A 142,049-nucleotide genomic window follows, 5' to 3' on the forward strand; every position below is an offset into this window, starting at 1 on the left:
TAATTTTATTTTTGGTTGTGCTGGGTCCTCATGGCTGTGTGTGGGCTTTCTCTGGTTGTGGCAAGTAGGGGCTACTCTCTAGCGGCAGTGCGTGGGCTTCTCATTGCGTGGGCTTCTCTTGCTGTGGAGCATGAGGCTCTATAATGTGGGCTCAGTAGTTGTGGTGCATGGGCTTAGTCGTCCCACAGCATGTAGAATCTTCCCAGACCTGGAGTCATTTAAGCCCTTATCTCCTGAATTGGCAGGCTGATTCTTAACCACTGGACCACCAGGAAAGTCTTTGTACTTAAAAAAAAATACTGTTTCTCTATGCTATTAATAAGCAATTTTATATGCTATCAATTGCTATAAGATAGAGGAGTTCTGAAATCAATTTCTAGCATTGTTTTTGCAGATGATAATCCTCAAATGGGTATAACCATAAAAAGTGCCTCTGTTGTAATCAGCCTGGATTCCTCCTCTTCCAAACTCTATGTAACTTTTTCTGGATGCCAAAATGTTGTCCTGGGATGGTAATGCCTACTGCCACTCTCAGGCTGCCAAGCACATTCGTGTACTATTTTTTTTTTAATATAGATTTTTCATTTCTTTTGAATAGGAGTGAGAGCACCAGGTGTACAGTTAAATATGTTTCAAATTAAGTTTTCAAAAATTATCATTAGTGACACATGGATCTTAATATAGTTGATGAATTTCTATTGTTATTATTGATGTCCAAACTGTCCTACTTTTGACCAATGGGAGCCTCTTCAAGTTGGCATTGAGTTATTTTAACAAAAATGTAGTAGTCTTTGATAGCTTCTTTGCTATCTTGTACAACAGTATGTTTCAGGCACATCATGTGTATTTCTTGTCCCAATTAGCGTTCAGTTTTAACACACTGAGTCAGTCTGTATATATGGTGGTTGTAGCAAGGACAAGGAGTTTGGAAGGACTTTATAGCATGACTCCCTGGCTTCCCTAACTCTATAAGATGCTGATCTTTAATCTGAATTTTTTGTGCAATTAATGAACATCCCCAATTCTGCTGAGAAAACATACCATTTGTGTAAAACTGTGTGAAACAATGATTCTCCATTCCAATTCTGAATGTATTTGCCATTCTCTGTAGATCAAAGGAGAAACTCAATAATTCTTAAAAGCTTTAAGAAACTTAAAAGTCTGGGTGATTGACCTTTCCATGAGGTCAAAGTTCCAAAACAATACAGCAGAATTCTCTAAGCAGAGCAATTCATTTAGTAGAATTAAGGCAGTTGTTGATCTTTTCCAAAGTTTAGTGGCTGATAAACTCAGATCTGACTAGAGACTCCCAGTTTGAACTCCAGGGAAAGTCTATATAGAGGATCTCTGGACAATCCTTTCATTCCTTCAATACACACTTATTTCAGCACCTACTATTTGGCAGGCACTGTGCAAGATGATCGGAGAAGGCAATGGCAACCCTCTCCAGTACTCCTGCCTGGAAAATCCCATGGATGGAGGAGCCTGGTAGGCTGCAGTCCATGGGGTCGCTAAGAGTCGGACACGACTGAGCGACTTCACTTTCACTTTTCACTTTCATGCTTTGGAGAAGGAAATGGCAACCCACTCCAGTGCTCTTGCCTGGAGAATCCCAGGGACAGCAGAGCTTGGTGGGCTGCCGTCTATGGGGTCGCACAGAGTCGGACACGACTGAAGCGACTTAGCAGCAGCAGTGCAAGGTGATGGGGATGCAAGAGTAGGCATAATATCCAACTGACCTCTGGGGTTACAGCAGTGTTTGCTACAGAGAACAAGATGAAAGTTTGATTCTCCTGTGCGTTTAAAAAATAATTTGGAGTGGATTATACTGAAGCGACGTAGCACACGTGCATAGAACCATAACCAAAGGGAGGCACAAGAGAATTAACAAACTTTTGGGTGTGTGTATGTGGAATATAAATCATGGTCAGCAAATCTCATTAATTTCACAGTAACTGTTAGCTATTATTTCCAGAGAGGTACAGCTCCTTTGTAAAATGATAATAATAATTAAAAAGAAAAGGTAGAGCAAAGACTCAACTCTGAGTCTGATACACCAGGGGTTCCCAAACTTTGGTTTGCTAAGAATTGACTGGAAGAAACCTTTAAAATAACAGATGCCATGGACTCTCCAGACCTACTAAAACAAAATCTTCAGTGTCGGAGGAAGGAAAGGGACAGTTCTTGAAAACAGAAAAAAATTTAAAGTTCTTCGACTTATTTTGCAGAGCCACATTTGGAACCCCTGCCCTCCTCTATGCTGCCTGCTCAAGCAGTGGTTCCTAAACCAGGTGTCAGGCTTCAAGACGACCTTGCCAACTATAAACTTCCTCATTACATTCAGTCTTGATCCTAAACGGCTGCTTTTTTCAAAATCAAGGCGACCGAGACTCTAAAATGCCACAGGAAGGAGAGTGGCACTTTCCCATGTACTGAGTACTAGGGATGGGAGTGGGGAAAGGTATTCAAGCACAGATTGACTGACACTAAGCCCAAAACGAGCTGAAGCTGATAAACTTTGAAGATCAACCACGAAGACCACAAAGGGAATATTTTTTTCCTTTAATCCGTCACGGGGGCCTACTAATTGCATCCCACAGCTGCAACTGATCGAGGATAGGGGCCATGAGAACAGAGGCAGTCTCCTAGCCAAAGTCTTCCGCTCTGGTTCGGCGATTAGCATAAGAGGAACTGGAAGGAAAGTCGGAGCTTTCCATCAGTACTACGAGAGGGAAGAGAGCTCCCCAGCAACCGAGCCTGGGACGCAGGCAGGACTCCAACTCGAACCCAGACTCCACCCGATATAGGTAGCCGGGGCACAGGGAACCAGGCCCAGCAGGCGCGGTTCTGGAAGGCCACAAAGCTGGTCCCAGTAGTTAATGGTTCCAAAGTCTCAAATTTCCCGGGCGTCCAGCCCCCGGGTTCTGAGGCGTCGCGCCGGAAGTGACCTCACGACGGTGGCGTGGAGACGCAAGGCGCTTCCGGCGGCGGCCGCGGCTGTGGGGGTGGGTGTGAAGAAGACCCTTAGTCTCAGGGCCTTGCGGTGCTTCGGGCCAGGCTTGGTGTGGTGAACCGAGGAGGCGTAGGCTCGGTGGCGTAGAGGTAGGCGCGACGGGGGGGCGGGTGGCTGGTGGGCGCTCGTGGCAGGGGTCTTCCGGGGTTGCCGGAGAGTTTGCTTTTAGGCTTCGTGCTTCCAGGCCTTGCAGACTTCTAGAGCGGTGGGTTCGAGATGGGGGCTGCTTCGGGTGCGCGGGGACCCATTACTAGGACTTGCCTCCGGGGTATGGTTTGAGGTGGAGGTCGAGGGAACGGGACTCTCAGCAGTCGAGGAATTGTGGGAGGTGTGAGGCATTAGCGGCCTAGGCTCTTAGTTTAGCTTCGTTAATGGCTCCTGCAGCCCACCCCCTCATTGCTCCCTGCGTGTTTCCTTTTGCACAGTGGAGAACGGTGGCAGGGAAGAACGCGAGTACCACATCCATGACAGATAGCGGGGGTGGGGAGGGGGCGGGCGGAGATGAACTGGAGTCTGAGAGGAGAGGGTGGCTGAGAAATTAGTGATAACTGGCAGGGGGCAGCTTCTGCTGTTCCTGGAGACTTACTTCCCCTTGATTCTTTACTGTTGTTAGTGTAAGTCTTAGTTTCTTATTATCAGTACTCTTTGTGTCATATTGGTTGAATTGATCAGTAATTGACTTGTTGAATGGTTCAAGTGTTTTGGTGTGGGGGAGGCATAGTCCTCACCTGCTTAGCCAGTTGGTTGTCAACAAACCTCCCAATTTCAGAGGTAGAAGGAGTCCAAACAGCCCTCTCCTGCCGTTACAGATGTGGATCTCGAGACCCAGATTGGTTTTTGTTCTCTTTCCTAGCCACAGACTGAACTGATTTCAGTTTGCGCTCTGTCAAATAAAGGTCGTAATCCCATCAAAACTTAAGTGACTGCCTCTGAGCAGGTCACTGTTTCAACTGGAAACCTCAGATAGATTCTAGTCTTTTATTTATGAATGGAAGATTAAGTGTACTGAGCACAGAATTCCTATTTTTTGGTTTCTCTGTATGAATTGGAAATGGTTACAAAAAACATAACTCTTTGAGTACTAAGAATCTTTTGTTGAAGCCTTCTTGAGGACTGTGGGACTAATAGAGTGTCTCTAACTTTTTTGACCTATGACCCACAGTTAATGTATTTTGCATGCTGACTCTTTGTGACCCCTGCATGCGTAGAGTGTGTACACAGGAAATAAAATTTTGCCTTCTATGTATGTGGTACCCTCTGACATTTTCTATTTCATTGAAAGAAAAAAAAAAGTTGATTGTAACTCACTAAACTGATTCTGACCTGTAATGGGTCTGACTGCTAAAGACCTGTAGTTTGAAAAACGTTGGACTAGAAAATGTTTAAGATTCTTGAGAGTCCAAGATTCTTAAGTAATGCAAGGTGGAAGATACGGCATTTTTCTGTTATCAACTACAACAGGACACGACGTCCATATTAGTATCCGAAAGGAGTACAATATCTGTAATGATAATGTGTCCGAATTTTGGCAAGGCATTTGAGTCTTTTCTGGTGACCTGGTGGGTGAGATGGGGTGGGAGATTTGCCCTATTGTGGTTAAATTAGGTGACGTCATGACTTTGGGCATCTGTGTGTAGGAATTTGTTTATGGATACAATTACAGCTGGGAATTTGGTGATCGATGTTGAGGGTCTGTCACTTTTTTATATGCAGTATGTATTTGAAGCCTTATCTGAAGAGTGTTCTTATCAAATTTGTTGCCTAATGAAGTGAAGAGAGTATCATCTGGTTAATCTCAATATTTGCCCAGTGTAGTTTAATGAAATGGAAGGGTCATCTTAAATTTAAGTAATTTAAACATTTAATTGAAAATGGTTTAGTATGTAATTTCTGTTAGGTTGTAAATATTGACTTTTGAAAAATAAATACAAAGTTTTCTAAATCTAATAGTAATTTGACGCTTTAAAAGTATATAGATAACCTTTTTTATATATAAAAGCCCTCGAAGATATGGCTGTGTATAAATGGTGTATTACGTTACCTGATTTTCAGATGTTAAGCCAGTCTTGTGTTCCTAGAATGGATTCTGTTGAATCTTGGTGTATCCTACTTTCTGTATATTACTGAATTCAATTTGCTGATATTAAAAATTTTTGTGAGGAATATTCGTCTGAGGTTTCCTTTTCTTGTGATGTCTTTGGACTGGACTCAGTATCAAGAGTAAAATTACCCTCATAATATGAGTCGGAAAATGTTATTCTGCTGTTTTCTGAAAGAATTTATGTAGAATTGGTAATTATTTCTTTCTTTATGTTTGATAGAGTTTACCAGCAAAGTCCTCTGGGCCTGGGCTTTTCTTTGTGGGAAGGTTTTAAAATTACTTATTCAGTTTCTTTACTTGGTGTAGGTCTGTCTGGATTTTTTTAAATTTTTTAAGTCAGTTTTGGTAATTTTATCCTTCTTGGAATTTGTCCATTTCTTATTTTTCTTCTTGAACTTGTATGCACCCCACAGAATTGTATCCTAAAACAGGAGTCAGCATACTTTTTCTGTAAAGGGCTTGCTGGTAGGCTTTGTGGGCCGTGCGGTCCCCGTTAGTACTACTCAGGTCTCTCATTGACGTGCAGAAACAGCCCCAGACGGTAAGCAGAGAGCTGTACGAGGTTCTGTTCCAGTACTGCTTTGGTAGTAGTGGGCCAGATTTGGTACATGGGTGTAGTTTTCTGACTCCAGTTTTAAAGTAATACATTTTATGGTTGAAAGTCTTTATTTGATACCTGGGCAGATCAGCTTTATGATAGAGTAGGGTGGAAGTTGATTCCCTTGCTTGCATGTCTTTGTGTACTTCTAAAGATGTGTGTGTTCCACTTTGAAGATTGAGACTTCATTTCCAAGATGTTGTAGAGGTAATTTAGGCATTTTTGTAGTTTTGTTCAGGTGAGACGGAAGGTGACCCTCATGGTATAATTTTCTAGGGCCATGACTTGAATCCCTTATTTGGCCAGTATTCCTTCTGTGAAAAGGAGGTGTTTATAGGACTTCCCTAGTGACCCAGTGGTTAAGACTCTGCTCTTCCACTGCAGGGGGCATGGGTTTGATCCCTGGTCAGGGAACAAAAATCCTGCAAGCTACACCAAAAAAAAAAAAAGAGAGAGAGACATTTGAAATAAAATTTGGTATATGGTAAAAATTATATAGATTATCTCATTTAATCTTCACAATGGTTCTATGAGATCATTTAATTGGTATGCAGTTGACTCTTGAACAATTGGGGGCCAGGGCCTCCAACTGTCTGCAAAATTGAAAATCTGAGAATAACTTATAGTCGGCCCTCCTTATACATGGTTCTTCTGTATCTGCGGTTCTGCATCTCACATTCAGGCAACTGCCCATCATGTAGTACTGTTGTATTTGGTGAAAGAAATAGGTGTTTTGAGTGGACCTGTACCATTCAAGCCCATGTTGTTCGAGGGTCAACTCTACTTCCCATTTTATAATTGAGACAGTTGAGACTCAGATTAGGATAATTTGCTCATAATTCTGGCCTTTAATGTGTGACTTCAGAAGTCCATGGCTTTTTCACTATGCTGCCTTTTGTGGAAGATAGGGACTTAGTACTAGGATTATACTAGTAGATGTTTTCTTTCAAGATCTCTGTCATTTCCAAGCTTTTGATTCTATAGACACGTTTCTACATAGATACCTAGTTTTTCAGAAATCCATAACTAACCACTTATCCATAATTGTCGATTTAATTGTCCTTAGCAGATCAAAGGATTGGATCTGAATGCTGAAGAGTTCTGTCAGATGTGGATGAGATGAAAGTTTGTAGCTCTGTAATCAGCTGATTGCTTTTGAATCATTTCTGACAACTACTTTAATTGCATGATGAGTGGAAGACCATTTCGGTCTACCTGACTTTGTTGTCTAAAGGCTTCTTACAAGAAAAGTGATTCGGTAGTGTCTCATAGTGCGACATTTGGTAGTCTGGAAATCCTAATAGCGTTTGAGCAGGATCAGCCTGTGTCTAGTGTGCTCAGTTGCTCAGTCGTGCCCAACTCATTGCGACCCATGGACTGTCGCCTGCCAGGCTCCTCTCTCCATGGAATTTTCCAGGCAAGAATACTGGACTGGGTTGCTGTTTCCTCCTCCAGGTGATCTTCCTAACCCAGGGATTGAACCTGTGTTTACTGCTTCGTAATATGCCCAGCATAAATGGGTACATTTGTCCACTACAAAGGCATATACAAAACTGTTTAATTCTCTATTCATAATGGCCCCCAAACTGGAAATAGTCCGTCTATCAGGAGCAGGATAGATAAATACCTTGAGGCATAGTTATGTAATGGAATACTATATAGCCACGAGAAAGAATGAACTGCTGCTACATGCAACAAGGTGAGTCTCCCAGATGTAACATGGAGCAAAAGAAGCCAACGCTTTGAGAGAACTTTTATGATTCCATTTATATGAAGTTCAAAAACAGGTAAATGACTCTTTTGTGATAGATATCAGAATAATGGCTACCTTTGTGGGAGCACAGTGGAACCTTCTGGGGTGTCCAAAATACTGTGTCTTGATTTGGGTGTGCTCTCCCTTAGTGTGTTCATCTGATTAGAAATCCATATGTTGGCACTCCACTTGTTTTAGATTTACTGTTTTCAGTTAATAAAGAAATTTTCTTTAAAACTATTAAAAATCCTACTTATTAGTTATTATTGACATAATATAAACTTGTATGTGTAGTGAGTGTCTTAAACATATATGTTGAATGGAGAAATAGAAGTCTTCTCCCATCTGATTGATTTCTGGCATTTCTAAAATTCCAGTTACAGCTTTTCGTTTTGCATCAATCTAAAGTAAGCATCAGAGTAGGATTATGGTGGAGTATAAATGATAGGAAAGGAACTTCATAATTTTGTGGCTTTAAGTAGACAAAGGTCAATCAGGAATGGGAAAATAAGCATAAAATCATGGGTGTTTTGTGCCTTTTTCTGTCATCAGTGTCATGGAAATTGTGTTGCATTGGAAATTCATTTGATTTCTTAAATTCCTTGAGATAAATTGATAATTGTTGCAACTCAGTGAGGGGTATGTGGGGTTCATTATGCTCGTCTGTCTACCTTTGTATATGTTTGAAATACTCTGTAGTAAAAAAAAAAATTATGGATGAGCCTGCTGATGCAGTGTTTCTTTTATTGTCTGTTCTGTCAGCATAGTTTTGTGATACTTGCTCAGTTAAATAGAGAACTACCGGAGTTTGTCTTTACGTTTTTGTGTTTCTACTGAGACAGTCCTCTTTTTTTTTTTTAACTGAAGGAGTGCTTTTTATGCTCCTTTAAATATATTTCTACTGTTTTTCTTTTTTTAGACTTATGTTTTATGTAGATATATTTCTGAAATTAATATTTGAAAACTGTTTAAAATGCTGTTCTATTTCTTTTCTTTTTTTTGTGGAACAGCTAAGCCAGTGTTTCATTTTATGCTTAATATTGTATGTTATTGTTTAGTTGCTAAGTTGTGTCTGACTATTTGCGACCCCATGGACTGTATCCTCTCAGGCTCCTCTGTCCGTGGGATTTCCCAGGCAAGAATAGTGAGTTGCCATTTCCTTCTCCAGGGGATCTTACTGACATAGGGGTCAACCTCGGGTCTGGTGCATTGGCAGGTGGATTCTTGACCGCTAAGCACCAGGGAAGGCCCTATGTCACCTGCTGCTTGCTGACTTCCTTTTGTGTGTAGAACAGTGTTAGGTTTCATATCTTACATAGAATTTCACATAGAATACGCTTAGGGATATTGTGTTTTTGGAACCATTTCCAAGGAGAGCTAAGGCATTTAGATATAGATATTTAGATAACTCTAGATTTTGAGTGATTAACTTCTGTCAGGTTTATTATGTCTCCTTTGATTGAATTAATATTTACTGAGTTCCTTTTCCATTCTAGGCAATCTTATTGTCTGAACAAAACAGACAAGGTCCCTTGCCCTCCTGGAGCTTCCATTCTATTGGGGTGACACATACAATATAAATAAGATAATTCATATGGTGAGTCATTTTGAAATTATAACAGAAAGTGTTGGAGAGTGATAGAGAGTTTAGCCACATTAAATTGGGTAGCCAGGGAAGGCCTCTTTGGTGTGGTGACATTTTCGAAGGCAACTGAAAGACGAGATAGAACTAGCCATTCATGTAACTGGGGAAAGAGTGTTCTGAAAATACCTGGTGCAGAATTTTGCAGGGAACAAGCTTGATGTATTTAAGGAACAGTGATAAGGTCAATTTGTCTGGAGAACAGGGAAAAGGAGTGGTGAGAGATGAAGTTGTCTATGAAAGTGAAGTCGCTCAGTCGTGTCCAACTTTTGCGACCCCATGGACTGTAGCCTACGAGGCTTCTCCGTCCATGGGATTTTCCAGGCAAGAGTACTGGAGTGGGGTGCCATTTCCTTCTCCAGGGGATCTTCCCCACCCAGGATCAAACCCAGGTCTCCTGCATTGTAGGCAGACGCTTTACTATCTGAGCCACCAGGGAATTTGTCTGTAGAGGTTAGTAGAAATGAGATTGTGTAGGGCTTGCAGTCTATGGAAAGGAAGTTAAGCAGAATCATGACAACTGATTTACCTTTTAAAATTTGCTCTGGCTGCAGTGTAGAGAAAGAATTAGAGGGGCAGAAGTCGAAGCAGAGATATAACAGGGGACTGCTGCAATTATGAGATGATAGTGACTTAGAGTAGGTAAGTAGCAGTGGAGATGGAGAGAGATGGACTTATCTTTGAAGTAGTGACAATAGGACTTATTGATGAATGTATGGGACGAAGGACAAAGAAAGGAATCAAGAAGACTCCTGACTTTTTTTCCCCTTTGTATAAGCAGTACAGTATATGTTGATGCCATTTATTGAGATGGGAAAAGCTTGAGGCTCAGTCACTAAGTTGTGTCCAACTTTTTGTGACACGCCCCCCCCCCCCCCCCCAAGGATTGTTAGCCAGCCAGGCTCCTCTCTCCATGGGTTTTTTCCAGGCAAGAATACTGGAGTGGGTAACCATTTCCTCCTCCAAGGGCTCTTCCCAACCCAGGGATCTAACCCACATGTTCTGCCTTGGCAGGTGGATTCTTTACTTCTGAGCCACCTGAAAAGCAGTGAAAAAAGCTTGGGAAGGAACAAATTGGGGGATGTTGAGTGTTAGGCTAAAGAAATTAAAAATTTGGTTTTGGACATTTATGAAATGCCTAATAGAAATCTTTGCCGGCATTATCCAGTGTGTGAGTTTTCGTCTTTATGTTTTATGGAAAACCTTTCTGGGAAATTAACCTCTTCTTATTGAAGGAATGACTAAATATTCTGTGTCATACTATACAGGTTATGTTGGCTGCATGTAGTTTCCCTCCTTTTTTAAAAAAATTAAGATATACCTTGCATACAGTAATAATGCATAAATGTTAAATGCCCAATTCAGTAAATTTTGCTAGCTGTGTATAATCTTGTGACTACTGCATCAGTAAAAACAAAGAACATTTTCATTACCCCACAAGTCCCTCTGCCTCTTTCTAGTCAATTTTCTGACCTATAGGTGGAAGACTTCTGATTTTTCTCACTATAGTTACTCTTGTAGAAATTCTTATAGACTCATATAAATGTATCTGTGTGACTTTCAGTTTTTGAGTATCATCTACCTTGTATTAGTCGAGTAAGTAGTTTGTTCTTTTTTATTGTTAAGTGGTGTTCTGTGGTGTAGTTAATACCATGATTTGTTTCCTCTCTTCTCCTTGTTTCCAATTTTTGACTGTTATAAAGGTACTTTGTACACTTGTGTACAAGTCTTTTTGTTAATATATGTTTTTATTTCTCCTGGGTAAATCCTAGAAAGGAAATTTTGGGTCACAGATATATATTTAATATTATAAGAAACTGCCAACCTCTCTTCCAGAGTGCTTGTATCATTTTACACTATCAGCAGTTAAGAGTTGTTCCAGTGCTTTGCATTATCACAGACATTTGGTGCTTTCATTTTTGATCTATAGTACTGGAAAATCCCATGGACAGAGGAGCCTGGTAGGCTGCAGTCCATGGGGTCGCTAAGAGTTGGACACGGCTGAGTGACTTCACTTTCACTTTTCACTTTCATGCATTGGAGAAGGAAATGGCAACCCACTTCAGTGTTCTTGCCTGGAGAATCCCAGGGACAGAGGAGCCTAGTCGGCTGCCGTCTATGGGGTCACACAGAGTCGGACATGACTAAAGCGACTTAGCAGCAGCAGCAGTGGATATAGTATCTATGGTGGTCTTTTCCCAACCTAACACTTTCAAAAATTGTGGTAAAGTATACATTGTATCATTTTGTATGATGAAGTATACATTTTATCATTTTGTATGATAAAATGTATACTTTATCATACAAAATGATAAAATGTATCATTTTAACAGTTTTAAATTGTGGTAAAGTATACATTTTATCATTTTGTATGATGAAGTATACATTTTATCATTTTGTATGATAAAATGTATACTTCATCATACAAAATGATAAAATGTATCATTTTAACAGTTTTTAAGTGTACAGTTCAGTGGCATTGAGTGCACTCACATTGTCATGCAACCATCACCATCATGAACTTTTTTATCATATCAAACTGAAACTTTGTACCTTTTGAATAGTAGCACTTCATCTCCTGCTCTCCCAGCCCCTGGAAGCCACCATTCTACTTTCTGCCCCTGTGAGGTTGACTGTTCTAGATGCCTCGTGTGAGCGGAATCATACAAGATATGTCCTTCTGTGTCTTATTTCATTTTCACTTAATGTTTTCAAGGTTCATCTATGTTGTAACATATATCAGAACCTTCCTTTTTTAAGACTGAATGATACTCTATTTTAATGGAGTGTTTATACATTCATCCATCTTGGACATTTGGGTGTATCATTGTGTTTCAATTCACATTTCCCTGATAAACTAATGATGTTGAACAGCTTTTCGTATGTTTATTGACTATTTGTATAACTTCTTTTGCCTGCTTTAAAAAACTGATGTTTTCTTTTTATTTATTTGTAAGTATTCCTTATATATTCTGGATCCTATCTGTTGGGAATATTTTCTCCTTAACTGTGGCTTTCCTTTTTTCTTTTCTTGTTTTGGTGTGGTTATAATAGAGGGCAGAAACATCTTTTTACCATCATAAATCTGGGAGTTTTCTTGAAATGCTTGATCCTTGGAGGTAGCCTTCATTGGGATGATGTTGAAATGGGGCTAGATTATATGGAATACCTCCCTAAATTTTTTTTTTTTACAGTACCTTTGTTTTAAATGTATGATGATCTTAACCCATCCAGAGCATGATTTCGTTTGAAAAAAAATTGAAAATGATTTGTTTTGGAAAAAAGATAGTTTTCTACTATGGTATATTGTAATCAAACCTAGGTGGTTTTACCTTTTGACTGACTGAGGCTTTATCCTGAGAAAATTATTCAAGGTAAGCACTGAATGAAATTGATCTTTGCTGCATTAACTATAATTGTGAAAAATTGAATTATCTAAATGTCCATTGAGAGAAAAACTGATATGTGAATGTGGTGGAATAGCACACACACGTGGAGAATATGCCAAGAAGCTACCTTTATGCTCTGATTACAAGTGTGTAAATATCCATTATAATCTCTCTGTTGTAAATTCCCCATCTGTAAAATGGGTTAGTAAAGTAGCTGTCTCATAGGGTTGTCATGAAGATTGAAGGGCCCTAAAGAAGGCCCCTAAAGTTTTAACTCAGTCCTGAGACATAGTAAATGAGCAATAAATACTAGCTGCTGCTATTGTTACACAGTATGATGGTATGTGTGTAAAAGCTGTGGGATTACATGTGTTCCATTCACCTTTTATTTTCTTAAGGGTGATTCCCCCCCCCCCCTTTCTGTTACCTATTACTATATTAAATCATTACCAAATTCAGACCATCACCTGTATCAGTCTTGGTCTTGAATCTCAACTTATTCCCTTCTCCATTGCTTCTACCTATTACAGCTTACCACTGTCTCTTAAATAGACTGCTCTAGTTGCCTCCCAGCGTCTTTTTTTTTTAACACGTCTTCCAATTTGTATTCTTTAATGATGATTTTTGATGAGCAGGACTTTTAAATTTTGATGAAATCTAATTCATCAGATTTTTTTCTTTTATGATTAGTACTACTTATTTCTGTTTTGTCTAAGAAATCTTTCTCTACTCTAAGGTCACTTAGGTGTTCTGTTCCCCACCCCCCACCCCCCACCCCAGTAGCTTTTGTTTTAACTTTTATATTAAAATGAAATTGAAGTCGCTCAGTTGTATCCAACACTTTGCAACCCCATGGACTGTAGCCCACCAGGCTCCTCTGTCCATGGTATTCTCCAGGCAAGAATACTGGAGTGGGTTGCCATATCCTCCTCCAGGGGATCTTTCCGACCCAGGGATCGAACCTGTGTCTCTTATGTTTCCTGCATTGGCAGACAGTTATTTACCACTAGTGCCACCTGGGAAGCCCTGCTAAAGTTTCATATAGTAGGATTTTTTTGTGTGTGTGTGGGGGGGGTACGTTCCCTAGGGTTTTCTACATGCACAGTCAACAATAAAGTTTACAAATAAAAATAACTTTACATCTTCATTTCCAATATTTATGCTTTTTATTTCTTTTTCTTATTGCAGTAGCTAACACCTGTAATATAATGTTGAATAAGAAGCAGAACCGGTGAGAGTATTCTTGCCTTGTCCCAGTCTTCGGGGGAAAGAATTCATTGTTTCACCATTAATATGATGTTATCTATAATTGTTTTATAGATGCCACTGCTCCTTTTTTATATCATGGATGATGTTGAATTTTGTCAGATTATCTTTCTGCATTTGTTGACGTGATCATACATGATTTCTCATTTGCTTTGTTAATGTGGTAGAAGACATTGATTTTTTTTTTTTTGACCTTTTTGTTTGAGATAGCTGTAGATCCATATGTATTTATAAGAAAGAATACAGAGAGATTCCATATATCCTGCCTGGTTTTCCGTATTGGTAACATCTTGCAAAACAATAGTATAGTGTCAATACCAGGATATTGACATCATATGGTCAAGATGCAGAATGTTTCCCTAACCACAGGGATCCCTCATGTTGCTCATTTATAGCCATCCCTGTTTTCCTTGTGTCTCTGCCCCTTCTCTCACTCCTGGGAACCACTCTTCTCTTCTCATTTCTATAGCTGTCATTTCAAGAATATTACACAAATGGAATTATAAAGAATGTAATCTTTTGGGGTTGGCTTTTTTCTCTTTTTCTCCTACCATGGTTTGTGTTTAACCTTTGACACGTGGAAAGTCATCTAGCCTGTTCCAGTTTGAGGCTATTAGAAGTAAACCTGATATAAACATTCAAGTACAGGTTTTTTTGTGAGTTAAGTCTTCCATTCTCTGAGATAAATGACCAGTCATGCAACTGCTGGGTCATGTGAGTTGCGTGTTTAGGTGTTTTTTTTTTTTTTTTTTTTTATAGCCTCCGTTTTGGCTATTTATTTATTTTTGGCTGCAGTGGGTCTTTGTTGCTGTGTGCAGGCTTTCTGTGGTTGTACTGTGCTGGCTTAGGAGTTGTGGAGATGAGCTTAGTTGCCCCACAGCATGTGGAATTTTCCTGGACCAGGCATCAAACTCAGTGTCCCCTGCATTGGCACGCAGATTCTTAACCTCTGGACCACCAGAGATGTCTGCGTGTTTAGGCTTTTTTTTTTTTTTTTTTTTTTAATAAAAAAAATGGCTGCCCCATTTAGTAGTTCCATGAGCAGTGTATGAATATATGAGTATGTATGAATGTATGAGTTATTCAATTTCTCCACATCCTTACTTGTACTTGGTGTTGTCAGTGTTTTTTATTTTAGCTGTTCTAGTGGGCAGTATTCTTGCCTGGAGAATCCCATGGACGGAGGAGCCTGGTAGTCTGCAGTCCATGGGGTTGCAAAGGGTTGGACACAACTGAGCGACTTCACTTTCACTTTTCACTTCCATGCATTGGAGAAGGAAATGGCAACCCACTCCAGTGTTCTTGCCTGGAGAATCCCAGGGACGGGGAGCCTGGTGGGCTGCCGTCTTTGGGGTTGCACAGAGTCGGACACGACTGAAGCGACTTAGCAGCAGCAGCAGCAGCAGTGGGCATGTAGTGTATCATTGTGGTTTTAGCTTGCATTTCCCTAGTGGTTAATGTAATGATGTTGAACATCTTTTCATGTACTTATTTGCCATCTGTATAGTTCTTTGTTGAAATGTGTTTTGTGTCTTTTGCCCACTATGGATTGGATTTTTTTTTCCATCACTGAATTTTAAGAGTTCTTTGTGTATTCTAGATACTGGTCATGAGTCTTTGTCATATATGTGATTTGTAAATATTTTTTTCCAGCCTGTAACTTTTTTTAAAAAGCCTCCTAATAAGGATCCTTTTGCAGAATGAAATTTTTTAATTTTCAAGAAGTCTGATCAGTTTCTCCTTAATAGGTTGTGCTTTTGGTGTCCAGTCGAAGAATTCATTGCCTCACTCTAGATCTTGAAGGCTTCTCTTACGTTTTTCCTAAAAGTTTTATAGTTTGACATTTTACGTTTAAGTCTATGACCCATTTTGAGTAAATGTGTATATAAATTATGAAACTTAGATCAGGGTTGATTTTCTACTGATGAATATCCATTACCATTTGTCCTAACAACTGAAGCCAGGTATACAGTATGTGTATTCCTTCACTGGAGATACAAAGCCTGATAAGATTATTGAACTCAGTATCTGTATTGTTTATTTTTAAAAATATTTGTTTTGCTGCTTGATTCATTACAGAAGATTGCATTAATTCTCTTCTATTGACTTTAAAAATTTATTCTTGAATATTTTATATACCTGTTTTATGTTCTATATTATGTTTTAACATAATCAAATTACCTCAATGGAAAATTATAGCAATATATATTATTAGTGAGTTGTACCCTCAGTAATAATATACATTGTTTAGGCATGAATTAACTCTTAATGTTTTTGCCTTAATCTTTTATCTGACATTTTTACTGCAGCCCTTTCATTTCTTTTATTTATATAATTTGTTCAACTTAAAAAAATTTTAGAGTTGATTTATAGTGTTGTGTTGATTTTTGCTGTACAGCAAAGTGATTCAGTCACATGTACATTCTTTTTCACTTTCTCTCTGTTACGGTTATCACAGGGCACTGAATATGGTTCCTTTGCTGTACAGTAGGAGCTAGTTGTTTATCTATGCTATATATAATAGTTTGCATCTGCCCATCCTAAATTCCCAGTTCCTCCCTGCCCCACCTGCTCTCCTCCTTGGCAACCACAAGGCTGTTCTCTGTGTCTGTGAGTTTATTTCTGTTTCATAGATATGTTCATTTGTAGCATATTTTAGATTCCACATTCAAGTGATATCACAAGGTATTTGTCTCTCTAACTTATTTTGCTTAGTATGATCATCTCTAGCTCCATTTGTGTAGCTGCAAATGTCATTATTCCATTCTTTTTATGGCTGAGTAACATTCAACTGCATATGAGTAATGCGACACAAACATATATTTAAACATCTTTTTTTTTCTTTTGAAATTTTAATGTAAAAAAGTAGAAACACGGATGGAGCACAAATGTGCATTTTATACCCGAAGATAATATGGATAATTTGGTTATTACCCATAACATTTTAACAAAATAATCAGAAATTTAGTCATTCACATTAGTAATAACATTGAGTCCTTAAAGGAGTTTCTCATACATCATCTCACATTGGGAGATGATGTGTGCAGTGTGCAGATAGGAACAAAAAGCAATCAATAAAGAAAATGTGATAAGTAATCTAATAGTGATAATACTGTTTCTAGGAGATAATATTGGAAGTGCTTTTATAAAAATTTGTTTTTAATTGGAGGATAACTGCTTTACAATGTTGTGTTGGTCTCTGCTGTACAACAGCATAAATCATCTGTTATACATATATCCCCTCCTCTTGAACCTCCTGCCCACCCCCACCACCACCCTAAACCTAATTTTTGACAGAATACCAGGTTAAACTCCAAAAATGTCTCCTCCCTCTTGAACATCCCACCACCCCTACCCCGCCTGTTGTGACAGTACCAGGTTAAGCCTTGAAAAGGAACAGAGATCATTCTGTCTGTCTGAGATTGCATCCAAGTACTGCATTTTGAACTCTTTTGTTTCTATGATGGCTGTTCCATTTCTTCTAAGGGATTCTTGCCCACAGTAATAGATATAATGGTCATCTGAGTTAAATTCACCCATTCCAGTCCATTTTAGTTCTCTGATTTCCTAAAATGTTGATGTTTGCTCTTGCCATCTCCTGTTTGACCACTTCCAATGTGCCTTGATTCATGGACCTAACATTCATGGCATTGTGCAAGAGGCAGTAATCAAGACCATCCCCAAGAAAAAGAAATGCAAAAGGGCAAAAAAAGGTTGTCTGAGGAAGTCTTATAAATAGCTGAGAAAAGAAGAGAAGCTAAAGGCAAAGGAGAAAAGGAAACATAAACCCATTTGAATACAGCGTTCCAAAGAATAGCAGGAGAGATACAAAAGCCTTCCTCAGTGATCAAAGCAAAGAAATAGAGACAAACAATAGAATGGGAAAGACTAGAGATCTCTTCAAGAAAATTAGAGATACCAAGGGACTTTTCATGCAAAGATGGGCACAATAAAGACAGAAATTGTATGGCCCTAACAGAAGCAGAAGATATTCAGAAGAGGTGGCAAGAATACCCAGGAGAATTATACAAAAAAGATCTTTATGACCCAGATAACCACAATGGTGTGATCACTCACCTAGAGCCAGACATCCTGGAATGTGAAGTCAAGTGGGCCTTAGGAAGCATCACTACAAACAAAGCTAGTGGAGGTGATGGAATTCCAGTTGAGCTATTTCACATCCTAAAAGATGATGCTGTGGAAGTAGTGCACTCAATATGCCAGCAAGTTTGGAAAACTCAGCAGTGGCTAGAGGACTGGGAAAGGTCAGTTTTCATTCCAATCCCAAAGAAAGGCGGTACCAAAGAATGTTCAAACTACTGCACGATTGCACTCATCTCACATGCTAGCAAAGTAATGCTCAAAATTCTCCAAGCCAGGCTTCAACAGTACGTGAACTGTGAACTTCCAGATGTTCAAGCTGGATTTAGAAAAGGCAAGAGGAACCAGAGATCAAATCACCAATGTCTGTTGGATCATCAAAAAACCAAGAGAGTTCCAGAAAAACTTCTTCTGCTTTATTGACTATGCCAAAGCCTTTGACTGTGTGGATCACAATAAATTGTGGAAAATTCTTAAAGAGATGGGAATACCAGATCACCTGAGCTGCCTTCTGAGAAATCTTAGGAAATATGCAGATCAGGAAGCAACAGTTAGAACTGGACATGGAACAACAGACTGGTTCCAGATTGGGAGAGGAATATGTCAAGGCTGCAATTGCCTGCTTATTTAACTTATATGCAGAGTACATCATGCGAAATGCCAGACTGGATGAAGCAAAAGCTGGAATCAAGATTGCTGGGAGAAATATCAATAACCTCAGATATGCAGATGACACCACCCTTATGGCAGAAAGCGAAGAAGAACTAAAGAGACTCTTGATAAAAGTGAAAAAGGAGAGTGAAAAAGTTGGCTTAAAACTCAACATTCAGAAAACTTAAGATCATGGCATCTGGTCCCATCACTTCATGGCAAATAGATGGGGAAGCAATGGGAAACAGTGACAGACTTTATTTTCTTGGACTCCAAAATCACTGCAGATGGTAACTGCAGCTATGAGGTTGAAAGACGCTTGCTCCTTGGAAGAAAAGTTATGACCAACCTAGACAACATATTAAAAAGCAGAGACATTACTTTGCCAGCAAAGGTCCATCTAGTCAAAGTTGTGGTTTTTCTAGTAGTCATGTATGGATGTGAGAGTTGGACTGTAAAGAAAGCTGAGTGCCGAAGAATTGATGCTTTTGAACTGTGGTGTTGGAGAAGACTCTTGAGGGTCCCTTGGACTACAAGGAGATCCAACCGGTCCATCCTAAAGGAAGTCAGTTCTGAATATTCATCGGAAGGACTGATGCTGAAGCTGAAGCTCCAATACTGTGGCCACCTGATGCAAAGAACTGACTCATTGGAAAAGACCCTGATGCTGGCAAAGACTGAAGATGGGAGGACAAGGGGACAACAGGATGAGATGGCTGGATGGCATCACTGACTCAATGGAAATGAGTTTGAATAAACTCTGGGAGTTGGTGATGGACAGGGAGGCCTGGTGTGCTGCAGTCCATGGGGTTGCAAAGAGTCGGACACGACTGAGCGACTGAATTGAACTGAACCAGAATAAGCTCCCTGTGTTACACAGCAAGTTTCCACTATTTTACATATGGTAGTGTAAATGTTTCACTGCTGCTCTCTCAATTCCCACCATCTCCTTCCCTTCCTGTGTCCACAAGTCTGTTCTCCATGTTTGTGTCTCTGTTCCTGCCCTGCATGTAGGTTCATTAGTACTATTTTTTCTGGATTCCTTATCAGTTTAGTTCAGTCGCTGAGTCATGTCTGACTCTTTGCGACCCCATGAACCGCAGCACACCAGACCTCCCTGTCCATCACCAACTCCCAGAGTCCACCCAAACCCATATCCATTGAGACGGTGATGCCATCCAACCCTCTCATCCTCTGTCATCCCCTTCTCTTCCTGCCCTCAGTCTTTCCCAGCATCAGGGTCTTTTCAGACGAGTCAGCTCTTCACATCAGGTGGCCAGAGTATTGGAGTTTCATCTTCAACATCAGTCCTTCCAATGAATACCCAGGACTGATCTCCTTTAGGATGGACTGGTTGGATCCCCTTGCAGTCCAAGGGACTCTCAAGAGTCTTCTCCAACACCGCAGTTCAAAAGCATCAATTCTTCGGCCCTCAGCTTTCTTTAGAGTCCAACCCTCACATCCATACATTACCACTGGAAAAACCACAACCTTGACTAGACGGACCTTTGTGGACAAAGTAATGTCTCTGCTTTTCAGTATGCTGTCTAGGTTGGTCATAACTTTCCTTCCAAGGAGTAAGCGTCTTTTAATTTCATGGCTGCAGTCACCATCTGCAGTGATTTTGGGACCCAGAAAAATAAAGTCAGCCACTGTTTCCACAGTTTTCCCATCTATTTGCCATAAGTGATGGCACCGGATGCCATGATCTTAGTTTTCTGAATGTTGAACTTTAAGCCAACTCTTTCACTCTCCTTTTTCATTTTCAGGATTACATATAGATATGTATTAATATAAAATATTTGTTTTTCTCTTTCTGTCTTACTTGACTCTGTAGAATAGGCTCTAGGTTTGTCTACCTCAGTTCAACGGATTCAAATTCGTTCCTTTTAATGGCTGAGTAATATTCCATTGTGTATATGTATCACAACTTCTTTATCCATTCATCTGTTGATGGATCTAGGTTGCTTCCATGTCTTAGCTATTGTAAATAGTGCTGCAGTGAACATTGGGGTACGTGTGTGTTTATGAATTATGGTTTTCTCAGAGTATATACCCATAGTGGGATTGCTGAGTCATATGGTAGTTTTAGTCTTAGGTTTTAAAGAAATCACCATACTGTTCTGTATAGTGGCTGTATTAACTTATGTTTCCACTAACAGTGCAAGAGGGTTCCCTTTTCTCCATATCCTCTCCAGCATTTAATTTTTTGTTAACTTTTAAATGATGGCCATTCTGACTAATGTGAGGTGTTACCTCAGTGTAGTTTTGATTTGCAATTCTCTAATTAGTGATGTTGAGCATCTTTCCATGTGCCTGTTGGCCATCTCTATTTCTTCTTTGAAGAAATGTCTATTTAGATCTTCTGCCCATTTTACAATTGGGTTTTTTTTTTTTTAACTTTTTATTTTGTATTGGGGTATAGTGGACTAACAAACAATGTTGTGATGTCTCTGTTGAACAGCAAAGGGACTCAGCCACACATATACATGTATCCATTCTTCCCCAAACCCCGCTCCCATCCAGGCTGCCACATAACTTTGTACAGGGTTCCATGTGCTATACAATAGGTCCTTGTTGGTTATCCATTTTAAAATAGCAGTGTACATGCCCATCTCAAACTCCCTAACTATCCCTTCCCCTCATCCTTGCCCTTGGCAATCATAAGCTCGTTCTCAAAGTCTGTGAGTCTGTTTCTGTTTTTAAGTATGTTTATCTGTACCATTTCTTTTCAGATTCCACATATAAGGGCTGTCATACGATATTTCTCCTTCTCTGTGTGACTTACTTCACTCAGTGTGGCACTTTCTAGGGCCATCCTTGTTGCTGCATACTGCATTATTTTATTTTTTTATGGCTGATTAATATATTGTATTTTTGTACCACATCTTTTTTATCCATTCCTCTGTTGATGGACATTTAGGGTGCTTCCATGTCTTGGCTATTGTAAACAGTGCTGTGACTATTTGGGTGCATGCTGCTTTTCAGATCATGTTTTTCTCCAGTTATATGCCCAGGAGTGGGATTGCAGGGTCATAGAGTAGGTCTATTTTTAGTTTTTTAAGGAACCTCCATACTGTTTTCCATAGTGGCTGTACTAATGAGCATTCCCACCAACAGTATAGGAGGGTTACTGTCTCTCCATACCCTCTCCAGGATTTATTGTTTGTGGATTTTTGGAAGATGACCATTCTGACTGATGTGAAGTGATACTTCTTGTAGTTCTGATTTGCATGTCTCAGTTAGTGATATTGAGTATCTTTTCATGTGCCTGTTGGTTATCTCTCTTTCTTCTTTGGATAAATGTCTATTTGGGTCTTCTGCCCATTTTTTGATTGGGTTGTTTGTTTTTTGTTATTGAGTTGTATGAACTGTCTGTATATTTTGGAAATTAAGCTATTATCAGTCACATCATTTGCAAATATTTTCTCCCAGTTTGTATGTCATCTTTTTGTTTGGTTTATGGTTTCCTTTGCTGTACAAAAGCTTTGATAGGTCCCATGTGTTTATTTTTGCTTTTATTTCTATTGCCTTGAAGACTGACCTAAGAATGTATGATTTATGTCAGAGGATGTTTTGCCTGTGTTCTCTTCTAGAAGTTTTATGGTGTCATGCCTTATGTTTAAGTCTTCAAGCCATTTCGAGTTTATTTTTGTGTACGATGTGAGGGTGTGTTCTAACTTCATTGATTTACATGCGGCTGTCCAACTTTTCCAACACCACTTGCCAAAGAGATTGTTTTTCCCTGTTGTATATTCTTGCCTCCCTTGTCAGAGACTAACCGAGTATAGGCGTGGGTTTTGCTGGGCTGCCTTTTCCCATCGGCCCACAGGTCTGTTTTTGTGCCGGTACCACACTGTTTTGGTTACTGTAGCTTCATCGTATTATCTGAAGTCTGGGAGGTTATGCTTCTTCCTTTATTCTTATTCCTCAGGATTGCTTTGGCAATTTGGGGTCTCTTATGGTTCCATATAAATTTTAGGATTATTTGTTCTAGTTCTGTGAAAAATGTCATGAGTAATTTGATAGGTATCACGTTAAATCTGTAGATTGTTTTGGATAATTATGGCCATTTTAACAATATGAATTCTCTCAGTCTAAGAGCATGGGGTATCTTTCTATTTCTTTGAATCATCTTCAGTTACCTTTATTAGTGTTGTATAGTTCTCAGCATCTTTCACTTCCTTGCTGAGGTTTACTCCTGTTTTTATTTTTAGTCTCTTTTGATGTGATTTTTAAAAAGGATTGTCTGTTTACGTCCCTTTCTGATATTTCTCTATTAGTGTAGAGAATGCAGCCAGTTTCTGTATGTTAATTGTGTCTTGTCACCTTGCTGAATTTGTTTTATCAGTTCTGGTAGTTTTTGTCCGTTACCATTTGTTGTTAAAAGCTACATTACCTCCTTTGAATTGCTTTTCCACTTTGTCAAAAATCAGTTAGGCATATTTGTGTGGGTCTATTTCTAGCTTTTTTGTGTTAGTGATTGTGTCTATTTTACACTTGTATCACTTTTGTAATTTGTTTTTCAAGGAATTTCTTTGTTTCATCTGAGTTGTCAAATTTATCTTTTTAATGCCTGTGATGTCTGTTGTTCATTCCTGATATTGACAATATATGTTCTCTGTCTTTTTCTTGGTTAGTCTAGTAGGGATTTATCAGCCTCATTGATATTTTCAAGAGAACAGATTTTTGGTTTTGTGTATCTTTCTTGTTTCTTATTTCATTGATTTCTACTCTTTGGTTCCTTTCTAATACCTTTGGTTAATTTGCTCCTTTTTGCCTAGCTTCTTAAGATGGAAGCTTCAATCATTGGTTTTAAACCTTTCTTCCTTTCTGATATAAGCATTTATATTAGAAAATATAAATATATAAATTTTTTTTTGCATATTTTAATTTTGGGTTTTTTTTAAATTTAAATTTATTTATTTTAATTGGTGGCTAATTACTTTACAATATTGTATTGATTTTGCCATACATCAACATGAATCTGCCACGGGTGTACATGTGTTCCCCATCCTGAACCCCCCTCCCACCTCCCTCCCCGTACCATCCCTCTGGGTCATCCCAGTGCACCAGCCCCAGGCATCCTGTATCCTGCATCGAACCTGGACTGGCGATTTGTTTCTTATATGTTATTATACATGTTACAATGCCATTCTCCCAAATCATCCCACCTTCTCCCTCTCCCAATAAATTTCTTTTCAAACACTTTTTTAAGCACATCCCACACATGTTGGTATGTTCTATTTTCATTTTCCTTGACTTTGGACTATTTTCTAACTGTCCTTTTGATTTCTTCTTTGACTCATTGGTTGTATAGAGGTGTTTTGCTTAATTTACAGTTATTTGGAGAGATTTGAAAAATCTTATTATCAAATTCAAATTTAATTCTGGTTTTGGACAAAAAGTATACTCTGTCAGATTTCAGTCCTTTGAAATGAATTGGTACTAGTTTAAGGCCCAGCATATGTTGGTGAACTGGAAATGAATGTATGTCCCGTAGTTGTTAGGTTTAGTGTTCTGTAATGTCTTCAGTCAACTTTTCAAATACAAATTTTGTCCAGGATTTTTCATTATCATTTAAGTGATGTCTGGGTAAATGGCTAGTACATATGGTTGAAAGTACTTAAAAGAACTATATACATAACAATATTGCTTATTCATCAGTATGCTTACTCCTAGTGGGAAAAAAAAGCTTGATTTTTACTGCTTTATTACCTCAGTTAAGGTTGTGATAGAATATGTGTTATTAAGCAGCACCTATTACATAACCTGATATAATGTTTTCTAAATTTTACTGAAGATTTGTCTGTTTCTCAAGGTACACTGCATGATTCCTTCTCTCCACGGCAATCTCACATCTGAAACATGGCTACAGATTGGCTGGGCAGTATTGTGTCCATCAACTGTGGAGATAGCTTGGGTGTCTATCAGGGAAGAGTGTCAGCAGTGGATCAGGTCAGCCAGACCATTTCTCTCACCCGGCCTTTCCACAATGGAGTGAAGTGCCTTGTGCCAGAAGTCACTTTCAGGTGAGTGTCCTAACTGACTCTTCAAATCCAGTCTGGTGGTCTATGGAGCTTGACCTAGGTCTCATTGCCAGTATTCTCTTGCATAGGACTACTTTTGTCAGGGGAGAGATTTTACAACCTTAGATCTTCTAGTTCTACTGCTGTTTCAGCAGAGACTTTGTGTAGTAACTAGCTTTCAGCTGATGATTCAGGGTTTGTGAAACATTTTTCTTATCTCTGTCAGACATGCAATATTATATTTAAATGTGTCAAATTTAGAATCATCTTTCTGTTTTCTTCTATGGTTTCAGATTTCCTTTCTCAGTTTTGTATTATTTGTTCTTTCTTATATGTGAGGCCTTTATTGATTCCCCACCCCCCCACACCCTGTCCCCCCACATAACTATCTCTCTTTGTAGATTTGTTTTATAATTTATCTCCAGAGACACACTCTAGCTAGTAGCTAAAGTCCTTAGCTCTAGGAATGTATTTTTCTTTAGTGTTTGCCAACAGATCTCAAGCTTAGATGTTGTCTTCACATCCCTCTTTTCACAAGTTTCACAGAAACCTTCCTTTCTTAACGTTTTTTTAAAAAAAGACTTTCTGGAAAGAGCTTCCTCGACTTCCTAAACAACACCCAGACCTAACCTTTTCTGTAGGTGTGTATCCATCCTTATTGCTTACCTCCTCTGAAGTCTTCACAGAAGATATACCCTTTGTATTCAGGGCTAACCTTATCACACATGCTTTATGTGTTATCGTTTTCTATATCCTTTGAGACCCTGCCCCTTTCTTTTGTGTCTTCACTTTGAGCCTTTATACTGTCTCTCTTCTCATCACTTTCTAACTTTCTGAGGCCTCCCCCATAGTAAAAACACTCCTCCCCTTTCTGCACACGCCTTGCATTTGCCACTCGGTATTGCCCTAATGACACCTTTCACCCAGGTTAGAAACTTAGGAATCGTAATGAATTCTTCATTCTCTTGATCTTCATGTTCAGTTAGTCACCAAATTCTTTGGATTCCAAATGTTTTTTTGGTTCCATCGTCCTTTCTCTCTTTGCATTGTCACTTGCTGTATACATCCCCTCTTATTTCTGCCTCGTCTCCTAACAGGTGCCCCTGTCTCTAGTTTCCTTGCTGTTCCTACAGCCACCAGAAAAATCCAGTGTGACTATGATCTGATCCCTAACTTTCTCTACAGCCTTACCTCCTGATGGCCCTCTACAAGCATTTGTCTCTTTAGTAACACTATAACATTTACAGTAACAACAGTAACATTGGCAGTTCCTCACATGGCCTCAGTCTCTGAGCCTTGGCTTAAGGTGCCCCTCTCCTCCCATACTCTGCTTGGCCAACTCTTATTTTCCCTTCCCAACCAGACTCAGCTTAAGTGCTTCATCCATCTCTACCAGACTAACATGTATTTTGCTTTGGGGGCTCTAGTCCCCAGTACACACCTCTGTCATAGTGTTCAACACTTTTGATTACCTACTTGAATTTTCTGCTGACTAGACTTCAAGTTCTGTGTGAGCATATATTGCTTTTCATCTTTATATACCCAACTCCTGCTCCAGGGGTTACCACATACATAGTAAGTACTCTGTGTATACCTTTTGAGTGAGCAGGTAAGTAAATGAATGAAAAAAGCCATTAAGCATTATAGAAATCTAAGATATTAATGATGGTTTTATGATTAACAATAGGTCTCTCTATTCTTTATTGAAGTATAGTTGATTTGCAGTGTTGTGTTAATTTCTGCTGTACAGCAAAGTGACTCAGTTACACACACACATTCTTTTCTGTGTTCTTTTCTATCATGGTTTATCCCAGGATTTTGACTGTAGTTCCCTGTGCTGTACAGTAGGACCTTGTTGTCCATCCATCCATATGTAATAGTTTGTGTCTACTAACCTGAAATGCCAGTCCATCCGTCTCCCACTCTCTTAACAATAGGTCTCTTTTGTTTTCCTTTTCTAAGTTTTTAATTTATTTTTTGTTTCTTTTTAAAAATTTTTATTTATTTTTAATTGAAGGATAATTGCTTTATAGTATTATATTGGTTTCTACCAAATGTCAACATAAATCAGCCATAGGTTTACCTATGTCCCCTCCCATTTGAACCTCCCACCGACTTCCCTCCCCATCCCACCCCTCTAGGTTTTACAGAGCCCCAGTTTGAGTTCCCTGAGTCATACAGCACATTCCCATTGGCTGTCTGTTTCACATATGGTGGTGTATGTTTCCATGTTACTCTCTCCAAGCACCCCACCCTCTCCTCCCTCCCCGCCTCAGCCGTGTCCATATGCCTGTTCTCAATGTCTGTGTCTCTGCAAATAGGCTCATCAGTGCCATCTTTCTAGATTCCATATACATGAGTAGCAACAGGTCTCTTTTAAAGGTCAGTGCTGTGTCTGTTGAATGTTGGTGGCTAAGTCTTGTCTTTAAGTATGCCACCATCTTTTTTAGGTTTTGCCTTTGACTACTCATTGAAATGAAGCCCTCCAAAGGTGTGGCTTTTGCTGTGGATTTCAGTTTCATCACTGTTATCACTGTTATAGTTTTGAGACTTGGACTCTTTTATGTATTTCAGGGCAGGTGACATTACAGAATTAAAAATTCTGGAGATACCAGGCCCTGGAGAAACCCAACATTTTGGAGACCTTCATCAGACAGAATTAGGCTCCTCTGGTGTTGGTTGCCAAGTTGGTATCAATCAAAATGGCACAGGCAAGTTGGTCAAGAAGCCAGCCTCTTCGAGCAGTGTCCCTCAGAACATCCCTAAGAGGACAGATGTGAAGAGCCAAGATGTTGCCATCTCTCCCCAGCAGCAACAGTGCTCAAAGAGCTACGTGGACAGACACACGGAATCCTTGAGTCAGTCCAAAAGCTTCCGTCGTCGGCACAACTCTTGTAAGTTGGATTAAGTTAATGTGTTTTCTTAACTTGGTGTTTCATGTCCGCTTATCCACTGCTGTTCTTTAAATAAGTCCTTTATCACCCTAATGAAAAAAGATCCTGGCAGGGTTTTGCAAAAATATAGCATGGTTCTTTTATTCCCGTGCTATTTCCTCAAGATGTTAAAGGGAAAGGAAATTAGCTGTTTGAGACTCACACCCGCTCCCTGCCCTCTCCCAACACTTCTTTTCCTTCAAAAAATGTCAGTGATCTGGCTCGAGTTCGCATAGACAAAAGTGATGTTGTTTTTGATCTGGTAAATGGTGGTAGTAGCGATGTCTAAGTTAAACCTGCATTCAGGCTGTTCGAGGGAATTCTTGAATATGTTTTGTTCTTGTGGTTTAACTCCCATCCTCAGAGGAGAGGAAGGGATGGGCCTAGACATCTCTGTGATCTTACAGTTTCTGATAGACTGACAGTTTTAAATTTACTGTGTTCACTGTCCCTGCCAGCCCACCAAGGAGAGCATACACTGATGTGTGCTGATGCCCAGTTCTGTGTGGTACTGACAAATGGTTGAGTGCCATTTGCTTATTACAGAAGCGTAGTTAATTCACTAGAGTCAGGTATGCTCTTTAACATATTTACTGGAATAATGTTATAGCAGTGAATTATAACAGATTCACTAGAAATTTATGTGGCCCTTCAGAAGCCAACATTTTTAAAGTTTTGAAGATGCCTGATTTCCATGAGTATAAACTATTGAAATTTTGGGGAAAAAAAAATTAAAAAAAAAAGGTATTTCAAGGCACTTTTCCTTCAGTGCTTCTTAAATAACTATTTGAATTGACCTGAGACTGAAATTGAATTATTAATTCTTCTCTGTCCTTTGAAAAACTGTCGAATGCTTGGATAGAAAATGATGTTTTCCATTTAGACTTTAACCTTCTCTCTGTTTCTTTATTCTTTATTTAAAACAAAACAAAAAAACCACCTTTTTTCTTTAGCAAAAAATTGACTTGTTTGTTAAAAGTTTGAATGTTCAAGCAGTTTATAATCTCTCATGCAGGAAGATAATCTTCATTGGCAATTTGAAACTTATTTTTTCCTACATATTTTCCCCATTAGTAATATCTTACATTACTATGGTACATTTGTTACATTTAATGAACCAGTTTTGATACATTAACCAAAGTCTATATTTTCTTCAGATTCCCTTAGTTTTTACCTACTGTCCTTGTTACAGGCTTCATCCAGCATGCCACGTTACATTTAGTAGTCATGTCTTCTCTCGGCTCTTACGGTTTCTCAGACTTCCACTGTTTTTGATGATCTAGACAGTTTTGATGAGTACTGGTTAGATATTTTGTAGCATATTCCTCAATTGGTATTTGATGTTTTTTGGTCATGATTAGACTGGGGTTATGTGTTTTGGGGAGGAAGACACACAGAGATAGTGTCGTTTTCATTGCATCATATCAATGTACCGTCAACATGATACGACTTTTTTTCTTGGCTGCCCTTGGTCTGGTCGCTGCATGTAGGCTTTCTCTGGTTGCAGAGCATGGGGGCTACTCTCTTGTTTCTTTGCGCCGGCTTCTCACTGTGGTGGCTTGTCTTGTGAAGCACAGGCTCTTGGGCGTGAAGGCTTCAGTAGTTGCAGCGCATGGGCTCATAGTTGCTGCTCGTGGGCTTAGTTTCCCCGTGGCTTGTGGGGTCTTCCTGGACCAGGGGTAGAACTGATGTGCCCTTCATTGCCAGGTGGATTCTTAACCACTGGACCACCAGGGAAGTCCCACATTGTATTTCTTTTGACGCTGACGTTGATTGCCTGATTGAGGTGCTGTGTGTGTGTCAGATTTCTCTTCTGGAGTCAGTATGTGCAGCTCACACCTAGGGAGTGGAGAGTTATGCAGAGTAGCTACATAAGTTACTTGGAATCCTTCTCTACTAGAGATAGGTCTCTTCTTTCTCATTTATTTGTTCTGTTATTTATTTTTATCAGTGTGGACTTAGAGGGCTTCTCTAGTGGCTAAGTGGTAAAGAATAGACCTGCAGTGCAGGAGACGTAGGTTCGATCCCTGGGTGGAGAAGGTCCCCTGGAGAAACAAACTGTAATCCACTCTAGTGTTCTTGCCTGGGAAATCCCATGGTCGGAAGGAGCCTGGTTGGCTGCAGTTCTTTGGGTGGCTAAGAGTCGGACATGACTTAGCAACTGAACTACAACAACGTGGACTTACAAGTGTTTATTTTATACTTTGGTTTATAATTCAATACCGCTTTATTTTGGTAATAAATTGTTTCAACTTTGGCCACTGTGAGCTCTTGCAGTTGGCTCCTGTGTCCCTTGGACATGCTCCCATCATTGTGGATGGGTTCCCCCTCCCCCAGGCCTTCCTTACTATCTAGCACTGCAAGATGCTCCAGGTTTATCTTCTGTATTTCCTGCCCCAGCCCTAGACTTAGCCATGTCTCCAAGGAGTCCTGTCTCCTTTTATTGGAGAATGGTATTACAAACTGCTGTCTAGGTACTAGATGTGCTCCTTGCTACTGGGTGTCACCCTTTCAAAAGCTGACAGAGCAGGAAAATATATATGTATATACTTAACCAGCATAGATACATATATCTATAAATACTTCTATATGTAACCATCACTACTCAGCTAAGCTAGCTAAAGTCACTCAATCGTGTCCGACTCTTTGCGACCCCATGGACTGTAGCCTATCAGGCTCCTCCGTCCATGGGATTTTCTGGACAAGAGTGTAGTGGATTGCCATTTCCTTCTCCAGGGGATCTTCCCGACCCAGGAATCGGACCCGGGTCTCCTGCATTGAGGCAGACGCTTTACCGTCTGAGCCACCAGGGAAACCATCACCACTAGATTAAGCTAAATGAGTTCATGATGTGACCAAGTCTAATCCATGGATCATTCTAGGCTCCTCCTCATCTGTAACCTCTCCCTCCAGCTGTGAGAAACCCATACTATCTGCCATCTGACTTAAATCATTCAATTCCAGTATATGTAGCAGAATTACAGTACTAACCCTAAAGGATACCCCCATTCCCTTCATTGATTTGTTTCATGTATTTATAACAGGTTGTTTCCTTGCATTCTGCATCCCATCTGGGGATCCTCCAAACTCCTCACTCTTTTGCATACATTAAGTCTCACTCTGTACTCTATAAAAAGTTCTATGGGTTTTAACAAATACATATCTTATATCTAATATCTTTACAGTACTAAGCAGAATTCCCTATGTTTCACCTATTTAGTCCGTCCTTTTTTCCCTCCCTGACTGCCTGCCATAACCCCCCTCCAAAGAGCTACTGATCTTTTTACCATCTACCTCTGTAGTTTTGCCTTTTCTAATCACATAATTAAAATCACACAGTATATAGCCTTTTCAGAGTAGCTTCTTTCACTTAACATTATTTATTTAAGATTCATCCATGTCTTTTTGTGGCATGATAGCTCATTTCCTTTTACTGATGAATAATATTCCATTGTATGGGTATAACACAGTTTGTTTATCCATTTACCTTCTGAAGGACATCTTGGTTGCTTCTAGCTTTTGGTGATTATGAACAAAGCTGCTGTAAATATTTGTGTGCAGGTTTTATGTGGACAGGACTTTTTATGATTGCTGGATATATGGTGAAACTATCAGTTTGTTTCTTTTTTCCCCTGATACTAACATTTATAGCAACTCTTTTGAAAGAGTACAGTTAACTTCAAAACAAGTAATTTATTTGATCTTTAACAAGTCACTCCGATCTAGTAAAAAGTAGGGTCACTCTCAGAAGTATTACTCTGGTTGGTTGATGCTTCTTTTGCTTTTGCTGTTTGATCCATTCTCATTTCCTAGATTATTACTGCATGTAAATAAGGTTAAGAGATCATGGACAGTAAAATGTTGGGTTCTCTTTCCAAAAATTTCTTTTGAATCCAGATTTGTGTGGAAGATGGCCATGGCCTGGGAGTTTGGTGATTGGATGTGACTCAGAATTGATTTGTGATGGAAAGCAGAGTAAATTTATTTATTTGATCAGTGAGCCCTGTAAAATAAGAAGAAAGGTCTGCTTGGAATTGACTGATCTAGCATTTATGTAGCGTTTTAAGGATCCCAAGGAAGTATATTGGTTTCTTCCCATCACAGTTGTAATGTAGATTATTAATGGTTTTTTCCATTGATGGATGAGAAATGGAGATTAAGTATTTTTTTCATTAGAGAGCTATAAATCATATTTTCTCTGGTGTGTGTAGATTGATGTTGAGACTAGTAGATTGATAAAGCTATAAGAATATAAATTCTCATAAATTCTGGCTTTTTATTGTCTTTCAAAGTTAGTAATGAGTTGTTGAAGGATTTGTTGGTTCTGGTTACCTAATCCAACATTGATGAGAGATTTAGCACAGGCAGATTTTAATCTCTTCTTTTAGGTTGGGAGTTGAGAGGGTGGTTATAAAGAATAGTTCCTATAACCGTGGTCACTGAACTAACACTCGAGTATTTGTCAAGTAGGTGAACGGAGCATCAGTTCCAGGGAGCAGAGGGAAACCTCTTGAGTCCTCGTATATGGTCTCTTTAATATAACAGTGATCCCACAGTCTAAGGTCCTAAGATTATTTTTTACTAAGTTTTCATGGTCCTTCTGAGGTCCTAATGTGACTTCATTACCTCCTTGCATGTGCTTCGTACATCCAGCAAACTTGAAAACCCTGGTGCTGCTGCTGGAACCCAAGGTTGATTGATTACTAGGGTCTAGAATTTGGGAGTTGAAAAGAAGGTACTAGATACTCTCAGGAACCTCCTCATAAACCCCATTGAGACTGGCACCAAAACGTTTGTGATTTGACCTTCAAGTGCCCGTTAGCGTGCTAAGTGCAGGACAGAGTTCCCCTGTACAATATGTGTGTGACAAGCTCCAATAAATAAGTAGCACTGAGTGTTACACAACAATGGGTTTGTTATAAGTTCTCATGGCCAAAGAGCCTCTGTGCCAAAGGCTGGCAGCAAAATGGCACAGGAAGGCGGCCAGCCTCTAGTCTTAACACACACTTGGCCCTGGTAATTGAAAGGTAAAGAAATCTGGGAAGCACTGTTTATCTTTTCCAAGGGAAGTGCTTTTCTCTCCCAGGGGCCAAAGGCCAGTTTAATACAGAGCCAGGCCCTTTGGGATGAGTAAGCCAAACTTTGAGATAGCTTATTCACCTAGGACTTCCCAGTATTTTTTTTAAGTATGAGGAAAGGGAAGAATAAGAGACAACTAAGCATGTTAGCTTGCCTTTAATTTACCTTACATTCTCTTTATCTTTTTCTTGCTGATATGTGATGTCAGTATTTCCTCTTAGAAGGAAATTATTTTTTTGCTCTCTGCTTTTTTAAAAGCATTTGGAGCATAGCTGATCCTTAGTGTATCTTTGTCAAATGAATGAATGGAAGTTCTGTATTCAGCGGGAACATGAGAAAATACCTGATACTTTCTAAAGTAAGAACTGTGGGTTTGTGAGTTATGTTTGTAGTTTGTGGTCAAGCCACAAATGATCTCCCGTTTTGTTTCTTTTCCTCTGTCTTCTTTCCCATTGATTAATTGCTTGTCTTCATCTGTCATTGCGATAGGTTCAGGACAGTTTAATGTCAGTTCATGCTGCACTTGACTGAACTCCTTTCCTCTGAAGTCCTTGCCTCATGCTCCCTCTTGTATTGTTGTTGACAACTTCATCTTCCTGTCCTTTTTAGTCACGCAACACGCTTGGCATAGTTTTTGATGATTCCCTTTCTTTCTTATAAGTTAGTCTTAAGTTGCCCTTTCTTTTATAACCTCTTTAGTTTTTTTTGTTTGTTTGGGGGTTTTTGTTTTTTGATGTGGTTGTTTTGAATTTTTAATTCATCAGAGGTGTTTTGTGTGTGTGTGCTTCTGGTGTAGGCATGGTGCTGGCTGGCAGATCTGAATGACAAGTGACAGGCTTAACACCTTGAGTAAAACAGAGTCAGAGAATTCTGGTTAAGTTCAGTTAATTTCAAGAAAAAAATATTTTTTCTTTTTAATTTTAATGGCAGTCTTAGCTGTAGAAAATACCTCTGAGAGGCATGATGTAGAGCAGAGTGAGCAAACTTCTTCTGTAAAGGGTGAGATATTAAATATTTTAGGGTTTATAGGCCATAAGGTCTCTGTCTCAAACATTTAACTTTGTCTTTATAGCCTTAGACAATATGTAAACAAAGGAATGTGACCATATACCCGTAAAACATTATTTACAGAAGCAGGTGATGGTTGGGCTGGATTTGGCCCCAGGGCTATGATAAAGAGTATAGACTTAGGGTGAAGTGGTAATCCATATCGATTCATGTTTGGAATAACTTTGTTTATTTTTTAATTTTGGAGGCTATCTTCTTAGGTCTGGTTAATTTTTAAAAACACTCTGGTTAAAGAAGGCCTGTAAGAGGAATAGAGGAAGTGTTATCTCTGCCATTCTTTTGTTCACTTATGATTGCATTATTGGCATTATCTTTATTGCATAGTTTTTTTCTTAAGGTATCTTTTAAAGCCACTTATTTTTGTATGCTTCAGCAGTTAAAAATGTATATAGTTGTACAACATGAATGTACTTAATACTGTTGAACTGTACACTCAAAATGGTTTAAATGGTAATGTATATTTTACAATAGTTTAAACATTTCAATGTAAATCCACTTGTTGTTATGGAGCATCACTCATTCTTCAGGTAGCTCAAATACTGCCAGTGATTGGGTAGTATGAAACTTCTTAAGGGTGCTGATTTCCATCTGTGCCTTAAGTTCATAAGGCTTAAATTCTTCCTCTTTTTGGTTAGAAAAAGTAAATAAAATACTCAGTATCTTTTCCCCACATCATCCTTTGCCCTCCTGGGTGTGCACACAACCACTGGAGAGAGACCACTGGGCCAAAGACCTGTTTCCTAATATTGATTTAATAATATTGACTTAATATTGAGGCAGTACAATGATAATCTCGCAAACTGGACTTTTTCTCTGTTTCTTCCCTTGCCTGCGTATATTGCTAATGTGTTATCCTGACCGTGTATTTTCATGCTTGTTCTCCCATTCCTAATCCAGCTCTGTTTTCTCATCCGTGTTTCTATAGCACTTTATATAAACTTCTCATTATATTGTATTTTAATTATTATATCTCTCCTTCCTTTTGGGTTACTTGTCTTGATTATGTACTGTATTCCAGGTACTTAGCTGTGGCTCACAAAATGCTCTCATTAAATGTTTTTGTCAAATTATTGAAACTAGAACTTCACCCACACTTTGACAAGCTTCTCAGTGATTCATAATCTCAGCTTTTTATAGTGACTCAGCCAACTCTTCCTTCCTTTTATAATTTTGGTCAGCCTTAGATTTTTCTCTGAGGCCTAAATCTCATCTTTACTGCCAGCATAGTCCTTTTCCATATCAATATTTGGCATGAGGAAGATTTAGAACGTGAGTTACATATGTATAGTATACATCTTTCAGAATAATTATTGTAATTAATCTTGCTGATGTTGAGTTATTCGTTTAATATTTATTGACGGACTGCTGTGTACTAGAAACCCTGTTAGGGGCACCACAGTGAGCATTTTACATACAAGCAAATTGAGAAGTTGGATGATAGATATAAGATTATATAACATGTTAATAACAGAACTGAAACTAAGTCCTAGGTCTCCTGACCCATGGTCCACTGAATAGAAGGGAGTTGCTGTGAGAAGTTAGAGCAGTATAGTAGGGGTGATCTGTATGAGGGGGTTTGCTCATGATCATCCCAACCTCTACTTGAGTGTTTTAAAAATTGAGACGCTCAGTCTTACAAAAGGAGGTACATTATATTTATTCAGACTATGTTAAAGGTTCCATTTGGCATACCAGTCACCTGGTTCATCCTTCGGGGTGGTCAGATGGGGATCAAACTATAAATTCAGTTCAGGATTCTCTGGGAAGGTGTGGTTTGGAGAATTCTGTGAGGTCTTTGCTGCTGGAGGAGTAGTTGACTGACATGTGGTGGCCAGAGAGTCTCAGAGACAGAGAGTGACCTCAGTGCTGTGGTGTTGGTACGCACCTTGATGTGGCCTCTACAGGATTATGTCAGTGTGGTCCTTGTCATCATTTGATGGTTCAGAAATTGCTAACCCAGAGTGATAAAATTTTAAGAAAAGAGGTCACATTAACCAGAAGATCTAAAAACAGGCCTGTAAGTCAAAATATATCAACTTATAGTGGCAGATGTATATCCATCTCAAGATCTGGAATCTGTGTAAACCCAGGGATTCCCTTCCTACTGAGGTCTAGCCTGAGACTGAGTTAAAAAATCAGAAAATGGCTTGCTTGGTAAGCATGGAATTCAGAGCCACTTGGACAAATCTTTCTTTGAACCTCAAGTTACGAGGACTTGGCCTTCTTTTACTCTGGTTACTTCTCTCTTAATCAATGGCTGGACGTTCAGAATCAGACCACCTGGACTTGTGTGGAGAGACTGCTGTGTTCTTGCCCTCCACTTTTTTGATATAGTCAGTTGTCAAAAAAGCCTTGATCATTACCAATTCCCTTATGAAGAGCAGAGCTTCAGATTTTCAGGAGTACTGCTTATTTCATATTCACTGTTACTTGGGCACTTTATGAAATCTACTATTCCATGAGATTTGTGGTAATTTGTGCTCCCCACTGAGCACTTTCTGTGAGCATACTGACTTTAGTCCCTGTTTTTTTCTGCAGGGTCATCTAGTAGCAGGCACCCAAATCAGGCAACTCCAAAGAAAAGTGGCTTAAAGAATGGCCAGATGAAGAATAAAGATGATGAGTGTTTTGGGGATGATATTGAGGAGATCCCAGACACAGATTTTGATTTTGAAGGGAACCTGGCCCTTTTTGACAAGGCAGCTGTGTTTGAGGAAATTGATACCTATGAGAGGAGAAGTGGTACCCGTTCCCGGGGCATCCCAAACGAGAGGCCTACTCGGTACCGCCACGATGAGAACATCCTGGAGTCAGAGCCCATTGTCTACCGTCGGATCACAGTGCCCCACAATGTGAGCAAGGAGTTCTGCACAGGTAAGTTAACCCCACATCCCGCTGGCTATCCCCCCGCCTCCTCCACTGCCCCACTTTATTTTGGTACTTGAAACAGAATGATCCAGATTCTGAGTCAGAGTGTTGGAGTAGGAAGTAGCTTAAGTGGCATGATCATTGGCCCATTATATTGTCTTTTAGAGATGTGGCCACTTGATCATCCTGCTTACCACTCGATTGGGATGGGGGCTGATTTTTCTACATATCCATTTATATCCTGCGCCTGGCAGGATCTGGTCTGCTGTTTATTAAGTAGGTTATGGTTAACAGCTAAAGGCATAGAGGCTAACTCTCTAGCTTGACATAGTTAGATCTGTTTTCACTTTGGCTTTCCTATTACTGCCCGTAGATTTTACCATAAGTTCAGCTCTGTTGCACTGGTTGTTTGCTGGGGTAAGAAATAGTCAGAGCTGAGTGGTTGAAACCATTGGCTAAAATTAGGGTTTCCATAAATTACGTTTGTTTGCTATACTGTCCTCATCTCCTGCTAGCCTGGCCATTGAGGAGCTAGTCATAAAGTTCAATGACAGTGGTACCTTGGTAGTTATGTATAGGTCACTGTGTCTGTTGGCTCAGTAATTTTAAAGTCTTTCTCTCTTTTTTAGCATAAGAATCTTTTCTTCAAATGTAGCCTTTGAGGCAGCTGTGGGACAGGTGGTCTGTGTCATCCCTGTCTCTGTCCCTTCCCCCCAAACTTATTAACTGGGCTTCTTGGAATACAAATAGAAACTATTGTTATTGAGTGATTTGGGAGCTAAAGGGGGAATCATATTCATTTTAATAAGGATAATAATCATTTTGGCTTGAAGTCTTGAAAATAGGGTAGCAGTAGCTTGAAAGCTAGTAGCAGTTATAGGAGATTTATGGAGACAGCAGAATTTCATTTTGGGGAAAATCAAATACGGCATGGCATTTTTGTAGACATCAGTGGGGCTCTGTTGTATTTGGTTTTGCTGTGTGTAAAAGGTTCCATGTAAAAAGAAAATAAGCAGATTGTCAGTAAAAGACAGAAATTAGTAGTCTTTCTTAACCTTTCAGACTCTGATAGGCATGCCTCTTTGCTAACGTAGGTTACTTAAGTGATACTGGCAGTGTGACTTGATGGATTCCTTTAATTTTTTTTTTTTTTTTTTTAACCACCCGTGTTAAGGCAAATAACTTCATTCAGCAGGCTGGTAGTATACTCAGATCCTGCTACCCATCCACTTTTGACTGCTCTCCTTTTTACTGCCCTCAGTGACAAAATAAGCTGCTTCTACTCGTAACTGTCTGGAAGCTGAGGTGGTTGGCTCATGCTGTATGTGACTTCCCGGAGGTTCCTAAGCTTGGGGAGATTATGGCCTGCCTCAGAGTGAAGTGGCTAAAAGGGAGACAGTAGCAGCAAGAATCAGGAAAGATTCTCAGAACCAAAAGAACCTAAAAAACATTTGCCAAAGTAGACAACAGGAGAGGTGGGAACTCTTTCTTACTGTGTACTCCATTTCCCCAGCTTAGTCTTCACACTTTGTTTAATTTAATGAAAGAAATGAAAGTTCCCTCCTCTCATATTTTTTAATCACAATTGTGATTAACAGACATACTGCAAAGCACATGTGCCAGACGTTGGCCAAGAACTTAGGTATGGCGGCTTGTGGTGTGTCGCAGCCAGTTGGATTTCACTGGAGCGTTGACAGTGAGGGGAGAAGAGGTCCTATAGCGTCATCTGTCTTGTTTTTCTCTTTGTTCTCAGCAGTGATAAGGAGTGGAATTGAAGTCCTTTTGTCAGGCAGGGTCTGTGCTGGAAACAGTGAGCACGCAGTTATCTTGCTGAGCAACTTCTCCCACGAGTGATTTTGTCTCAGTATTATTCACATAGTGCCTGGATGGGGGCACTTTTCCAGTTGGCTCTCCTATTCAAATGTTAGTATAAGAATAAGGCAAACTATCTGGAAAATGTAGGGAAACAAGCTAGGACCAAAAAAGTTAGGTTACTTGATCACCGAATGTAATTTTCTCATTTTTGCAGATTGAGGATGTTGAGGTCCAGAGAGGCAAAGGCACTTACAAACCTTATCTGTCACTTTTCTTTTCCTTTTCTGAATGTAGATAAGTTAAAAGAGAAAGAAGAATATGAGAAGGATAGTTTAATGGCACTTAGATTATAATATAGTCTTCTCTCTTTACTTCCCTTATAAGTAGACCAACTTAGATCAGCAGTTATGGAGAGTGGCTTGGCTTGCTCCCCAGTCTAGCCTTATGGCATTCATGTCCTAGAACTGCAAACCTATTTTCTGCTAATACCCAGAGTTGCAAAAGAACAACATGTTTACTCCCCATTTGGTAATGGTTTGGGTGTCAGGAATCGGGCGGCTTGCTGCTGGTATCCTACACACTGGCTGCATGCTAAGTGGTGTCAACAGCTTCTGAGCTGTTATTCTCTCATTGCTCATATTCCTCTTGGCAATACTCTTTGCCAAATGTGTGTGTGGTGGGGGCAGTGTTATAAAAGGTCTATTGATTGGGAAAACACATTCAGGAAGCAACTAAATTTAGCTCTTTGTTTAACCCAAATCTTTTCTCTCTGGAAAGCCCCTCTGGGTCCTGGAACTATGCTGCTGTCTCCAGCAGATTGTTGGACATTCCTCCAGCTTGGACCTCCCCTGCTGAATAATAGTATCCAGCGGTTGCAGACATGTTAGTTAAGTTTGGCTATAAAATGCAAGATGTGTGTGAGCACTCTTACGTTCAGAGGTGAGAGGTCCCCAAAGAACACCAGTTAGGAGAGTGAAAAGTCTTCAGAGAAGAATCTTTGCTCAACATTAATAATATTGTAAAAGTAATATTTAAGATAGTTTGGGCCAGTCAAAATGCTGTGCTTATTATGTGTAAGTCACTCTAAGACAGTCCTTGCACCCATGTTATTAAGATGTACTGGGAAATGGAAAGATCCCATATATACCTGAAGTCCAGTGAGAATGTGGACATTAAATCCATGGGGTGTTGAGAGGCAGGAGAGGTCCTGAAGGTGGGGTGATCAGGGAAAGCTTCACAGAGGGAGCAGGGAAGAAGCCTTGAAACATGGGCAAGATTTCATCAGAGAGGAAGAGGAAGATATTTATGGGTAGGCTGGGCAGATGCTGGTGCAGAGTGTGAGTAAAGGGCTGTGTGGGAGATTGGCTGTTGGCTGGTTTGACCAAGGTAGAGATTTTTGTTGGGGGTGGAGGGAGGAGTGGGAGTTGTAAACAGCTTTAGACCAGAGCACAGAGAGCCTCGTGTGCTAAGGCTGTCCCCTGTTTTATGGCCATGAAGAGCAGCTGAAGGATTCTGAAAAAGACATTTATCCAAAATCTGTTTTAGAAAGATTAGTCTTTAGGAAGACAGGTCTTATATAGAATTCAGGTTAGAATTTAAGGAGAGAGACCAGAGCAGGAAGAAGAGTGAGGCTGATGACACAACTCATGTGTCATGGGTTTGGACTTCTGAGTAGAAAAGAAGACAAACATATGAGAGAAGTGACAAAGGGGAATTTGATAGGATTTCATGATTGAAGACAGATTGAAAAGGGTTGAATGAGCAAGAGGATTAAAGGCATAGTATGTGCAGGGCATGAATGGCGATGAGAGTCTACTTGTAGTTAGAGTGCATGAATTTAGAATAGGCCAAGTCTACTTGTTTTTGTGATTTTCTGCCTGCACTGCTTTTTGGCTGAGCCCTAAGAAAGCAAATAGTAGTGTTGCCACACTAAGGGACTTAATAATCATTAAAGGCTTCCATGAAGGGGCTTCTGTAGGGTCAGAGAATTGAGTTATGTAGCTGCATGGGGACTCCTGAACCTATTTCCTTATCTACAAAGGGATAATTCTTGTCATTTAAATAAGGTCATGTGATTGCAGCCAGTTAAGCTGACTGTGCTGTCTTCCCCACTTCCCCACGGGGGCCTGGTGTGCAGTGGCTGCAAATAGCACCCTCCTCGGTAGTGTATGCAGTGTGTTGCTGCACAGGTTGCCCTAACGGACCTTGGAGATAGCCCTTTCCAGTGGACGTTCATGACTGCCATGCTGTCATCAGTCTAGGCTCCAGACTTGTATGTTAGGTGCCTTTGGAAAGCCCCAGGGCACAGTGACCGGGGTCCACACTGGCCAAGTCATAATGTCCATTCATACCAGGCTTCAGAACAAGGAGCATGTGATTGAGGCCCTCTGCAGGACCAAGTTCAAGTTCCTTGGCCGCCAGAAGATCCATATCTCCAAGAACTGGGGACTTGCTAAGTTTAATGAAATTGAAAACATGGTGGCAGAAAAGTGGCTCTTCTTGAATGGTTGTAGTTAGATACATCTAACTACATCCCTAATCGTGGCCCTCTGGACAAGTGGTGGGCCGTGCACTCACGAGAGCCTTGATGCTGCCCCTCCTTACTCATGCTCACCAGTAGATCCTGCTTTCCTGTCAAGGAAATGTAGAAAGCAGCCAGTGCCATGCCAAGCTTCCAATTATTGTTCAGTCAGTAGTGTGAATTGCAGAGACATTCGCAGTAAAGTTACTTCAAAGCATCAACATTTATAAAATTTTTGCTAGGCACTAATTTTTCTGGATCCTCTGGGTAAGTCATTGTCCGTCAGGGGCCTTAGGATATAGGGTAACCAGATGTGTAAACAAGTAAATTATGGAGGTGTATGCAAGATTTAGAGATGGCAGAAAGGGGAGGGGAAGGAGAAACATTATGATCGATGTCATAGTATTGGGTGTTCAGGGGTATCAACTATCCTGGGCACCATTCTAAGCTCTTCATATGCTTATCACAGTTTTCGTAGCATCTCTGGGGTTACACTGTTATACCCTTTTTATGTATATATTTTAAAGTTTATTTGTTTTTGGCTGCGCTGGGTCTTCATTGCTGTGTGCAGGCCTTCTGTAGCCGTGGCAAGTAGGGGCTACTCTTGCGGTGTGCAAGCTTCTCGTTGGGCGGTTTCTCGTGGAGCATGGGCTCTAGGCATGCAGACGTCAATAGTTGTGGGCTTAGTTGCCCTGTAGCATGTGGGATCTTCCCAGGCCAAGGATCAAACGCGTGTCCCCAACACTGGCAGGCAGATTCCTATCCCCTGTGCCGCCAGGGAAGTCCCAGAGTTTTAAGAGTTTAAGTTCAAACTAAGGGCTAGGGAGTCTGGAGCCATCACATTACGGTCTGACACCTGAGTTTTGATCAAGGTACCAGTTTGTCATTTTAAAAACTGAATTGGTCTCTGCAAATGTGACTTTTTTGCTATTATATGCTCTTTGCCATTTCATAGCCACAAGTGTCTAGCCAGGCAAGGAACGAGTTGGATTTCAGTGTATCCACCATCCTGCTTGAATTCAGTATATCAAAGCTAAGTTCGTTATTCACTCTCACCCATATCTTTTACTCCTTAGTTTCCCATTTCTTTCAGTGGAATCACTATTCTTTTAAGTGTCCAGCGTGAAACTTTGTGGCCATCTTTCCCTCTTCCTTCTCATAAAAATTCATGACTAGAAAGAACCCTGGAGGCCATTTTTTTCTAATTTAATAGCACACTGATTCCTTCTGCAGCAGTTTTGACAAGGAGTTTACCTCTATCCTCAGTATTCATTGACTCCAGATTCTCTTCTTCATGTGTGGCCCTTGAAATTGTCATGATCTTCTAGTTATGGTGCTACCCTGCAGGCTCCCTTTGTCTCTTGAAATCAGTTCTGCATAATGTCATCCTGTATGAAACAACCTGACGTCTGGCCCACCCACCATTCTAAGCGAGTCCTGCGGTAGGCCTTGGGCTCCTGCCACACCCATTCCAGCCCCTGGAACTTTGTTCGTAGCCCCTCTCCCACCCTGGGTGTGCTCTCTTTTTTATCTTTGTGACTAGGATTCTGCCTGTCTTTCAAGTGTGGTTCAGATTGAGGATTTGACACTTCCTGCAACTCCTGGCTTGAAATCCACATTTTACACTTGTGGTCAGGATTGTGTTCTCTGATATTTGTACATATATTTTTTTTCTTCTAGCTAGATTGTAAGACTAAGAATGTGGTTTGTTCTCATATTCTTTTTATTTATTCTGTTTCCTGCCGTTCCCCACCCTACCACTGGCTTGATGTATTACTACATTTGTAAACATTTGTTGATCATGTTTGGATCTTTCTTTTTTCTCCCCGACTTAAAAAAAAATTTTATCTATTTGTGGTTGTGCTGGATCTTGGTTGTGGCCATGTGGGATCTAGTTCCCTGATCATGCTCTTCATTGGGAGCATGGAGCGTGGAGTCCCAGCCACACTGGACCACTAGGGAAGTCCCTCCCCGACTTTTTATATTGAAAAAAATCAGAATTTCAGAGAAGTTACTAGAATAATAGAATGAACAAATGTGTGTCCTTCATTTAGATGCACCAGTTAACATTTTGCTACATTTACTTTATAGAAATACATAAACACACACCCCTGAACAACTTGAGATTTAGTTCATTATATTTTGTTTTTTACATTTCACCCCTACTTACGTATGTATTCAACAGGATGTTGCTCTCTCCAGTCACACTACAAGTTTGCTCTCAGAAAATTTAAAATTAATACAGACGTATTATCTAGTATGCAAAGCTTTCCTGTTGTCCCAATTATGTCCTTTATAGTTGTATTTTTAATCAACCGTTGCGTGTTACATTTATTTGTCAGATCTCTTTCGTGTCCTTTAATCAGGATGGTTCCCACAACTTTTGTTGTCTTTTGTGATACTGACGTTTGTGAAGAGTCTAGACCAATTGATTTGTAGAATACCCCTTAGTTTTGATATATTGTTTCATTCTGATGTGTTTCGTGTTAAACATTTTCCCAAGAGTTTGGTGGCGCTCTGTCTCTTGTGGGGTGTCACATCATAAGAGGACACAGCATCAGTTTGTCCTTCCCTGAGGCAAGTTTGATCTCTTGGTAAGGTGTTGTCCAACAGATTTCTTCTTTGTAAAGATACTTTCCCCTTTGTAATCAGTGAGTCATCTTTGTTAGGAAGTCCTTTACCTCTTGAGTCCAAAGCTTGTTCCGCTAGAGCTTTAACCTGAAGGAATGAGGTCCAGTGAGGCTAGGAGGTTGGTCTTGTTGTTAATGGGGGAAGGAACAAGTGGGGAGTCAGAAACATCTTACCCACACTTGCCTTTGGTTACAGCTGGACTCTTATCCAGCTGGAGAATGGAATGCCCCGAGGCTGTTGCACAGGTTTCCTTCCCATTCATTCGTGAATTCAACACACACTTCTGTAGCCCCTCCACTAGGCACTGTGCTAGCACTGAAGGCACAGTGGGAAAGGGGATATGGCAGTGAACAAGGCAGAGTCACTGCCCTCGTGGAGCTTACAGTCTAGCAGAGTAGATAGTCCAAAAGGAAGGCAAAAGTTACTTACAAATTGTATTAAGCACAATGAAGGAAGTAAGCAACATGCTGAGACTGGGGGATATTTAAACTGAGACCTGAAGAAGGAAGAATCAGCCATGTGTGGTGTGGAGGAGCATTGAAAGAGAGAGGAGAATGCCAGAAGAGGGAAAGCATGTGAGGGAACGAGCTTCCTAGGCCCACAAGGAACCTGGAATACTCAGGACCCAGAGGCAGCCAGATGCCTGGAGCCTCTGGGGTTGAGTTCCAAGGTAAAGGAGCTGTAGTATGTGGGGCCAGATCATGGGAGGCCTTGTGGACTCTTATAAAGAATATTAGGAGTACTTAGCTTTCTTGTAACAAATTCTTCTTTCAAAGATACACCTGACACCAAATTGCGTTTTATGGCAGCCTTAATATACGTCTTCAGGGGCTGTCTGTACATTGTGGGTCTGAAGGTGTGAATTTACCAGTGGTTTTATACTCCAAAAAAGAGCTCATGATATCGCCACCCAGTTATGTGACCACCACAGGGTGGAATAAGAATTCATACTCCTAGAGAAATCCCTGTGCCCGTAACTGAGCTCTGCTCCTCATTGATAAGACATGGGATACACACAGCCTTTCCAAGTATGAGGCCCTGCCAGTGTGAGGATTGAGTTTGGATTGGAGAGGACACTTTGCCGTGGGTAACACTTTTCTGTTACGCAACAGAAAGGCTGGGAGGTTTGAAGGAGTGGGAGGGATGTACGTGCAGAGGCTGTGGAGGAAGACCTGACACGGCACTGGAAGGCTTCTGAGGGTGGGGAAGTACATGGAGGGTGTGAGGGCATGTCCGCGTGTCCTTAAGGGAGGGAAAGGCCCCAGATGGTGTGTGCTGAAAGGAGCAGTGTGAAAGAGACAGAGACAGGAAGAAGGGGCAGCGTACATGACGCTGGGCCTCGGGGCTTCACGGCCCTGCCTCCCCGTCTGTGGGGCAAGCTATGCGGGGAGGAAGTGTCTTCTCTCCTGGCCTGTACTGGGTGTGCTTAAGCCGTTTTCCTTGATACCCTAAGGTTAATCAGATCCTAAGAAGGGCTCTGCTTGTCACGAACTGGCTATAATTATCTCTCTCTTATTTCACCGACAGCTGTAAAGAACATATTAATATTAAGAGAAGCCCTACCCACTACTGTTATTGCCTTGGTTCCCAAACAATTAACATCCACCTTCCAACCCAAACATAATTGGGCTTGGCCCATGTTCAGGCTTCTGCAGTGTTATTGTTCGCACTTCACACGCTAGGTTCTTGGTGTCCTTCCTTCGGAGTTTATTTTATTCCCTCTGCTTGTTTCTGATAAGCCAGTCTGCCTGTTGGACTTTGTGCATAAATGTTGAAAAGGAACATTTTGTGGTGCTGGCATGTTCCTTTTAGAGAAACAGAGTAGGGTACAGTGAAGTCCTGGACGCTGTGACTGGTAGACTGAACAGAAAGGATTCCTGGCCAGATCTTTCCCTGGGCTACAAAATGTGCCAGTTCATCAGGGCCCCTTCCCCTTGGCACAAATCAGTGAGATGTAATAGACACGGTTTCCGGCTGCAGTAGCCAGCCGTCTAGAGTAGGGTAAGCTCTCCTCCCGCTGTGCCATCAGCCTTGTACCTCTAGGAACTGTGAGGAGAAAGCAGAAAATGCTCAGTCTGCCCTCGGAGAGCCCTCAGAACTGGAGAGGAGGCACCTGCACGTGTAGCACAAGACCTAGTTCCAGAAAGAAAGTTCGATTAGTGGAGGGGCAGGCACAGGATGCATTGCCCTGGCCTGTTTCAGATTCGCCAGAAAGGGAATAAGTAGGCAAAGAGCTGCACGGACTGGAGGGAAAGCTCGCCTTGCGTGACTCTGCAGGTGAAGAGGGTGTTTGAAGTAGGCAGGTGCGTGACTTGTCTGACAGGTTTAGGGTTGTTAGTGTCTTAGGATTCCTGAGAATTCATTCACCCTTTTCCACACTGCTATCAGTGGTTCCCAATTAGTTCTGATAATATGTGCATGTCTGAAACCGACCATAATAAATGGCTGTTTAATCGGCTGTTGACATGCAATCAGGCTACAGCCCCCAGCATCAGCATCTGGGGTGTAAATGGCTCACTTTTCAGAAGGGGCAAGGGGCTAGGCTCGGCTCACTGCCTGTCATGTCTGCTCCCAGCAGGATTAGGACTCAGACAGGTGGAGGAGCTCAGTTAACCAACAGGACAGTGTTCGTTTTGACATGGAGATGGTTTTTATTATTACATTATTATTTTGCCTTTCCTTGAGAGAATACAGACATGGGTACTGTAAGTTCAGTCTTTATGCTTGGGTTTCTGTTGTTAAAATGTATAGCCACAGCCTGATTCTCTGTGGTTTTAGGGATCTATGTAGGCAGGACTGGATAATGGATAGAACCTCAGGAAATTTCTCCTGAAATCATCAGTGAGGAAGAGAAATTTTTCTATAGAGGGCTCTGGAACCAACAGGATGGCGATGAACTTTCTGATGAAAACTTCTGCCTTAGAGTTCAGTCACACAAGAAACGGTAGATTGGCATCATTTATACGTTTGAGTACCTGATGAGATCTTGCCTCTATTGGTAAATAAATACAGCTGAGATGACAGAACTGAGGTGGGGGTCGAGGAAGGAAGAGGCTTATATCCCTACTTTGAGGGGTTTACATTCCAGTACAGATGAGGACACAGGATCTAAAAAGGCCCCTGAGGGACTTCCGTGCGAGTCCAGTGGTTAAGACTCCACGCATCCAATCCAGGGGCCCCAGAGTACATCCCTGGTCAAGGAACTAGATCCCACATGCCAGCAGCCAAATACATTTTTAAAGTGGTGTGGGGGGCATGTGATCCATCCAGACAAAACTAGATACATGCAAAATGCCTTGATAACTTGCTGATTGGAACCTGTGTTTCTGTCTCTGAGCCCAGGGCTCACTGGCAGAGAGTTTGCTCCCTTGGCAGTCCAGTATCTTTAACCTTTGTAAGGTGGCATTGGAGGTCAAGGCAAAAGATCACAGTTTTTGACTTTGCTGTTTCTTTCCTATCCTGGTTTTCTGGGCTCTGAAACAGCACCTTGCTCCTGGACATGTAACGCTATAGACTTCTTCAAGTGTACCGAGCTGCTGAAGACTTTGACCTCGTAAAACCAAGTGTTTTTGATGGTGTACTTTCAGTGACTGTGGTTTTCCCTAACCTTTATTAGTTGCAATTCGTTTATAGTGAGTAAAAGATTTCTTCTCAGTAGCTTAAAGCAAACCATAGGTTACTTTCCATGTACTCTTTCTCTTTGGTAAGAGTTTTAGGTTACAGTCACCCAAAGGGGGAGAAAACAACAAATTCTTCGAGAAAGTAAGTTTCTAGTTGAATTTCTTTGGCCAAACAGAAGGGCTAAGTAGAGGAGAGTAGGAGGAAGAGGATGTGGGGAGCAGGTGGGGTGAACAGGTCATCCTGCCTGAAAATTGAATAGCGCGGACCAGAGGGTCAGGAGGGTTAGCGAGTGTCTTTTCCACTCTAGGCAAGAATAAGGGGTCTGCTTATGAGGAAAAACCTCACAGCCAGGAGGGGCATTTCCCCTACTTTGAGAAAAGCATGTTGTAATGTGGTTGGCAGCCTTTTCTTGATAGTACCAGGTACATGTTGGTGGATTTGGCCTCTTCATGGTCTAAAGGTAAACTTCTAAGAGAGGTTAAGTTCACCCCGGCTCTGTGGTAGCCTGAACAGGTTGTTACGTAGTTCCACATCTACTGCTTGAGCTCTGGAGAGCTGCATAGCATGCCTTTGTCTTGGACTATGCAAATGGGCTGAAGAGGGTCAGTCTTAAAGTCTTGGCTTTCGCGGATCAACTTCACTATTTGAAGAACTGGTTTCCTGTAATCACTTTGCCTTTTTCCTCACCTCCTTTCAAACTGCAGACTCTGGCCTGGTTGTCCCAAGTATTTCCTACGAGCTGCATAAAAAGCTGTTGGCTGTGGCTGAGAAGCATGGCTTGACTCTGGAGCGGAGACTGGAGATGACAGGCGTGTGTGCCAGTCAGATGGCATTGACCCTGCTCGGAGGACCCAACAGGTAAATGCCCGAAGGAGGGGGGGTGGGGGTGAGTGTGGGATGATGCTGCTCTGCCTCGGCGCCCCCATGGTGCCTCACACATGCAGGGGTTCTGCTGCTGCTCCTCTGACGCGAGTCTCTGTAAAGTCACTTGCCGGGACGCCACACAGCGTTTGTTTGCCACTCTCACCCTGTCCTGGGAGTCCTTGTTATTCTTCCAGTGCTTACGCATGCTCAGTCGTGTCTGACTCTTTGTGACCCCACGGACTATAGCCCTCCCTCCAGCTCCTCTCTCCATGAGGATTCTCCGGGCAAAAATACGGGAGTGGGTTGCCATGCCCTCCTCCAGGGGATCTTCCCGACTCAGGGATTGAACCCGTGTCTCTTAATGTCTCCTGCATTGTTGGCAGGTGGATTTTTTTTTACCACTAGCACCACCTGGGAAGCCTCTTCTCCAACAAACCACTCTTTGATTCTTCCTTCCTGGAAGCAGTTGACTCTAAGACTCCTGCCAACTAGCAGAGGCTTGCCTTCTAACCTCCAGAGACCCAGTTTTGGTACAGCTGAGTGATAGGGAACTGCTGAGGGTACTTCAGTAATGCTGTTGCTGCTACTGCTAAGTCACTTCAGTCGTGTCCGACTCTGTGTGACCCCATAGATGGCAGCCCACCAGGCTCCCCCGTCTCTGGGATTCTCCAGGCAAGAACACTGGAGTGGGTTGCCATTTCCTTCTCCAATGCATGAAAGTGAAAAGTGAAAGTGAAGTCGCTCAGTTGTGTCCGACTCCTAGCGACCCCATGGACTGCTGCCCACCAGGCCCCTCCGTCCATGGGATTTTCCAGGCAAGAGTACCTGAGTGGGTTGCCATTGCTATAACATGATTAGTTTTGTGTTTAAAAACTTTGGCTGAGTAGATTAGCAGAGACAAGATTGGAGGCCATGAGACCAGTTAGAAAATTGTAACAGAAAACTGAGCCAGGGGCCAGGTGATGATAGTCCCAAGTAGGGAAGAGGGGATCAGAGGAGTAGATAGATGAGGGAGCTTTTTAAGGTAAAATCAAGAGGCAGGGTATTGAGTGGATATGAAAGGTGATTGAAAATAAAGTGTCAGTGATCACTGAGCTTAAAGCGTCCTAGCCTGAACGCTGGGCTAGACAGTGACAGCAGTCACTATGATAAGGAATGTGGGAAGAGGAGCAGGCATGGAGGAGGTGGTAGGTTTTGTTTTGGATATGTTGAGTTTAGGACTGTGAGACATGCAGATGGACTACTAGCAATCTGGATCTGAAGTTTAGAAAAAGGTCTGAGCAGAAGATAGAGATCGGAAGTCATCAGCTGGTATGTGGTATAAGAATAGGCAGGCTCCGTTAAGGAGAAGGTGTGAAGAGTGGAAAGGGCCTGGGGTGGAATTCTGGGAAACATCAGCATTAAAGCCTAGTTAAGAGATGAGCCTTCCAGAATAGCTAAGAAAGTTTAAAGCCAGAGAGGTAAGAGAACCAAGAGGGCAAGGCTTAAGAACCAAAGAAATAGTGTTTAAGGAATAAAGGAATGGTTAGCAGTGGTGATGCTGAGCGAGCAAGCACATTTAAGGTTGACAGGTGTCTGCTGGATTTGTCAGCGAAGAGGAGGACATTGCTAGTCTTGTGGGAGAGTTGTGGCTAAGGTGATCCACACTGACAGTGAGGTTCCCCTCCTTGCTTCTCCACCCCTCTCCCTGTAGAGTTGTGTTCATCCACCTTGCCCCTTGACTTAGGCCTGCTTTCCTACCTGGATCTCTGGCCTGGCCTGGGGAAGAGCCAATGGAGACCGCAAAGGAGGAAATAGTGCAAGTTGCCCTCTGCAGTATATCATGCTCTTGGGTCTGCTGACCGTTGAACCTCCTCCCAGAGCAGCCACTGGGGCAACCCTTGGAATAAGCTCTTCCTGGAAGTATTTGAGGCATTAAGTGGCTTCCCAGAAATAGCAGTTTGGGGGCAGGACCTGAATGTCCTTCTTAAGTCCATTCCTCTTTGTGGAATGGACTTCTTGTGGTTGACTATCCTTGTGCCTGTCTGTTCTTTCAGTGTCTGAGCTCTCAGAAGGGCCAACAGTACTGTTCTTTGCAACAGTTGCTGGCTTTCCTTTGAGGAAGATACCTCCGTAATCACTTTCACGTATGTTAATTGTTGTTCAGTCATGTCCGTCTCTTTGAGACCCATGGACTGCAGCACACCAGGCTTCCCTGTCCTTCACCGACTCCTGGAGCTTGCTCAAACTCATGTTCATTGAGTTGGTGGTGCCATCCAACCATCTTGTCCTCTGTTGTCCCCTTCTCCTCCTGCCTTCAATCTTTCCCAGCATCTGTCTTTTCTAATGAGTTGGCTCTTCGCATCAGGTGGCCAAAATATTGGAACTTCAGCTTCAGCATCAGTCCTTCCAATGAATATTCAGGGTTGATGTCCTTTAGGATTGACTGGTTTGATCTCCTTGCAGTCCAAGGGACTCTCAAAAGTCTTCTCCAATACCACAGTTCAAAAACATGAGTTCTTTGCACCTTCTTTATGGTCCAGCGCTCACGTCCATACATGACTACTGGAAAAACCATAGCTGACTAGACAGACCTTTGTTGGCAAAGTAATGTCTGCTTTTTAGTACACTGTCTAGGTTTGTCATAGCTTTTGTTCCAAGGAGCAAGCGTCTTTTAGTTTCATGGCTGCAGTCACTATCTGCAGTGATTTTGGAGCCCAAGAGAATAAAGTCTCACTGTTTCCATTATTTCCCCATCTATTTGCCATGAAGTGATGGGACTGGATGCCATGATCTTAGTTTTTTGAATGTTGAGTTTTAAGTCAGCTTTTTCACTCTCCTCTTCCACGTTCATCAAGAGGCTCTTTAGTTCCTCTTTGCTTTCTTTGCCATAAGGGTGGTATCATCTGCATATCTGAGGTTATTGATATTTCTCCCAGCAGTCTTGATTCCAGCTTGTACTCACCAACCCAGCATTTCGCATGATGTACCCTGCATATAAGTTAAATAAGCAGGGTGACAGTATACAGTCTTGACGTACTCCTTTCCCAATTTGGAAGCAGTCCGTTGTTCCATGTCCAGTTCTAACTGTTGCTTCCTGACCTGCATACAGATTTCTCAGGAGTCAGGTAAGGTGGTCTGGTATAGCCATCTCTTTAAGAATTTTCCACAGTTTGTTGTAATCCACACAGTGTAGTCAATGAAGTGTAGCTTTGGTGTAGTCAGTGAAGCAGAAGTAGATGTTTTTCTGGAACTCTCTTGCTTTTTCTATGATCCAATGGATGTTGGTGATTTGATCTCTGGTTCCTCTGCCTTTTCTAAATCCAGCTTGAACATCTGGAAGTTCTCAGTTCACATACTGTTGAAGCCTTGCTTGGAGAATTTTGAGCATTACTTTGCTAGCCTGTGAGATGAGTGCAATTGTGCGGTAGTTTGAGCATTCTTTGGCACTGCCTTTCTTTGGGATTGGAATGAAAACTGACCTTTTCCAGTCCTGTGGCCACTGCTGAGTTTTCCAAATTTGCTGGCATATTGAGTGCAACACTTTAACAGCATCATCTGCAGAGTGATGTTAAGTACCATGGTATGTTAAGTATCATGCATTTTTTCACTGTGCCTTCACAATAGCATTTAATTTGCTCCTCGTTGCTTCACCTTGAAGGTAAATAGTAGACTGGGTTTTAAAATGAGCAAGCTAGGGCTCAAGAGAGCAGAAAGACTTGGCCCACGTGACACTGGTGGTTCACGGTGAAGCTCGGTCTCCAGTGCCTGGACTCTGACCCCTGCTGTTGGGTCTGTGGGTGTTGTGGTCTGTCTTGAGTTCTCGGATGGGGCATGCCTCTGTGAGAGGAAGCGTTCATTTAGGGAATAAACCCAGGGGAGTCAGATGAACTCTGCAGTTATCTGTGAGCAGGGAGAAGTACTCACCATATTGCCTTACGATGCAAACATGGTGGGGAGAAATGAATGACTTGGTGTATATGAAAGTACACCACCAAATTCCCCTGAATTTATTTGGAGAGTGAGGGTTTCCTCTTTGGCTTGACAACATCTGTCTTCCTCTCTTTGGGGAAAACCCATAAGTGACTGTCCCTGCTCCACCCCAAGCAGGGACCTAAGCCTCTTTCTGGCTGTTCATCTCCCCTGCCTTCCTGCCCGGAGGCAGACAACACTGTCTGGGAGTTGGGCATAGCTCTAGGGCTAATTTTAACCCCCTTATTTACGGCTTCTCTGAGACCAGAGGGTTCTCAGCCTTTCTTTTGGGTTGGGGGGGGTGTCTCCACTTTGAATGGCGTAAAGCTGAAAGTGACTTCATCAGAAGTGAGTGTCCAAGGCAGCTCCCAGCCGGGAAGCCCTTAGCCGTCTGCCTTCTCTGTGACCGGAACTATGATACCAGCATCAGTTGAGCCCTTTCTGTGTCGGTTCCTGTTCAGAGTGCTTTACATCCATTCATCTACCCAGCAGTCTATGAAATAAAGTAGCTCCAGCGTTGCCCTTATTAGCTTACTGGCAGCTCAGAGACGAGAACTTGGACTGGCAACTAATTGAGTATGATTTACAACTACCTTCTTTGGTACTTGCTGTGAGTCTCTTAGGAGTTGAGCCAGAGTAATCCTAGAAGGAGTGGGTCAGAGATTCGTAAGTGAAGGGCTCTCTGGGCAGGTGAAGTAGTTTGAGCAGAACCAAGAAAGAACCTTCAGGTGCAAGAGAGAGTGATGAGACCAGTCTTGCTGCAGCAGAGCAGGCACATTGGGGAAGAAGAGTCAAGAAGGCTGCAGAGGTGGAAAACCTCTTTGCCGAGAAGTGTTTGATGTAATAGGTCCTACAGTGAGAACAAAGTGTTCTTGGTTAGAAAGCAGTGTTCTGGCACTGGTGGTTTACGGAACAAGGTCAAGTGAACTGCCTAGTGTGTGCTAAGCCACCTCAGTCGTGTCTGACTCTTTGCGACTCTGTGGACTGTAGCCTGCCAGGCTCTTCTGTCCACGGGATTCTCCAGGCAAGACTACTGGAGTGGGTTGCCATGCCCTCCTCCAGGGGATCTTCCCGACCCGGGGATCAAACCCAGGTCTCATGTCTCCTGAATTGGCAGGTGGGTTCTTTACCACTAGCGCCACCTAAGAGGACACAAAGATGAAGTGTGGGCCAGTGGGAAGGCCACCCTGTGAGCTTGGCCTGTAGTGGATTTTGTCCATCCCCTCTAGAACCTTGGCCCTGAGAGCAGCAGGTGCCAGGGGATGTCCGGTATAGGGGGCAAAGGTTTGGCAAGTCTCGGCTGATGATGTTCTTTACCTTCTGTTCCAGGCTGAATCCCAAGAATGTTCACCAGAGGCCTGCAGTGGCCCTGCTGTGTGGGCCTCACGTGAAGGGGGCTCAGGGCATCAGTTGTGGAAGGCACCTAGCCAACCACGATGTCCAGGTCATCCTCTTTCTGCCCAACTTCGTGAAGATGCTGGAATCCATTACCAATGAGCTGTCTCTCTTCAGCAAGACCCAGGGCCAACAAGTGTCTAGCCTTAAAGGTGAGCCCTCGCACAGGGTTGGGGAGCCCTCAGTGCTTTCTTGGTCTGGTGGCGCCACCCAGTGGCGACAGGCGGAAAAAGAGTAAAGCGCGCTTTGCTCATGAGTAGTAGTAGAGTCTGATCTGATCTGAGTATTAGAGTCTTAAGGAAATAAATACCTTTGGTGTCGACTTGCCTACTTCCCATCCCTTCACCTTCTTCCTCCTCCCACCACTCAGATGGAGAGGTGGGTATGCATTTATTCGTTTCACAGATAAGTACAGAATGGGTGCTGTTGCTGACACTGGGGATATGGCGATAGATTTTTATTTTTTCTTAATCCATGCTTTTGTGGAGCTTACATTCTGGTTAGGACAGATGACAAGTGACATTTCTCTCAGGTCAGATGGTAGTAAGTGTTATGGAGACAAATAAAACAGGGAAGGGAACTCGAGAATGTTGGAGGGTTGGGTGGAGGGAAGCAGTAGACTTAGACATTTCAGGGTCTGTCATACAGGGCCTGTGGGTCTTTATGTAAGGTTTGAACTTTGAGATGGAGAGTCACTTTAGGAATAAGTAGCAGAAAGATATAATCCAGCTCGGGTTCCAGACGATCATTATGTCTGTTGTTTGAGCGCAGACTGTAGACGTACACAGAATTATTAAGGCTGTTGTAATAATTGGAACGAGAAGTGATGGTGGCTCAGACAGCATGAAAGTGATGAAAGGTGGTTAGTTTCTGAAGCAGTATTGAAGATAAGAGTTTATAGATTGGATGTAAAGGATAAGAGAAAGAGAAGGGTAAGGAATGACTCCAAGGTTCTTGACCTGAGTAACTGGAAGGATGGAGGTGCCATCACAGAGATGGGAAGAGCTGGGGGAGGTTTGGGGAAGAAGAGCAGAAGCCCATTGGATAGGCAGGTGGAAATGTTGATTGATGGAGATGAGTCTGGAGTTAAGTGAAGGGATCCAGTCTGGAGTTACAAGTGTGGGGAGGTGGTATTTAAAGCCGTAATGAGCCTGGATAAGGTATCTTTTAGGAAGAGAGAATAGATAGGTTGTTAGAGTGAGTTCTTTGGATAGAAGTTTAAGGGACCAGCTAAGAGACAGGGAAAGAGTGGTCACTGAAGGAGAAGGAAAGCCTGGAGAGTCTGGTACCTGAAAGACAAGTAAAGAAAAGAGGGTGTGAGCAGCTGTGTCAGCAAGCCTTTCTAGGTTGAGTTCAGATGAAGATTGAGACTTCATCTGAAGTCTTCAGCCACCATCACTTCTCGTTCCAATGATTACCACAGCCTTAATAATTCTGTGTACGTCTGCAGTCTGCACTCAAACAATAGACATAATGATCACCTGGAACCCGAGCTGCATTATATCTTTCTGCTACTTATTCCTAAAGTGACTCTCCATCTCACTCAGACTCAAAGACTTGACTGCTGAATCCAGCAGTGTGGAAGCCCCTAGTGATCTTGACAGGAGCAGTTTCAAGTGGTATGGTGAAACGTGGTCTGATTGGAGTGGGTTGAAGTGAGAACAGGGGAGAAGTGGAGCAAGCAAATGCGGCGCAGAGAAAGGGCCTTTCCAGGGATCAGATGGCAAGATGGGGCCAGAACCTCAGTCTTAACTCGAAGGGAATATGCTATTCCCACTCTCAAAAGCCTCAGGGCTCACAGGGACACCCCCATCCCCACCTGTGGTGGCCTGTTCTGAGACTCTAATTGAGGTATGTCAGTACTTAAGGCTGAGACCTGGGGAGGGATTCTCATATGTGGGTTCCCCCTCTTAAGATCTGTAATATGATGTCCTTTTCCAGGCAGTTATTCTTCCTCAGCTGCCCACAAGGCTTCCTATTCCAGTTGCTCCAGGATGTTTACCCTTGAGTTTGGTCTGATTTCCGCTAGTCTCAGTTTAACCTCTTAGGCTGGTCAGGACTTAGGTGCTTATTGAGCCATCTGTTCTTACACTGTGCCAGAGGCTTGGTGAGAGCAGAGAAGCCTTTTTACACACCTGGGAGAAGTGAGAGATTCCTTCCCCATTCTTAAGTTTGGGCTGCAAGAAGGACCATTTCTGTAATAGGGGACCAGCAAGGCCAGGCTGTGGGAGCAGGCCAGCCTGGTGTAGAGCGGGCACGCTCTTGCCTATTCACACTTCTTGGGCCAGACAGCAAATGGCAGTCAGCCCAATTCTCATGGGCCCTGGTCACATCCTCCCCCTCAAGGCTGACTTGGTAATAGAGCCCACCTTCCCAGAGCTTATAATTTACCAGGAAGTTAGATGTGCAGAGGAGGCAGGGGCATCATGTCCTGAGAAGCTCTGCTCACCCAGCAGCACGACAGTGCTTCAGCCTGGGAGCTCCACGAGGACAGTGGTCCATCGGGCTGACATACCCTTGGTCTCCAGCACCTAGCCCACCCAGGTCTTGGAACTCCCAGAGCCTGAGTCCCGGCCCAACCCTGAAAAGCCTGGCCTCTGCAGAGGCATTGGAGTGGTGTCTGAATAAGATACTCTTGGTTGGGGTCACCAAGGTTCTTGTCCCAGCCTGGACTGCTCTCTACTTTATAGGGGTTACAGATGGCACTCTTTCCACCTGCAGATCTGCCCACTAGCCCGGTGGACCTGGTGATCAACTGTCTGGATTGCCCCGAGAATGCCTTCCTGCGGGATCAGCCCTGGTACAAGGCAGCTGTGGCCTGGGCCAACCAGAACCGGGCACCAGTACTCAGCATAGACCCGCCTGTGCATGAAGGTGAACAGGGCATCGATGCCAAGTGGTCACTGGCTCTGGGCCTGCCTCTGCCTCTGGGGGAGCATGCGGGCCGTGTCTATTTGTGCGACATCGGCATTCCCCAGCAGGTCTTCCAGGAGGTGGGCATCAACTACCACTCGCCCTTCGGCTGCAAGTTTGTCATCCCACTGCACTCTGCCTAGAAGGGCTCTGGGTGGGCTGGACCTCGTAGTCCCCTGCTGCTCCTGACACTGAACTTGACAGCGAACGCCTTAAGGATGTGAAGCTTCATGGACCTGTTGTTAAATTTCTTCTCTTTTCATTTTGTTTCTTTGAAAGAACACATCATATTTAAAACTGACCTGTCACGTGCCCTGAGCCAGGGAAGGCTTTCCCCTTGGGGGCACGGGGCGAGTGGCAGGCTTAAGTGCACAGTGGCTCCAGGCATCTCTACACTCGGCCCCCTGCATGGTCAGGTGCGGCTTTGTTTACAGACATAGGCAGCTCACAGACCGTATGTCAGGTTACAGCCACTGGGCCTGGGCCGACGCCTCACGGGGTGGGTCAGCCCTGTTTGGGGGTCTGTGCTGGCTCTGGTCCAGAGCTTGTGGCTTTGTCTCCCCTGCTTCCTCCAGCCAAGCAGCCCTTCCTCTGATCATGTAGAACTGGCTGCACTGCCGCTGTCTGCTAGAGGGCAGACTTGCATTCTCGGTTCAGTTTGAGGGCTTTGAGGCCTTCCCTGAGCCCCACCGCAAGATGATGGGGGCTTTGACCCTTTCTCCTGAGCTGATCAAGTTTTATGCTAGGTTTTTTTTTTTCCCGAGGGTCCTTCCTCGTTTCCACTCCATCACTCTGAGAGGCAGGGAAGGGGGGCAGGGTGGCATCTGAATGGTGTTACTGTATTGGGTGTTACTGTATTTTTTTAACTGTTTTTCTGTTGTCTTCAGCACAGGTAGTATAAGTTTATGTTACTGTAGAACCACAGTGCCCATCTTGCCAGCAGTGCCCCCGAATCCCATACTCTCTAGCTGGGGACTGAGCCTTTGCCTAGTCTGGGGCCAGACCCCTCAGGGTGCAGCTTTAATGTTCAGTATTGGGGAGGCCCCTGGGGGAGCCTGGTGCTGAACCAGAAGAGGCTCCCTGGTGCTTCTGTCCTAAGCCACCATTCCCGCCTCCTCTTTGCCTGCACACATACCCCTGCTCTCCTGCCCCCTCTGCCCTTCCCCTGAAATGGTCCCTTGCAGCTGTAGGCGCATGTCCCTCCCACCCCCCCAGCTTTTACAGTGTCTGGGCCTTGAACCCTTTGATGGTCCTCTCTAGATGTGTAGGCTCAGGGCCAGCACCCTGTCTCAAAGATGCCAAAATGAGGCTAGTTCTGGATGAGCTAGCTGGTAGGCCTCAGCCTTAGGAACACAGTGCTGCTCAGATCCTAAGGCACTGAGCCCCCAGATGTTCACAGGCCCTGGAAGTTCCCGAGAGGGGCCCTTGCAGAGGCTTGTGCTTTAAAGCCTTTTTTAGGGCTTCAGGCTTCCTTCTGCTCTGTGCCCACCCAGTATGGTTAAGGGGGTGAGTGGAGGGGCTTGATGGATGCAGGGTAGGCCCTGGTACCCTGGGTTTCAGGATACTTATCACTTTCCTTATAGGAGCATAGCTGGGGCAGATTAGGCAGGGCAGAGAGGGCTGGTCCCTCCTGTCCTCCCAGCCTCCCTCAGATGTTAAATTGTCTCCAGCAGTGGAGGGCACCCAGCGACTGTGAATCCTGTGCTGTGTATCCTTCCTGAACCTCTGCTCACTCTCAGGGCCGAGAAGCTCCTGAATGAGGCCCTCTCTCTAAAGGTGGGGCCGTAGTTTGAGGAGCAATGCTGGGTTACAGGCATTTTAGTAAGCAACCACTCAACAGGCTCTGGCTGCCTGTTAATGCGGTGAGGTCTCCTCATTGGGTCCAGTGAAAAACAAGCTAGAACCCTGGCCCAGAAGACTCTACTTGCTCCATTAAGTCACGGTGACCCTGTGGGTGATGGCCTTGTGTTGAGGGGCTAATGGGAGTTGGTGCCCAAGCCTCTATTTTCTCCCCAGGCGGCACTGGAGCCTCTTCCTGCCCTCAGCCTGGGCCTTCCCAGGTGGTAAAGATAGCATGATTCCTCCATCTTCACCTCTTTTCAGAGGGATCCTACCCACAGTGCCCAGTTCCCACGGGGCCCCAGTCAGGTGGCCAAAACTCATTCATGCAGCTCTTGGGGAACCAAAAACCAGCACTAAAATAAAGCTGACGACAGGAATCCTGTGTCCTGTGGTACATTGCTCTGTGGGCTGCAGTGCGCTGAGGCACTGCATCCCCAGCCTTGGGAACCTGCCTTGATCCTCACACTTGATCTCAACAAGCCAGTTACTGGGCATACACAGCCTGATGTCTCGGCCAGAGACAGGGCTGGAAGGAAAGGTAAACTCGGTGGGCCAGTCCTGGCATGTTCTCTGGGGCTGAGAGGCACAGGGGCCAGCAGGGAAGTGGGCGCAGGACAGGCCCAGGTGCCTTTCCGGACTGTTGAGCAGACCTACCACTGCTCTTCTGGGCTCAGGGGGACACCCGAGCTTCTGGCTAGCCTTTCCGGGCCTGGCCCAGTTCACACGTAGCTCTCCACAAGCGGCACCGCTAAGAAAGACTTTATTAATAAAGTAGGGAGGGGAGAAGGCAAGGAGCCTGGAGATGGACACACTGGTACCAGGGGTTACAAACAGTAAGAAACACTTTATTATAACTTTACAACATATAAATAGCTTGGGTCAAATCTGTGCTTTCTGGCAGCTGGGCATCAGGTCTCCTCCCCTGCAGGCTCCTGCCTTCCTTCACATTGCACTGTTCACTGCGTGGCTCTGGCCCTGGGGCCGGTGGTAGAGGTTGGAGGAAAGGGGCCGGGCAGCCCAGTCCCGCTCTCCATCTCCGGTGCAGTGGCCGCACGCCTGTCATCTGCTTGGGTTGCGGCTGGTGTGGAAGGACCGCTCCTCAGGGGTCAGACCAGCAAAGAAGGGGTGCAGCAGGGCCTCCGCCAGTGTGATGCGCTGGGCAGGGTCAAATTCTAACATCCTCCTCATCAGGTCAAACAGCTGCACGTGCTCCAGAGTGTCTTGGAGCATATAACTCTGCTCAGGGACACAAAGTGCCTCAGTGTGATGGCGGGCCATGGGAAGCCACAGCCGGTCCCCTTGCCTCTGGGAAGCCTTGCTGCATGGCTGAGGAGGCAGGATGCCCCCCTGGAGGACTACTTCTGCCCTCCTGGACAAGGAACAGGTCTGCTTTTCGTGCCTGTAATCATGTCTGCTCTGAACTTTGTCAGGCAACCAGGTGGCTTGCTGGCTTGATGCCTCTGCCCCCATGTGCAAACTTCTGACAGGTGGGTACACAGCACCTCTGTGAAATTCACTTGTCCAAGCACCAAATGCAGTTGACAGAGGCTTCCTGGCCATGTCTAGGTCTTCCCCCACCCTCCCCTCAGTCCTGCCTAGTGAGAAAAGAGGGAGCGGGAAGTAGCAGGGTCTCAGATATCTGGCTCTTCGGATGCCCCCTGAGTACATCAGAGCCACCCTGTGGGGAAGGGGAAGAGCTAAGGGCCCCTCTAGGGCAGTTTGCAAAAAGCCTCACTGCCAGCACCCGGCAGCCTTGGGCACAGGCTCCCACAGAGCTGGGGCGAGGAGGCCACTGTTAGCTGCCTGGCCTCTGCTGTGTATTTGCCCAAGGCCTGGGGTCTCCTTGGCATGAGTTGAGCTGGGGGAAGCCAGAAACTGACCTTCAGAGGTTTGCAGTTCTCCTTCACATACCGGCCGTCAGAACTGTTCTCATCCCAAACCAGGCCCCCTTTGTAGAAATATTTCTGCTTCCTGAAAACAAAAGACAGGAATGGTGGAGTCAAAATGGGAAAGACAGCAGCAGCGCGGAGAAGAGCAGCGAAGCAAGGCAGGGGACCCCGGCCTGACCCAGCAGGGAGGTCTGGGCAACAGCTCTGCCAGGTCCCTTCGAGACAGGAAAGCCCTGAGGGAGCAATCCTTACCTTGTGCGGTGGATCATGTGTGATGGGATGGGCCCTAGGATCTTCTCCATCATCACCAAATGCTCTCGGTTCTCGTGGGTCTGTGGAAGGGTGAGGGACACAGCAAGTGGGAATCATGACAGCCTCCGCCCCTTAAGGTCCCTCGGAGAATAAGGGATAAGAAGGATGGTCAAGGTCTCTCCCTGCCCCAGGAGATGCAAACCCAGCAATGGGATAGCAGCCCCAGCCTTTGTGATGTGGGACCAGGGAGGAAGCCAGCCTGTTCCCTCGGTGACTTCCCGACCCTTCAAGTGTACTGCATGACGACACCTCGTTCTGGCTAGTTCCTCTCTCCCCCCAGAAAGTGCCCTGCCCTGGCCCATCTCTGTGCCCTCACTCACGCTGTGCCCCTTGCCTGGAACACTCCTCCCACCCCAGTCCTCCATCCCTGATGACTGACAGCAAGAGTCCCTGAGTGTTCCAGCTACCCTGACTGACCTCTTCCTTCCCAAGCACCTACAACCCTCAGGAGTCTAATCTCACAACATGCTGATGGGTGGGTGGGGGTCCTTCCCACACTAGGCCTCTGCAGCTTAGGGTAGGGGGGTGAGGAGGGAGAGGCCTTACCTGGAAGAGTGTGAAGCCCCGGTAGTACTCAAAGAGAATGCAGCCAATGCTCCAGACATCGCACGGCTGTGCCCAGCCCAGCTCTGAAAGCCAAAATGGGGTGGGCTATGAGACTCGTCTCTGTGCTCCCAGCCTAGAGCTCACAGGGCAGCTACCACGCTGTAGAAGTCCCTTTCTTAAGACCAAGTCAACAACCACAGAGACTCAAGACACTGGCTCCAGGTGTGGACAGGCACCACACTCCCTGTTTTCATTACTGCCAACAACTGCCTGCTTTACCGGGCTCAGAGCTGCAGTCACTCACCAAGGATCACCTCAGGTGGACGATAGTGACGGGTGGCCACGATGGTCGTGTGATGCTCATGGTCAAAGGTAGCACTGCCGAAGTCAGCCACTCGGATGCTGGTGTTCTTCACTGACTTCTCCTCACAGCTCTGAAGGGCAGGGAAGGGGAGCCAGGTCAGAAGTCTGTACTGGTGGGTAACCAACTCCTGGAACAGGGCCTCGATCTTTACCCCACCAATAAATACCTTGTGCTCATTGTAGAGGGTTTCAAACTCAGAATTCACAAACAGGATGTTCTCTGGCTTCAAGTCTGTGTGGGTCAGTTGGTTCTCATGTAGAACTGGGGGAGCAGGAGAGGAGGGAAGCAGACACTGAAAACCTGGGCTTCCTCTCTGGCCCGCCTGCCAGCGCTAGGCCAGCTCCGTCCTCCAGAGCCAGCCTGCTAGAACCCTCAGCCCCTAAGCTCAGCAGTGGCACAGGGAGAAGACCACACTGCCTCTGCTATGGCTTCCCTCTCAAGAGTTCTCTGTATTTATGAACTCAGAGGGTTCTAATTCTTGAGGGGGCAGGAGAGATGCCTTCCATTTAGAAAACTTTCCACCTATCTACAGGGGACCAGGTCTCTCACCAAAGCTGCAGTATCAGTCTTGGAATGGTTCCCTCTCCCAAGCACCTGCTACATAATTTGCAAGGCCCAAGGCAAAATGAAAATGTAGGTGTCCTTATTCAAAAGTTACTTAAAATCTAAAGATAGTAGTAGGAGAGCATTAAACCAAGCACAGGGCTCCCTATGAAACAATGAGGCCAGTGCTACCTTTCTCCCCTCACCCCCATCCCTGAGCAGGGGGACGTCTGCCTTTTCCCTCCAACCCTGTCCCACCGATGGTTGTACCCTGCCACTCATCACTTTTCCCATCTGGCACTCAAGACCTCCCAACAGTGTAGCCCATCTCTCTTGACATGGGCCCTCTCTTCACCACAGTGAGCTGCTGCACATGCCAGGCTCTGGGCCAGCGCTGGGTGGCTCACCTGGCTTGGAACGCTCTCCCCAGTCCCGTCATCTATGCAGACCCTGCCAGTCTAGCTCTAGCCACCTCTGCACTGAGCCTTTCCAACCTGTTTCAACCACTACAAATCCTGCAGCACTGAGCACAGGCACCACTTTAGAGACTGGCAGACAGATGGGAAATGATGGTAAGACATGGTATCTGTGCTAACAGGATCTGTGGGTGGGATCTACCAGGTCAGTCTGCGACCTCTTCACCCTATCCAGGAAGGTAGGCATGGGGATGGTAGGGGGCTAATCCTAGAGCAGCTCTCTCCCTTCTCTTTCGGAGAGCCTGGGGTCAGAGGCCAGCTCCACAGGCCCCTGGAGAGGACTGCAGCCTCTCCGTCGTCACAGGTTCCTACTTGAAGGCCTTTCAGCCAAAGGGGCCCTAGTGTCTTGGGCCCAGCAGAACAGTCAGCAATGTGCTGGAGCACCTGATGGGAGGGCAGGGCTGCCAGGTGCCTTTGCTGCAGACCAGAGGCTCCCCCTGCTCCGCTTGAGGGTGGGAACTTACATCTAAGGGCGTGGCAGAGCTGGTAGGCCATGTGCCGGACATGTGGTAGAGGGTAAGGCTGGAAGTTATTCTCCTTTAGGAACTCAAAGGTGTTCTTGCCCAGGAGCTCAAAGGCGATGCACATGTGACCGTGGAAGTTGAACCAGTCAGACATCAAGACGCACAGGCTGGAGAAGGACGGATGGGGCTCAGGGCCTGTGCTGGGGGCTGGCTGCCCACCGGCTCCCTGAGGTGAAGACCGTCCCCACTCCCTCCCAGGCTGCTGGGTCACACACAGGATGCAGATTTACAAAGAGAAAGAAAACTATGGGCACAGTCCCTGCTCTCAGAGAAAGGTGGCGCAAGCAGGCCACTCCACAGGACAAGCACCCTCTGCCGAGCTTCCTGAGCCTGCAGGGCTCAGCACAGTGCTTGGCGGAGAGGAATGCTCCATGTCTGTGTGCTCCTTTGGATATGGCTGACTACATGAGCACCTAAACAGTTTTGGGTTTATATCTTGTCTAATGCCCACCACAACCCAGCGAAGCCTCTAATTTACAAATGCAGGGCGAGGAGGCCACCTCAGAACACAGAGCTGGTTGCAGCAGAGCCTAGACTGAAACCTAGATGTTCCTTCCAGCAAGACTCACTCGCCGGACTCCCCCGGCTCTGGCTGCCAGGAGAAGGCATGGTGCCAACCTGGCAAAAGGGCACTGCTCAGTCCCAGTGGGTCTGGGCCACTGGACTGGACAGACACTGACCCCTAGGAAGCTTCCCGCCCGTTCCCTGCCAACACTCACAACTTGTTCTCTTTGTCCTTCTCCTTGATCTTCTTGAGAACGTTGATTTCTAGCCGGGCGGCCTCCCGGTACTTGCCTACATTGCGGATGATCTTCAGGGCAACCTGAGACTTCCCTCTGGACCGGGACAGAAGCAGCAGTCCTCATGAAAAGCTATGCAGCCCTTCCCCCACCCTCCACCCCAACCCAGCAGCTCCTGGCAAATGCTACGTAGGACTCCAGGAACAGGGCTGCCCTGAAGACAGCAGATTCCTGACGCAGCCTGCCCCACACAACCCCAGGCCTCTACTGTGCAGTACGGAGCTGCTGTTGACAACTGTGCCAGTCTTAGGTTTTTATGATCTCAGCTGCTGCCAGCTCCTGGGGGGAGTGGGCAGAGGAGCAGAGCCCCATTCTGCTGACCAGCACCAGCCCTAGAGCTTGCTCAGTTACCTGACCTGGAGGCCCGTCAGTCCTGACCCTGGCCAGGCCATCCCACTCAGAACCCTCTGCAGTACCTGCTGACTGTCCTGAGCACATCACCTACTCTACACAAACTGTTCCTCCTGGGCTTCCAGGAGGGAGTGAGAGCCTGGCAGGAGGCAAAGGTGCCAGCAGAGGTTCTTCCCCTCACTGAACCCCAGGACCGATCCCTCAGCGCACCTCTTGGCCCCACCTGCCTCAGTACCAGCCATGGCATTTGTCAGAGATCCCCGAGTGCCAGGAACCCTTATTCAGCATCCAATGAGGATTTTAATAATTCCTGCTCCACACCTCCCACCTTACCCCCAGCACCACCCCTGTATGCCATGAGCAGGTGCCCAGCAAAGAATAACTGGGGAAGTTAGGCTGCCAGGCACAACACTTTCAGGAAGGGAGAGCCAGTGCTCAGATGCCCAGTGGGAAACTACAGTGATAAGCCCTGGCCCACAAGGGTGTGGCCTAAGGCCTCTGGGAAGCTGGCCTTGGTGCCAGAAAGGTTCACAGGCTGAAGGGCAGAGGCATCTTCTAGAACATGGTGCATTTTTCTCATCCTATTTTTCCAGATTTTCAGGGTAGGAAAGGACCTCAGAGGAAAAGACATAACTCCAGACTCCTGGAACAGCATCCCTCAATAGCATTCCGACCCTTGAGATGAGCTCATCACATCCACACAGCTACTGCCAGAGCTGGGCGGCCCTTCCTTTTGTGGAACTGAATTCTGCCTTCTCACAATAAGCCCATTGGCCAACTCCCTCTGGACTCCCTAAAGGTTCCCTGAACCCTGGGCCTGCCCTTTAGTGACTTCAAAGGCTCACTTCCCATCTAGCTGCTCAGAGTGACAGCCCAGAGAGCCCCAGGTGGGATAGCTCTCAGATCTGCCACCTCTCACCACTGTACAGTCCACATGTCCCTATGCCCACTGGTCCCAGCCCTAACTTCTTGGGCCACAAGGGGTCTGAAGGGTGTTTAAAAGCGAACTGGGTGCCCAGGGAGGCTTCGTTGGAAATAATCACTACCTTAAATTGGGGTCACATGGTGGGCTGAATTGCTAGGTTTAACTATCCTTTCCAGGCACCCCTCAACATGGGAGCGCCAAGTAGAGCAGTACCCAGCTCCTCCATTCGAGAGCTGGGGGTACAGACAGACCCTGAGCTTATTTCTTCATCCCTAAAATCATACAAGAGTCACGTACAGGCAACACGTGGCTCAAATGAGACAGCAAGGACACAAGCACTTTCTGGCCCAAGTGCCACACCAAAGAGGGGCCATTTAAGGCTCGAAGGCAGTGGGCTCACAGGCAGCAGCCTCCCAGCCCGAGGGAGAGGAGGCAAGGGTTCTGGTCTCAAGGAATGGCAAGGGACAAAAAAGTTTTTCACTGTTCAGCCTATAAAGGAGCAAGGAACCCCCAGCAGGATCCCAACACACACAGGTGTACCCCTGCTCTACCTGAGCACATTCAAAGGGGCCCAACCCCTAGCCACGCTGCAGATGGCAGCAGCCCACTTGGTAAGAAAGCCCAGGATCTTGCTCCTCTCAATGGGGGCCTGCATGGCCTCTCAGGCAGACCTCCAGAGGGTGGAGGCTCATGCTTGAGTTGGGCTCAGCAGTACGCTCAAACCCCTGCCAGGCCCCTAAAAAGAGCTCACAGGAAGCAGATCCAGACCCCGGAGGGGCCAGGATTTTGCCCTGTTCTAATCACCACAGTCCTGAGGAAGTGGGGAAACTGGAACAGCACCATTCTGTGACCACCAGTTCTTAGGCAGAGATGCCACGTGCCCATGGATCCCAGGAATTTATCCCTATTTTAGGGGATCAGCAAAAACCCAACATGCACTGGAGTTTGGTGCTACTCTTAGAAGAGAAAAAGGTTAAGCTCTGCCACCACCTTCAAGAACCTCAGGCCAGCTCTTCCCAGGAAGAGAGCTCACCTGGCATGGTCCAAGCACTCCACCACCTTGCCAAAGGTGCCTTCACCCAGGTTCCCCACGATCTCATCTAGGAGAGAAAAGAAACAGGGCATGAGAGCCTGGAGGACAGAGGGCTGGCAGCTCCTGCAAGTTCACAGCATTCAAATTCTCAAAAACATAAAAGGTTTCTTTCTCACTGCTACACTCTTAAAAACAGAAGTTGCTAGAGTCTGTGTCATTCAGGCAATTACTGGTGGCCCCTCTAAGGCACCACGCGCAATAGAGGCCCCTCGGGCAGGAGAGGTCTCGTCTAACAAGGGGGATAGAAAGTAGAGAGGTAAAGTTTTACGAAAGGTGGCTGTACATCGCTCTTGGAGCCAATCGCCGATCCGGCACACCAGGTGGCCCTCCTTGTCATCTTCCACACTCCGGCTGCTGCGCTTACTGCTCTGTTGGCTTCTCTGCATGCACCGCCCCCCGAAACGCCATCCGACCAATCGCATGGTAGGCGGTTCCGATTGACAGATTGAGGTGTCAGTCAAAGGCAGAGGTGGAGACGGTGAGGAGCCGGTGGGTTGGTTGATTGGATTTTCCAGATCCCAGCATTTCATAAGGCACACAGCATATATAACGATAGGGATATTGCAAGGGACACGTCAAGACACAAACTGACTTCAAAACAGAAAAGTAAAAACAGCTACAGGTATGTAAAGAAAACTCGGACATTATCTAAAAGAAAGGCGCCGCAAATGCTCAGAAAGATGCCCAGCCTCTGCAGCTAAGGGGCTGGGCCACGTGGAGAGTCGCAGGCCTGACTCCCTCCTCCACTGAGTCTCCCCCTCCCGGCCCTCCCGTGTCGGCTTCAGCCAGGGTGAAGACGCAGTGAGAACGGTACAAGAAGACGGCGGGCCGAGCCTCAGTCAGATCATCCAGAATGGTCAGAGGCCACTCTGGTTCAGCTGCAGAATGCCCAGTCTGTCTGCCCACGCGGTCCTGCACATGCCCGACAGCTGCCACCTGCCCCTAGACAGCATCTGTGGCCAGACTCAGCATCACCAGCAGAACCAGCCTTCCATCGGCAGCCCTTGCACCACCAGCCTCGAGCAGAGAAGGAGCACTGGATCCTCTGGGCCGGTCAACTCTCCAAGGCCTACCACCACAACGGCCCACACAGGCCCCAAGCCAGCTCCTGCCCTGGCCTTGGCACTGAGGCGATTCACAGGCCAGACCCAACCTGAGCCTCATGACAACAAAGGGCACCAAAAAGAGAAGAAGCAGAGCCACACGCCTGTGGCAGTGTGCAGAGAGGGCACCAGGCCATGCCGTGTGCCCGGTCAACCCTCAACCCACGGCCACTCAGAGAAGTCACGGGAAAGCTCGGCAGAAAGACACCTGGCCCCTCCACTGCAGCACCACTGCTCCCTGGGGCCTCGCGGCCCGGAGCCATGGAGGGAGGGCAGAGGGCTGGGAAGGGAAGACAAGACAGCATGTACCCTCCGAGACACACAACTGGCCTTCCTTCCCAGAGAGCTGAGCACAGAGCAGGTTCCTGGTCTCAGCAGAGATCTGTACAACACTCCGCAAGAAGAATGCTTCCAGGCCCTGCTCTGGCCATGTGACCTTCAACTGGACACGGCCTGGAGCTGGGGGCCTTTCTGCCATTTCTTCGCATGCCCCACCCCACAGGCAGCTCATCCCCCTCGCCTTGACTGCCCCTCACATGAAGAGGCTAGACTGAAGAGGGCGTGCCTGAAGGTCAGAGGGCAGGTCCAAGTTCATTGACGGACGGACCCCGCCCCCCACCCATGGGCGCTCCAGCCTCCAGGCCTTCTGGTGAGGGGTGTAGACAGGAGACTGCAGAGGTGGATACAGTCCACACCAGTCAGACCACTCAGCTGTGTGGTGGGGCAATCTCTGGGTGGGAAGGACCAGGTCAAACAGCTCTAGACCACATACCAGCAACCCTATTAAGGATTCTGAAGAAGTGTCCCTGGCCACTCACACACATGGCCTGTGCCTGGAGCAGTGTGGAGACAGGGAGGCCAGAGGCCAGCCAGCGCCGGAACCAGAACCCCTAAGTTTCCATTGCCAGTGGGCCAGAAGACAGAGGAGCTGGGCCCCTGCTCAGCCCTGCAACTGGACCAGACAACACATACACACACACACACACACACACACCAAATGCGCGTGCGTATGGCTGGCAGTACTCACCCAGACCAGCCACCTGAGAGAAGGCTAGAAAGAGACGAGGCCCTCAAGCCCCAGCCAGCACACTCGGCCACCACTCACCGAGGAGGCGCTGCTACAAGACCTGGTGCGGCGTTTGTGGCAGTGGTGGGCGTGCTTGCGGGTCCGGTATGGCTCCCTCTCCCGTGATCGCCGACGATGATGGCAACGTGAAGATCCGTAGTAGTCCTCCCCAAAGGATGGGCTCCGGTCTTCACACCGGTATGTGTCGCTGTCACGGTGCTCCCGGTATCTCCTCTGGTAGGGCAAGCGGTCATGGCTGCCAAGAGTCACTGGTCAGAATTTCCTCCCCCCAAGCAGGCTCCTGCTGCCAGGCAAGACTTGTGTGGTGGGGTCCTTGCCAAGGGCTCACAAGGGTCGTCTGTTGGAGCAGAGGCATCCGGACTACGGGAGGTGGGGAGGGGAGCACCGGTATGTGAACCCCAGTCTCCAGACCAGGGGTCCTGACGGCATCCTTCCGGGGCCGCAGGAGGCAGAGCACGGGAGGTGGGCATGGCAGAGGGCCTCTGAGCGCTCCCCTATCACAGAGCTCTCGGTGGCTTGCTAAGGCTGTAAGTTAGGCCTAGGGGCTGAGTTAAGACCAGAGACCAACCTCTGGAAAGGGCTGAGATTATGTTCCTAACCCACACTGAGGAAGGCTGAGATTAGCAGGGGAGATGCTGGCCTACAAAGCCGGGGAGCATGTTAGGAGAAGGAAGACTCAAGGACAGAGAAAGAAGGGGCAGGAGGCGGTGAACGGAGGCCAGGGGATGCAGTTGAGATCAGAGGAGGAGGCAGGAGAGGACAGGGTGGTGACCCAAGCGCAGCCAGGCAGAGGCGCAGCTGCCTGAAGAGGCCCAGGCGCCACAAGCCTCCAGACCATCTCCCCAGCCCAAGGCGGAAGGGGTCCTCCCTTCCCACCTAACTCCCTCTCACCTTCTAGACCGAGATCTCCGTGGCGGCGGCTCCCTTCGAGACGGGTATCGCAATCTCCCTTCGTGCTCCCGACTGTAAGACCTCCTCCTCTTCCATCGGTAGCTCAGGTACGGGTCTGGCTCAGGGGAGCGGTATCGCTTACAGTGATGCATCTAGGCCGCAGAAACAGAAAGCCCTGCTGAACATGCAGCCAGCCACTGGGCTGCCTCGGTGCTCCTGAAGAAGAGGCCCATTGTTCTGTTTGGGGGCAGCCCCTCCCAGGGGTTTATGAAGTGATGAAGAACTCTGAGGTCACACTGGTCAAACAGCAGACAATGGGTAACACCCTTCTCTGCTGGTGAACAAACAAACAGCTGCCTCCCCAGCACAGCTTTGGCCTGGTGGCCTGAGCACTCAGGGAACCAGGTGAGCCAGGACCGGTGTTGAGGCCGAATGCAGGAAGGGGCTGGTGAGCACCACCACGGAAGACCCCCAGGAAGAAAGGGAGCCTCTTGTGCTCAGCTCCCTCCTGCTCGTCTGTAGGGTCCTAGGAAGGGCCTGTTCTGTTGAGCCAGAGGTCAGAGTCAAAAGGCTGCTGGCAGGGAGCCAACACGCAGGAACAAGGGGAGAAAGACCTCGAGTTTGAGAAGCCAAGTTGCCTGGTTGAGGCCCTGAATTGTACCCCACTCAACGGAGTAAGGACCACAAATCAGTGTGAGGAACCACAGGCAGAAATGAGCAGACTAGCCCTCGGACAAAGAGGGGCCCCAAAACATTCCCAAGCACACTTGAGGGTCTGGTCAAGCAGACATGGGGGTCTATCCAGCCCTTGTTGGTCTAAATTCAGTCTCAGAATCAGTAAAGATGCCAGGCATCTTCAGAGCAACCAAGTTAGTTGCCTGAGGCCTATTTCGCACCCTTAGACCACCTGCCACTGGTGCCATGCCCAGGCAGTGCCTCACCCGCAACAGGACCATTATTGTTCCCTCTTCTAAATCCCCTGCTCCAGTACCCTCTTCTGTGCCCATCTCAGAAGGAGCCAGAAGGCTGTCTGTCTGGCAGGCTCTGTGTTCACAGAGGCAGGCCAAAAGGGCCCCACCTCACTATTCCTAGTTCAGTGGGAATTTACGTTCACCACAGGAAATTGCCAGGTTGGTTCAGCCATGTGCTATGTGAGGCCAGCTCCCTGTTCCACCCAAAACCTGACACTGCCTCCTTGGGAGGGCTCGGTCAGAGACTATAGCCAGCCTCCCTCCCAATCCTTCACTTGGCCATAGCCAACCAATGGTGGTCAGTCTTGGGCTTGCCTGATGAAGCACATTTTTGACAAATCCATTGAGGCTGCCCCATCTCTGGAGAAGAAAAGGATGAAACAGCTCTCCTTGAATGAGCAGGTCACCAAAGCATATCTGACAAAACACCTGGGAGCTTTCCTGGGACCCCAAGAAAGTCACTGCCCTCAGTCTCCTGGCTAGCGGCTGTCTTCTACCCTCTACCTGAAAGTCTAGGCCCCAGCAACCCTTGGGGATAAATATTTTGCAACAGCTCAAGAGCTCAGACTGCAGTTCTGTTTTGGTGATGAGCAGATTTATGTTTCACTGTTTCCCTGCCATTATGGCTGGGTCAGGTCCCCAAGTAATGGAATGAAGGCAGTATCTCACATCTCACTAAGTGACACGGAAGATGCTCCAGTGACCAGAACAAAGGCACTGCCCATCCGCACTGGGCAAAGCATCAGACCTGGAAGACCTGGTCTAGCTCACAACAGGCCAAAGACTCCCTCCTGGGACCTACAAGATTCATGTACAGACATGGTCCTGTTAATGGAAACAGCACAGCTTCAAAGTCAGAGAGAAGTCAATCTGGATCCTGGCACTGCCATTTCCAGCTTGTGCCTTTAGGCAAGTTATTAAACAACTCCAACCTTCAGCTTCCTCTTGCAACATGGGGATAGCTCTGTGAGGATTAAATTATGCCATCTTGTAAGTAACATGCCTAGTACATGCCTTAAGGTCAAATGCCTAGCACAGGTCTGGGTTCACAAGATGTACTGAAGGCAGCTTTTCACTAACAACGTTAAAAAGGTCCCAGGTAACACCTCTGGGTCTGTGTTAAATGCCTTAAGAGCATTGCATGTGTGCATGCTAAGTCAATTCAGTCATGTCTGACTCTGTGACCCTATGGGCTGTAGCTTGCCAGGCTGCTCTGCCCATGGGATTCTCCAGGCAAGAATACTGGAGTGGTTGCCATACCCTCCTCCAGAGGATCTTCTCGACCCAGGGATGGAACCTGCATCTCTTACATCTCCTGCATTGGCAGGCAGGTTCTTTACCATTAGCGCCACCTAAGGACATTTTAAAAGTCCCTTCCAAGGAACCAGGGGGGAGAGAGCTCTGGGTAGAAAACCCTGAACAAAATCCCAGTGCTGGTGCTTACTGGTCTCCTAACCTTTTACAAGTCACTCTGGGCCTTGGTTACCGTATCTGGAAAATGGAGATAACACGACCTCCCGGCCAACTTGGCAAAGGAGAGGACAAGTATAAGAGCTATATAAAACACCACACACAAGGCAATCATAGAGAATATAACTCCCTTTAACACATTCTAGGCAGCTGAAATATCGGAAATACCAGATGCTCATTATTTCCAGCTAGGGCTCTAGGGCCCATTTCTCATCAATTATCTCTAATTCTTAGACCTCTGCAAACAGGTTGTTAAAAGGTAAGGGCCACAATTACGCTCTGGAAGGCTCTGCTCTGCACAATGAAGAAAAAGGTAACGCGAAGAAAACCAGGCAGAGGATGCCAGCTTTTTTCTGAGCACAGGCTTACATCTCATTTGCTGCTCCTGGCCAGAGAACTGGGCTGACAAGAAGAGCAGCCAGCCAGGTCAGCGGCTGCCCTCCCGGATCCCTGCCACCCCAACGCCCCACGGTTATTTTTGGCTGACGCTGCCCCACCACTGCAACCTCAAACCTGCCACCTTGCAAGCCGCCACCACCGGGTGAAACGCTCCTCCTTTTCAAGGGCATGGAGGAGGGAAGCTGGAAGGCTGCCAACTCCGCTTCGACGGAGCCCTGGCTCAGGCGATTCCCACCCCTGCCCCCACGCCAGGACACCCGCACCCGGAACTAAAGCACAGAGACTCCCGGAGCGAGGAACAGCCCGGGCATTTGTACTGTCAGCTTGGCCTGGCCCCTCCTCAGGGCTGGAGCGGATCCATCACAACAAAACAAGCAGGGGGCCTGCGGCCCTCGCTCGCGTCCCTTCCTGTCGCTCGGGTCCCAGAGATCTCAGAGCCCCGTCCCCCGTAACCGCCGCCAGTGGAGGCGAGGGGAGACCTGGGGTGGGCGGGTGGGGGGGCGGGGGAGGCAGGCCAGCTTGGGCCGGAATCAAACTCCAAGCCGCGCGGGGAAGGTGTCTGAGAACTAAGCCTCGAGCCAGCGGGAGGGGAGGGTCTGAAAGCCCCTCCAGGGTATCCCAGGTAGGGCCCCGACCCCATTCCGCGGGCAGGCTACAGGGCCAAAACTGGATGGATCTCTGCAGGGGCCTCAGAGGCCTCTCATACTCTGACGCCGACACGCGGGAGCGAGCGGTCGGGGTCTGCGGTAATCGCCCTCTGGGGAAGACGCGGCGGGTCAGGGGTGAGAGGTCGGGGCCGCGGCCTGAGGTAGGCCGAGAAGAAAACGAAAGGGGGTAGCCCGAGACCGAACAAAGAGCCCCGGGACCCACACATAGCGCGCCCTCCCCGCCGACTCACCGCCCGCCACTGCTCCCGTCGCGGGCCCGGGCCCCACACTCACGGTCTCCCAGGCTCAGGCTGCTGCTAGGCCCCACTCCCCGCTCCGAGCGCCTCTTCCGCTTCCGGCTCCGGCCTCCGCCCGTGGCAGCCCCGCCCCTCGCGTGACGCAGCCGTCCTCAGCCCGGGTAGACCTGGCTCAGCCCCCAGGTCGCTCTAACCCCCGACTCGAAGGCTCTGGAGGACCTGTCTTCTCTGTACGGCTCCGTGGGGCAGCAGCAGAACCTGGTTCCTGTAGGGTCGTGGGGAAGTCCTTGACCGCGGTCCGCCCTCCCACCGTGTCGCGTCGCACGTAGTCCCTAAAGACGCGACGGGGACCCGGCCGGCGGTGGACGGCGCTGAGAGCCCAAAGGTGGAGCCCCAACCCCGCCCGTGCCCGTCTGTCCCTTCCTGCGCGCCGGGAGGAGGGCATTGTTTCGCTGTCGCCTCTGTGAAAACCAGGCGGGGCTTGAGCGCAACGCCTGGCTCCGGGGCCCAGGAGGGCGCTAAAGATCACGGAGACTCGAGCACACGGTCCCAACTACCGGTTATGTGGAAGAAGCAAATGAAACCTTATTCTTTGTGCAGGTTTTTTATTTTTTTTAAGCCATGGCGGCACACCCAAGCCCCAGTGTAGGTGCACAGCAGTTTGAGCTGATACCGGATTGTCTTGTACGCGGGGTCTCTGATAGGACGGGGTCTGGAAGAAAGGGGGTGGTGGTGTGTGTGTCCTTTTCCTAGAGCATCCTTGGAGGATGGCAGTAAGTGGACCAGCATTGTTTCTCAGTTCATAAGCAACGCCCCCCCCCCCCCCCGCCCCAAAGAAAAGCCCTGCGCCCCGCCGCGGCCAGACTGGGCTGCAATTTCGCCCGGAGAGTCTCGGTGAACCTCTCTACCGCGGCTCACCAAAGCCCCGACCACCTACAGTTCCGCTCTCGGCCAGGGCGGGTTAACGAGGCCCTGTTTTTCCAGAAGACAAAAGTGAGGTCGGGTCTTTGGGTTTGCAAGCGTGCACTCCCCGCCCCCGGGCTCTCGCTGGCGTCGCTAAGCGAAGCGGCCTCTAATTGTCCCCGCGCCACGCCAGGGACACAGCATCCCTGCAGACCCCGCCCCTCCCCGGCAGACCACACCGTGGAAGCCGGGTACCTGCCAGCCCTTTCCCTGGCCCAGTCCCGGTCCTGCCCCAGTGAGAGCTGGGCACGCCCCTGACGCGAGGCTTAGCCTCCCCGCCAACCAAGCTCGGTAGGAGCGGAACCGCCCCCTCGGAGTAAGGAGCTCTCCAGTGGCTAACCTCTGGCTCTTCTTTAAACTGGCGTCTGACGGCGTGGCTTGAGCGAGTGCTTAGTACCCCCCAAATTCTCCACTAGTTCCACCATCCCTACTGGAAGTAAACAACCGAAGTTAAGTAAAAACGGGGTGCTTGCTACACTACTGCAGCCTGAAACCGGCTCCCGGTCCCCCTCCAACCAAATGCACCCAACTCCCCAGTATAGAAATTCAGGAACCGCTTCTAGTGTGCAGTTGCCGCCCGAGAGTCCGGAAGCCTGCGCCCCTAGATCCTGCTCTTTTAGGAGTACGAATTGCCATTCTTGCCTGGGCCTCGAAGCTTGGCCCATGGCCTGTGGCCACAACAGCCAGGTTTCATCTAAGGGTTTCATCCACTCAGTCGCGGTGGGAGGACTCTGGTATCTCCTCCCACCTCTTCGTGTTGCCCGCAGATCCTGTGGTTCCTGGAAGCCGGGATCACACTGGCAACTGAGGGAGGAGCAGCTCAGAGAGGTTCCTGTCCTAGCCCAGGCTCTGAGGGGGTAAATCGGGCCGTCTTCCCACTAGCCCTCCTACCATGGAGAACCCAGGAAAAAAGCAGAGCTTTCTTTTTCAAAAGTAAAATAGAGGACTTTCCTGGTGGCACAGTGGATAAGAATCTGTCTGCCAATGCAGGGGACATAGGTTCAATCCCTGGTCCAGGAAGATTCCACATGTCTTGGAGCTAGAGCCAGATCTCTAGAACCCCAGAACTGCAACTACGGAAACCTGGGCACCTAGAGCCTTTGCTCTGCAAGAGAAGCCAAGCAATGAGAAGACCGTGCACCCCAAGGAAGAGCAGCCCCCACTCACCACAACTAGAGAAAGCCCGAATGCAGCAACGAAGACCCCAGCGCAACTAAAGAATTAAAAAATAAGAAAATTCTTTTCTCTTTTCAATTTCTGGTTATACTTTTGGAGAGGGTTGGCATTATAATTTATTTTTTAACTTTTTATTTTGTATTGGGGTATAGCCAATGAACAGTGCTGGGACACTTTCAGGTGAACAACAAGGGATTCAGCCATATATACATGTATCCATTCTCCCCCAGCCAAAGAGAATGTGGCTTTCTGGTAGCAGTATTGAAGGCAATGAACTTAAAGGAGAGCTTCCCAGGTGACTCAGTGGTAAGGAATCTGCCTGCCAACGCAGGAGACGCAGGAAATGGGTTCAATCCCTGGGTCGGGAAGATCCCCTGGAGAAGGAAATGGCAACTGACTCCAGTATTCTTGCCTGAAAAATCCCATGGACAGAGGAGCCTGGTGGGCTAGTCCATGGGGTCACTCCCTCTCTAAAATCTTAAGTCCAGCAGCTGTCCTGCCTGAAATTCTACCTTAGAGCCTCATTCTTTTGTTTCTTTGTTCCTAAAAGAACTCGCACCTAGAGGAAAGAGAGGCAGAGTATCAGGCACTTGGAAAAAGTAAAGTATGGGCAACTCCTTCACCCCTGGTTCACCCACCCACACCCCTTACTCCTCCAGTGCTGGATGGCTGAGATCTTGGCAATGGATGGCTGAGAAGCTCAGGGCCTGGGCCACCTGCAGAGACGATTCACTCCACATCCTCCACACCTTACGTCCAAGCTCTTTCTCAGAGCCTCAGCCCATGTGCCCGGCCAAGTCTTTTCTGTGCCACACCAAGGACATGCCTCTGCCCCGCACTCTGCCACTAGCCACCTGAGCCCCACAGCAACTCCAGCCCCTCTCATCTCCCTTGTGCCCCTCTGGGCTCTTGGCTCAGCTTACCTCTCTCTCCAGACCCCAGCTTTTCTGATCCCCTCCTTGTCCTGCTGTTCTTGCTCTGTCTGCCACATCCATCTTTGCCCTTTCCAGGACAGTTAATTCACCTTCAGGCCTTAGCCCAAGGGTCACCTCGGGAAAGCCTTCCTGGGAGTTTCCAGGGAGGGTCAAGCGCCCTTCTGTCTGCTCCCACAGCCGTTGGTGGCCGTGCTTTCTCTGCGCTGGCCACACAAGCTCAACAGCCTGGCCCGTGCCACTCCCCACTGTGATAAATCCTCAGTCCTCACCCTCAAACCAAGCCAGGCAAGCTCAAGGTCTCAGTAAGGGCTGGGGGCTGCCCACAGAGAGTCCCTGCCTCTAAGTGGGAAAGACAGAGCACCCAGCCAGGGTGGAGTTATGGGTGCTGTGCCAGGGGGAGGTGGGGGCAGGAGCTGGTCCTCATGGTCCATTTTGAAGATGATTTGTGTGATGGTGAACCCGAGGGGGACAGCTGAGGAGGGAGCTATAGGAACCTAAGCCTGGAGTTGGGAGAGGAGAGTCAAGGAGTCTAGAAGGGAGAGGGCCTGGTGGGTGGAGGTACATCCAGAGCGAGGGCAGGTTGGGAATGTACGGGAGGAGTAGGCAGGTCAGTTGTGGGTAAGGCCCCCATCTTACAGTTGAAGCCATGAAAGCCAGAGAGGTGCTGAAGCAGGGACTTGAACGGAGGGCTTCTGACCCCCTGTATCAGAGCTAAAATATAGCATCTCCCCAAATGTTCCCTTGCCCCCTGCCACTGCTATACTCCCACACTAGGAAGGAGAGCAGGAGAGTGGGGGAACGTGAGCCCAGGTCGCAGTGGACTGACTGACTATCTGTGTGCCCTGGGGCAAATGAATCCCAAACTCTGAACTTCCACCCCCCCTACCCCAAACCCGGGAGGATCAAATGAACCTGCAGTTGTTCAGCATTGGCCAGGCCATAGTCAGCACTCACAGATCATGGAATCTGTTGGAACTGAGAAACTGTTCAGGAGGTTGAGGCTGGTGTTTATTTGAAATCTGAATCACCAGGGAGCATACTGGGCGAAAGGTTGGGGTTGAAGGGTTTAAGTGCCTGCTCAGCCTCAGGGCCTCAGTTTCCGCATCTGAGGAAGGGCCTCCCCTCTGTCCTGCTGTTAGGACCCACGGAAGCAGAACCCCATGAACTGATGCCTGGCCTTGCCTGCTGTCCCCATCACACCCATCACCCCTGGCCACTGGAGTGTGCTTGCCACTGAGCCCCACTGAAGGATGCAAGTGAATGTATGGGAGGCGGGCTCGGCAGTCTCTGGCACCCCTGCCGAAGCCTGGCTGCTCTTTTCCTGGCAGGTGCTCAGACAGGGCCCCTGAGCAAGCCTGGAGGCAGAGTAGGGTGTGGTTGGCAGAGAGCAGGTGGCAGTGGGCCAAGCTAGCTGGCTGCCCGCGGGCAGCACTGGAGGCCCGTCTGAGCAAGCACAGGTGCTGCAGAGCTGGGAATGCGAGCTGGGACTCATCAGGGCCAGTGAGCTGCTGGCTCTGAAGAGAAAGTAAAACTCTGGTCCTCTCCCCTTGATCCTCCTTGCTGGTCCAGAGCCCCAGGCTCGCCTGAGCAAACAAACTCCCCTTACTAGACTGAAAACCCCAGAATACTCAGGGCTGGGGCCCACGTCTAATGTCATATTCTCAGGAAGAAATCTTGTCAGGGTCTAGGGTGTCCAAAGGAGACAGAGGAAAATGGAGTCCTCAGCAGGGCTACCATGTTGAATGTGTCATCTGTGAACAGACCCCTCGGAGGTGTCTGGTGCATTGCCTGCTGAGGCTGGGAGCAGCAGACAGATGCAAAGGATGGACTGGGGAACCTCTGCCCCTCCCCTCCCGAGGAAAGTAAGAGGGAGGGAGGTAGTTGGTTTTAGCTCAGTGGACAGGAGAGTTTCCCCAGAAGCCCAGGCACCCCTGGTGAAGCTTCAATCCCCAGGGAGGGAGAGAAGGTTATGCAAACTGAGGCTTCTAGGGGAGATACCCAGCACCCCCGCCCCATGGGAGCCGCCTACAATGGCCTAGGTACCTGAGCCTTTAGTGGCCTGGGGGTCTCAGCCCACAACTGACCCTTCTAGAGCCGTGGCTCCCTACCAGACCAGGAGGGACCCTGGGGACCCAGTTGACCTGCCTGTCAACTCTCCAGCATCCCACAACAGCATCCCCTGTACTTTTGCTGGAGCTCCAGAACCATGAGGAGCTGGGTAGAGAAGGGGATGTGTCTTGAGTCCAAATGGAGGTGGAGGGTTTCACATCTGGAGCTGGCAGTGACAACGGCTGGGCAGCTCCTCAGAGCCTCAGGGCACAGGTCCCTACTGGGCCCTCAGCTAGGCTTATCACAGCTGGTGGGGTAAGCAGGGCCTGCTTTATCAGGGGCTACAGACACTGCCCTGCTGGGGGTGGGGGATGTGTGTGGTGAGGCTGGACCCGCCCTCTCCAGGGGTTGGTGCTGACTTCAGCCCTTCCCCTCTGCCTCCCACCAACCCAGCAGGTGGAATGCTCTGTGGCCTGCAGCAGGAGAGGCACCAGCTGTAGGAATCACAGGGACAGAGGAGTGGAGGAGGCCAGACAAGGACACAGAAGACAAGTGATGGTGCCAGAAGATGGCAGAGGGTGGAGTGGCAGAGGATGGGCAGAGTCCCTTCTGTTCCCACTTTCCTGCTACTGCAGACAGAAGTGGAAAACGCCCAGCTGTGTCTGGACCGGATGAGCCAGACTGTCGGATGAGCCGACAATCCCCTGGCCCTGGGGGCCCCTGAGGTAGGGATGACCAGAGGCCCCCTTCAAGTGGGAGGCTGGTATGGCCCTGAACACTAGCCCTCCTACACCTTCAGCCCTCCCTCTACTTCATTCCCAGGTCTTCATTCTTGGAGCAGTAGCTAGGGAAGGAGGGTGGTACAGGAGACGCTGGACACCCTCTCCCTACATTTAGGAAGACCTGACTCCTCTCGAGGTTCAGATGGGAAAACAGTCGAGAGGGCAGGGAAGAGCTTGTTCAGGGTCCTAACAGTGGGTCTGAAGACTGGGAGGGGCCCCTAGACTGGGTGTACCTGCAGGAGATGCTGGTACTAGGCCAGGAGCCATGGTGGGATGGCCTCAGGGCCCAGACGGAGTCTTGATGGGGGCAGCTGAGATGCCTGCACGGGCTCAACTTTCCTGCAGAAGCTGCTGTTGATGCTCACCCTGGGGGGCCACAACAGGGAACTTGTCAGCCCTGCAGGGAATCCAGGTACTAACTCAGCCAGGCTGTGCCCACCTGTGCTGGGGCAGAGAAGCAGGGGGGCCTGGGCGCTGTCCTTGGGGATCCTGAGGTTGAGGGGCCCTAAGGACACCATGGAAAAGAATGATCAGGAGGGACAGCTTGGAGCAGGGTCCCCACACAGCTCTACTCTGGTGAGCACCATTCACATTTTCAGTTCAGTTCAATTCAGTCGCTCAGTCGTGTCCGACTCTTTGCAACCCCATGAATCGCAGCACGCCAGGCCTCCCTGTCCATCACCAACTCCCGGAGTTCACTCAGACTCACTTCCATCGAGTCGGTGATGCCATCCAGCCATCTCATCCTCTGTCGTCCCCTTCTCCTCCTGCCCCCAATCCCTCCCAGCATCAGAGTCTTTTCCAATGAGTCAACTCTTCGCATGAGGTGGCCAAAGTACTGGAGTTTCAGCTTTAGCATCATTCCTTCCAAAGAAATCCCAGGGCTGATCTCCTTCAGAATGGACTGGTTGGATCTCCTTGCAGTCCAAGGGACTCTCAAGAGTCTTCTCCAACACCACAGTTCAAAAGCATCAATTCTTCGGCGCTCAGCCTTCTTCACGGTCCAACTCTCACATCCATACATGACCATAGGAAAAACCATAGCCTTGACTAGATGGACCTTTGTTGGCAAAGTAATGTCTCTGCTTTTGAATATGCTATCTAGGTTGGTCATAATTTTCCTTCCAAGAAGTAAGCGTCTTTTAATTTCATGGCTGCAGTCACCATCTGCAGTGATTTAGGAGCCCCAAAAATAAAGTCTGACACTGTTTCCACTGTTTCCCCATCTATTTCCCATGAAGTGATGGGACCGGATGCCATGATCTTCGTTTTCTGAATGTTGAGCTTTAAGCCAACTTTTTCATTCTCCACTTTCACTTTCATCAAGAGACTTTTGAGTTCCTCTTCACTTTCTGCCATAAGGGTGGTGTCATCTGCATATCTGAGCTTATTGATATTTCTCCCAGCAATCTTGATTCCAGCTTGTGTTTCTTCCAGTCCAGTGTTTCTCATGATGTACTCTGCACAGAAGTTAATTAAGCAGGGTGACAATATACAGCTTTGATGTACTCCTTTTCCTATTTGGAACCAGTCTGTTGTTCCATGTCTAGTTCTAACTGTTGCTTCCTGACCTGCATACAGATTTCTCAAGAGGCAGATCAGGTGGTCTGGTATTCCCATCTCTTTCAGAATTTTCCACAGTTCATGGTGATCCACACAGTCAAAGGCTTTGGCATAGTCAATAAAGCAGAAATAGATGTTTTTCTGGAACTCTCTTGCTTTTTCGATGATCCAGTGGATGTTGGCAATTTGATCTCTGGTTCCTCTGCCTTTTCTAAAACCAGCTTGAACATCAGGAAGTTCACGGTTCACATATTGCTGAAGCCTGGCTTGGAGAATTTTGAGCATTACTTTACTAGCGTGTGAGATGAGTGCAATTGTGCAGTAGTTTGAGCATTCTTTGGCGTTGCCTTTCTTTGGGCTTGGAATGAAAACTGACCTTTTCCAGTCCTGTGGCCACTGCTGAGTTTTCCAAATTTGCTGGCATATTGAGTGCAGCACTTTCACAGCATCATCTTTCCAGATTTGAAATAGCTCAACTGGAATTCCATCACCTCCACTAGCTTTGTTCGTAGTGATGCTTTCTAAGGCCCACTTGACTTCACATTCCAGGATGTCTGGCTCTAGGTCAGTGATCACACCATCGTGATTATCTGGGTTGTGAAGATCTTTTTTGTACAGTTCTTCTGTGTATTCTTGCCACCTCTTCTTAATATCTTCTACTTCTGTTAGGTCCATACCATTTCTGTCCTTTATTGAGCCCATCTTTGCATGAAATGTTCCTTTGGTATCTCTGATTTTCTTGAAGAGATCTCTAGTCTTTCCCATTCTGTTGTTTTCCTCTATTTCTTTGCATTGATCGCTGAAGAAGGCTTTCTTATCTCTTCTTGCTATTCTTTGGAACTCTGCATTCAGATGTTTATATCTTTCCTTTTCTCCTTTGCTTTTCACTTCTCTTCTTTTCACAGCTATTTGTAAGGCCTCCCCAGACAGCCATTTTGCTTTTTTTGCATTTCTTTTCCATGGGGATGGTCTTGATCCCTGTCTCCTGTACAATATCACGAACCTCAGTCCATAGTTCATCAGGCACTCTATCAGATCTAGGCTCTTAAATCTATTTCTCACTTCCACTGTATAATCATAAGGGATTTGATTTAGGTCATACCTGAATGGTCTAGTGGTTTTCCCTACTTTCTTCAATTTAAGTCTGAATTTGGTAACAAGGAGTTCATGGTCTGAGCCACAGTCAGCTCCTGGCCTTGTTCACATTGTAGGTCCACTGAAACAGCACCCTCTGCTGGTGGGCATCGAGGAACTGTCCAGCCTTAAATCATTTGGTCCAGAGTTGAAGCCTGGAGTTCTGAGAAGCCTCTGTGGGCTGTGATGGTCAGAGGAGGGCCCTGGAAGAGTTGAATCTCAGAGGATGTGGAGGTCAGGAACCCAGGAGGAGGGAGCTGAAGGGGTAAAGGCCCAAGGGCTAGCCTGAGCAGACAGATCCCAGGCAGGGGAGCCCCTCACCGGTCCTGAGGCTGAATCATGACTCGGGGCAGAGTGGGGGTCTACACAGGTGAACAAGAGATTCTCAGAGGAACTGGGCCAGGGCCACCAACATCTAGGAGCCTGCTTAGAGCAGCTGCAAGGTGAAAAGACAGCCTTGTGTGGCCCTGGAAGCAGAGCGTGTGTGGCTGCTTGGGGAGAAGTTGCTGCTGCTAGCAGCGCCAGGGGCAGCCCTGGGCCAGGAGGCTGGTCCACCCCTCAGTGTCCAAGCTGGGCTGGGGTAGGGGGTGCTGTTCTCACACTGGTGGGATGGCCTGTGGGCAGGAGGTGGGCCAGCCTCTGTCACCATGGGTAAAGGAGAGGAGACTAGAGACCCAAACCCCAAATCATGTGGCCAAGGCCAGATGCCCTTTCCCAGGTATTAATACTCCTGGATACCACATTCTGGATCATTCTTGGGAGCATGTGGGAAACCTGTCAGTGCCAACAAGTCCTGGATCCCCTCCTCATGGCTGAGTCCCACTTGCCAGCCTAGGGCTAGGCTGGAGGGAGGTGAGGTAACCTTAGCTGCTGAGCTCAAGTCAGGATGCTTGGGAGTGGAAGTGCTCAGGACAGAGGGCTTCATGTGTGCGGGGAGGCGTCATGGAGCTGTCTGCCCCACTCCCCATCCCCGCCATCAGAACATAGTGAGAACATCTATGCAACTGGGACAGCAATCACTGAACATGGGTGAAAACGAGGTGATCTGAGGTCCATGCGGCGCCCAGACCGCCCCATCCCTACTACCAGCACACTCCAGGTCTAACAGGTACCTGTGCCCTCAGGAAAGAGTTGCAGGAGGAAGAATCACATCCCAGGCTTCACGAGAAGGTGGCTGAGTACTGGAGGGCATGCTGACAGCAGGGAGCAGTGGCCCTGAAATTTACAGAGGAAGAACCGAGAGGCTTCAGAGGCAGAATAAGGTCTGGCCTCCCCGGGTCCATGCAATCTGTCCACCCCTTTCCTCTCCCTCTCCATTCTCATCTCCACCGTCCTGTCTCTCCCCTGGCATGACGAATCTCTTCTCCCTTCTCAGGATGCCCCTGGCTTTGTCCTCCACTTCTTTCCCTCTGTCTCTTCCTCATCACGCTCGCACTCTGCCATTCTCTGCTCTCTCATGCAGCGTGCATGCACTAACCATCCACTACATACATGCCCTCTCTCATATACAGAAGAATCGAAGTCAGAGAAGACCACTCCCTGCCCTCCACAGCTTCTGGTATGGGAGGGGACACACATCAGGCAGGCAGTTAGAATTTAACGTGCCTGATGAGGGGAGAGGCACTCAGAGCTGCGGGTGGGGCGGCAGACAGCAAAGTCTTCCCCAGAGAGGGGGCTTCTGGGCTTCAAAATCTTCACTGAGGGATGACTAGGCATCTTCAAGGAGCAAAAGAAAAAAGGGCATTTCAGGACTTCAAAGGGTAGTCCAGAGGTTAAGACTCTGAGTGCAGTCCAGGGGGCGTGGGTTTGACCCTTGGTTGGGGAACTAAGAGCCCACATGCTATGAAGCATGGCCAGAAACCTTTTTTTCTTTTTAAGAGCATTTCAACAAGAAGGAAGAGCTATTGAAAAGGCCCAGAGAGGAGAGACATGGAGCTGGGCGTGTTGTGAATAGTTCCTGATCCAGATGAAAAGTGGAGTGAGGAGTTGCTGTGAAGGTGGGACGGGGCCAGAGCATGGGCTTGGGGGTCCCAGGCCCTGTCCACCTGACTTCAACTCCAGCTCCTCCTGGGGGTCCCAGGCTCTGTCCACCTGACTTCCACTCCAGCTCCTCCTGGAGGGGGCCTCTTCCTGACCAGCATCCTCCCTTAGTCTCCTGGCCAAATGCACACGTGCACAGGCGGACAGACAGTGGGACACACGCACATACCAAGACACACCTCAGACACTCACCCAGAGACACATGCACATCGTCCCAGATGTGCGCACACACAGACACAGGGCAATAGATACAGACGTTGAGGAGACGGCTGAGAGCCACGGGGTGGAGCACTGTAAGGACCCGGATGGGATGTGTGCTGTGCAACAGGACCCTGACCAGAGTCGCTCGACTGCTGTGACTGAAGCAGAGGGACAGGGGGTCTCAGCTGCAGCGCTGAGCTGGCCTCAGGCCCCAGAGAAGGTGGCTGCACTGTGTGCTGCGCTTAGTCGTTCAGTCATGTCTGACTCTTTGCAACCCTGTGGACTGTAGCCCGCCAGGCTCCTCTGTCCATGGAGATTCTCCAGAAAAGAATACTGGAGTGGGTTGCCATGCCCTCTTCCAGGGGATCTTCCCAACTCAGGGATCGAACCCAGGTATCCCGCACTGCAGGCAGATTCTTTACCGTCTGAGCCACCAGGGAAGCCCCAGAGAAGGTGGAGTTGGTCTAAATCAGTGGATCTCAAACTGGGGTCCAGTGCTGGGCTCTGGAAGGGCTAAAGGAAGGAAATTTGCAGTACCAGTTCTGCCTCCGCACATGTGTACAAAAAAAAAATCTCTGCTTTTGTCTATTTCTCAGCCCAGACTACTGAAGGCCAGAGAGGTCTCCGTGGGGGCCTGGAGGGACTCTCCTCTTTATGGGGTGTGTGGTGGCCCATGTCCAAGAGAACACAGTGACCGAGGGCTGGGCCCTGTGGGCAGATTCAGGCTCTGGGAAGGAAGGAGACGGACCCTGAGGAGCCACGTGCAAACACTATGCAGATGGCCTGTAACCAGTGTAGATGTGGGCCCCAGCGCGAGGGTCTCCCAGCCTCGTGCCTGTGTCCTGTGATATCCCCCTCTCTCCAGTCCCTGGGAGCCCCTCCAATGACTCACCTGTGAGTGAATGTGAGCCCCAGGCCCTGTGCTTGTGCAGAGGGGGTGACTTAGAAGTTGGTCCTGCATCATGGGGTCCTGTGTGGAGCAGCCAATGGGCCAAGCACAGCAGGGAGAGGGGCAGCAGCTGGACAGGGGCTGACGCTGCTCCAGCGGCTGGCTGCAGGGGGTGCGAGGGGCGCCTGGGGCCTCCAGCACTCTCCACCTCTAGTCCCACCCCCCACCTCAGGCTCCTTCCACCCTCCTCTTCTCAGAGTCTCTACCTCATTCTGTCTTCCTTTTCAATTCCAGGATTCTGTGGGCTTCACCATCCCCCAAATAGAGCTTAAGAATCCACCTTCCAATGCAGGGGACACGGATTCGATCCCTGGTCAGGGAACTATGATGCCACATGCCACAGGGCAACTAAATCCGTGCACCACAACAATAAAAGCCCAAGTAGGCAAAAAAAAAAAAAAAAGACTGTGGGCTATGGAACCTGACCACTAGCTCATTAAATCCTGACCCCACATTACACTATTGTGTACCCACATTGTGTACGCCACCTCTCTGGGAAGTGAAGTGAAGTGAAAGTCGCTCAGTTGTGTCCGAGTCTTTATGACCCCATGGACTATAGAGTCCATGGAATTCTCCAGTTCAGAATACTGGAGTGGGTAGCCTTTCCCTTCTCCAGGGGATCTTCCCAACCCAGGGATCGAAGCCAGGTCTCCCGCATTGCAGGTGGATTCTTTACCAGCTGAGCCACCGGGGAAGCCTCTTTGGGCCTCATCTGTAAAAATCAAGAAGAATAACAGTTTCCTTCCCTCAGCAGCTGGCTGTGAGGGTTAAACTGGACAAGCCTGTAAAAGGCTCGGTGCTGTGCTGGACACGTGGCACGTAGTCCTAAAATGTTAGCTGCTATTGTTACACTTCACTACTACTAGCGTTACTTCACGCTACTGCAGGCCTGGCCACTTTGAGACAGAAGTCCGCCTTCTGAATCAGGGTCCCTTTAGGGCCAAAGAGCTGCCATGGGGCTTTGATCTTACGTACCCTTTGGGTTAGCCTGTTAGGGCTGCCACCCTCCCTCCTAAGTTGCTTCAGTTATGCCGGACTCTTTGTGACCCTATGAACTATAGCCCGCCAGGCTCCTCTGTCCATGGGCTTCTCCAGGCAAGAATACTGGAGTGGGTTGCCATGTCCTCCTCCAGGGGATCTTCCAGATCCAGGGATCAAACCAGCACCTCCTGTGGTTACTGCATGGCAGGCGAATTCTTTACTGCTGAACCACGGGGGAAGCCCCAAGAGCTGCCATAACCCAGTACAAGGTGGGACTTAACCTACAGAAACTTGCTGTCTTAGCTGGAGGCTGGAGTCTGAGATCAAGGTGTCAGCAGGGTTGGTTCCTTCCCACTTTGCCCCCAGCTCCTGGCGGATGCTGACAGTCTTTGACACTGGGGCATCACCCCAGCCTCTGCCTTCATGTGAAGGAGGCACTCTCTCTGCATCCGTGTTTTCAGATTTCCCCTATTTATAGGGTTGGATCCCTAGGTCAGGAAGATCCCCTGGAGAGGAAATGGCAACCCACTCCAGCATTCTTGCCTGGAAATCCCATAGACAGAGGAGCCTCTTTGGCTTACAATCCATGGAGTTGCAAAGAGTCAGACACGACTGAGTATCTGAGCACAGCACAGGGCCCACTCTAATGAGCTCATTTTTAATTTACTTCCGTACAGACCCCAACTCCAACTGAAGTCCCACTCTAGGGCAATGGGAGTTAAAGTGCAAACACATTTTTCTTTCAGGGGCACAGTTTAACCCATGACAGCTTCTAATGTGCTTCCTGCTGCCTTCTTTTTAAAATCTTTTTCATTCTTCTTCTTCCTTTTATTAAAAAAAAAATTGCTTATTTGGCTGTGCTGGGTCTTAGTTGCAGCATGTGAGATCCAGCTCCCTGACCAGGGACGGAACCTGGGCCCTGTGCATGGGAGTCCGGAGCCTTCGCCCTGGACCACCAGGGAAGTCCCCCTCTGCCTTCTTGTTGGATGGGTTGGATGTGACTTGGGATCTTAAGGACCCAGCTGTTCGTCTTGTTTTTCCCCTCCTTTAATTCCAGGACCCTGACACAGCTGCAGAGGCTGGCATGTCCACAGGAAGGGCCACTTAGTGAGCCCCCAGACACCTCATCCACATAGGGGTGGGGGAGGCAGATTGGGGTCCAGGTTGGAAATTGGGCTTCTTTCTGCATGCCAGGCCCTGCCCAGATGGAGGAGCCTGTGTGGGGGTGTTTGTTGGCATTAGAAGATGGGGGTGAGGTTCCCTTCAGAAGGGGCTGCAATCTGTCCTTCCTTGCCTGGCCCTGGCTAGTGACAAGAGCAAGATGCAGGCTTTGGAGAAGAAAAACAACCAGAGGGCTGCCAGGATCCAGGTGGAAAATGGAAGGAACTGGGAGCTGTCTGCGGTCAGGGGAAGAGGGGCCCATCTGGAGTCAGGACCCCCAAGAAGCCCTTCCTAAAGACCCTAGAGTCTTCCCCAAGCCAGAAACCAGGGGCTGGTGCACAAAAGCAGGCAGCCCCAGTTCGTCACAGGGACTAGCCCCTTCCCCTCATGGGGCCTCAGATTTTCTGTCTGTAGAATACGTCCCAAACTCTCTGTCTGGGCCTCTGCAGAGCTGAGGGCTCAGGTCCAGGGTGTGGAGCCTCCTGGGCTGAGGCAGCCCTTCTGCTCCAGGCTGAACGGGATGACTAGGGGCAGGAGCGGGACTCTGGGTCCAGCTGGCCCTGGAAGCTGCAATGAGAGCTACTAGGGGCAAGGGTCCGTGCCCTCAGGTGAGCATGACCTAGGTCTGCCCACACCTGAGGACAGGAATGAGAACTGGGACAGTGCGGTCGGCCAAGAAGGGAGGCCAGGAGCCAGGTGTTCCAGAGTCTTCTGCACCCGCCCCCTTCCCACAGGCGCAGGCCCCACCCAGCAGAGAACCCAGGCAACCTCCCGGAGTCTGTGCAGGCAAGGTGGGCTCCAGGCCTGTTGGAGGTCTGGGCCTAGCTTGGCTTCTCTTTGGGGACCAAACTGGCATTTACTGAGTGGGCACCAGCCAAGCCCACTCCCCTCAGCCTCCAGTCCACTGTCTGTGGGGCAGGCCATTGTGGAATCCTCCCTGGGTCTCTTGGCAGCAGGCTTTCAAGAACACAGAGATGGGTTGTGGCCTGCTGGCCCTGGACAAACCCTCTGCTGACTCTGGGCTCAGGTCCCCATCTGTGCACTGGGAGTGGGCTGGCGGGACTCAGGGGTTCTGGCCTTTGGTGATACCGTGACCCTATGTGGTTTACTATTGGGTTGCTGTCCCTCGGTCATGCTCGCTCCAACTCTTTATGGCCTGCTTCCCAGTGGAGTGGCCCACTGGCCTTGGTTGGGTTAATGAGGTTCAGAATGGGATGAGGGCAAGGGGCCAGGGTCCTGCCGTCCCCACCAGGCCCCAGGTGCTGCCAGAGCCGAGGCCCACAATGGAACCCAAGGAGTGTCCAGGGTGGGCCCCCCCAGAGACAGAGAGGAGAGCTTGGGAGCAGGCCCCCGCCCACCCTCACAGAAGGTGATAGCTGGCCTGGCTGGTCCTGGCTGCCCTCCCTCAGGGCTGGGGATGGGGCTGGAAGTAGGGCCTCCCAGACAGAGGATGCAATGGTGTGGGCCAGGCCCTCTAAGACAACCCTGGGTCCTTGTGCCCAGGAAACAGAGGGTCTGGGAAAGAGGCCGAGGCCACCAGGGAGGTGAAGGTAGGGTGATCTCTGGAGGTGGCGAGAAGAAGGCTTGTGAATCAAAATCAGGATGTCTCTACTGAGGGCCAAGATCTGAGCCTTGGGGCCCTTGCTCTGTCTTGGGGTGGCCCTGGGTGGGGACCAGGCACTCAGTCCTCACTGGCACAAAGCAAATGCCTCAGGGTCAAGGCTCTGTGGGCCCGACCTGGTGCATAGGGACTGCATGCGGGGAGACGGGGAAGGATATGGAGACTGAAGGGGATTAGGGACTTGGGCTTGCCCTCAGGCAGCTCTCCGGTGGGGTGGAATCAGTCATACAGGAAGCACTGAGGGAGTATCACCCATCAATATTTTTGGATTCAGGGAAATTTTTAGTCACTGAAAAATTTGGAGGGGAAGAAAACTGACCACCACCAACTGACTAGGTTAGCATGAACAAGTCTGCCTTCTCTAAACCTCTGTTTCTTCATCTGCAAAATGGGGATACTGATAGTACCTACTTCAAAGGAAGATGTGAGGATCACACAAGACCTGGGGCACCGTGCCTATTTCTGGTGCCCCTGACCTTCTTTATACCTGGGGTCCAGTTTGGGTATCAGTATTAAGGTCATAAAACCAGAGACAGACCCAAGATCAACCGTGTAGGGGGGCTTTAGCCACATAATCTATCCATTGTTCCACCAACAAGGCATTGTTCCCACTTCTTATTAAGTTCAGGAAACAATCGGATATAATGAACGGCCACCAATGACAGACAATGTAGCATGTTCACGACCTGGAGCTTCCGTACCGCACTAACAGTGATCGGGCCTCATCCTTATGACTCTGCGTGGAGGAGCTGGGTGGGGGCTCCCGTCCTTTGCCTCAGCTGCTCTCTGGGGATCCTGAGCAAAGCAGGGCAGGTCCATCAGTGGACCCTCAGGCTGGGAACTGTGTCCTCAGGAAACAGGAGCTGGTGCAGCTCCGAGCATCAAGGGAGTGCTGGGAGGACAGGCACCTCCAGCCAGCTCTCAGCTGAAGGCATCATTTGGGGATTCTCCAGAGGGGCACTCCCTACCTCTCTGTGCGATCCAGGCCTAGTTTCTCTCTCTGCCCTTGTCTCTCCATCTGCAAACTGGAGGGAGAATCAGGGGCCTGAAGGGTCCTTCCAGTGTGGGCCTTGGCTAGTTCACCTGGCTTCCTCAGCTGCCTGGCCTTCATACCTGGTACCTGCCCTGCCCCTGTGCCCTCTGTCGGGGGAAGCCTCTGCCTTATCCACTCCCAGACCTCAGCCACAGCCCTGGAACCACAGAGGAGAGGAGTATCTCAGAAAAGCTGGTGGCCAGGGCCAGTGCCCGTGCCCAGGCTGGGGAAGAAAAGTGGTGCGGAGACTGAGGCCCAGAGCCACCAGGGAACAGGTTCACAGCCTCGCCCTACAGCACACGATTGAGGTCAGCCCCCGGCCCAGCCCCAGTAAGCCGAGCAGTCCTAGCACAGAGGATCTGGACTGACAGGCCTCAGGAAACCAAGGAGCGGGGACAAGGACTCTTGGGGAGAGGGGAGGACCCTGTGGCTATGCCTTTAGCTCCCAAGGACAAGCTCTCTGTCAGTCTATTGTAGGTAGCTACAGTCAGAGGCTGTCTTTGTCCCCTACCTGCCATGGGGCCTGCAGTGCTCATGTGGCATAAGGTTCCTAACTCTTCATGGGTGGGACTGCCTGGCCCTTTCCCAAAGGGACCCTGTGGCTCAGAGTAGAGCTGGGCAGGGAGTGGCCAGTGGGGATGCTGGGATCCTTGTGGGGCTTTGGTGGCTCACTGATTGCCCCTGGGCCAGCTAGGACCCTGTAACTCACTGCCTTGGCACTGGGCTTTTGACTTTTCACAGTGAGTTTTCATTTACTTGTGCTCTACAGTGTCTATTTCACAGACAAGAAACTGCCCAGAGAAGGGCAGTAACTTGCCTGAGGTCACACAGCAAAACAGCAGGTCAGCCCCTGGTTCCCTAACCTGTCCCAGAAGGGTGGTTTCTTATTTCACGCTGTCTATTCTGAGCTTGAGAGCAGGGCCACCTTCAATGCCCACGGGCCAGACCGCTCAGGGTTACATCCCCCTTGAGGTCATCTGGCTGTTTTTTCTTTTTCTGAACTTCCCTCCCTACCTTCTTATATGCTTCCTTCTCTCAAAGAGCTCTGTCAGCTGGGCCACATGCCCCCAGAATCTTCCTCAATGCCGTCACTGAACACTCCCCCCATCAACTGCCTTAAGTGAAGCAGGGTTTTGCCGAGGGGGACTCTGGCAGGGTGACAGGACAGAACATCTCTGGGATTGTTTCCCCAGCATTGTCCTCTGCAAAATGTTCTCTGCAGTCCCTGACATAAACAGGCCACTGTGGGGGCTGCCAAATTCTCCATTGAGAGATCCAGCACTGGGTACCGAACCCAACTGAATCAACGATCTCCTTCCTAGGGCCACTTGACTTGGGACAAAAGAGTAATCCATCCAAGGCTGAAGACTGGACACATAAAACTAAACTGGGGACCCTGTTTTTCTCTGTGGAAAAAGCTGGATTTCAGTAAGAGCAAATGGAGCTGACAAGTCCCAGAAAGTTAAACTGGGACAGAGAGATTTTGCTTCAGCCCAAGGGGTCTCGGGCTTCCTTAGTGGTTCAGATGGTAAGGAATCCGCCTGCACTGTGGGAGATCTGGGTTCCATCCCTGGGTTGGGAAGATCCCCTGCAGGACGGCATGGCAACCCACTCCAGTATTCTTGCCTGGAGAATCCCCATGAACAGAGGAGCCTGGTGGGCTACAGTCCATGGGGTCGCAGAGTTGACAGACTTAGCTACTAAACACACACACCAGGGGGTCTCATGCATGCAGAAGACATAAACTTGACCTTTGGTTTGGTCCTCTTGTTTTGTTCTGTAGCTCAGGCAGCAGGTTGGGCTGGTCTTTGGGAGGGCAAAAATACCTTCCATGGGCAGTGCTTCTGGGTTCCAGACCCTTCCTGGGGCCAGCCTGAGGTCCCACTGCCCTAGGGCTCCTCCACACATTCTGGAGTTGGACAGTAAATACCCATCCTTTCTGCTCACATGGACCTTTTTGGATCCCTTAACCAGGGAAAACACCGTCAATGCCTCCAAACCAGAGGACTGCCCCCTGTCCCAAAGGTCCTCCCTGGAGGCCGAGCATTGCCCTCCACTGGCTTATCTTAGACCCGGCTCCGGCTTGTTCCCTCGGCACAGACCACCTCACCATCCTTGGCCTTCTTGTGTGTCCCTGTGTCCCGGCTGCTGCGGGGCTTTGTACTCACCGTCTCCAAGCGCAGACGGGTGGCCCCACGCTTCCCAGTCCTGCTGGTCTGGTTGGTTCCTTCTCCCCTTCCTTCCGGCGGTGGTTACAAACCTTCTCTTCCAGAAGCCCCAGGCCACCAACTCCTCCTTCTCTGCGGGCAGTAACTTGCACTCCATTTCTCAGGGACGCGGGCGGAGACGCGGTCTGTGCTGGGGGACTTCCCTCCACTCGCCGAGCGTCTTTCCCAGTCGCCCCGCCCCCTCGCCCCATTGGCTGCGCGGAAGGCACATACCCAGCCCTGGCCAATGAGGTGAGGGAGGCTGCGGCTAGTGGCCGGGAAGGCTGGTCCCCGGGATGCTGGAGTCCCTCAGGCGATTCCCTGCTGTGCGCGGCGTGGGGACGATTGGGCTAGAGTGATAATCACACCCACTCTCTACGGTCTGCTTCCTTCTCATCACCGCGCTGGGTTACCCCGGCCCTAAGTGAAAAATGCACATGAGGGAGAGGTGGGACAACTGCGTTAAGAGTCTGTTCCCAGCCTGCCGTTCACTACATGTGACCTCGTGCACATTTCTGCCCTTTAGTTTCTTCATCCGCAGAATGAACAAAGTCACTGCCTCACACGTCTGTGGGTTTAGTGTTACATGAGACACTTGAGTACAGAGTGCTTTGCCTTGCTCGTGGTTAGGGCACAGACCCTGGGTTCCGTTACCACTGACTGCTCCTCTCTGCACTCTGGGACAGCATTGCTAGTTACTCAGCCTCTCCGTACCTCCCGTGTCATATACGTGTAGAGGAGCAAACGAGTTAATTCCTGCAAAGAACTTAAAAGCACACCTGGCCCACACCAATGTTCAGTAATTGGGACTTTTACAGCCTCCTTATCACTGCCAGCTACACACATCCCACGTTCTGGGGCACACGTGCAGATTTCCTCTGGGGTACAAATCTGGTAGCAGAATTGCTGGGCCCCACGTCATGTTCATGTTCCATTTTGCTAGGAAAAGCCAAAGTGTCTTTCAGAGTTAGGCTGATTTACACTACCCCCAGCAGTCTGAGAGCTCCCATAGCTTTCCATCTTGGCCTGGTGTATTTTTTTTTTTTTTTGGCCATACTAGGTCTTCATTGCTGCTGGGCTTTGTCTAGTTGCAGCGATCAGAGGCTAGTCTTGCGGTGACTTTTCTTGTTGCAGTGCTCACACTCTATAGCGTAAGGGCTCCATAGTTGTGGTGCAAAGGTCTAATTGTCCCTTAGTGTGTGTACTCTTCCTAGACTAGGGATCAAATGTCCCTTCTTTTGGACCACTGGACCATCAGGGAATCCAAGGCCTGGTATTTTAAGACTACAGCTTGTGACAATCTGATGACAGCGAATGTTTTTTCTGTTTCTCTGATCACTGATGTCCAGTCATTTTATTTCCCCTTCTGCAGAACATCTGTTTATGACTTTGCCCCATCTGCTCAATTTTTCTTTTTCGCTTTTGTCTTTAGTTCAGTTCAGTGGCTCAGTCGTATCTGACTCTTTGCAACCCCATGAACTGCTGCACACCAGGCTTCACTGTCTATCACCAACACCCAAAGCTTGCTCAAACTCATCTCCATCAAGTCGGTGATGCCATCCAACCACATCATCCTCTGTCATCCCCTTCTCCTCCTGCCTTCAATCTTTCCAAGCATCAGGGTCTTTTCCAATGAGTCAGTTCTTCACATCAGGTGGCCAAAGTATTGGGAGTTTCAGCTTCAGCATCAGTCCTTCCAATGAATATTCAGGCCTGATTTCTTTTTTTAATTGGAGGCTAATTACTTTACAATGTTGTGGTGGTTTTTGCCATACATTCACATGAATCAGCCATGGATGTACATGTGTTCCCCATCTTGACCCTCCCTCCCCATCCCAACCCTCAGGGTCATCCCAGTACACCCGCCCTGAGCACCCTGTTTGATGCATTGAACCCGAAGTGGCGATCTATTTCACATATAATATACATGTTTCAATGCTATTCTCTCAAATCATCCCACCCTCACCTTCTCCCACAGAGTCCAAAAGTCTGTTCTTTACATCTGTGTCTCTTTTGCTGTCTCGCATATAGGGTCATCGTTCCCATCTTTGTAAATTCCACATATATGCATTAATATACTGTATTAGTGTTTTTCTTTCTGACTTACTTCGCTCTGTATAATAAGGGCCTGATTTCCTTTAGGATTGACTGGTTTGATCTTAAGACTGCTTTTGTCTTAAACATTTGTAAAAAATTCTGACTACTCCTTTGTCAGTTCTGTATTGCAAGTATCTCCTGCCAGTTTTTTATTTTTTGGTATCTGATGAACTTTTTTTTTTTTGGAGGGTCTAGTTTGAAGAACTCTTCTTTTCTCAAGGTCTTAGATATTCTCTCTCTCTCTCTCTCTCTATATATATATATATTTTTTTTTTTTTTTCCTGTTAATTGAGAGTGGAATGGAACTGCAGGCCTGGTGCCTTGTTCTTCCCAGATTCTCCATTTCTCACTGGACCCTTATTCAGCTGCCACTTCTCCCTCAGTGTCACCTCACATTCACTCCATGCTGTTAATATGTCTTTGGACCATGCTTCTTCTCATCTGGCGGCCTCCTTCTATAACAGGCCCGCTGAATCTCCACGTGGCAGCCCTGTGATGTGTCTCTGGAAGTTGTGACGTGTTATCCCAATTATGGGTAAATAAGTACTAAAGGGTTGGTTATTTCTTTCAAAAAATTTTTTAAAATATCAGTGAGAGGTTCAAGACTGTCCCAATGTCACTCTCACTTTCCAGCACTTCAAAATGGCAGAGAAAGGTCTGACAGGCGAGGTGTCTGTCATGGATGGAGGAGGACAATCACAAACCTGCCCAGTGCTTTAGTTCTCTGCCCGTTTCTCTTAGTGCTGTCAGTCCCAGGTTGTGCCCATAGGATGTGCACCGCGGTAGAGAAAAATGCTGAGCAGCCTGGGCCTAGGCCTAAGTTTCAGTGGCAGTGTCCCAGGGTGTCCACATCTAGAATGTCTCCCAGTTCCAGGTCACCCTTCTAGAAAAGCCTCTAAGCCTATGCCCTCCTCAAAACACAGCAGTAGTATCCTGATGCTGAGGATAGGCCCAAATCCCTCAGCCTGGGCTCCATCCTGGCCCCAGCCACACTTTTGTCTACCAGTACTATCCAGTTCCCCAATGCCAGATCCTGATACCACATGGATCAGTTCGTCCACTTTTCCTCATGTCTTGTTTGCAACTTCATGCTTCCTGCTGAAATGTCCTGTGGTGTTGCAATTCATGGGGTCGCAGAGAGTCGGACACGACTGAGCGACTGATCTGATCTGATCTGAGGAAGCCTTCCAGGGATTCCCTAGTGAGCTGCTCCAGCATTTATCTGCCCATGGGTTCCAATCATGTTTTGTCGAGAGTCGTGTGTGCCTTCCAGACAAGAGTGTGAGCTCTGTAAGTGTGGGGACTGTACTTAGCAGGAGTTGAAAGAGGGCTTGCTCGTGGCCCTGTGCCTGCTGGGACCCTGACGTGATGCCAGGGGTCAGTGCGGGTGGTCATGCAGTATCAGAGGCACCCAGCTAATACAGAAGACAGGCTGAGAGTAAGTGCTTTGGGGAAACAGTGAGTGAGCAGTGAAGAGAAAGTTTAGGAAAAATCAAGGGATCAGAGGAATAGTTTATTTAGCCCCTTTTATTTGGAAGTCCCTTGCCCTCTTCCTGTTACTGTCAAATCAAAGAGCCAAAGCACCTGTGTCCTGCTTGTGTGAAGAGGTAGAGGTTTATTGAAATATAAACATTCGAGAACATGTAAGATAGAAAATAACCACAACATATACAGACACTTGCTGCAAGAGGACTTCTGAGGTATTCATCCACTGCCTAGGCTACCCCTGTGCTATCACATTTTTTTCCTGGTTAAATACAAGATGGGGAAGGGGAGGGGACAGAGTGCCCCGGTCAATGGCTGCCATGTGACCTCAGGGCTGCACCGTCCGGAGAGCTCTTCTTGGCCCAGGGCCTCATTCTGGGGGCACTGGCAGGCATGCCTACCCTCTGGCTTTCAGGTTGAGACCTTGCTGCTGCCCCTCAGGGAAGCAAGGCCTTGATGAGAGGGCGAGACTGGGCAAGCTGCCTGGGGAAAGGAGAGGATCCAACAACCAGGAAGACACAGCACATGGTCCCTGTGTCCTCCGGGTGGCAAGGGTCCATCCTTCGTGACCAAAGTCCTGAGAAAGACACACTGGCCAAATGTCTGTGATGCCTTCAAGTGGGCCCAGCACCAGCCAACCAGGCTCCTCCCTGACACAGACACCAGATGCCCCTCTCTGCCCAGCCCTGTGCTGGCCTGGTGAGGCCAGGAGAGGGTCAGCCCCCAGCGGATGGGACTGTGTGTGTGTGTGTGTGTGTGTGTGTGTGTGTGTGAGAGTGAGATGGTGTTGGGGGCTAGGGGAGAGAGAGGAGATGGAGTTGGTGGCGCTGCAGCTCACCGGGCTGAGGTATGTGTTCTGTGCTCGTGTCTGATTTCCCTTTCCTAGCCAGACTGAGCGTGGGACTTGTGTGGGCTTGGGTCCACCTCAGCCTCCCACCGCTACCGCCGGATAATGTCACAGTGGGCGGGGTTCTAGTGAACACTGCAGAGCGAACTTGACTGAGAGGTGAGCCATGCGTGAGAATCACCTCTTCTTTATGACACAGGAGCAGCCTGTTTCACCCCAGCATCCAAGAGGAGAGGCAGAGTTCTCTCAGCACCTCCTCACCCTCTGGGGCAGCTTGACCCCTGCAGGCTTCATGGCCTCCATGGTCTGCACCTGCCCTGAGGTGGGAATGCTGAGTGAAGGGGAGATGCCCTGCCCCTAGCCTGGTGAGGGACTGCCTCACTCTGGTGGGAAATGGGTCAAGGGCCATCCTGACAACCAGTGTGGTTTCAGGACCCAACCTGCATGAGAGGGGTCCCTCCGTTCCACCTCCTCCCGCCGCTGTGATCCCTGAGTCATCTCTCCTGCCGCCTCCCCCTCCTCCTCACTGGGGGATCTTAGGGAAGGGCCAGAGGGGCTGGGGTACCAAACCATTTGCTCGGCTTTGGGGGACATCTGCTTTCATTTCTTTGGTGCTACAGTAACAACAATAAAAATTTTAAAGTAAAAAAAAACCCACAAAAGTCAGCAAACACATATAAAAAAGATTTCAGAGATGCAAATACTTCCTGAAGAGTCAAACATCAACAATTACAAATCTGAGGTATTTCAATGAACCTGACACTGGCAGGTTTGGGGATGGAGGGGCTGAGATGGCCCCCCGCCGAGAAGAGGCGGGGCCTGAGGGACAAGCGGGCTGTTTCCTGGGAGAGCTGGCCAACAGGGACCAATGGAGGGTGGCGGGGGCAGGGGCAGGGGCCTGAGGTCTGGGTGGGTCAGAAAAGGGCCAGTGGAGTGGGTGCCAGGGCCTGCTTGGGCCACCCCCGGGGCTCTGCCTCTCCCTTGGCAGATCCCCAGCAGGCCCTGGGTCCTGAGGACTGCCCTTATCAGCCCTTGCTCGGAACCATTAAAAAGGGATATGGGGCCCTGAGGACTGCTTCAAGACATGAATTTGAGGGACCCACACTCCGGGAACCAAACATGGTATAGGCAAGGTGGACTGGGAGGACCCCATCCCATGCTCAGCAGAGAAGGGCCGCAGAGGTGTGCTCTTGGCTCCAAGCAGCCCCACATGGGAGTTAAAGATGGGGGAGCTGAGCAGGGAAAGACACCAGTGACCCTGGAGTCACAGCAGAAGGCAGGGGAAGAGAAATAAATTAAAGGGGAAAGGGTGTGGAGAGCCTCCAGCCCTGTGTCAGCTTACAGATTGTCAATACACTGTGCCCGGGATGGGAGGGGGCCTGGGAGCCCTGGAGGAAGCTGGACGCCCACAGACCCCGCCCAGTTCCCCAGGACAATCCCTGATTGGACAACACTGCCCGGTCAGGCCCCTCCAGCCTCTCCCTGCCTCTAGAGTACAGCAGGACCTGATGGAGCCTGGGCAGATGGACATGTCCAAACTCTCAACATCTGGCCAAATGGTGTCTGATGTGGGCTCCATGAGATGAGGTAAATTCTGTGCATCAACTTCCGCCGCTCTTGAAGGAAGAGTGGGGAGTACGGAGCTGGGTCCTGCCCCTCAGAGGGACCAGCTGGTGGAGGGCTCTGCACTGGGGGTGCCCCGGGACGAGGTAGGACTTGGTGAGCAGTGAGAACTGCTGCTGCTGCTGGAGCTGCTGCCGATGCTCTGGGGGGCGGATCCTGTGATGAGGTGGACTGCAGGTTTCTGGGCAAACAGCACACCTGAGTGAGCGGAGGAGGGGAGAAGGCAGTGTGAGCAGGTGGCGAGAGCAGAGACAGGTGCAGGGGTTCAGTCCCTCACCATCTCACTGCTGCCTAACTCTGGGTGAGGCTCCAGGCGGGGTGGTGCGCTTGGTGCCGATACTGCCCTGCCAGCAGGTGTGTCTAAGCTGCTGAGGTGGGCAGTCAATTTGCTGAAAGGCCCCAAAGGCTCTAAGGGAAGTGTTCCCAGACCATGTTTAGGAAGATTAGAGATGAACCCGTCAAAGAAAGGAGACCTGTGCTTAGGAAGACTGTAATGGTGGACACATTTAACTTACGCATGCATGTGTGCTAAGTCGCTTCAGTGGTGTCTAACTCTTGGTGACCCTATGGACTGTGTAGCCCACCAGGCTCCTCTGTCCATGGGATTTTCCAGGCAAGATCACTGGAGCGGACAGCCATGCCCTCCTCCGGGGGATCTTCCAGACCCAAGGATCGAACTTATGTTTCTTATGTCTCCTGCATTGGCAGGAGGGTTCTTTACCACTAGTGCCATTGGGAAACCCCAATTTAGTTTACAATACAATATTAAAGACATGGATGGAGTTGATTATGATTCCTTACATTCAATGACTTTCTTTTAATGAGCGAGCCAACCAATTGGTCAAAAAAGGGTTAGACAAGGGGTCTCTATGACTCCGTCACAGGTGGAGGGGGACCTGCCATCCTGTTGGCAGTCCTCAGTCCTCCTCATCCAGAACTACTTTACCTTTAGAACTTTGAGACAACATGAAAGGAAGGCCCCCTGGGAAGGTGTTCAGACAGGAGTGTGGGGCGAGGGGGCCTTGCAGGGAGCCGCACCGAGACTGGCTGCCAGCCTGCACCTCCCTTACCTGCGTAAGTGGTACCATCGATGTCCACAGACATGCTGATGCTCCCAATGCTGCTTGTGGTTAGGTTCAGTGCTGCCGCCGAGGCCTCTGCTCTGTCCTCTGCTGGGGACAAGGGAGACGGCAGGCCCGGTCAAGCCCTTGGGCATTTCTGTCACCCCCTCTGAGGCTTGGCCACCCTCCCAGCCCGGCCGCAGCAGGCTAAGGCCTCCCAGAGTTCGAAAGCACCCGTGTAACCTTCTCGAGCATAAGGTCTGGCAGGAGACCCAGGCTGGTCAATATCCTATTGCTTGCTTTCTCCACTGACTCACTTCACTTCCCTAACTCGCTCTGCTCTCAGAGAAGAGGGGTCACATTGGGAAGGAGGCGGACCTCGGCTCATAGCTGTGCACTGATGCGTTCAGTGTGATTCAACAAACCCTGAGCACCCATTATCCACCAGACGGGGGGCCAGGATGGGCGAAGGGGTCGGAGATCACTAAGACCAGCCCCATCCACTGAGAACTCGCCTGGCTTCTTCCTCCCCTTAATTAGACTGGGGTGTCCTCAAGGATGGGGTCTGCCTATCCAGTCCCTGTCACTCCCTCTCCATCTGAGCCATCCACGGTCTATGGAAGGCGGCAGGCACTGGCACACGAGGCCTCTGCCCGGCCCACCTGAGACTCTGTCCGTTCCTGATGTTGAGAGCCAAGAATTCTTCCAGATGAGCTGCTTCATCTATTAGCCTCTGGCTTGTGCAGGACCAGGGGCAGCTGGCCTGAGCAGGGAACAGGGCAGAGCCCTGCTCTGGGCCACCATCTCGTTTCCTTGGGCTCCTCACCAGGGGAGAGTGGGACAGGAAGGGGCTGCCTGGGAATACACACAGCTCCCTTCACACCTGATTTTCCCCCAACACAAGCCTGCTCATGTTTGTTCTGAAAGAGAGTCAAGAATGGCAAAGAAATGTGTGAGGGGGAAAGGGGAGAAACAGGAATGAGGGGTGTGGGGTGTGTGGCTGTAGGGATGAGAAGGTGGGGCATCTGAAAAATGTGGAGGGCAAGGGACAGATGTCCATTATGCTGCCAAACTTGTATTTCCTCCTCCCTTCCCTCCTGAGGGCCACTGGCTGCCGGCCTGAGGCAGCTCTGGCCCCTTGCTGGGCCTCGGGAGTGGGGCGCAGTCTTTCTTCCAGGTGGTGGGGCAGTGGGGGGTAAGGGCAAGCCCTTTAACTGAGACAGATCAAAAAGCAGGAGTGGACAGGGAAGACCTCGCAATTGGCCCTGAAGGTCTCCGGCTCCTCCTCTTTGAAAAACTGCTTTTCCTTTTTGCTACAAAACAGGGCACGCCTGAGGAACTGCAGGCACCCTGGAAAATGACCTCAGCTTGGTGAACTGAGGTCTCCGTGGCCACTGAACCCCCAAGTGACTCCCTGGTCTCTAGATCCTTCTGTGGATTGGGTGAGAGGGCTGGGGGCAGCACCTGGAGGGCCCCCACCCTAGTCCCTGGACGTGAACCCACCCTGAATGGAGCCAGGGCCTGGCACACAGGCTGCTGCTCACCCCTGCCATTGATCCTGATCTTCATGGGCAGCTGCCGTGCCATGTTGAACAAGTTGCGCTGGAAAGCCTGCTGCACCAGGCGCTGCTCCTCCTCTGACAGCCTGGACACCTTCTTCTCAGGAGGCTCCCCTGACTCCAGCCGCTCCCGCAGCTGCTCCAGCGTGGCCGTCCGGGTACTGGCCTGCTGGCCAGCCAAAGTCACAGGCACAGCCAGGCGATTTGGCACGGGCACGGTGGTCACCGGGACTCCATCACCTGACAAAGGCACCAGAGCTGGATGCAGCCCACAACCTGCCCTCCCGCCTGCATCTTGGACCCAGGGACCTTGGTGCCCCTTCTCCCCCAGGAGCCCTGCAGACCTTTCCTGAGAGGAGCTGCTGGGGATACTCGAGAGCCGCTGGCACTGGTGCCACCACTGGAGCCCAGCCCAAGGATGGGGAAGTGGATCTTGGGTGGGGAGAGGAGGGCAGGGGCCCCAGCAGCAGCGGTGGGTGAGTAGCCAAAGAGGGAGGAACTGTAGCTGGGCCGCCGGCCCTCCCTCCTGTTGCCGTCAATGGCCGCCTGCAGCTCAGCAGGGGAGCTCAAGGCTTTCTTCTCGCACTCGTAGGCATAGAGATATTTCATATACCTGGATGGAGGGAAGGAAGGAAGGATCACCCAAAATGCAGTGCCAGGACCGCCCAGTGTAAGCTGATGATCCTCTGCAAGGGGCCTCTGTGGGGCAGGCTCTGTCCTCCAGGACGAAGGAGCACAACCTGGAGAACTTGGTGGAAGAGGAGCCCTCAGGATGGCGGGACGCCCCAGCCCAGGCTCCCTAACCACACCCAGGGCTAAGTGCGGCTGGAACTAGAGTCATGGCTCATCAGGGAAACGGCTATCATCACTAATGTTCTGTGTCCATGTGGCACCTTTCCAGTGCCCTGGGAGAAAGGGGAAATGCCATGTTTTGCAATGTCTTTCTGGCTCCTTGATCTCCTAACCGTTCTGAGTCAGCTGTTCAGACAGGCGCAACCCTTCCCGTTGTGTGTAGGCCTAGAAGTGCCGTCCCGCTTTGTGGGAGATGCCCCAAGAAAGCAGTTCTCTACCTAAGAACCCTCGGAGAAAGATGGCTCTGCTGGCTGTCGCTCTGTTCCCAACTTCTGCAGGAACTGTTTCACTGGATAAGACCCTTCTACTTTTCAGCAAGGCCTTAACAAGCCACCCAAGCCACACACGGCTGATCCTTCTGTCTTCTTCACAGAGCAACATCCCGAGTTCCCAAAGAACAGATTTGCTTCTGGACCCCCTTCTTCAATGCTCCCCCTGCTCCTGCCACCCTTATAATTAACTCAAATGGGTACAAAAACAGGTCACCAATCCCAGTGGAGGCCTGCCTGCTTTCCTCTGGGTAAGCTGAATGTCAAGTATAAAGAGCCAGGCTTAGAGTCGGGTACTGGGTAGGAGAAGATGTCTTGGAAAGATTGTGGACTTCAGAGACAGAAGTCCAGGTATGAACCTCAGCCTGCTTACTAACTGATACAGCTCTGACCAAACAATCTAGGCTCTGAGACTTAGTTCTTGTCATCTGGAAAACAGGGACAAAACCTGCTTGGTGGGGTTGCCGGTGAAATGAAATGAATGAAATGAAACGAAACGGAAAGGTGAAGCAACAGACACAGGACACGCCTGAGAAAAGGCACTCTCAGTTTACTGAGGTGACCGAGGGATTCATCTCAGAAAGCTCCTGGCTCTTTCAGGCATTCCGCCCATTTTGCTCACTACATGGTGGAATTTCCTTCCTTCCTTGCCTCAAGGTTAATTCCCTCTTGCAGGCCTCAGCCGCCTTTCTGCAGGGCGCGGGCCACTCACTGGGTCCTCAGGGTGAAGGCGGCGCTGGTGATGGACGTGGGCAGGTTCAAGCCTTTGGTGATCTCTCTCCAGATCTTCTTGTTGATGATCTCCACCAGGCCCCCCTTCTCCGTCACCAGCTTATACAGCATGTACAGGTCCAGGATCTGCTTGGCCATAATGGGGATTCGGTTGATGGGGGTCCCTGCGATGGTGCAAGGAGAGAAACACAGGGCTAGGTCATTTTCAGGCAGAGAAAGAAGACATCTGTGCATGGCCACGTTTTGCTGAGTTGGAAACATGTTCACAAATATGCTAAGAAGTGTAATCTGAGTCAAACTCCCAAAGCCTGGAAGCTATCAGACTAGCTGCCAGGTCTCCTCAGGAAGAACAGAGAGATAGGTCTGACTCACAGGCTGTGTGGCCTTGGGTAAAGCACATGGCCTCTCTGGGTCTGCTCCCCGCTGTAAATAAGAGAGCCAGACTACATGATTTCAAAGAGTTTATTTTTTGCTAGCAATATGACTCCTAATGATTTGGAGATCAGTCTGGGGTGTTCATTGGAAGGACTAATGTTGAAGCTGAAACTCCAATACTTTGGCTACCTGATGCGAAGAGCTGACTCATTTGAAAAGACCCAGATGCTGTGAAAAATTGAGGGCAGGAGGAGAAGGGGATGACAGAGGATAAGATGGTTGGATGGCATCACCAACTCGATGGACGTGAGTCTGAGTGAACTCTGGGAGCTGGTGATAGACAGGGAGGCCTGGCATGCTGCGGTTCATGGGGTCGCAAAGAGTCGGACACGACTGAGCGACTGAACTGAATGATTTGGCAACTCAGTCCTCTAGAGCCTTCAGAAGTCATTTGGCTGCCTCCCCAGTGAATTAACTCTTTCCTGACCCCTGCACAGGGGAGGGCCTGTCCCACTGTCCACATGGACAGCTCCCGGGCTTCTCTTCTGCAGCTCTCAGCGCCGTTTATAACCGTGCTTTAATTTATTTTCATCCTGCCTTGTTTTCTCCTTATCTCTTCTCCTGCTGCAAGATAGAGAAATGGTTTTTTTTTTGTCTCCTGTGTCCCCACCATGTCAAAGGAGCTGCTGGGCACACAGGTCTCCAAGGGGATGAAAAGCCACTCAACAGTTCTCTCCCCACTAATCACTCCACCCCCTCCCTGGCCTCTGAAAGAGGGAGGGTCAGAGCTGCTTCCGCCCCCTGGCCCCGAAGGGAAGTGACAGGAGTCAGGGACTTGATTAGGAAACCTGGCCCGGAGCAGGAAGGCCCACTAATGAGCACCCGGGGACGGCAGGGAGGGCGCGGCCAGGCTCCTTTCTTGGGCAGCCGGGATGCTCGTCAGGAGGCGTGATGGATGACTGTCATTTGGCAGCCCCGGGATTAATGATCTGGAGGTCAGAGGGGAGAATTCCAGCGGGAAGGGTCACCGTCCGGGGCACCGTATGAGACTTGTTGCCTTTTGATGGCAAGTCCTTTTACTGTACACCGGCTGCTCCTCCTCTGCCTTGCCCACCCACCCGCCGCCAGACCCCCTCCCACCCCCACTCCGGCTTGCTGCAGTCTCACTGACTGCCTGGTGGACGTCAGGCCAGCTTGATTAGAGAAGGGCTGTTTGTTTCAGCTCCTCCTGCTTCTTTCCCCTCAAGGAATGGCATTTTCATCTCAGTCCTTGCACACTGCCCTCGCTCTTTTTATAGGGTAATTCAAGCCAGAGTGGAGTGAAGGGTCCCACGATTATGAGGGAGAAGCAGTGTGAGCGCAAACACACGGCACTGCTATGGTGGTCCCAGGCCCCCTTCCTCAGTGTAGGAGGGAGCTAGAGGCCTTGAAGACCTTTGTCTTGACAAAGGCCACAGAGTTAAATCCAAAGGATCACTGGTAAAATGTCAGAGGACTGCCGGCATGCTCCTAAGACACAACAGCGCACACGCTGGTTAACTTCTCCCTGTGCTGTTCTGTACAGCAGACCTCATTCCTGTCATAAGCACAGAGGTCTCACACAACAAAATTGGTCTTCCGGCAGAACAGGGCTAAGGTCTCCTTCCTCTATAGCTGGTCTGCCTGAGCCTTCATGGCCTTGCCTTGAGAGTTTGGAGGACCACTTCCAAGGTTCCCTCCCACAGGACCCTGAAGATGTCAGTTCCAGAAGCTTCCGGAACATCTTTACACATGACCCATTCACTTCCAGGTCTGATGTTCACACTCAGCTCCCCTTCATCCCCTAGGCGAGCTCCCTTTTCCCATCCTTGCCTCTTCATTCAGCAACACCATCGCTCTGAGAGGTCTTGGGCAGGAACCTCAGAAGGAGACTGCTCCTCTTCTCTCTTCCCCACCTTTAGGTTGTCTGGAGGCTCACCGATTCCTCCTCTGAGGCACCTTTCAAAGCTCACTTGCTCTCTACAGCCATCACCCTGGGCCAGGCCCTCACTGGCTCCCCATTAGAGACCCTAGCAGCCCTGAATCCACGTGTTCAACCTGCATGCTACTGCCAGACAATCTGATGAAAACACCACTTTCACCCCATTACTCACTTCCTAGTTTAAAAAACCCACAATGACTCTTATTGCCAACCCAGCCCGCCTCACATGTTCAATATCATGACTCAGGTTCCTGAACACTCCTTAGAAGATTGTATGTGTGTTATTTGCTCACTTGTGTCTGACTCTTTGCGACCCCACTGACTGTAGCTCACCAGGCTCCTCTGTCCATGGAATTCTCCAGGCAAGAATACTAAAGTGGGTTGCATTCCCTCCCCGAGGGGATCTTCCCAACCCAGGGACTGAACCCTGGTCTCCTGAATTGCAGGCAGCTTCTTTACCATCTAAGCCACCAGGGAAGCCCCAACTTAGAAGATTATGTATGATGTGTTTCAAACACATTCCAATAACTTACTCTCACTCAATCAGCTGCGTCTTTTCACCCTCACCCCACAACCCAAATTCTTTCTCCTCTATTTTTTGGGTTTTATTCTTCCTCTTCATCAACTCTAAAATGATGTGCTCAAATCCTCCTTATACGGGCCTTCAATGTTCACTCTCTCCAGGAACAATTTTCTAACCACCTTGGTTCGAATATATTTCTTTCCTCTCCGAATTTCTATTATAACCACTACAAGTTCCACAAATAATCACACATATTTCACTTATGCTCGTCTGGTATCCCAGGAGGATCGTAAGCTCCATGAAAGCAGGGACTGTTTTTCCCTTCATCATGTCTTGAATATTATGAAGTTTAATAAGCGAAACTACCATGCAGATTAAACAAACAACGTGCTTCTCAGAGTCAAAGCAACCAGCTCTGTGCCAACCCGACAGGGAATATCAAACGCATGCTCCTCCTGTCAGTGGTGTGCCCGCCTGGGTCTGTCACTGGCTCTAAGTGCCTAATGCTGACAGCCCTGAACAGAAGTCACTGGCTCTTCTCGATACTGGCAGGTTTGTGAGTGTCAGGACCTTTATTAAATAGACCAAGGAAGTGAGGACTCTAGTGGTTCAGCCCTTGGCGTCTGAGCCCTGCAATAAGAGGACCGGCAGCACAGGAATGGATGGAGAGCTGGGGGTTTTCAGAAGGTAAAGAAACCATGAAGTCTTTCAGTGGGGCCATAGAGAAGGGGAGACAAGTGTTAAGAGGGGAAGGTGGCTGGGTCTGAGATATACATAGAACAGGCATGGCCGAGTGAGTGACCACCAAGCTGGGCTTGAGGGTGTGCTGTCCTTCAGAAGTGTGTCCTTGGAGAGCCAGCTAACACATGGCTTTGGAACTACACTTGTGAATAGCTTTCAGAGTTTATACTGTTTTCATTAGATTCTCTCCAAGGTGGTAGATCTTCAAATATAGGGTGTGTTTTACTTTTAGAAACAGTCATTCAAGGAAACAAGCCAGGAAAATAGGATGAAGTGAGCAGGCGGTTTATACTGATTTTGTGTGAAGATGAGGTGTGGCCATACAGCATGACCGATTTCCTCGTGTGGCTTGAACTGCCTCTGAAGGCAGCTCCCCAGGGAGGAATTATAGATTCCCTCAGAGCAGTCACTGGACTAAATGTCTAGTCATTTGAGATGACTTCTTTCAAAGACAACAACATCATAGATGTGAAAAGTCATTAAAAATTCGCCTCTTTATAGTCACACAGCAACTGACTGCGTTAGGCTGGGAGTTGCTCAGGGGCATGGGAAACGGGCAGATACGGGTCCTGAGAAGATGAGTTAGGAGCAAGGTGGCATTCTGAGTCCCCAGGGTGACCTCTCCCCTACACCAGGGCTGCTCTGCCACCCAGCCCCACTCTGGGCATGTGGGGGTTGTGATTTCTCTCAGCAGGGCCCCTACTGCCTGGCCAGGCACCCCAGTTCCAGGAATCGGCAGGTAAGAGGAACAGGCGTTTTCCTCCTCATGGATGGCCCTCCACAAAACCCCTAAAAGTAGCATCCAGAGCAGGTGGGCCCCTCAGTCCCACCAGAAACAAAGCTGACCATATCCTGCAAGCCAACTTTAGATGACATCCTGGCTTTCTCACATTAAGCAGCCAGTCCGGACATAAAACCTGCCCTGGTTTTGATTTTTTCGACAACTAAGACAGAAGCAGGGTCCTCAGGCTAGTTTGGCTCTGTGGTCTGCCCTGTGCTTAGTGGGCCTAGGAGCCATCTCCTGTGTCCCAAGGAGACTCAACTACGAAAGAGGGGGAGAAGACCTTTTAGCTGAGTTTCCCTCCCTGAACAAGGCGAAAAAAACCCAAGAACATCATACTGGGGCGTGGGGATGGGGGGCTGACATATTCAGGCCTCAGTTTCCCTGTCTGGCTGAAGCAGGGAATTTGGACTAGATGACTTCCAGCTCTAAAGTCCTATGAGTCTAGGAATAAAAACTCGAAGTTCAAGTCTATAAGCAGTGCCTATTCCCCTAGCCTTGGGGGGAAGTGGGGGAGCTTCTGGCCCACCCTGTGGGCTGGATTACATCTTACTCTAAAGAGCCTCTTCACCTGAGAGACAGCTGGCCTCAGTCCACAATAAAAGCCAAAGCAACCTGCAGAGAGCCAGGAAGGAGGCCAGCAGCTAGTGCAGAGCACTCTCCGTGGGTCACCAGCATTGGCCCTGCAGGGGGCCGAATCCCCGCCCCTGTTACACCTCCCAGAGTGGGCGGGAGCACGTTGCGGGAAACCCTGTGGGCTGTCAGTCACTGCTATCAAAGCAGGAGCTTGGATTGAGGGTAATTAATCATGGTCCCTCTGACAGCAATCCAGGGCCTTATCTGTACCCCAAGAAATGCCGCTGGTCTCCAGTTCCCTCCTCAATAAAGGAGACTGACAGTTCCAACAAAGAGGCCCCTTATCAGATTTCAGCCAGGGAGCCTGAAGCAGCCCGAGGGAGATGCGGAAAGGGCTTTTATGAGGCTGGGACCAGGCACGCTGCTGGGGGCTCCGGGGGCTTTACCCCGGGGGGTGGGAACGCTGCTGGGCTGGGCGCTGGCCCTAGTGCTGCTGTCCGGGGCCTTCAGTGCAAATGGAGCCAAACAAAGCCTGCTCCTGGTCCTCGGACTCCTCCCTGGCACCGGGACTGGAGACACAGCAGAGCAGGGACGAGTGCAGAGCGGGGAGATGGGTTCCTCGAGCATGATGGGCATATTAGGAGAGGACCACTTCCTCCCCACCACAGAGAGTGGGCACGTTCCAGGGATGACCAGAAGCAATCGAGGGCAGGGACCCAGGACAGAAGGCACATGGCTGCCTTCCTGCCTACTGGTCAGGGGGGAGTGCCCAGGACCCAGGGCGTGGCCCTGCCCAGGACCCTCGCTGCCTTTCCTGACTTTGAACAAGATCATTAATCATTTCCATAACACGTCAAGAGAGCTGGGAGCCTGGAAGACTTAAGACCCCATTTAAGCGGGAACGCAGAGAGGCAGGCAAGCCTCCTGCTTACTCCTCTGCATATGAATTCCTGCCCAGCTCTACAAGTAGGGGAATGACTGGTGGTATTTTCCCCGTGACTCGCTAATGTAGAAAATACTTCCCACTGAGACACTAGGCAGCAGGGAGTGGTGGCGTGCCATGTGTGTGGAGCTGACTGTTCCAGAAGTCAGGGTGGAGTAAGGATGCGCAGATACCCCAATACTGGACTGGGCCTACACGCACCCTTCAGCCCTCTACCACGAGCTCTCACTGAGGAGGCCTGACTGACACAGGGCCTGGTGCCTAGAGCCCAGATGAGTAGCTTAAGGATACCGCCCAGCAGATCTTTTCTGCTGTGTACACCCCACTATCCATTGCTCACAGCAAAATACAGAACATTTCCAGCACTCCAGAAAACTCTTCCATTATCCTTCCCAATCAATACCCACTGCCCACCCCACTCAGAGGTAACCATTATCCTGTATCACTATAGGTGATTTTCTTGAACTTTACACAAACCGAAGAATGCAGTATATACAGTTTTCCGTGAAGGGCTTCTTGTGTTACACATTAGGCCTGTGAGAGCCATCCCAGCTGGGTACACAGCAATTCATTCTTTGTTACTGCTGTGTGGGATTCACTGCACTAGAGGACTATGCCACCATTTAGTTGTCCGTTTTACTACTGACGGACGTTTCAGTTCTTTCCCGTTTTTATCTATAATGAATGGTGTTGCTAAGAATACTCTTGCGTGTGTCTTTTAGTGAACCAGAGCTTTCGTTTCCATTGGGGATACACCTGGAGGTTTAACTGCTGGGTAACAGGGTTGGCATTCATTTAGCTTTAGTAAACACCACTGAACAGGTTTCGAGTAGTGATGCCCATTTATAGTCCCACCAGCAACGAATGGAGTTCTGGAGGCACCACAACCTGAGAGGCTAACTTCAGACCCATTACCCTTCTTGATACTCGAGCTCAGACCAAGTGCTTTCCTAGCACATGCAGTCTTGTACTCTACTATGGCTGGTAATAAAATTAGGGCCATGGTGGTGCTGTTTCCTCCCATAAAAACTATGCTCAGAGAAGAAAACTAAGGAGTTAGAAGGAGGTGGACCGTCAGGTCTTTGCTTTGCCTGCTGCTGATCAACAGACCGGCCTGAGTTGTCCAGGAGAAGGGTGGAGGGGTGACTGGGGAGAGGCCCAACAACTCAAGGCCATTCTCCCTGAGCAGTGCACGGATGTCTGAGGTTCCACTGCCCAACTGTGCCTCTAGCCTCTCAAGACCCAGGAGATGTTCCCACAGTGTAAGCGGGTCAAACTCTCGCTTCAGACCTTCCCTACACCAATCCTTGGATGGTCTACTGAATACTGGTTCACTTTGGAACAAAGGAGGCCCAACTATCAGTCCATGGAATTCTCCAGGCTAGTGGGTACCCTTCCTTCTGCAGGGGATCTTCCCAACCCAGGGACTGAACCCAGGTTTCCCACATTGCAGGCAGATTCTTTACCAGTTGAGCCACAGGGGAAACCCAAGAATACTGAAGTGGGTAGCCTATCCCTTCTCCAGTGGATCTTCCTGACCCAGGAATCGAACTGCGGTCTCTTGCATTGCAGGCAGATTCTTTACCAACTGAGTTATCAGGGAAGCCCTCAACCCAATTTTACCAAGTGCTAAAAGTACCAATAAATGATTTTGAAGGGGAAGAGGCTGAATTTAAAGATAATAATCAACTTTTCAAAAACCAGTGATCTCTTCCTATTATCACGGATAACTGGTTAGTAATAAGGTATTTAAAAGTGGGGACATGGGGCTTCCCTGGTGGTCCAATGGTTAAGAATCCACTTTGCAACGCAGGGGACACAGGTTCAATCCCTGGTCCAGGAAGATTCCACATGCCTTGGGGCAGCTACGCCGTGTGCCACGACTAATGCTGGTGCTCTAGAACCTGAGAGCCTCAACTACGGAAGCCTGTATGCCCTAAAGCGTGTGCTCCGCGACAAGAGAAGCCATGCTAATAAGCAGCCAGTGCACTGCAATTACAGAGCAGCCCCTGCTTGCCACAACTAGAGAGAGCCCACACGTAGCAATGAAGCTCCGGTAGAGCAAAAAAAAAAGTGGGAGGGGAACCCTAGAACTAGAACATCACTACCACCTGGGGAGAGAAAACGATCTGGCCTAAAACAAAGGATTAATCCTGAGACAAAGATTTGTATTTTGGACTTTCATTTGGGGATAAAGTTGGAAAATGAAGCCCCAAAGCCTATTTTATCTGTCAAAGACAAACATATTTTAGTCTATCAGGAAGAGTGTCCATGGCACAGACCATTTAATGCAAGGTACAAAGAATATATGAGGAACTCCCTTCACCAAGAGGCAAAGCAATATATGTCACGAACATTTCCTTGCCTGAGATGGATAGATAAGCACACAACAGAAGGAAAAACACTCAAATTGCACTTTGAGGCAGACCAAGCCCTTTTCCCACAGTAAATTCTTTGTACATACACATCAAAAACAGATCCAACAATCCATTTGGGAAAACCAAGGTCAGTGTGCAGCCTTGAACAGAACTGGTGGGGGAGGGAGGCCAGTTCTCCGGTGAAGCCCTAACACAACTTGTCCTCCCTGTGACCAAGCAGGTCCTCTGTCTGGTGTGCCAAGCTGGGGCAGGGGCTGGAGGAGAGATCCTCGCTTGTGGGCACTTGGTTAGAGGGCCCATGATGCTACTGCTAGGGCTTTTCCCGTGCCCCCCTAATCCTGCCTTGACAGACGGCAGCCTCTGTGCCACTGTGACCCGTCAAATCTGCCCTCCCCTGAGAGACAGGCTGTCTTACTCTGAGATGAACACTCTTCTTGCATGAAGACCTGTGCCCCATGTTTATCAGCTAGATGCTGTCAGACCCTCCTGGGCCCTGACCTGTGCAGGTGGGCCACAGTCCCTGTGGGGCTTAGCAGGCTGAAGGAGAGCGGAGGCTTGTCCACTGCCCCAGTGGAAAGTGATGGAGCTGCTGGTGCTAGGGGTCAAGCTTCTCCAGGGGAGTGAGAGTGAGAGAACGAATCCCGGCCTGGGGATGAGGAAACCATGTGCTAAAGCGGCTCTGTGGCCGCAGGGGGGTCATTTAACCCGGGGGCTGGTTCTCCACGGCTACTGTGATAATCTTTGCTCTCTCTATCCCACAGAGGTAGAGCTATGGGGAACAGCAGATCAGATACTGGGTTGAAAGGGTTCTGTAAAGTACACAGGGTATCAATAATAAAATTAACAGCGAAATCATCTTCCTCCTCTTTGATGAAATCATACTTCTGCTTCACTGCCTGGGGAACAAGAGAATGAGCTCTTCTTTCTCAGTGATGAGGGAAGAATGTTCATAAGCCTTTGCTTATGAGACTTCCAAATCAGCACCTGCCCCCCTTGCCCATAGTACCCCCTGGAAAATCTACCAGGGAATAAATAACACCTCAGGAATCACCCACAGTGAGTTAAATTAGTCAAAGAATTTTGTTTACAAATGTTTGGCTTTTTTTTTGGCCTTTTTTTACACCAAAAAAGGTGTATGTATGTGTTTTACACACACACACACACACACCTGCATGTACACACAGCAAAAGGTGAGGAAAAGGGGGCATCAGAGTTCTGAAATCTAACCCATCTTTCTACAGAAACATCTGTGTGGGAAGCACAAGCAAAAGAAACTTGTTTAGTTCAGTGTGGCTTCACTCAGCAAAGGAAGAAACACATGATTCTGCAAGGAAGGGAATGAAGCATTTGGTTTGGCGGGGGGTGGGGCTCCCTGGTGTAGCTTTTAACACAACTATTTTAACAGAAAACTGCACAAGGGGCTTTTCTTCTATTTTGGTTATTGAGGGTGGCTCACTGCTTGCTCACAGCTCAACAGACACAACCACCGACACATAATACAGAACAGAGAACTTGGAAGAAACTTCCAGATTGACTGTAACCGAAACCTTCTCTTTTTAGAGATAAGGAAACTGTGGCCCCCGGAAGAGGAAGGATTTGCTCAGGATGGATGCTGGCCCCAGCTTCACCTGCCTCATCCGCAGGCCTCCCACAGGCTGCAGCAGCCGTTTCGAGGCCGGCAGGACACAGGCACCCACTGGGCACTGCCTCGGCCTCTTCTCAAGTGCCTTTTGGGGCAGGTTTCACTGCTGGGGGTGGGAGGGAGGGGTCACGAGGGTGCAAGTCACCCGGTCTGGCCTAGAAACCAAGGTGCCTGGAGCTGAAAGGCCCATCTGCTGCAGTCAATTCACCCAAACATGTTAACAAGCCGGAGAGCCCCAGCACAAAGCAGCAGTTATGGCCAGGCCCCTCTCCCACTGCACAGCCGTTTTATCACCTGCAGCTGCAGTCATTCGGGGCTACGGGCTGGGTGCCACCTCCCCTGGAGCCCGGTCCACTTGTAGCTTCTGTGTAGCTTCTGTGTCAAAGCTGCCCAGCCCACTCACGGCCCAGGTGGGCATCACTGGGCCTTTCAGACTCTGGCTGCTTTCCGGGGCTCCTCTGAAATCAACTGCTTATCCTTGATCTTAGCTCTGGAGGATGAGCTGCTGACCCACCGCCAAGGTCTATGAGTCTCTTCCTTGCACCCAGCCAGCTAAGAGTGGGCTCCTGAGTGCCCCAGATTCCAATGTGGGAATGACAAATAAGTCACAAATGTCTAGGGGCCCTTGGTCTCACCATTCTGCAAAGAGGAAAGACAGCAAGCTTCATGTGGTTAGAAGCGCAAACTGCTCCCAGTCCCCTTGAACCACTCATTCTAAATTTAGGCCATCAGACATGAGTCTTCCAGCGGGGAGATCACTGTGATTTTAAAGGGAACAACCTAACCTCCTCAGTCTTCCTTCTTCAGCCCAACTACACACTGCTTGCCACAGAGAGCTTCCTGAAAGCAGGGAGCTCTGGCGACACTCCCGGGTGCTCCCTTCAATAACTCGGCTATGTCACAGACTGGAGTGCTACCTTCTTGGCCAAATACAGCTCTTCACAATCTGATGCCACCTGATTCATCTAGGCCAGACAAGGGTTCTTCCAGCCCTGTCTAGACCACATATACACTACTGCATTTCTGCCTCCACTCTTCCCATGCTGGAGCTACAGCAACTCTCGGGTCCCTACACTCCAGCCTTGGATGGGGACCAGCACCCACTTGTCTGGCCCTCAGCTACAGGCGGGAAGTTCCTCCCATTGCCAGACACAGGCCCTGCCACCCTCAGATATTGCTGAGTGGAGCTAAGATGACTTCCCTGAAGAGTTTCTCTGCAGAGCAAATTTTTGATCTTCAACTTCTTTCCTACCCTTCTATGGCAGTGGTTCTAAACAGGGGGACACTTTTGTCCCCCCGGGGACATTTATAATATCTGCAGACATTTTTGGTTATCAAGACTGGGGAGGAGTCCCCCACAAAGGACTATCCAGTCCCCAAAATCAATATGCTGAGGCTGAGGAACCTTATACTAGAGTAATTAACAAGCACCAAAACGGACTCGACTGTTTCCCTTCTATTGTTGACACCAGCAAATAGTGAAATACTGAACCTAAGTGCTGAAGAAAGAAAAAAGATTTACTCAGGGCCTGAATAACTGTAGACAGGATCAAAGAGAGTCACTTCTGCTTTGGGTTCACTCTGGAATAGACTAGACGCAGTCTGGCAGCCCCAGTGCTATGCAATAGCAGGACACTCAGCATACATCCCTCCGTACTGCTGACCTCCAATCACAGGCAGCTAATTGGGGGTGGGGTGGGGGAGGAGAGGCTCCCCACGCCCCACCCCCCCCAACCAGGGCAGCTGAGTTAGGAAAACCAACAGAACTGTTCCAACAGGAAATGTGTCCTGAGCGGGGCTCCTCCTCGTCGCTGCCCCCAGGTCGGGCCCTGTGCTGGCACTGGGGACGTGGAGAAATGACAAAGCGGCTGTCCTCAAGGAGAGCCTCATCTACTGGGGACACAGAGCAGTAAACACACAATTACGGATCTTCACTCTTGGCTAGGCTGATATAACTTCCATTTTCCTTTAAAAATCCTTCTGGGAAGGGAGAAAAACAATAAAGCAGAATCTAAAGCAGTGGAGCCACACTGCTGATTAAAATCTATATTGCTATAGCAGCCCCTCTGAGACGAGATCAGCTCCTGGGTTTGCACCAGCTGGGCTTGTGGAGCTTGTAAATAATTAAAAGGTAATTGGAAGGGGAGACCAAAGTATTAAGTGGATTTCTCTCTCTCAGGGCAACCAGGGAGTTTCACTGCTGCCAGTCACATTATCTTTCGGGATTATATTCTTGTTTTTTACTGACACATGCAGCTCCAGATAACAGTTGGAGGAGTAAACTAATTAGAGCTGCTTAGACTGCTTTGATAGGCTTGGTGATGAGGGGAAACCCAGACTCAAAACTTTCGATTGCCTTTGTAAGCAAACCAGCAGTAATAGGCACACTACTAAGAAGGCAATGAGGCTTTGGAAGGAGGGGGAGAGAAACAGGGATGAGGTTGGTGGGGAGAGGGAGAGGGAGAGGGAGAGAGGGAAAAAGAGGAGTTAACTCAGGATCTTTCATTGCTGGAGGCCGTCATTACAGCCCCACCTATGATAAAGAGGAGGACTTCATTCCCAGGTCTCAATAAAGGAGCTGACACAGAAACCAAGGGCTACACGATCAGGCAGGGTCCCAGGGAACATGCTGGCAGGAGCAGCTCCCCTAAGGCTTTGTCCTGAGGATGAAGAAGATGCCGCTACCCAGGCTGCCGAGAATTATCTCCTAGAGACGCTGGGGTTCTGACCATGCTTCCTGAGGGCTGCCAGCTGGTGAACCCATTGCTGTGACAGAATACAAAGCCAGGAAGTTGAGTCACTGTGGGCTCAAGACTGAGACATGCCATGGTCCCAAGTGGAGATGGTTGGGGGCGGGTGGGTGCAGGAGAATGAGAAGGAGAGAAAGACCAGACGCAGTAAGGCACCGTAAAGCGGATGTCCATGTGCCCTACACTTAAACTGCAGGAGCACCCCAACCAAACCAGTGGATGCAAAAATCAAAGAGCCCATGGATAAGGAAAAAAGAGTTAGCTTTTCCTTCTTGTGGATCATTTCAGAATCCTCCCAACACATCCTGGAGGGCCTCCATTTCTTCATTGGCCATTCTAAGTCTCTATTAAGCCAGATGCACCACCAGGAAGCCCCATATACAAGTTTTAAGTGATATCCAGGACTACTTACTATAAGGCTAAGAAAAAAAGTGTATTTGAATTTGAAATGACTCCAGAGACCAGTTAATCAGAACAGTGACAAGAATAAAGCAGGACCGAATTTGGATGATCATTCCATTCATTTTCTACCCAGGCCCTCTCTGCCCTCTTCAACCTGTCAATTATCCAGCTAAGTATGGGACCAACTGGCAATAAATGGCTCTTGTCCTCCTGGGCTAAGATGCTGGCCCTCCACAGGGAGGATGGCTAAGAGTGACCTGCACACAGTGGGCACTCAATAAATATTCAGTGAACTGAAATGATGAGTAGGGTGCACACTCACCCCTCTTCTGCATAAAGACGAAGAGGTCATCCAGGAACTCTTTCCTCTCCGGGTCACTGTCCAGTTCATACAGCTGCAATCCCGAACCCACCAGAAAAAAGAAAAAAACAAAAACACGCCATAGTGAAAATAAATTCCATCTTATGTAGGAAGTCTTACAACAGCGATACACAACCATCTGAATGACTACAGATGTGACTCACAGGCCACTTCTATCCTCATTCCTTGGGGAGCAGATACAATAACCCACTGCAGAACAGCCCCTTCTGTTATCACGAAGGAAACATTACAGACCTTGGCAAAATCACGAGAGATCTCTCTTCCCCGGCCTCCATCTGCATCATCACTCCAGGCCAAACCACCATTCTAAAGGGGAACGAAGCAAGAGGTCAGAAGGCAGTAGGCAGGGACTGAGGGGGCAAGACAGTCTTTTAGGGTGCAGAGGGGGACCCTGAGCAACTGTGCTCTCCTGGCTCACACTGAAAGACCGACCGCTTGAGTAACCGCCTCTGCCCCGCTAAAAGGGACATCTCGGTTTTGTGCTTTCAATTATGGTTCCAAAACCAGAGGGAGTCAGGTGCAAGAATCGTCTTCATTTGCCGGAGGGGAGCAGGTGTTACTTACACTGGATAACCCTGGAAGAGCGGACACAAAGGCCTAGCTTTGAGAACTGGCTCACCCCTAGTTGATGTTCCAGAAGCCATCGTTCTGAGGTGAACTGTTCTTCTGCGGGTTCAGTGTGGCATGTGTTTGTATGTTTTATGGTGTGCCTGTAAATTATACTGTATGTTGGGAAGATACCTAGCCTGGCCTCGCGCACAACACTTCAGCAGAAGATAAAGGGTCAAAGGGAAAAGATGAAGATCTCGAAGATCTTGTGGTCTCTCAGCCAAGCCTCACCACCAGAAGCCCTAACTCTAGTGATTAGAACTGCCTAGTGATATGAGGGCCCCGGGGGCCTGAGATTACTCCCAAGATACAGAGAGACTGTTCCATTAGGGTGAAGTTCATTTTCATTAGAGAAGTAATGAAAACCTAATCCTAATTTAATTGATTAGGTCAAACCAACACCATTCAACTGACTGGGAGGAAATGGCGTATATGCTTTTGTTTATGTTCTTGAAATCTGCTTCCTGCTTTTATTCAGTTGAGTAACTCTTCTTTCTCAAATCAGGCATCATCTTCTAGCGGGGGCCTTCCCTTCACACCCAGATGCACAAGTTCTCTGGAAGCACTCTCTGTTCATCTTGAGCTTAGAATCTGACGTTATTTTGGAATTATTTGTCATCCCCACATACTGTAAGCTCCTTGAAAGCAAAGTGTCTTCATCTTTGTACCTGCAGCACACAACACACTGCCTGACAATTTTAAGGCTCCAGTGAATATCTGATCAACTATAATCATTGTTAAAAGGCATTAACTGATTATTTGAACCAATTAAGGCACCTCTTCAAAAAAATATACAGACACGTATACCACACAGGAGAGTCCGAAAGGCCCTCTGCTAGTGGAGAGGATGAAATGTCAGAGCAGAAGCTGCCTGTTCACCTCATCCCACCTGTCAATGAAGGACCCAGGGATGGCACTGGACACACTGAGACCATCACTCTCTCCCCCCGCCGCCAGGGCCAAAAGTGCCCACACACACAAGCACACGTGTGCCAGTGGCTGGGGAGGGACGTCTCGGGCTGGGGAGTGGGCTGAGCTGTAGGCCCACTTTGTGAGAGCAGCGATTTACCACACACCAGGTTAAGGATAACCAAGAAGAAGTGACGCCCTGTCAGCTGACATGAAACAGGCTCCATCAAATTGTTTCCCTGCTTATCTACTGAAAGACGTGTGTAAGGAAGTGTTCAGGAAATGCTATCTGGCTGTGCTCACATCATCTCCCCAGGCAGACGCTGTAGAAACCTTCCTACAGCACCTTCAGCTCAGAGAGGCCAACAACCAAGTGGAACACTGTTTCAAAAAAAAAAAAAGCTAAAACCCACGCTGTAATTACAGTCAACAGAAACCTGGTGTCATCTGGTGGCAACTAGCACAATGAATAATCAAGATGAATTATGCCTGTCAGGTCAGCAAAACCAGACAGAGCTACGGTCCCCTTTCAAAGGCTGCAGCAGGTCGCCCTAATGCCCAGTGATTTCGTTTGAGCCAGTAATTCCTGCTGGAAAGTCAATTATCCCGGGAGCCCCTATCAGCTGAAAGACATTTAATGGGGGATCATTGCTGCTTCTGTTATGTCAGCTGTTTACCATGGCAGCTCAATTCCCAACTCTCTAGCTAGAGATCTGAAGCTGATTTTGCTCACAGGAGGATTCTTTCTCTATCAGTCACCGAGAGAGAGGGAAAAACAGTTTCTTTTTTTGCTAATCACAGTAACCTCGAGGCGCTCTGAATGCTCAGTCAGAAGCTATTTAACACTCAGCCGGGTAGGGAGGAAGGAATCCACAGCCCAGAATCTCAGACAGGGCTTTCCGCAGCAGGAAGGGAGTGTGAAAACAAGCATGCCAGCGCTGGTGCCACCGGTGGTGTGACTACGTGTGAAAACAAACACCTGAGTGTGAGGGCTCGGCTCTGGGAACAGAGGAGAAGGCCTTGCAGGACAGAGGTGTCCTGACTGCCGGTTTTCCCCAGCTCTGCCCGAGTCACAGGACAGTCCAAGCACTGGGACGGTCAGAGTGTGGACTAGTCGTGGCCCACCAAGAACCACTCAGCTTTGAGCTGTGATTTTACCCTGAAATGCACTAGGATGGTGACCAGAGAGGACAAGGAGGCTTGTCAGAACCGGGCGGAAACAGGATACTACATTCTTACGAGCAATCCCCCTGTTTGACCCATTCCTCAGATAGAATGTCCATTAGTGTTTAAAGGAAACACACGAAAAGAGCTGCCTGGGCGTGGAGGTGTTTTCTTTTGTCCAAGGCAAAACTGGACCATTATATAATTGAAAATATTCAGTTGGGGCTGATAGGGACACGTCCACTCTCTCTGCATTGCTCTGTCTTGAGACAGTTAAACTTCCATCTTGATTCACAGGATTTTCTGGCTGAGGTGAGGGTAATTCCTACACCCTGCCTGTCCTTCACGGTCTGGCTGTTTGCTCTGGGAAGCCTCTGCCCACAGTGTCATTCTCTGGGCGGTGTCGCCTCGTGTTCTGGTTATGGTGCCCCTGCCTGTGCCCAGTTTGTAAGCATCCTGTCAGGGTATCCCTGGCCCCCAGCACGTAAAAAGCCCCAACTCATCTGCTGAGACACAGGAAGGGGCTCCTCCATGGAACCTCCAACCCCACAGCCTCTGTCTTCCCTCCCTCCTTTCATTAGGAGGATTACAGGCTTCAGAAGTTATTTTCTTGGTTCTTAACTCTGTTCAACGGCTGCAAACACAGCTCGTTTGTGCACTTCAAGTTTAGGTACAGGAGGTGTGCGTGTGGCTGCTGGGAAGTTTTCAGCTCGGAAATGACTGAATTTCTTGAATGTAGCATGTGGCTGACAGCAGCTAGTGGAAGAGGAACACAGGGAATGGTAGAAGCGCATGTGGAGAAAATATACCCCCGAAGAGTCAGCTCAGTAAAGATCAAGAGGGGTCCCCAAGTAAACCATTTCAGTTGAAGGTCGCCACATGCAGTCGAGCAGCCAGGGAAGAGGCTTTGTTCCCTGTGGGCAGCAGGCAGCCAGGATTCAACAGCCCAGAGACGTGCGGAAGCAACAGTAGCCAGAGTGGCCGCTCGCTGCCATTTACGACCTTCTCAGCCTCCCCTACTTGAGGGCTCACTTTACCGGCTTTGATCTCACCAGGAACTCACAGGAAACTGACAGTTTGTTCCCAAATACCCACCTAAGGCTAGCTTTCCCTACCATACCCACATTCAGTTCATTTCCCCCAGGGAGGCCGCAGAGTGTTTTGCCTATAAATCTCTCAAAATTGGTTGTGAAAGAAAGCTGTAGAAAGAAGAAAGCAGAGCAGGAAGCTAGTGTCTGCACATCTTCTGTGTAACCAGGGCTGGACCCAGAGCTAACCAAGCAATTTCTCCCTAATTCCACAATGGAGAGGGGGTTATTTGCAGATGGGAAAACAACGGCTCACAGAGCAAGTAAGTCACCTTGCCCGCAGTCTCAGAGCTTCTCAGTGGCAGCATCAGCATCGAAGCCCAGGTCTGCCTGTCTCTCTGGTACACCACCACACTGCCTCGTGGGTGCAAACAACAGTCGAAAGTGTTCTGGGTGGGACCTCAGGAAGGGATGGAGGGAAGAAATGAAGAATAATGTTCTCTGTACGCAGAACGCCTACAAATGCCAGGTCTTGCTTGGCCTTGGGCGGCTCTGTCAACGCGAGATTCTTTTACTCCTTGATTCTTCTCACTGGTTTCACCTGGCAGGTGCAGCCAAACAGAAAACCAGCCCTCCCACAGGCCTTGCCCAGGGGACTTATCTGGGACTACCGAGGGCACCAGAGTAACAACAGCTCACCTTTTACCACTACCTTCCAAACAGAACGTCCTGGCTAAGAGGAGCTGCCCACCTTCCCCTCAGGAGAGAGAGAAGGGGAGAGAGACAAGCCGGTGAGTGCTCTGAGGGGGCTGAAAGAATATGGCACCTAGCGCTCCCAACCTGCTCATAGAAGGCCGAAAAAAATAACCGATCAGAGTCTAACCTAACTGCCACTCAAAATTTAAATACTGCCTCCTCAACACTTCAACCCTGGAAGGGGCAATGTATTCATCATCCTTGAAAATCGAAAAGGCTGCCTTGTGGAAGAGGAAGCGGGCTTGTCTTTTTTTTTTTCCTTTTCCCTCTAAAGCCCCAGAGGACAGAACCAGAGTCACCGAGCAGAAGTTAACCAGAAGTTAACCGAGAGAAGATTTCAGGCTGATTACAAGAAAGACTTTTCCAACCATCAGAACGGCCCAGGAATGGAGTGGGCCTTCTCAGGAGGTGGGCTGCTTCCTGTCCCCAGAGGACTGTCTGTCTGCTGTGTCATGGTGTGGAATCCAACGTGAGATGGGGCCCCTAGGAGAAGCAAAGAGCCCAGGACATTCACTCAGCGCTGCTTTCCTGAGCACCTGCCTCATTTAAGAGAAGTGTGCAGGCTGCTGAGGAGAATCACTACTTCCCCCAAAGTGGTTCCCACACTGGAGTTCTACCACAAAGCTGGAAGAACAAGCTGAACACACACAGCATTTAATAGGCAGAGCAAGCCAAAGGGCCAAAACACAAAGTGCCAGGGAGCTGGGAGGAAGGAGGTGCTCAGAGGTGGGGGTGAAGCTGGCCCGGAAGAACGGCCGAGAGGTTTACAGTCTCAGTGAGCGTGGAGTGGGGGATAAACAGGCATGTTTTGGCAGGGAGGATGCAAGTCTGAATAGTTAAGGTGGAAAGAGGCTGTGAGATGCCTTGAATACCAGGAGGAAATTTAAGCTCTGAAACGTGAAGAGCGGGGAGGCCGTGGATGTTTTCTGAACAGAAAAACAGATGATTAAATCAGTGCTTTAGCTGATTTTAATGATCCATTTTTGTTGGAAAATGCATGATATACACATACAAATGTCTGTAGGCACCTAATTAGACTGGAATTATGGGAGATTTTCACTTTTTTCCAATTTTTTCATTTTATTCATTCACATACAAACATTGGATCACCAGGATATACGAGATACTGTGAAAGTTTCTAAGGGGAAGAGAACAAGATAGATAAGAACCTCTGACTTATTGGATGTTAGAATCTAATGGTGAGAGAGAGAGATGATTTTAAAAACTGTTTATTTTCTCTAGATTAACATCTGAATTATCTGTCATGACCCAACACTTGCTTCTCCTCCCCACCCATACCCACAACAAAGAAAATTCAGACTGCACTAAAATTATAGACTAATGAACTGATACAATCACAATATTTAGTGTTTCAGGTAAGATAGCAATATGACTCTTCACTTAATAAAATGTATTTTTAATGTTTCTCGGTAATGATTCACAAGGTCAATACATTACTTTTGTAAACAGCAGTGAAGATTTGAGAGGAAAATCCAGCACTGGGGCTGGCCACACTGAGAATCTGGGTTGAGGGTGGGGAGAGCAGTAGAACCGGGGAGAAATGACTGTCCTAAGAGCAGCCAAGTCAGAGAATCAACTAGATCTGGACGGAGGGGATGAAACAGGACAAGAAGGATGAATCTGAATCTTAACGTGAGAAAAGTCAGTTCCAATGAAAAAGGAGCGATGCTGGGCAGGGGATCAAGCAGGACGCCTTGGAGCACTAATGAAAACAGCCCACTGTCTCTGGGGGTGTGTTACAGGTGACAAGAACAATCCCACAGCCCTGGATGAAGCCAGGCTATAGCAGCTGGCAGCAGCAGGAGCCAAAGGCTTATTGCCAAACTTCCAGTGAGAAGAGACATTTAACCAGCGTCTCCTGACCCAAGAAAGGTACCTTGGGCTTTTTCACTGGGGATTTGGAAGAAGAAGAAGAAAAAAAAAAAACCAACCAGACCACGCCTCTAAGACCTTAGGAGCCAGCACTGCATTCCTTAGAGCTGTGCCTCCCCAGAGACAGAAGCGCCTGACTTTAAAAGCAATTAAGTATCTAGGCTATTTTAGGATTACTCCTTGACCACCTGGAATATCTTATTAAAGCACAGCTCAGATGTCCAAAGCAATTTTAGTCCCCATTCCTCACTCTTCCCCAAGGCAAGAGTTAACCCTTTCCTTCAGGTTTAAAGCACAGAGGCTAAGTTACTAGCTCTTCACTTGAGCTCCCCATATTCTGAAACCTCTAAGAAGCTGTCCTGTCCTTAGAACGCCATCACACACACTACAGCTTTACAGAGATTCTTGAGTGTTCTCTGAAAGCAACACAACAGTAATGTGTTTCCTTTCTGTCTACTCTATAATCTGATAGATAATGAATCCCACCCACCTTTCAGATCTGGGCAAATTCCTGGGCCTTGAACCTCATAGTCAGCTCCATGGGTAGACTTCAAAGGGCTGATCCCAAGCTCAAGGATATCAGCTGGTAACTTTGAAATATAAAGTGTAACAAAAGTATTCCAGCTGAATACTGCTGTTGTTAGTACTGTTCTTTTTTAAAAATAAGCAACACATGAACTACCTTTTCTTTGCTATGCCTGTGTCTCTGTAGGTATTACCCCTAACACTTGTGACTGTCTACTACTGGACAAGTGGATAATGCTGTAATGTTAAATGTCCAGTTCCCAGATCTCAAGAAGAAAAGAAAAAACACCTCTGGTCTCCCACCAGTTTTAACTGATCCCAAGAGGTAATGAGACATGCACAAAGGGGTAATGGGCTGGATTACAGGAGAATCCTGAAAGGAGAGGGGAGCCCCAGGAAGTAAAACAGATACTGTTAGAAGCGACACTGTTGGACTCCAGAACCCTACTGATAAGATCAGGATCACTGCTCTTAGCTCAACGGCTCAGGCCTTGGAAGCACTGGAGTTATCATTATCAGATGCACACCTTCCGCTGTCAGGTAACTTTAGCAGGAACCAGAAAGTGCTTCCCCACGTTCTTACTGGCAACAAAGGTCAATTCAAACTCGGTGGCTTGGAAAAAGAGCCAAGGGACCCTTTTCTGATTAAGCAGCAGAAAGGGGGAAGGGTGGAGGAAGGGAGAGAGGGTGGCAGTCCTGCCTTTCCATCTAGGCATATAATCACACTTTCATGCCATAATCAAGAAGACTGCCCAGAAATGGGGTGTTCCTACAAAAAGGAGGAAGAAAACTCCAACACACTGTTGGGGATGAAAACACATCTATGCCAAAGAGTGAAGTGGCCCCGACAAGGCTAAGTCTAAGCACCCCACAGGAAAGTTCCAGCTCCTTTTCTCTGCAGTATTTGAGTCAGCAGCACAGCTTATTCACGCCGTTAGCTACCAACCACCTGACTGTCCATAATGGTTGCTGACATCCCTTCACACGGCAGAGCTCAGGAGCGGGAGAACACCTGCCCTGAGACCTGAAGAGGTCAAGAAACCTGCCCGAAGTCAGTGCTTCAGAAAGGTTTCACAATTTTTTTTCAAACTACATATTTTAAATGTATAGAAAGAACAATTTTTTTTTTAAACTGCTATGATGAATTATTTCATAAAGTAAAAAAAAAAAAAAAAAACTTTTCCTTCAAGTTTGGGATTCTACAGAGCAAGTCTCCTCAGGCAGAAGAGTTGCATTATGTTTACAAATCAATCCCACTGACAATCTGAGAGCTTCTCCTAGGGCTTTGCCCACCCCACTCCCACCCCTGCTCCACAGGTGGATGGCACTGTGGCACACACATTGCGACTCTGATGCCAGCCACCCCTGTGCTGCCTGCCACCTCTCCCAGGCTGAGTCTCTCTCATACAGAGACGGGAACTTACTCCTCTGAGGCGCCTGTGCCCCTGGCACAGGGCCTGGCAGACAGAAGGGGCTCAAATGAACATCAGTACCTGAAAAAGAAGCCAAAGGAATGACGTTCGGAGAGTCGCTATGGGCTAAGTGATGAATTTGGGGGGGCGGGGAATCACACACTGAAAAGCAGGTGAACTTCCAGTTTTAAAGGACAACTCCATAAAAGGGAACTAAAAGGCAATATAAGCCATTTCTTAGAGAAAACAATTTAAAGTTCAGGAAGATAACAGAAGAGACTGTAGTCCCACCCTCCTCCCCTTCCCAGGCCAGCCAAAAAGAAGTTTGTTCATACATTCAATTAGAAAAGCTTTAAAAATGGTAACACTCAGTGATAAGAAGGGATTGGGCCAATGGGATCTCCTAGATTCCCAGGGGAAAATATTAAAACACCAGCACCTTTTCTGAAAGTCACTTGCCTTAAAATGCCTATGTCAATAAAAACAGCAGCAGCAATAACAAGTAATAATAACTGCTAACCCAGCCCTATTCCAGTGTTTTATGTGCATTAAATATTTAAACCTCAGCACCATGCTCTGAGGAAGGTACTATTACAACCCTTATTTTTCACATGAGAAAACCGAGGCACAAGGAAGACACGAGGAAGTGACTTGAAGAAGGCTGCCGAGTGATCCAAGAGTGCGGCTGAGAAACTAACGCGGCCGTGCACCTTCAAGTACCTGCTGGTAACTGCCTTGCCTGCTTAGTCTCCTCCTGACCGTGTAGTTCTGTTCTATGAATCTACCCAAAAGCAGCAACTAGAAATACAGTACATCTTTATTTATAATAAGAAAAAATGGCAGAAGCCTAACAGTGTGACAGTAAGGGAACAGGGAACACGTGAAAGCCCTCTCCATGTGACAGAACACTGTGCAGCCATTTAACACAGCTTTTTAAAAGAGTTCAATCCCTACTTCACATCCTTCCCACTAATTCTAGATGGAGTTAAGATACACATATAAAAATACAACCATAAAATAACAACATATATATATTTTATAATCTTGGGAGATGGGAGGGCCTTTTTAAGTATAACAGAAATCATAAAGGGAAAAGTCAATTAGGTTTAGCAACATCAAAAATTTAAAGTACCAGGTGAAAGAACTATAATTAAGCTGAAAAGCCAACAACTGAGAAAAACACTTGAAACACAAAGACCAGGATCTATGTGCACAAGAGCTACTACAGATCAGTAAGAAAAGATAACAGAATAGAAAAAAAACAAGTAAAGGCAACATAATACAGCACACCAAAACTCGTGGAATGCAGCAAAAGCAGCACTAGGAGAGAAGCTTACAGTTGTAACAAACATCTACATTAAAAAGTAAGAGATGTCAAATAACCTAACTATACTTCAAGGAGCCAGAAAAGGAACAAACTAAGCCCAAAGTTAGCAGAAGGAAGGAAATAATAAAGATTAGGGCAGAAATAAACAAAACAGAGAACAGAAAAACATCAACGAAACTAACAGGTTTTTTTAGAGATAAACAAAATTGACAAACCTTTTCAGTTAAATTAAGAAAAAAAGAGAAGACATATTCAGAAATGAAACAGCAGACATCACAACAATGCCACAGAAATAAAAAGGATTATAAGAGCCTACCCTGAATGATTATATGCAAGCAAACTGGATAATCTGGAAGAAATGGATACGTTCCCAGAAACTTACACCCACCAAGACTAAATCATGAAGAAACAGAAAATCTGAAGAGACCTATAATTAGTAAGGAGACTGAATCGTAATCAAAAACCTCACAACAAAGAAAAGCCCTGGAAGGGACAGCCTCACAAGTAAATTCTACCAAACATTTAGAGAATTAAAACATCAATCCTTCCCAAACTCTGTCCAAAAACTGAAGAGGAGGGAATACTTCTAAACTCATTTTATGAGGCCAGTACTACCCTGATACCAAAGCCAGAAAAAGCCACTACAAGAAAACTATCCGATGAATATAAATGTAAAATCCTTAATAGCAAACCACATTTGAGAGCACATTAAAAGGATCATACAGCATGACCAAGTAGGATTGATCCCTGGAATGCAAGGATGATTCAACATTCAAAAATCAATCAATGTGCCATACCACAGTAACTGAACAAAGGATTAACGTCACAAGATTATCTCAAGAGATGCAGAAAAAGAAACTGACAAAATTTAACACTGTTCCATGATAAAAATACTCAACAAACTAGGAAAAGAATGAATGGTTTCAACATTTTAAAGGCCATACATGAAAAGTCTCTAGCTAACATCCTACTCAATGATGAAAAACTAAAAGCTCTTCCTCTAAGATCAGGAACAAGGCAATGATGCATACTCTTACCACTTCTATTCATCATAGTCCTGGAAGCCCTAACTAGAACAATTAGGCAAGAAAAAGAAGTAAACAGGCATCCAAACTGGAAGGGAAAAAAATAACCTTACCTCTGCTGGCAGATGACACGCACTTATATCAATCAATAGAAACCTTTAAAGATGCCACACATACAGCACATTCATAAACTGTTAGATCTAATAAATGAATTCTATAGGATACCCAATCAACATACAAAAATCAGTTCTGTTTCTGTACATTAACAACAAACAACCTGAGAAAGAAATTAAGAAAAGCAATCTCATTTCTTTGCAAATCATCAAACAGAACAAAATACCTAAAATGAATCTTACTAAAGAGATTAAAGATTTGTATACTGAAAACTACAAAACATTACTGAATGAAAACAAAGGAGATACAGATAAATGGAAATACATCCTGTGTTCATGAACTGGAAGAACTTAATATTGTAGAATCTCCATGCTACCCAAAAGTGATCTACAGATTTAATGCAACCCTGACCCAAATCCCAAAGGCATATATTAACAGAAAAAGAAAAAACAATTCTAAAATTCTTTGGAACCACAAAGGACCCCAGTAGCTAAAACAATTCTGAGAAAGACGAACAAAGCTGAGGCCTTAGACATCCTGATTACAGAACATATTACAAAGCTACAATAATAAAATAGTATGATACTAGCATAAAGACAAACATATAGACCAAGAGAAGAGAATATAGAGCCCAGAAATAAACCCATGCACATATGATCAACTGATTTTTGACAGGATGCCAAGAATACACAATGGGGAAAGGACAGTCCCTTCAACAAATGGTGTTGGGAAAACTGGATATCCACATTCAAAAAATAGATTCTTATTTTACACCATACACAAAAAAATCATTTCAACCAAAATGTAAATAAGCCTAAATAAAGTGAAATAAACCACTCACAGAAGGACAAGTACTGTGTGATTCCATTTGTATGAAGTATCTAAAGTAAACTCAGTGAAGAAGAAAGTAGAATGGTGGGGAACGCCTTGGTGGGCCAGTGGTTAGGACTGTGCTCCCAATGCAGGGAGCCCAGGTTTGATTCCTGGTCAGGGAACTAGATACCACAACTAAAGTTCACACGCTGCAACTAAAGATCCCTCGTGCTGCAACTATGACATGGCGCAGCCAAACAAATAAACAGATTTCAGGAAAAGAAAGGAAAAAAGTAGAATGGTGGTTACCAGGGCCTGGGGCGGGGGTGGGAGGGTAAGAAATGGGAAGCTTAATGGGTGTACCTTTGCCATCCAAAACAGAAAAGTTCTGAAAATCTGCTGTACAACACTGTGCGTAGAGCTAATAATATGAACTATATACTTAAAAATGTGTTAGAGTAAATCCTGTGCTTTTCACAGTTAAAAAAAAGAAAAATGAGCAAAGGCAGGGTAAGTCACAGAACAAATACAAAAGGCAAATAAACATATGAAAAGACAGTCATATACATACACCTGCAGATTAAGCAGACTGTAACTTCTAGAATATTTAATCTAGCCTACCACAGCAATACAGACAGAAGGGCAAAGGGTCAAACAGCACCTACAAACGCAGTCTGCATTTATACTAAACACATATGTTCTCACACATTCTGTGGTCACACACTAAATAGGTAAATACACGGGAACAGTCATAGAGGCTGATTCATTCCTAACTGCGGCCTCCTGTGGGATTGGAGGATCGGTCGGGAGAGGGCAAGGTAGGCAACCAGACACTCTATTTTTAAAAACTATACATTTTTACTCTGCATTTTTACTGTATTTTTCTATATTGTTTCAATTTTTCCTGAGCATCTATTCAACATTACTTCAATAATTCTGAGATATGATTACAAAAACACTAATAAATGGATCTTTATAAACATGTGTGAAAAGATAGTCATAATACTGAGTAAAAAACTAAGTTGTAAAACTTCTATATCTACTAAAAACAAGTAAATGTATTTGTGACGAGAAAATACTCTGAAAAGGTATAGACCAAACAATGACCTGTAGAAGGTTAGGCTGACTTTTACTTTATGTGTTTCTGTATCTTAAATATTATTTGAGTCAATATAACTTGTGATATCTTTTATAAAAATAAAACTATTTTAAAACAACACTTTAAAATAAATTTTAATTATAAATATTGCTCATGGGCTATTAGGTAGTAAAAGCTGAACACAAAAATAAAACAACAAAAAAGTGCCTATAATAGGCATTTTAAAAAAAGCACACAAAGAAAATACAAAAAAAGTTTACATTTATACTGAAGTTATGTGGTTGATTATATTTTCTTCTTTACAAACTTTTAAAAATTTACTTATTTAATTGGAGGATTAATTACAATATTGTGATGGCCTCTGCCATACAAAGTTTTTAAAAAATATTTATTTATTGGGCTGTGCTGGGTCTTAGCTGCGGCATGTGGGATCTGGTTTCCCAGCCTGGGACTGAACCAGAACCCCCTGCGTTGGGAGTGTGGAGTTTTAGCCACTGGACTACCAGGGAAGTCCCTTCCTTACAAATTTTCATATTTTCTAAAATGTGTCTGAATTACTTGGAAAATCAGAAAAAATAGTTATTTTTAGCTAATGAAACAACTTAGAAAAGATTATGTTTGCCCTGCTCTCTCTAGAATATTGAGAGGAGAGGCATGGAGGCAGAAGTTGGACCACCTGTGTTCACAGCCCAGCCTCCCAACTCTGCCCCCTTCTCTCCTCACCTGTAAAATAAAACAAACACATAAACGGGGCGACCACCAGGGCCTACTTCACACAACTCACTGAAATAAGGCAAACTCCCAGCACAGGAGAGGCACAAACGCTGACGTGATCAAAAACCAACGAAAAACCAAAGCAGCAAACAAAATCGTGAGTGAGACGAGTCTGATGTAGAGCAACTCTACCACCTTCTTGTCTCCAAAGAAAACCCCACTAGAAATGTTAGATAAAATTTAATACTCCACACCCCTTACACACACAGCTAAGCTTGAAACCAAGAAGGAAAGCGGAGTCTACTGTGTCATGAACAAAAAGGGAGGAATCAGAGACTAGTGAGCAGGCGCCAAAGCTGAAGGACTCAAGGGAGAAAGCACCCAGATATAGTTCTTAAAAGCAGAGGGCTGAGGACTGGGGATTTAATCACCCCTAAGAAAGAAGAGTCCAGGCTACAGGCCCCCTGCATGCCAGGAACCAGAGCTGAGATAAATTCATGAAGCTAGAGGCTAGGAAGGACTATACTTCTATACCATTGCCCCACCCCCGCCATGAACTGGAGCCTAAAAAACTGCCCACCAACCTGCAGAAGAAGCAAGGAACCTTGCCATCTGCGAGGGGCCGCATGGAAAAAGAGGGCTCATAAGAAAATGGAAACTCAGGCTCTCACCAGGTACAGAGTGAGTGTAAGCTACTCAGTCAGGTCTGACTCTCTGTGATCCCACGGACCGTACAGACGTAGAGGTACAGATGCAGACTCCAAATGCACACACCCCAAACCAATGGCAACCAGCTAAATTTGTAGGGCCCCAGCAGAGGAGAAAACAAAACTCCCCTTCAGAATGCTTCCATAATCCAAAACACATGGGAATCCCATGGAAACTAATCCCAACTCAAAATAGGCTTACGTTGAAAAACAAAAACAAACCACTGCAAGAGGAAATAAACCATCAGAGGGGAGCGTGACAGAAGGGGAACTTGCACTCCAAGAATGAGAGATAATAATAATAATCATCTAAAAGCATCTTTAAAACAAGCATGCTGAAAGATGACAGAATGCTGGTAATGGTGAAAGCTGGGCAAAGGACACACGTGGTTCATTACCATTTCCTTCTTTTGTATGTATGACATTCTCATAATAAAAAGGTTTTAACAAGCCCATAATAAAAAGTTTTTTTAAAAGTTAAAGAAGTTCAAAGAGCTAAAGGAAGAAATAGAAACCATATGGTAAGAAGAGGCAGTTTTTTTAAACCAAAAAAGAGAATAGAAACTAAAACACAATATTAAGATAACTACTTTTTTGGTTAAGTAGTATAGACAGAGCTGAAGAGAGAATCAGACCCTGGAAAACAGAATGTGAAAATATTCCAGAATGCAGGAAAAAGACATAAAGAGACTCGGTTATAAAGACAAGCTACTAGGAAGGCTAAAGAGAAGGTTCAAATACTTCTAATAGAATAGTGGTCAAGGAAATAATAGGAGCCAAGGTGGGAAGGAAACACCAAGTTGAAGGAGCAGATTAAGGCCCAGGTGGGGTAAATAAAAATATGTTCAAACCCAGAACACTAGTATAATACAAGTGCAAAACAGCAGAGTCAGAAAAATTTTTTAAGCTAAAAAAGAGGGAAAAAAGATTCACAAAGGTGACATTTAAACTGACAATAGACTTCTCAATAGCAAAAATAGTTATTAGGAGATAAATGGGACCATATCCTCAAAGTGTTAAGGCAAATAACGGTCACTCTAGAATCTACATTTATGAACAATGGTACAAGAACAGGGGCAAGATAAAGAAAGATATATATCTAGAAGAATTTTTTTCAGTACCAAGACTGAGTTTACTGTATATAGAGTTACTAAACAAGGAAAGGACGAAAGTCAAAGTTGCTCAGTCGTTTCCGACTCTTTGCCACCCCATGGACTGACTATACAGCCCATGGAATTCTCCAGGACAGAATACTGGAGTGGGTAGCCTTTCCCTTCTCCAGGGGATCTTCTCAACCCAGGGATTGAACCCATGTCTCCTGCACTGCAGGCGGATTCTTTACCAGCTGAGCCATAAGGGAAGAAGACAGCCAAAGGGAAAGAATGTCATGCAAGAAGTAATGGTGACATTAAAAAAAAAAAATGCATAATTTCTAAGCCAATGAAAGAGAAAAAGATTTGATTAAAGACAATCCAATCAAATGAACAAAAGACGGAAAAAACAAGAAGCAAAGTAAACGTATAGTTAAACTGGAAATTCAAAGTTAGAAGGCAGAAATCGGTAAATATGCATCACCAGTCCTAATAACTAACTACATGGCTTCCCTGATAGCTCAGTTGGTAAAGAATCCGCCTGCAATGCAGGAGACCTGGGTTTGATCCCTGGGTTGGGAAGGTCCCCTAGAGAAGGGAAAAGCTACCCACTCCAATATTCTGGCCTGGGTCCCAAAAAGTGGGACATAAGCGACTTTCACTTTCACTAACTACATGGATTAAATTAACCTAATAAAAAAGACAAGAGATTTTTAAGTCTTTTACATGTGGTCTCAAGATACTAACCAAAAGAAAGCCAGTCTCACACTGGATTATTTTAATTCACCTGTTTCTGAAAGTGATCACACAAACACAACTTAGTAAGGATAAGAAAGACATGAATAACACAATTAAAAAGCTTGATCCAACAGATATACAACCCCATGTCTATCAAATAGACAGTACACATTCTTTCCAAGCACACATGAATAACTTATAAAAACTGATAACATATAAGGTCAACACAGAGGACATCATAATGAATTGACAGTACACCAGTTCTCTGACACCAATGGTTAGAGCTTAATTATAAGTTATAAAATTATATTTTTTTAAAAGATAAAACTCACATATTCATAAACTAAAAAATACCTTTCAAAAAACCCACAGGTTAAAGAAGCAATCACAACCGAGATTTTGTACTAACCAATGGAAGCACATCAAAACTTGACCGCACATCAAAACCTGTAGGATACAGCAAAAGCACGACCCTGAGAGAAATCAGCAGCTTCAAATGCATTTTTGTTAAGTAACAAGAATTTCAGAAAATGTTTAAACACATAATGAAACAGGGTTAAAAAGCAGGACAGACACACAGAATACAAGTAAAATTTAGGCAATCTAAATAAGATCAGTGGATCCCATCAATGTCAAGATTCAGGTTGTCATCATATACTACAGTTTTATGAAATCTTACCATTGGGGAAACTGGACAAAGTGTATAGGATCTCTCTAAATTATTTCTTAGAACTGTGTGTGAATATACAATCATCTCAATGAAAACGTCAATTAAAAAACAATCCCCGACGCTGATACTAACACATGCTGATGAGGCTGTGAAGCAGCAGGAATTCTCATTCATCACTGGTAGGAGCGCAAAAGGGCACAGCCACCCTTGGAAGACAGTTTGGCAGTGTCTTACGAAAGTAAACACATTCTTCCAACACAATCCAACAATCGTGCCCCTTGTTGTTACTATAAATGGGTTCAAAACTTCTATCTACCAGAAACCTATACACAGATGTTTATGGTAGCTTATTCATACATGACAAAACTTAGAAGCAACCAAGATGTCCTTCAGCAGATGAATGGATCAACTGCGGCCATCCAGAAAATGGAATGTTATTTGGTGCTAAAAAGAAAGGCGCTAACAAGCCATGAAAAGACATGGAGGAAACTTAAATGCACACTATTAATACTAAGTGAAAGAAGTCAATCTGAAAAGGTTGGTATGAATGGGTGGAGCAGAGGATTTGGGGGGCAGCAAAACTATTCTGTATGTTGCTATAATGGTGGATTCATGTCACGTGTGTGTCAAAACCCACAGAATGTGTAACAAGAGTGAATCCTAGAGTAAAACGATGGACTCTGGGTGATAATGACGTGTCACTGTTCGTTCATCAACTGTAGCGAACGCAGCACTCTGGTGAACGCTGGGCATGTGTGGGCGCAGGAGTGTATGAAAAGGCACTGTACTTTCTGCTCAATTTTGCTGTGAGCCTTAAATTGCTCTAAAAAATAGTGTTTTTTTTTTTTTAAAGAAATGAAATGGTGCCATTCACATAAAAAAATAAAAGAGCAAATTAAAACAAAGAAGAAACAAATATTTATGCAGCGCATAATAATATCTGCTATTATTCTGCTGGTGCTGGGACACAAGAGATAAGCAGAACACATCTCCATCCTCTTGGAGCTTACCACTGAGTATAGGAATCAGATACCAAACAAATAAACCACACAAATATAAAAGCACAATGTTCAGTTATAGCCAATACAGGAAAGCCTCATTTTATTGCGCTCTGCTTCACTGTGCTTTGCTGATACTGCTTTTTTTTTTAAAATTGAAGGTCTGTGACAACCCTGCATTGAACACATCTAGTGGTGCCATTTCCCAACAGCCTCTGCTCACTTCATGTCTTCTGGATCACATTTTGGTAGTTCTCAAAATATTAAAAAATTTTTCATCACTGTTATATTTGTTATGGTGATCAGTGATCTTTGATATTACTATTGAAAAAGGTTACAGTTTGCTGAAGTCTCAGATAATGGTATTTTTTTTTTAATTAACAAAGCATTTTAAAATTAAGGTATGTACACTGTTTTTCTAGACATAATGCTACCGCACACTTAGCAGACTACAGTAAAATGTAAACACAGCTTTTACAGGCACGGGGAAACCAAAACATTCATGTAACTTTATTGCATAGTGATATTCACAAACAAATCTGTCGTATCTCCGAGGTATAACATGACCCACACTAATAGTGCCTCTGAGAAAGTGATGTTTAAGGTGAAAACAGAAGGCTGGGTAGGAGTACTTTAGGCAGAAAAACCAGCATATGCAAAGGCCAGGGTGGCTGGAGTACAGTGATAGGTCAGGATATTGGCAAAAATAAGGCTGGAGAGGCAGGCAGGATCAGATTATGCAGGTTCTGGCTTTTACAATTACAGCAACTGCCAAAAAACTTGAAGGGCATTAAAGGAGTGACATAATCTGATTTGGTTTTTAGAAGATCACTCTAGCTGCTATGTGGAGAATTAGACTGGGGGAGGGAAGACACAGAAACTTGTTGATAGCTACAGCAGTAAGTAGCTGGGACTAAGCAGGTGATGGTGGAGGAAACAAGTGGCAGGATTCTAGATGAGAGAATTGACAAGACCTGGTGATGGACGTCGCCAGACAGAGCGACAGAGTAGGAGGTATACAAAGACAGCCAGCCTAAGGTTTCTGAATGACGAAGTGGGTAGAAATGCCCTTTACAGTGAAGCAAAATAAAGGAGGAAATAATCGTGGGGGAGTGGGTTAGAAAGTAAGAGTTACATGCATTAAACTTGAGGTGCCAGTAAAACATCTAATAAAACATCCACTGAACTCAGAATGGAAACACGGGCTCAAACAACATACATTGGACTCAGTGGCTTGTGGGTAGTATTTAAAGTCATGAAAGTGAAAGAAATTGCCCAGGGGAAGCATATAGAGAAGAGGGTTTAAAACTAAGCCCTGGGGAACTTGGAGTTCTAGAGGTTTAGACAGAAGAGAAAGAGATCACAGAAAATAAACCAATGGATGGGGCTACAGAAAGCAAAAAAGAAAATGTTTCAAGGAGAGGAGCCCACTGAACTCTATTGAATACTGCAGAGAGATCACAGGAGGTGAGGGCAGGCAGGGCTTAGTAACACGGTGATCCCTGGGAAGCCTTACCAAGAGGAGCTTCAGGGATATACACACAAGAGACACAGTCCAGACTGAAGTGTGTTGAGGAGTGAGTAGAAGGTGACAAACGAGGTAAGGCGTGCAAACCAAGCCTCTGGAAGCTTCGTTATGGCAAGTGGGAGGGCAGCCTGGACTACACAACATGCTGGAAGGAGATGTGCAACCAAGAGAGAGCTTTTAAAAAGTGACTTCTCTGGAATTCCCCGGCAGTCCAGTGGTCAGGATTCTGTGCTTTCACTCTTGAGGCCTGTGTGTGACCCCTGGTTGGGGAACTAAGATTCTACAAGCCACCCTGTGCAGCCAAAAGAGAAGTAAACAAAAATTTAAAAAATAAACAGTGACTTCTCTTTCCCTGGTAGCAACTGAATTGGGCAGATTTATTGATTAAAGGAGACTGAAAGAGTCAGGGAAATCGGCTCACTGATCGAACAAGTCCTGAAAATTGGGAAGGGATGGGAGGGGAGACAGACATGAAGGGATGAGTCATTAAGTCCCTAACCAAGTATTTATAGGAATTCAACATAAAGCTTACTTCTACCTAAAGGAGAAATATCCCTATTTTAACATGGAAAGAAGCATCTTCAAACATGCAATGGCTTTAGCTCACATAATCCTGAAATGCTTCAGAGAACCCCAGAATAGTAGAGTTTGGTCATAGTTTTAGAGCACTAATGTTTATGCAACATCTTACCCCTATAAAGGTAGTAAAAACTGAAAAGTTACAGCTTCAAAAAGCATTTAGGCGCTAGTGACAATTCAACCTAACCTTTGCATCATGGCATACATTTTAGGAAGATTTTTCACACTCATATTCTCTTCTTCCACCTTTGTAATATCTTTAAAATTGTTCCCTGAGGATGGCAAGAGAGGATTATCATCCTCTGGGAAAGATGGAAGCATGGGTAGGACAGGGCATTCATCCCAAGCGCTATAGCAAGCGGTGCAGACAGGATCTAAACCCACATCTTTAGGTTCCAAAACCAATGCTGATTTAATAATCACATCTCTTAATACATAACAAGGTTGCCGAGGATTTGTACCTTGACCTTTTGGGGTTCACATCTAGAAGGGCAACCAAGTTCTCTCACAAGTCAACACTGACATCTTAGATACCCTGAAACACTGGGCTGGAAGAACGCACTGACAGAGCATAAAGTTGTGGGTCCCAATCCTTTTCCAAGTAATGGACAGTCTCTTCTCCCACATGGTGATGGGAGAAGATACAAACTCAACACGGATACTGAAAACAGAAGTGAAGAAAACTCCAGGTTGCCAAACACTTCAGTTACCAAGGCCAAGACGCGAAGGAAGCACCAGGGCAGCGTCTGACGAAAGCAGAGCGTCTCTGTTCGCTCGCTAATGGCACAATCGAGAGCAGGGTTTCTCAACCTTGGCGCTACTGCCATTTGCGGCCAGGTGATCCTTTGTCATGGGGAGCTGTCCTGGGCGTTGCAGGACGTGTGGCAGTATCCCTGGCCGCTACACACTCTGTGCCAGCAGTACAACTCCACCTGCCCCGGTCACGACAACTAAACGTATCTCCCAGCATTGCCAAACATCTCCTGGGAGCAGGAGCGGGTGAGGAGATAGTCCCCATTTGAGTAACACTGATCTAAATGGATTCCACCATGAATACAGAATGAATTATTTTCTAAGTTTCTTCAAGGAGAAAACACCAAATAATTTTGACTTTATAGGCTATAAAATGATTTCAGAAACAAAAGATAATCTGTGGAGCCCTTAAACTTTTCAAATTTTGCTTGTAGTTGGCAGATGCTTGCTGTAGTCCCCCACAGCACCCTTAAATCTTCTAAAATACTTCTGAGTGTTCCTGTTGATTTACCAAGCTATGTTAGCTATGCTGCAGACAAAATCAACTTTATCTTGGTATATGAATACCTGAAACAAAACTTTTAAAATATCTGCAGCAGAGCTCAGATTGGGCAGTTGGGCTTTAACTGACTCAGGACAGAGTAAAATTGTTACAACCCAAGACTCAATTCCCCTTGAGGTTTCCACACTGCCTCTGCTAAACCTAGCTGGAGGGCTCTTCAAAGGAGAAGCAGAGGCCTTAGCCCCCGGAGTATGGGCCTGACCCAAGAAGCTTCTGTAAAAGTCTGTTGTGTGAAAGAACAGAATGGACACTGTCACACATTAATAAGATCTTTTTCTGCTCTCGAGAAGTTAAAAGGGTAAGAAATAAGACTTGGAATAATAATAATAAATTTTTAAAAAGCTAGTCTTAGTTTATAATAGTTTTTACAGGCTCTCCCTAGGAATATCATCTTTTTAGTCCCCTTTCCAAAGCACAACTAAAAAGTTTTTAAAATCCCCAAGCACATTAACTACCACTTTCAGAAGCAGGATTAGACAAAGGGAAGGCACAGACCAAATCAATGTTGAAAACTTAAACTCAAAAGGAGAAAAGAACGTGCACATCCCAAGTTTAAAGTCATTCTTACCCTGTGACCCCCTAACCCAGCTCTTGATCTCCAAATTCAGGGGGAGGGTAAATTTAGGGTGAAAGATTAGGCCTCAGCTACATGGCTCAGACAGTAAAGAATCTACCTGCAATGCAGGAGACCTGGGTTCGATCCCTGGGTTGGGAAGATGTTCTGGAGGAAGACATGGCAACCCACTCCAGTATTCTTGCCTGGAGAATCCCCACGGACAGAGGAGCCTGGTGGGCTACAGTCCATGGGGTCACAAAGAGTCGGACATGACCGAGCAACTAAACACACACACGCTGGCATTTAAAAACATTCTGGCAAGCGCTCTGTCAGGCAGTCTATAATTAGTGAGTATGCCTCGGAAATTTAAAATGAACTCAGAGGGTTTCAGAAGCCAACAGCCAGCCTCCTGAGCCCTGAGCTTCACAGGCCCGGGGCTGATGCTGTTGAGAACTGGCGCTGGGTGTTGGCCACGGCACACACGTGTGTGTGTACCCACATGCCACTTCTGCAGAGTTTCTTTTTTCAAGGCTCTCATGGCTTGACCTCAACACCTGCTGCACTTCCTGAAGACAGACAGGCCTTGGAGCTCCACTTGTTCCTCGCACGAGGCTGCACTTTCTAGGAACGACCGCACACACGCAGAGGCTGGCCAGCTGCCAAGGCAGGGGCAGCCCAGCCGCCTCGGGCCTGAACTTTCCCAGTGCTGTCAGGGCGGGCTCCCGCTAGGAGCTGACTCAGCGGCCAGCATGGAACTCTGCCAACCACACAGCAGTTCGGGGGCTGCCGGCAAGTCACAGATGTTTTGCTAAACCAAAGCAATCAGCCGGGAGGCGGGTCTGGGCTGGCAGCCAGGCTGCTGCTGTCGGGGAAGCTAGGACTCTCTGATCCTAGTCCGAGCTCTGCCACCACCTTCCTGGTGATCAGAGGGGAAGCCTCTGCGCCTCTCGGTGTCTCCCCTGCTTCTAAGCATGTCTGCGGAGCTGCAGCGGAGGATGGCACTGCGTGCATGAAAAAGCACCTGGGGCACTGCTACCACCGTGAGCCAGCTCTGTTAATCCTCACAACATCCTTGGAGGTACGCTTGGTATTTTTATTTCACAGAGGGCTCAAAGGAATTAAGAGCCCTACTGAAAGATCACAAGGGTAATAGATGGAAGAGGTGGTATTTGAACCCACTTTGCTGGCTCTGGAATCTACTGCCAACACTGCTACTATAAAGCTCAGACCAACTGCATAGGTAGGGCTCCTGGGTACAAAGATGCTGATTCTTCAGCCTACAAAGGACCTTTCTCATATGGCTTCTTGGTGCTCTGTGTAAATCCATTGCTCTTCACAACTGATTTCTAAACAGCATCATCGGACCACAAGAAGTATGTATGCTGCGCACTTCCCTGGAGGTCCAGGGGCCAAGACTCTGAGCTCCCAACGCAGAGGGCCCAGGTTCCATCCCTGGTCAGGGAATTAGATCCTGCATACGGCAACTAAGAGTTCACATGCTGCAACTACAGACCCCACATGCCTCAACTAAGAGCCGGCAAAGCCAAATAAATAAATAAGTAAATATTTTTCAGGGGAAAAAAAGAAGTATTATGTGCTTACAGGGAGTACCCAAATATTACCAGCTTTATTATGAACTCCCTGCCTTAGCACCAAGTCACCTGGCCTGGAAGACCTGATCATCACTCCCATTCTTTGGGTGAAGAAAAGGAGCATGGCAAGTCAGAAAGACAAGCAGCAGCAGAAGGCGAAGAAAGCACAGATTCCTTAGGTTCCACCTCCTGAATTAATTCATTAGGACCCTGGAGTCTACATTTTTAAAAACTATTCTGGAGCTCTCCCTAGATGACTCTCAAGCTCTGCCTTGTGTAGGAATCACTGAAGCTTGCCTTGGCTAAAAAGAGAATTGTGAGAGCCTCCCTGGTGGTCCAGTGCTTAGGACTCAGTGCTTTCAGTGCCTGGCCTGAGTTCAATCCCTGGTTGGGGAACTAAGATCCTGCAAGCCGAGCAGCCCAGCAAAATAAATAAATAAATTGAAAATTGTGAGGTCTACCCTTCCATGTTTCAAAGCAGGTATATAATAAGGGTGAGATGAAATCATGTCTACAAGGCTCTTTGCTGGAAAATATACACAATGCAACAGCTTCCCATCAGCCACATTTAGCAGCAAAACAACAAAATTGCCCTTAAAAAGCTCCATCCTGGGTTAGCCTGGGGCTAAGACTCTATCTTAGACAAGACAGTTCTCTTATCATACTACTACTAGAAAAACTGAAATTGGAGTCATACATCTCATTTTTAGATATCCCTCATAACACTGTTGCAACCTCATTCTTCCTCAATTCCCCCCCACCCGCCAAAAGACTGTATTGACAATCCTTCCCATTAAACTTGGAACTATCTATTTTAGGAGTAACTTATACATTTCACTGCTCTAATCAAGAAAACAACTATGAGGGAAAAACTCAAGGTCTATCCCTGTCTAGGCTGCTGGTCACTGAAGGAGGCTGAGAAGACACAGACTGGCACAGACCCTGGCAGTCCAGTATCCCTCCCTGGCTAGCCTTTTGGGGGAACAAATAAGCCCCCAAGAGGAAAGACTGACCTGCTTGAGCTGCTCGTCAAGGTTCCAGCCCGGCTGCCCTGCCGCGGAGACTGAAGCGGAGGTCTTCGAAGCATCTTTGGTACGGTCTTCTTTAGCTTGCTGTCCATGGGGTGCGAGCCCTGGCGCTGGGAGCAGACCAGGCAAGGGAGCTGCTCTGGGGTCTTGGCGAGCCACCTTCTGCACATGAAAATATTTTGAAGCAGCCTGGGTCTGTTTCTCAGCCACCTCTGCTTCATCATCCCCATCCTCACCTTCCAAACCTCCTTCCTCTTCCTCAGGCTCTGAGTTCACCTTGCTCCGTTCAAAAACTCGGGCCACTGCAGTGGCCGGTGGAACTCTGGCTGAGGGACCCAGAGCAGGGCTGCCAGAAGGCCTCCCAGGTGTGGCAGACAGGTGAGTCTGCTGTGTGACCAGCTTCTGGGCATACAAGAACGGGGTTTCTCTCATCTGCTGCCCCTGCTTCTCTCTGGCATCCATCTGCAGAGGAGCCAGGTGGGGTGGCTGTGGTGGCGGCGGCTGCTTCTGCTGAGGGTGCAGTGGCTCCATCACTGCCTCGAGTTTCACCCACAAACTGGCATGGCTCCAAACCTGGGCACAGCCTGACAGGCACACGGGGTCCAAACCTTTATGTGATCAATAGAAACCACATAGGAGAAAGAAAGGGAAAAAAAAAAAAGATGTAAAACAGGTATAAAAAGGTTTTCTGGGCTTCCCTGGTGGCACAGTGGTAAAGAATCTGCCTGCCAAGGCGGGAGACCTGGGTTCGATCCCTGGTCTGGGAAGATCCCACATGCCTCAGAGAAACTAAGCCTGTGCGCCACAACTACTGAGCCTGTGGCTCTAGAACCCGGGAGCCACAACTACTGAGCCCACGTGCCACACCTGCTGATGCTCGTGTGCCTTAGAGCCAGTGCTCTGCAACAGGAGAAGCCACCGTAATGAGAGGCCCGCACACCGCAACTAGAGAAAGTGCAGCAACGATGACCCAGCACAGCCAAAAATTAATACATAAATAACTTAGGGGAAAAAAGACGTTTTCTTTGCTCCAGTAAAGGACATGAATTCTGAACATTAAACATGGGCCGGTAAATCTGAGTGGTGGGAGTTTGGAGCGGGTGTGGGGGGGTGGTAGGTGAGTAAGAAAAAGTGTGAGGAAGAGAACAGGATTTAAGAGGAGAAATATGGGATGAATCCCAGTAGTGCTGGACAACTGGTAGGTTTAAAACAAAGTAAACCTAGACGACATGAAGTCTGCAAACATCTGTGTTCTGATCTCTCTTCCTCAACATTATCAAACACTAATCTGTTTATTACTGAAAAAGCAACTGGGTTTGCACTGTACAGAGGTTGTGAATAAGAAAACCACAATAAAAAAGGGAAAGAAGGGCCTGCCTACAAGAAAGAGACTATTGCTTATGTTCCCAGGCCCATCAGAGAAAGATATTGCCATCAAAGCAAGACAGAGTTATCAGGCAGACACAAAGATTTTTCTCATAGAAAAGCAGAACCTAGCAAACTCCCCTTGGGTTTAAACTTTTAAAATTTCCCAGAATAAATGGCCAGCCTGCTTTTTGAGTGGGCTGAGCCAATGCTAACTGGACATTATAGCCTCAAAAAGAATCCAATTTCAACAACATGAGAGAATGAAACACGAAAGGAGGCAAGAGTTCTCAAATTGCAATCGTCAACTCAAAAACAAACGGGGGAGGGGGGATTCCTCTGGAGATTTTTAAGTTTTAATTAATTGGAAACAGGTATCAATATTGTCTAAACAAGTCAAAGCTCCTTTTGTAAATTTTTTAATTTTTTTTAAAGCTTTTTAAAAAACAGTCTAGAAAATCTCGTCACATCCCCTTTCTTTCTGATTCACTTCTATGACATTCTATGACAAATACAAAAAGGAAAGGCTTTCAGGCCAAAAGTATTCTGGAGGCAGGTTTATCAGCATTCTTACCAATCAGTCTCCAAACACACACCCCTTTCACACCCTCTCCTCCTTTAACCAGCCCCCCTCTTTACCTTCCTCCTTTTCAGGCCCCCACCCCCAGCAAACCTCACTTGAGTTATGTTTCCTCAGCAAGTCTTCGCAACTGAATGGATTACTATGCACGGGCAAATTTTAGGTGAACAGGACTTGCAACATGGCGTGCAGTGCTATCATCACATAAAAGCAGCAGCAGCAGTGCACAGGTTGGGACTTGATAAATTTGATAAATGCACTGTTCAACTGTTTAAGGATTGGGCAGAAAGACTTAAAAAAAAAAAGAAAGAAAGAAACCTAAATGTCTTCACGTCTTCAAAAACTCACGGGGAAGTAATCACACCCCTAGCAAAATCAACTGCTTGGATTTATGTTGTTGTTTTTTTAACAGATTGAAAAGGTACAACTTTTCAAGCTAGGCAAAAAAA

The 142,049-nt window shown here is 47.2% G+C and overlaps 3 protein-coding genes and 1 pseudogene across 7 annotated transcripts in view; 2 read left to right on the forward strand and 2 right to left on the reverse strand.

Annotated features, from left to right (window-relative positions):
• Window positions 1-2,952: 2,952 nt before the first annotated feature.
• On the forward strand, window positions 2,953-58,421 carry EDC3 (enhancer of mRNA decapping 3). Of its 3 annotated transcripts, XM_061394834.1 has the most exons (8): window positions 2,953-3,102; window positions 8,962-9,062; window positions 24,336-24,546; window positions 27,118-27,437; window positions 36,162-36,497; window positions 47,784-47,937; window positions 53,224-53,441; window positions 56,011-58,421. In XM_061394834.1, the coding sequence occupies exons 3-8, from the start codon at window positions 24,383-24,385 to the stop codon at window positions 56,343-56,345; spliced, it is 1,527 nt and encodes a 508-aa protein (XP_061250818.1). In that variant the 5' UTR covers window positions 2,953-3,102; window positions 8,962-9,062; window positions 24,336-24,382; the 3' UTR covers window positions 56,346-58,421. The 3 variants fall into 3 exon arrangements, with proteins under 3 accessions (XP_061250818.1, XP_061250819.1, XP_061250817.1); XM_061394835.1 differs by lacking the exon at window positions 8,962-9,062 and having other exon boundaries at window positions 24,318-24,546; XM_061394833.1 differs by lacking the exon at window positions 8,962-9,062.
• Window positions 40,382-40,523, forward strand: LOC133234778 (small nucleolar RNA SNORA70; annotated as a pseudogene).
• A 447-nt stretch (window positions 58,422-58,868) lies between the features above and the next one.
• On the reverse strand, window positions 58,869-72,837 carry CLK3 (CDC like kinase 3). Of its 2 annotated transcripts, none has more exons than XM_061394837.1 (13): window positions 72,730-72,837; window positions 68,949-69,100; window positions 68,076-68,292; window positions 66,151-66,247; window positions 65,808-65,874; window positions 63,418-63,534; window positions 62,639-62,805; window positions 61,322-61,416; window positions 61,096-61,225; window positions 60,792-60,874; window positions 60,186-60,265; window positions 59,925-60,015; window positions 58,869-59,280 (listed from the first exon to the last, which is right to left on the reverse strand). In XM_061394837.1, the coding sequence occupies exons 2-13, from the start codon at window positions 69,098-69,100 to the stop codon at window positions 59,104-59,106; spliced, it is 1,473 nt and encodes a 490-aa protein (XP_061250821.1). In that variant the 5' UTR covers window positions 72,730-72,837; the 3' UTR covers window positions 58,869-59,103. The 2 variants fall into 2 exon arrangements, with proteins under 2 accessions (XP_061250821.1, XP_061250820.1); XM_061394836.1 differs by having other exon boundaries at window positions 72,687-72,795.
• Window positions 72,838-95,179: 22,342 nt separating this feature from the next.
• The window catches only part of ARID3B (AT-rich interaction domain 3B), a 48,123-nt gene continuing 1,253 nt past the window's right edge, over window positions 95,180-142,049 (reverse strand). Inside the window, exons 2-9 of one of the 2 annotated variants that reach the window (XM_061394839.1) lie at window positions 139,641-140,263; window positions 115,700-115,771; window positions 115,406-115,478; window positions 101,993-102,176; window positions 100,504-100,772; window positions 100,145-100,399; window positions 98,610-98,708; window positions 95,180-97,737 (exon numbers count right to left, since the gene is read on the reverse strand). In XM_061394839.1, the coding sequence (XP_061250823.1) occupies window positions 97,574-97,737; window positions 98,610-98,708; window positions 100,145-100,399; window positions 100,504-100,772; window positions 101,993-102,176; window positions 115,406-115,478; window positions 115,700-115,771; window positions 139,641-140,186 (1,662 nt within the window). In that variant the 5' untranslated portion in view covers window positions 140,187-140,263 and the 3' untranslated portion in view covers window positions 95,180-97,573. Of the gene's footprint in view, window positions 97,738-98,609; window positions 98,712-100,144; window positions 100,400-100,503; window positions 100,773-101,992; window positions 102,177-115,405; window positions 115,479-115,699; window positions 115,772-139,640; window positions 140,264-142,049 lie in introns of both variants that reach the window. The other variant, XM_061394838.1, reaches the window with a different exon arrangement.

This window comes from Bos javanicus, chromosome 21 (assembly GCF_032452875.1).
Source record: "Bos javanicus breed banteng chromosome 21, ARS-OSU_banteng_1.0, whole genome shotgun sequence".
NCBI lineage: Eukaryota > Metazoa > Chordata > Mammalia > Artiodactyla > Bovidae > Bos > Bos javanicus.

Bases quoted from the DNA above. Each gene is read 5' to 3' on its own strand.
- EDC3 (XM_061394834.1), top strand. From the start codon at position 24,383: ATGGCTACAGATTGGCTGGGCAGTATTGTGTCCATCAACTGTGGAGAT. The intron at 24,547-27,117 runs GTGAGTGTCCTA...TATGTATTTCAG, and splicing joins GTGCCAGAAGTCACTTTCAG to GGCAGGTGACATTACAGAAT. The intron at 36,498-47,783 runs GTAAGTTAACCC...TTCAAACTGCAG, and splicing joins GAGCAAGGAGTTCTGCACAG to ACTCTGGCCTGGTTGTCCCA.
- CLK3 (XM_061394837.1), bottom strand. From the start codon at position 69,100: ATGCATCACTGTAAGCGATACCGCTCCCCTGAGCCAGACCCGTACCTG. The intron at 61,417-62,638 runs GTAAGTTCCCAC...CTGCTCCCCCAG, and splicing joins GCTCTGCCACGCCCTTAGAT to TTCTACATGAGAACCAACTG. The intron at 60,266-60,791 runs GTAAGGCCTCTC...ACCCTTCCACAG, and splicing joins GGGGCTTCACACTCTTCCAG to ACCCACGAGAACCGAGAGCA.